Below are 133,529 nucleotides of genomic sequence, written 5' to 3'. Positions count from 1 at the left end.
GAAGACAAGAGAAGTCTACCTCAATGTGTGGCTGCGTTAATGTGTAGACAAAGCCTGTGCAGATACCAAGTGTCACTCTGTGCTAAACTCTGAAATTGTGGAAGATGAATTAGGCCATCCTGCCACAGAACCTTTCATTCAATCTGAAATTGTCCCTTGCAGTAAAGATTGTGCGGAAGATCACCCTGAACACATCAGTCAGGCGGTGATTTGCACAGAACATCTTTAAGATCCTGTGGATAAAGGAGATCGGGAATCATCCTTCTGTTGCCAAGAAATTTTGGAATGGGATTTTGGATGTTTGGATGTAACTGTGTTCCTGCATACTTAAAAATGAATATCAGATGTTCTGTATAATGATAAGCATCATTTTATTCTAAATTCTGCCCATTTAAATTAGGGATCAGAGAAGCATGATTGAACGGAGTAAAATCAACAGCAGTACCATTACTGGCAAGGAGTAATTGCAACAAATAAAGTTTACTCGTAAGTGCAAATATAGCAATTTATTATTGGGGTGAAGTAAAATGCAACAAAAATACCATTTTAGACAGAAAAAGCAGACTAATTTCATATGAAAATTAAAGAATCTGAAGTTGCTGGCTATCTGAAATAAAAACAGTAAATGCTGGGGAGGGGATGGAATTTAACAGGTCAGGCAGCATCAATGGAAAGAGATATGGTTGCTATTTCAGGTCCAGGTTAGATGCTCATGGGTCCTTTCGTAATACCGTAGGGTCAATCATATTTTGAAAATACTGATGAAGAATTGTAAATTTAAGCTTTCACCATTTGTGAATGAGCAAGAAAAAATTTCCTAGCTAATTATCTACTAAGTCAAAAAAAAAAATCCAACTCAAGCGTCATACACCAGTCCTGCCAGACTTGGAATCTGATGCACCTTTGCTGCCATCCCCTAGGGCAGAACTTCCCAACCTGGGGTCCACAAACCGCTTGCATAATGGTATTGTTCCATGGTATTAAAAAGGTCTAGAGTCTAGGGAAAAAACATTATCCTTTCTTGGGTAAGGTAATCAAAATTATATCCAGTACTGCAGGGCTGAATTCATTGAGGCCCTGGTTGCTAACCAGCATCCAGTTTCATGGAAATAAAAACTGCTTTCTCTCACAGTGTCAAAATCTATTCACTATGATGGGCTTTCCCCAGATGATTTGGTAAAAAGGACAAATAACTCATTCAGTAGGTTGAATGGAAGCTTATTAAGAATTTGTAAGTTTAATTCATTTTGATAAGAACAAGTTCGAATGTAATAAAAACAGAAAACACTGGAAACACAGAAGGGCATGCAGCACCTGTGGAAAGAGGTTAATTTTTGAATCTGATGAAAAATCTTTATACTGAAATGCTGTTTCAGTTTCTCCATCTACAGATGCTGCCTGACCTGTTGAGTGTTTCCAACACTTCTATGATTTTTAGATTTCCATTATCTGCAGTTTTTAATTATCATTTAGTTTAAATGTGGACAGATATTCATAAACACAAGAAATTCTATAGATGCTGAAAATCTTGATCAACACACAAATTGCTGGAGGAACTCAGCAACTCAGGCAGCATCTATGGATGGGAATAAGCAGTCAATATTTTGGGCTGAAACCCTTCATCGGGAACAGAAAGAAAGAAGCCAGAATAAGAAGGTGGGGATAGGTGAAGGCGTACAAGCTGGCAGGTGATAGGTGAAACTAAGTAAGGGAGAAGGTGGGTGGGTGGGGGGGAGGGCAGATGAAGAAAGAAGCTGGGAGGGGATAAGTGGAAGAAATAAAGGTCTAAAGATATAAGGAATCTAATAGGAGAGTTCAATAGACCATGAAGAAAGAGAAGGAGGAGGGTGAGCAAAGGAAAGAAGTGGGCAGGAGAGAAGTGAGAGGGTACCCAGAATGAGGAATGGAAAAAGAGAGAGGAGGTTGAGGGAAGTAATTACTGGAAGTTACAGAAGTTAGAGAATGACTTCATTCATCCCTCAATGCATGTCAAGAGATAACTTTCCAGACCGTTCCACTGGAAGAGTTAAAGTAGGGCTTAAGGAGTTGCAAGGTTGCTTGGCTTATTGAAACCAGTTACAACTAATGAAGCAAAGACTCAGATGAGTTCAGAGAGACATCACAGTGAAACAACAAAAGTTACAAAAAGCAAAACTGAAAGTGCCAGAAACAGAAGGAATTTGGAGAGCAGGAGATGGGCAAGATGAGGCTATTTTATTATCTAGAAACAGAAGCTTAGATCACTTTGAAGTAATTTGCACAAGTAAATAAACAAGAATAGAGGGATATGAGCCTAATGCAGGCAAATAGGTTTAGCATCTATGTAGGTGTCATGTTCAGCATGGACAAGGTTGACCAGAAGGCCTGTTTTTGTATTACATGAATCTGGAAATCTATGAATCAGCGGGAATAATACAGGGCTGAGTTTTACATTACAACCAACTCAGTTGTAATTCAAAACTCTGCAAGGTCAGATTATGAAGTACTTCATTGTTTTCCTTTTCAGAATTTGATGTAAATGACTAGGAACCTCAAATCAATAAAGATATGCAGCAGCACCTCTGCTATGATTATTCTAAACACTGGTGCTCCACAGGGATGTGTCCTCATCCCCCTACTCTACTCCCTGTATACTCACGTCTGTGTGCCTAGATTCTGCTCTAACTCCATCTACAAGTTGGGCTGATACCAAGATAGTGAGCTGCATCTCAAATAACAATGAGTAGGAGTACAGGAATGAACAGAGAGCTTAGTGATCTGGTATCACCACAACAATCTTTCCTTCAACGTCAATGAAATAAAACAGGTGTCCAATGCGTTCAGAAAGAGGAACTGTACACAAGCTAATCTCTACATCAACAGTGTTGAAGTTGAGATGGTTGAGAGTTTCAGGTTTCTAGGTCTTGTACGATAAAATGGCTCTTGGTCTCACAACCTACCTCGTTATGATCTTGCACTTTATTGTTTTCCAGCACTGCACTTTCTCAATAGCTTTTACATTTCTTCTTCATTGTTTCTGTTACACCTTTTTTTAGCTCAATGCACTGTGTGATTTGATTTTCACAAACATGTTGCAAGACAAGGTTTTCCATTGTATCATGTGACAATAATAAACAAATACCAGTATCAATACCAAATTGCTGTCAATCAATGTGAAGAACTATTAGCTACATGCCTGTGAGCAGCCTCTGAGTGCAGCATCTGAGAGTTCAGAGAATAGGATCTTCAGTGAGGCTAGAGCAATGGGGATAGCATTAAATAGATTGATTACATTAACTAAATATTTAAATACAGGCAAGGCTGGGCAAGTATTGCAATGCAGCAGTACTATGTGATAACTGATTTAAAAAAACTATTGGGAATGACATCAACCACATTTTCTATAAGTGTTCACAGTGTGAGAAATCTCAACTTACAGTTGATGTGTTAGAACCTAAGATTAAGATACGATAGGGAAGGAGATAGAAACCTGGATACTTTATTCTTGCAGACAGTTAAATTATCTAGAGTTAGTACTATAGAACTGGAGTATATGACTGAAGGTGAAGCACGCCTAAGGATCTTGGGAGATAATATTGTGAGCCTTGACTTCTGTGCTGTCCAACAGCTACAATGTTCTTGCAGTCTCTGCAAAATGAGAGCAGAGAGTCCTGGGGCTGCTCAATTTGCTGAAGTGAAAAGAAATGAAATATTCTTGTTTTTTAAAACATCTCTTTAATGTTCTAGATAAGTGGACCAATACTATTCTGTGCAGTCTTGAGTGTGTGTCCTATAGACTATGTTGCCTGACCTTTGATATGATTGACTGAACTATGCTTGTGTTAAATAGCAAAAGCAGCAATGCAATGGACAGGATTAAGTGCTCTAATGGCCAAAAATCAGTTTGAAGCTTTGAGACCGATGTCCATATCTTTAACGATGATGGAAATCAGTGTGCTAAATGTAAGGATGTATTGTTTTCAATCATGCTTAGCCAGAAATGTTAAATAAATGATCCACCTTGCCCTCCAGCTTCCTCCTGAGACAGTCCTACTATATCAAGGGTGTGAATGTTCAGCCAAGTTTATTCACTCTATGCAATATTAAGAAATGGCCAAGAAAACTGAATACAACAAAGGCAATGAGCCAATATCCTAGTCTAGCTGAAGAACTTGTGCTCCAGAACTGATTGCACCTGTAGCCATTGTTTTTAACAATACCTATCAATGCAGACAATTGCTTAATAATATCCTGTTCACAAAATGCAAGATAAATCCTACCTAATTAATTACTACCCAATGTCTGTTATTACCAGAGTGATTGACAATGCCATAAATAATGCTATCAAGCAGCTCTTATTCACCAAGAGTTCCACCAAAAAATGTAGGGAATTAATTAAAGCAACACACAGAAAATGCTGAAGGAACTCAGCAGGCCAGGCAGCACCTATGGAAAAGAGTAAGTAGTCTAGGTTTTCATGTTTGGAATTAACAAAAGATAGCTCTGTCAAAGACAGATCCTGCCTGAGCAATCTGACAGCATATTTTGAAGAGGGAGCAAGGCATATTAATGAGGTTAGTGCAGTAGGTGTGGTTTACACCTTCAGTATGTCCATGACCCTTGTGGGAGAATGGTCCAACAGTTTAGGATCTAGGACATTGATAAATTGAATCTCTAAGTGGCTTGGCAATAGGAGTTGTAGAGTGTAGAGGATGATTGTAGAGTGTTGTTTTTGTGACTGGATGCCTGTGACTAGTGACATTCCATAGGGATCAGTATTGGGAGCTTTGCTGTTTATAGTATATGTGAATGAGTTTGATGTGGATGTGGGTAGCCTGATCACTAAGTTGACAGATGACATTAAGATTGGTGGAGTTTTTGATGGAAGATATTCTTAGAGAACAGAGTGATATTGATAAGTTGGTGAAATCACCTGAGAAAAGTTCAGTTGGCGTTTAAGCTTGATAAACTTTAGGTGATGCATTTTGAGAGTACCAATGTGGTTGGACAAACATCATGAATGGTGGGGTCCTAGGGAGTGTTGTGGAACAGCAGAACTTTGGTGAATATGTCCAGTGATCCTTGAAAATGGCAGCACAGGAAGGTTACTTGATTAAGAAGCCATATCTGATGCTGGCCTTCATTATTTGGACCATTGAATACAAGAGCAAAGAATTATGGTCCATCTTTACAAAGCATTGGTCAGACCTCAGCCAGAGTAATGCGTGTAGTACAGTCCATACCTGTATACTGCACAACACTGCAACAGTCAGGTATGAGCTAATAATTGGCAAGTAATATTCACAGTAATAACCACTTCCAGTGAGAAGAATTAGGCTACTTGGCTCATTTAGTTTGCTCTGGTGTTTGATCATGGCTAATTTATTTTCCCTCTCAACCCTATTCTCTTGTCTTTTCCCTATAACTTTTGATGCCCAAAGACTTCACAACCTCAGATTTAAATATACCCAATGACTTGGTCTCCACAGCCTTCTGTAGCAATGAATGCATTCGAAATTCACCATGATCCAGCTAAAAAAAATCTTTCTCATCTCTGTTCTAAAGTGACAGTTTTCCATTGTGAGGCTGTACCCTCTGGTCTTAGTCTTTGCCATTAATGGATACATCCTCTCCACATCCACTCTATCTAGGCCTTTCATTATTCAGTAGACTTCAATGAGATCTTCCTTCGTTCTTCTAAATTCCAGCAGGTGCAGGCCCAGAGCCATCAAATGCTCCTCTTATGTTAATTCTTTCATTCCCAGGATGATTCTTGTAAACCTCCTCTGTACCCTCTCCAATGCCAGCACATTCTTTCTTAGATACAGAGTCTCAAACTGCTCACAATGTTCCTAATGTAAACTGATCAAAGTTCATAATGCCTCAGGATTACATCCTTGCTTTTATATTTTAGTCCTCTCAAAATGAAAGCTAACATTGTAAAAGAAGAGAGGAAGTCTAACTTTAACATTCAATTGCATTACCATTGCTGAGTCCCCTACCAGCAACAATCTGGGAAGGTCACTGTTGGCCAACAAATGCCAATGGAGCATTCACAAATATATTATAGATGTAAGAAGTTTGCAATTGGGTATCTTGCAGCAAATGACTCACCTTCTGTCACCACCATGTACAAAGCTAAAGAGTGTGATGGAAAACTTACCACATGCCTGGAGGTGCACAGCACCAGTTCACAACACCATCAACACCAATCAAGACAAAGCACTTCTCCATCATTCTAAATATTTATTCCACTCACTGTCAACACACAGCAGCTTAAGTGTGTACCATCCATGAAAGAAATTGCAGTTACTCATCTTGGTTACTCTCTTCACCTTCAAACCCGTAGCCAATATCACCAAGACAAGGGCAGTAGCTGCATGGAACCACTATCTTGCGCAGGTTCTCTTCCAACTTGTACACAAATCTGACTTGGATATATTTTGATAACCTTTCAAAAATTGTTTAGTCTAGATCCTTGTACTCCTTTGCTAACAACAAAAATTCAAGGTGGTGGTTCATCCGTTCTATTATTCACAGGCAATTTGGGAATAACAATAAACACATGTCTTGCCAATGATGCTCAGATCCTAAAAATGAAAAAAAAATCACGTTGTTCAAGTTATTTCATTTATTTTTGGCCAAGAAGGTTGCAAATGGTCTATGATGAAATACTGAAACACAAGCAGCAACTTTCCATGCCTGAGTAGGAATTTGTGGAACTTTCTAAAAATTTTCATGGTGATTGCTAAGACTATAATTGCATCATTCAAGCCATTATTTTCTCTTAAAGGTATATAAAGTTCATGTCCCATTAGAAATTGGTGCTCAATATTGAGAGATATTGAGGTCCTGGTTAAGAAAAAGGAGGTGTATGAGAGGCAGGAAAAAATGAGGTAATAAAGGAGTATAAGAGATGCAAGTGAACACTTAAGAAGGAAATCAGGAGGGATAAAAGAAGACATGATGAAGGAGAATCCTAAGGGCTTCTAGAAATACAGTAAATTAGGAGCAAAAGGATAGCAAGGATCAAAATAGTCCTCTGGAAGATCAGTGTGGTAATCTATACGTGGAGCTGAAAGTGATGGGGGAAATCTTAAATGGATATTTTGCACCTGTATTTATTTCAGAGATGAACACAGAGTCCACAGATGTGAAGCAATGCAATAATGTGGTCATAGACGCTATACAGATTATCGAGGAGAAGGTGTTCGCTGTCTTGAGGCAAATTAGAGTGGATAAATTCCCAAGGCCTGACAATATGTTCCCTCAGAGCCTGTGGGAGGCCGGAGCAGAAAATGCAGGGCCCCTAGCAGAGATACTTAAAACATCCTTAGCCATGGATGAGGTGACAGAGGACAGCTAATGTTCCATTATTTAAAAATTATTAGCCAGTGAGCCTGACATCACTAGTGGGAACTTTAATGGAAGGTACTTGTAAGAGATAGGATATATATTAGCTGGATAGACAGGATGTGATTAGGGATAGTCAACATGGCTTTGTGTGTGGTAAGTCATGTCTAACTATTCCTCAGAATTTTTCAAGGAAGTTACCAGGAAAGTTGATGAAGGCAAGGGAGTGAATGTTGTCTACAAAGACTTTAGCAAGGCTTTTGACAAGGTTCTGGATGGAAGGTTACTAAGAAGGCTCAATCGCTTGGCATTCAAGATGAGGTAGTAAATTGGATTAGACCAGGGGTTCCAAACTTTTTATGCCACGGAGCCTTACCATTAACTGAGGGATCCATGGACCCCAGGTTGGTAACCCCACTGGCTTAGAGTAAGAAGTCAGAGAGTAGGAGAAGGTAACCCCTCAGACTCGTGGTAGCCTGTGACTAGTGGTGTGCCACAGGGATCAGTACTGGGTCCATTGTTATTTGTCATCTATATCAACAACCTGAATGATAATGTGGTAAACTAGATCAGCAAATTTGTGAATGACACCTAAATTGGGGGGTTAGTGGACAGTGGGGAAGACTATCAAAGCTTGCAGGAGGATTTGGACCAGCTAGTGAAATGTACTGAGAAATGGCAGATGCTGTAGTGTTCTATAATTCTATGAGTTGTTAATGATTCTTTTGAATAACAAAATAAAGCAGAATTCAACCAGGTCACTTCCCGTTCCTGATATTCATCCTTCCCCTCTATTTTCTGTTCTCCTGTAAGGGCTACTTCAGTTACACATCCCATATCTCCCAGTTGACTTGTTTTATTTTCATTATACACAGCAGGCTATACAAATATTTACTGCCAAACTCCAAAGTTGAAGTTGTTCCTATATTATATCTATCAAAGGATTTCAGATGCAGGGCTTGGAGCTACAAGTGGATGAGTGATTGGGATGCTATTAAAAATATAATCAGGATATTTTGGATTGAGGGGTTGGTTAGATTAGTATTTGAGAGAGCAAATTGTGTATTGATAAGGGCCAGAGGAAGGCGAGAGGAGGTTCCTGAGAAGTATAAAGACTTGCTGAAATTATTTGGGGGGCAAATAACCCATACTGTGGTATAAATTCTACCTAATTAACAGGAATGCAAACCCTAAATGAATAGAAAGAACTGCGTTCGGAAAGACCCGGTTTAATCTGGAGTACATCTGGATACCAAATGCTGCAAAAGCCAATATGCACCTATATCCTATACAGAAAGATCCAGGAGGCATCAAGGCATGTTCTGTGTTAACAGCTCCAGATGGACTGGAAATTTCATGGCTGCATCTGAAATCGGATAGGAACTAGGACCGGAGATAAACGGCTGAGAGAAACAGGGGTGAAGAACATCTATTCAATTACATATACATTTTAAAACTGCTTACTCAGGGCCGGCAATGAGATCGTAGAAGCTCCCTAGCCCCGCCTTGTGGTGAATGTACCTCCACTTGGTAAAACAAATGTATGAGGTTTTCAATCACCATCTGAAAGTAGAACTAAATGCGTTTAACATACAATGATATATTCATTAAAACTGAACCTCTCTTCAGAACCGAACCTCAGAAACTACCTGTTTTTGTATGTTCGTCTCCCAACCTAAACCAGTTATTTTGTGCCACAACTGACTCTACAGAAACTCTAAATGTAATTGCTTCATAAATAAGACACAAATCCCCAGTCAAACATTTTAGGTACAAAGAAGTTGAACAAGATTAATCAAAACGTCCAACTAAATAGTCGCTGAAATAACTTTGTTAAAAAAACTTGTTCTGAAATCAAATTATTTAACTTTGAAATGTTACCATATTGAATGTCTTAAAATGTTTAAAACGATTACTGTTTGTATTTTGATGATGTTACATATGAGAAACAGAGCAAAGTGGTTTGAAATGGAAAATATTGTAGATTTCGGAAAGGCAGTACCCATATTCACATCTTGGCTGCTTTGGAATTAGAAATTAGACAAGTAATTTGTATTTTTGGTGGTAAAAGAGTCCAATTACTCGATTCTTCAAAGTAATGCAGATGTATTAGATTCTTTCCCCATTATTACAATCAACAAATTTTCTGAAAATAATACCCAAAACAGAAGGTATTTCTGCTTCTAACTGCTACATTAATCAATTTGATCTTGCTCTGTCAGAAATATTCTTCTTATTCTACGGATTACTTTTGCACCTTCTCTGCAAGTGAAAGCTTTTCACGTTCTCAGTGCTGTGCGTGGTCTTGAACCCGAGTTGGAATCGGTGTTCATGTTTCTAAGTTTCATGGGTGCCACTGTGGTACAGCTAGCTGAGTTAGTGCCTCACAATACCAGAGAGTTGCGTTCAATTCTGACCTCTGACAGCACTTCTGTCGAATATACATCAGTGACTGTGTGGGTTTTTCTTGGGTGCTCCGGTTTCCTTCCATATCCAAAGACTTGCAGGTTGGAGGGGTAATTGGCCATTTTAAATTGTCCCTAGTAAGTAGATGGGAGCAGGGTGGGGCCAAAGATCAGAATTATGAGAAAATAAGATTTCAACGTAAGTAGGATTAGTGTAATTGGTCAGCATAGAATTGCTGAGCAGAAGGGCCCATTTTTGTATTGTCTATAGGTTGTGGAAACGGTTCGTGTTGAGGTGAGGTCATGTAGTCTTGTGGCAGCTGGCAGTATGCTCGGTCACTGTCAGCTCTCTGGATCCAAATAAAGGAGTAATTGTTCATCTTTTGTGTCTTTTAAAAGCAAAGCAAGTAAAAAATTTATTATCAGAGTACAGACATGTCACCACATCAACCCAGAGATTCTTTTTCCTGCAGGCATGCACAGCGAATCTATAGAACAGTAACTGTAGACAGGATCAATGAAAACTAATGGTGCAAATGCAAATATAAACAAGTAGCAATAAATAACAAGAGCATGAAATAACAAGATAAAGAGTCCTTAAAATGAGATCATTGGTTGTGGGAACACCAGAAATAGAATGAGTGTAGTTATTCTCTTTTGTTCAAGAGCCTGATGGCTGGGAGCCTCAGGACTGCTCTTGAACCTGGTGGTGCAGTCCTGAGGCACCTCTGCCTTCCACCTGATGGGGCAGCAAGAAAAGAGCATGGCCTGGGTGGCGAGCATTGTTGATGAATGCTACTTTTCTACGACAACACCAGCGATGAAGAGAGATCACTTCTCTAAGAAGGAAATGAAGCAGCGATTTGGGGGAGGTAAGGATAACTTGGAAACGACAATGTCAACAGCTCAGAGCTGATGAGCCTTCCATGGATTATGCAGAATGTAAATACCGAGTGTATGAGGAGCATTCAGGGATATATAATCCAGGGAGGGATGATCCAGTCTTCCTGAAAACTTTGAAAGAAGACCACCAGAAAGTTTTAGATTTGGAGATAGTGGTGGGATTGACCTACTCCACAATAGTGTCATGGGCCAGTGAGATAGACCAGAGGAGGGTGAAGAGAAGTTGTAAAATGGCTGTAGTGAATGTAGCTGTTGGGATGTCACAGAGAACTTGCTTTGTGTGCCGGTAGCCAGGGCACATAGCAAGGAACTGCTGGAATAGACGTGGGAGAGTAAAGGAGATGATTTGTTACAGCCATGGTTGGAGGCAGAGCCTTGAGGAAAAAAAAAGGAAAGTGTGAAAATCACTTACCATAGCAGGCAAAATCCACAGCAGCACCCTTTCTTTCTGATTTGGCTGCTGACCAGATTATGTGGAGGCAATGAATGGAAATCAAAGGATCCTTTCCCTGGCTGACTGCCAGTGACTATTGGTGTTCCGCAGGGGACAGTGTTGAGACCACTTCTTTTAATGCTGTATATTAATTATTTAGATGATGGAACAGGTTGCTTTGTTGCCAAGATTGCAGATGGTACAAAGATCGGTGGAGGGACAGGTAGTGTTGAGGAAACAGGTAGACTGCAGAAGGACAGATTAGGAGAATGGGCAAGAGAGTGGCAAATGAAATACATTGTTGGAAAATGCATGGTCATGCATTTTGGTAGTAGAAATAAATGTGCAGACTATTTTCTAAATGGGGAGAAAATCCAAAAATCTGAAATGCAAGGTGACTTGGAAGTCCTTGTGCAGAACACCCTAAAAGCTAACTTGCAGGTTGAGTTGGTGGTGAGGAAGGCAAATGAAATGTTAGCATTCATTTGAACAGGTCTAGAATACAAGAGCAGGGATGTGATGCAGATGCTTTATAAGGCACTGGTGAGGCCTCACCTTGGATATTGTGAGCAGTTTTGAGCCCCTCATCAAAGAAAAGATGTGATGGCATCGGAGAGAGTTCAGAGGAGGTTCATAAGGATGATTCCAGGAATAAAAGAGTTATCATTCAATGGACATTTGATGGCTCTGGGTCTGTACTCACTGGAATTTAGAAGGATGAGGGGATGGATCTCATTGAAACCTTTCGAAAGTTGAAAAGCCTAGACAGAGTAGATGTGGAAAGGATGTTTCCCATGGTAGGGGAATCTAGGGCAAGAGAGCAGAGCCTCAGGGGTTCCAATTTAAAACCGGAGGGTGGTGAATTTGTGGAGTTTATTACCACAGGCAGCTGTGGAGTCCAGGTCATTGGGTGTATTTAAGGCAGAGCTTGACAGGTTCTTGATTGGACACAGTATCAAAGGTTACGGGGAGAAGGCCTGTAAGTGGGGCTGAGGAGGGGAAAAGGATCAGCCATGATTGAATGGCAGAGCAGAGTCGATGGGCCAATGGCCTATTTCTGCTCCTATGTCTTATGGTCTACTTATAGAGCTGTGAGGTCAGATAAATGATTGACGGTCACCTCCAATACCACTGGTGGTTATCCATGGATATACACAAGAGGTTTATTGGAGTGCCATCAAAGTGAAATGTTAATGGACACAAGGTCATCAGTATCAATAACTGATCTACCCTCGTCCACCACTGGCGAGGTGAGTTACATTACCACTGCAGGAGGTGAAACAATGAGGGCAGAGAGAAGTCAGCCCCAGGTACTTAAGATTGAGGGAGTGCAGTTTCATGTAGATTTCTGGGTGTAGCCAAATAATGAAGGCAGGTGCTGAAGAAGAAGGAAAATAACATGGAGAACACAGCGACAGCGAACATATGTGACCCACAAAACAGCTAACATGGCCCTCAGAGAGACAGCAGCCCTAAGCAGGGAGGAGAGTCAGGGCGATATGTGGGAATCATGTCAGGAGGTACCAAGGAGAGGGGCCAAGCACAGTCAGGAGTTCCTAGAAGTAGTGCAGCTGCCTGATGAGGCAGCAGTGATTAAAGTAAAGGCTCATCAGAAAGGGGATAGTAAAGAGCCAAAAGGGAATGAATGGGCAGACATCAGTGCGAAGAGGGGAGCAGAAGAACAAAAAGCAACAGAAATTACAAGTGCACAGAAAGAAACCACAACTGCCAACTTAGCAAGATGATATGGACAGGGTAACACATTGAGAGAGTGAGCAAAGCAGCCTCCAGGAATAAATAGCATGTTAAAGTATAACAGTAATGGTACTCTGCAAAGTACGTTGCATTTAAAGGCATATACTGTGCTTCGAAGTTTGACAGCTCCAGTAACCCAGCAAAAAGTACTTTTGCTGATAATGTCGAATTAATGCAAAATTTTTAGAACCAAAGTCGTTATAGATTGTAGAACGCTTTAGGTTTCATAAGCAGAATCAAAAAGAAGGGGAGTGATTGTTTTATGGAATAAGGTAAATATGGACGATGAGATAAAGAAATCTTTATTAGCAAACAGAACTTTAATTCAAAATAGGCTTATTCCTTTTACAATGGATAATAAACTTTTATATAATTGGTTCCAAAAGGGGATTAAATATATAGGTGATTGTTTTGAAGGAGGTATATTGATGTCGTTTGATCAATTAAAAAATAAATATAAAATATCAAATAATACTCTTTTCTGTTATTTTCAATTAAAGGCTTATTTACGAGAAAAGCTGGGACAAACAATGTTGATACCAAAACCTAGTGAAATAGAAATATTAATTCAAAAAGGAAAAATTAAAAAATTTACATCTTGTATGTATAATTTGATTCAAAAACAGACAATTAAATCAGGAATTCATAAATCAAGACAAAAATGGGAATCTGATTTGAATGTTAAAATTGATGGAAAAAACTGGTCAAGATTATGTTCTGATAGTATGAGAAATACAATAAATGTTCAACTTAGATTAATACAATATAATTTTTTACATCAATTATATATAACACCACAGAAAATAAATAGATTAAATTCAAACATGTCTGACCAATGTTTTCGATGTAATCAAGAAATTGGTACTTTTTTACATTCTACTTGGTCTTGTTTTAAAATTCAACCATTTTGGATAAATCTAAGACTTTTATTGGAACAAATTACTGGAGTACAACTCCCACATAGTCAAGTATTATTTTTATTAGGAGACATTGAAGGGACAATACCGAAACTTAAATTGAATAAGTATCAGAAAAAATTTATAAAAATTGCACTGGCAGTAGCCAAAAAAGTTATCGCAGTTACTTGGAAATCTGATTTATATTTAACTATGGATTGTTGGAATAAAATACATAGTTGTATTCCACTTGAAAAAATTACATACAATCTAAGAAATTAATATGATATATTTTTGAAAATTTGGCTCCTATACTTACAAAAGATAGGATTAAATACATAGGTCCTTTGAACATAAAATTATAAAGTAATTGGGGAAAGTAAAAATAAATATTAAAATTATTTTGAACTCCATGGAGCATGTGGGGATCCTCCGATATCCAGGCAATCTTTCTTTTTTTTCTTTCTTTAGATAAGGGTTAAGAGGGGGAGGGTTAAGGGGAGGGGGGAGGATTAATATTATTTTTCTCACTATTTTATCACATTTATTCTTTGTAATTTTCTAAAATTTAATAAATAAATAAAAATATAAAAAGAAGGGGAGTCTGTTTCAGCATACATGGCTGAATTGAAGAGATGGTCTGCACATTGTCAGTTTGGTAATTGGTTACATTACTGAGAGATTGTTTAGTTTGTGGAATCTTCAAGAAAGCATTCAAAAACAGCTCCTAACTGAAACACAACTTACATTTAAAAGAGCAGTTGAAGTTGCTTTTTCAATGGAAACTGCAGACTGAGGTGCAATTGAGTTGCAGTCAGGAATGAAAGCCAACGTAAACAAAATTGCAGCATCCAGCCAGAGACTTGCCTGGCTGAACAAATTGTGGGAGGGGCTCACATACACCAGACCAATGCAGGTTTAAGGATAAAACCTGAAGAAAATGCAGTGAAGTAGGACATATACAAACAGAATGTTGGGCAGACAAAAATAAATGGGCTGCTCAGGGAAGAGAAAAAAGCTAAAAAGTGAACTCGGTCTTTTCTCCTTGGAGTGACGGAGGATGAGAGGTGACCTGATAGAGGTGTACAAGATAATGAGCGGCATTGATCGTGTGGATAGTCAGAGGCTTTTTCCCAGGGTTGAAATGACTAGCACGAGAGGGCGTAGTTTTAAGGTGCTTGGAAGCAGGTACAGAGGAGATGTCAGGGGTAAGTTTTTTATGCAGAGAGTGGTGAGTGTATGGAATGGGCTGTTGGCGGCGGTGGTGGAGGTGGACACGATAGGGTCTTTTAGGAGGCTCCTGGATAGGTACATGGAGCTTAGAAAATTAGAGGGCTATGGGTAAGCCTAAGTAGTTCTAAGATAAGGACATGTTCAGCAGAACTTTGTGGGCCAAAAGGCCTGTATTGTGCTGTAAGTTTTCTATGTTTCTAAGTCAAGTTGCAGTTTCAAAAAGAACACTAATCTGCATGTTGTCAATCAAAAGTCTGATAATGATGAGAATGACACAGGACTATGTAGCCTTGAGATTTAAAATGTGAAAATAGATAAGCCATATAGCTTATGCCAGAAGTGAATGGAAAATTAATTAAAATGGAGTTGGACACTGGCTCAGCTATTTCAGTTATTCCACAAAATGAGTCTGAGTAGTATTTCAAAGATAGCAAACTGAAGCCTTCAGATATTCAGCTAAGAACTTGTACTGGAGAAAATATAACTTCTGTGGGAATAACATTCCTAACTGTGAAATACAACAAACAGCAAGCCACATTGAACTCAGTTACTGCGTGCTATGCCACTCGCATTTAGGCAACAATGAAAGTCCTCCATCTCTGTCTGTCCTTGACCATCTTCTCCACTGTGCTCCAGGTGTGGTTCAGAGTCCTCATTTCTGCCTCTATGGTACAGCACCAAGTTGTCTTTGATATCCTCCATCCTTCAGCAGTCCAATAAATTGCTGTCTCGATGATGGAGTTGGCCTCTCTTCTCATCACATGCCCAATCCACCTCCAACATTCCCCATGATGATTCTGCCCATGTCCTCTTGGTGATACTTGAAGGAGTAGGTCAGAGTTGGAAATCTTTCTTGGCCAGAAAATACCACCGTCTTCTGGAAGCTCATGGTGTGGACTGACGACAGCTTGGCAAGGTCGATTTCTGTCATGCACCAACATTTTAACCAATACAAGAGTGTGGACAGAACACAGCTCTGGTACAACTTTACCTTGGTGTGGACGCTATCATAAGCTACTAATTGATCTGAAGACGTTTGTAGATTTGCTGAGTCTGCACTGGATATCATTTTTGGTCCCACCATCCTGCTGAATGATGCTGCTCAGGTGGGTGAATCTGCAAGTACATGGTAAGACATCACCAACGCCTTGACGGGAGGAGGAGACTCTACATTGCGGGTCATGGTCTCAGTCTATCTCTGGCTGATTCTGAGTCCAACCTGTCCATCAAAGGTGCATAGGTGCTGAGTTTTCTCTTGTATGTGCTGGTCTGTATGCAAGGTCATCCTCAAAGTCAAGGTCTTCTAAAGTAGAGACTACAGTCTACCTAATGCCTCTCTGTTTATCTTTCACTGTTTGCCTCATAACCCAATCAATCACCAGGTCAAATAATATCACTGACTTCACACAGCTTTTCTTATCTCCTGTCTTGACTTCAGAGTTCAAATTGCAGTCTCCAACCATGCAGGCCAAGTTAATATAGGACTCTGGATGGACAATTTTGGAAGGGACCTATATGATCTGAGAATTCACCAGAGGCTTCCCCTGTAGGTGCTATCAAAAGCCTTTCCAAATTCCACAAAATTCACATAGTTGTGTTTGCCACTCTGCACTGTTCTATGGTGTTATGCAGCGTGAAGATCTGGCCAACACAGCCTCGCTTTCTCCTGAAGCCAGCTTGCTCTTTCCTCAAGCACACGTCAACAGCATCTGTAATCGGTCAGACGATGACTTTGGCAAGAATCTTGCTGGCCCTGACAAAAGTGTGATGCCACGCCAGCTGTTGCAATAACTTAGCACTCCTTTCTTGGGGATCCTAACAATAACTCCCTTTGTCCAGTTCTTGTGTACTTGGCCCTGTTCCCAGATATAGTAAACAGTGGTTGCAGGATGGCTGCTGCAACTTCTGGTTCAGCTTGAAACAGTTCAGCATTCAAATAGTCATGTCCTGGAGCTTCACTTTACTTTAAATTGCAGCAACAATCTTCTTTCTCGGGTGGATCTGTGTTGATGTTGAGGTCCTCTGCTACCTCTGGTATGTCAGGTTCTTCATCTGCTGGTGGTTTATTCAGTAATTCTCTCAAATACTCTGTCCAGCATGCTTCTTTCTCTTTTTCAGCTGTCAAAAGCAGACCATTCTTATCTCTCACAGGACCACTGGATTTGGTCTGCAACTTTACACATTCCAGTATTGAAATCTTGTGTATATTTCCAAGATCACCTAAACTGGTTGCTTCTTCAGCCTCCTCTGCAAGGTCTTCCATGTAGACTCTCTTATTCTTTCTTACAAGTCTCTTCACTTTCTTGTTAGTTTCGGTAAATGCGAGATGAAGTTTCTCCTTAATTCATATTGACTTTGCACCTAACACTTTCTTCTTAATTTTCTGTCTTTCTTCTAAGGCCATCCATTTTTCCTGCTGTTCCATTCTTTGTTCATCTTTCCAGCTCTGTATCCTAAACAACCCTCACTGCTCTCCTTGAAGACCAAGGCAATCCACTTCCATAATGTGTTGATCCTGTCTACTGGCACATCTTTGTCATGATCTTGCAAGGCCTGGAATCTTTTCTTAAGCTGAATGGTGAAGGCAGATCTCACACTGATGTCCTTGAGATACTCAATATTACAATATCCTTGTTCATGTATTCTGGTCGCAGTGCTTCTCAGCTTCTGTTTCATCACTGCTATGACAAGGCAGTGATCACTTCCTGTATCTGCTCCTCTCTTCACCTTGTCTCCATGTACCATTGATCAATAAACGGTCAGTCTTGTTCTTGTCATGTCCATCGGGTGAGCGCCATGTCAATCTGTAGATTTCACCATGTGGAAAGAGTCCTTCCTATGACCAGTAAACACAAAGTACACTGCAGATGCTGGGGTCAAATCAACACATACAAATAAGCTGGAGGAACTCAGCAGGTCAGGCAGCATCCGTGGAAGTGAGCAGTCCCCTATCACCGCAATTTTTGGTTTACCAATGATAGAGTTAATTCATTTATCTCCTTCTGCCTGTCGGATGATTGCATTTCTTACATTAATAGCTAAAAGATCTATTTTGTTGAATTGGAAAGAGATTAAGCCCCCTTCCGCATTTCATTGGTTTTCTCAAACTATGTTATGTTTAAATTTGGAAAAAATTAGAAGTGTCATATATGATCCTTCTATTAAATTTGAAAAGACTTGGCCATTTATTCAATATTTTCATATGATGTAATTTGACCTTTTTCCAAACCTATTTCTTTCTGCTTCTGATTATATGCATGTAGAAAGGATCAGAGCTAATGACACCTATAATTCTTTTTCTTTTCTTAGATATTATAAACAGCCCATGTTTCTTTTTTTAAAGTTAGTGGTTAGCTTGTTAGAGTAGTTTTTTTCCTAGTTTTGTTTGGGGTATAATTTTTTTTCTTTTTTCTGTTTTGTTTTCATATTGTTATACCTAGTTTTCTTGTCTTGTACACATTATATTTGTATCATGTATGATATTGGGAGATTTAATTTTTTTGTACCTATTGTCTATATATTCTTTTATGTTAACTTTTAATTTTGTAATCCCAATAATGTATTAATTATGTATCAATTTTTTGTTATCTTAATATGTTGATATTAATAAAAAGATTGTAAAAGAAAGAAAGGAAATGAGCAGTCAATGTTTCGGGCCAAGACCCTTCGTCAGCAATTGGTAGAGAGTTTGAGGGAGCCAGCTGCTGACATAGTGAGATCCTTAAAGGCACAGAACCCTTCGGCTACTTCTGTGGGCTACATGCAAGCATGTTGGTGCATGGCCAAGTGGTTAAGGCATTTGTCTAGTGATCTGCAGGTCGCTAGTTCGAGCCTTGGCTGAGGCTGCGTGTGTGTCCTTGAGCAAGGCACTTAACCACACGCACGCAAGCCTCCAAATCCTACAAGGTTGTGGTCCTCTTGGAGGACATTGAGCTTCTATGTGGTAAAATCCAAAAAACCAGTATTGTAGGGGTGTGATAGGCTGAGACATCTACTTGATCGGATCTCCGTCCATGGATCACCTGCAATGAATTAAGAAGGATACTGGATGATGCCATAGCAGTGTTCAAGAACGGCATTGGAAAACTCAAACATATCAAGGGTAAAATAGTGTTAAATGAAAATGCTGCACCCAAGTTTTGCAAAACCCATCCAGTTACTTCTACCATCAGTGATAAAGCATCCAGTGAGCTGGATCACATGGAGGCTGAAGAAATTCTTTCCAAGGTTGAGTGTTACCCATGGGCAAAGCCTGTGTGCCAGTAGCCAAGAAGAATAGGTCTGTCAGGATCTGTGGAGATTTTAAGATTACCATCAACCCAGTAATGAAAGTAGATAAATTCCCTATGCCCAGGATAGATGATATTTTTGCAAAACTTTCTGGAGGAAAACACATTAGCAAAGTAGACTTAACTAAGGCCTACTTTCAGATGGAGATAGAAGAGTCCAAAGTGTTTCTCACCAAAAACACTCACAAAGGTCTTTAACACTATAATAGGCTTATTTTTGGAGTAGCACTGCACCTGCACTCTAGCAGAAAGCGAAGGGCCAGGTGGTGCAAGGCTGCCCAAGCACTCAGTGTGACATGAATGGCATCATTATTACTGGTAAGGAACATCTTCAAAACCTCAAAACAGTGTTAAAAACATTATGGGCTCAGAGCACAACATGACAAGTGTAAATTCTTTAAACCAAGCACTGCTTACTGTGGTCACACGATTGACACAAAAGTATTATACAAGTGTGCTGAGGAAATTCAAGGAGTGTTAGATGCCCCGACCCAAAGGACATGCCACAGTGACAGCCCTTCTTACAGTTTGTCAATTACTATAACAGGTACCTGCTAAACCTGTCTACTGTGCCCCACTCCTTGAACTCATTTCTATAGATCGGAAAGAAAGGACAATGGACCAAGCAGGGTGAGGTGGCTTTCCTAAAGGTAAAGGAAATGGTTACATCAGATGTGTACTCACACATTATGATCCAAATCTTCCGGTGAGTCTTGCCTGTGATACCTTGCCTTATGGTACATGTGCCTTCATGCCACATGTTATGATTCATGGAAGTGAACGCCCCATAGTCTTTGCATTATGTTCCCTTACTTTTGCAGAGAAAAATAACACATAGGTTCACTGAGAGACTATGGTATCGAATGCCAATGTTTTAACCGTAAATTTTATGGGAGCGAGTTTACAATCGTTACCAATCATCAACTATTGGTCAAACACGAGGAAATCTGCAGATGCTGGAAATTCAAACAACAACACACACAAAATGCAATAGATGCTGCCTGGTCTGCTGTGTTCCACCACCATTTTGTGTGTGTTGTTGTTTGAATTTCCAGCAACTTTATATCTGAATTAAGAAGTGAATGATGAATCTTTTCAAGGTCTAAGCAGGACATAATATCTCTGAGCCATTGAGCATGAGTGGGTGGGGCAGCATCTCTCCACCTAAGAAGGACTGCACGTCTGGCCAAAAGAGAGGCAAAAGACAATGTACGACACTTAGTCGGATTTAAATGCATGTCAGCTTCTCCCGAAGTACCGAAAAGAACAATCAGAGGGTTAAGTTCCAAATAGCAATTAAGTATGTGAGATAAAGTTTAAAAAAAATCTCTCCAGAATTTCTCCAAGCTAGGACAAGCTCAAAACATATGAGTAAGAGAGGCCTCGCCCCCTTTGCACTTACCACAACAGGGACTAATATCAGGATAGAACCGCGACAATTTAGTTTTAGACATATGAGCCCTGTGTACCACCTTGAACTGTAAAAGGCAGTGGCGAGCACATAAAGTTGAATTAACTGACTTGAGAATTGAATCCCAAACCTCATTGGACAAAGAAATATTTAAATCATGCTCCCAGGCAGTTTTTCTCTTCTTGTTTTACAGCGGTTGGCACCCAGCTTAATGGTGTGTTACCGCCACCTTCAGCTCCAGTGTGGATCAGATGATAGACTTACATGCTAAATCCCTTCTCTCTCTCTCTCTCTCTCTCACACACACACACACACACACACACCCACCCACCCCCCTCCCAATCTACACTTTATCCTTTCTTCTTTGGCCATCCTAGTACCCTATTCCTGCTTATCCATCATATCCTATAAAAACCCCTGTATCCCTTAAGAAAGCTAGAAGTACCCTGACCTGTGCTCTCCCACCTATGCCCAGTAACCCTTTTAATGTGAATTCCTGCACCCCCAATTCCCTTAGATTAATTCTCATCATCTCTCTCTGTATCCCATACTTCCTGCAACTCAGAATTACATGTTCTACTGACTCCTCTTCCTGACAATCCTCACACAATCCTGTCTGGTGTTTCCCTATCATTTTCAATGTTTGGTTTAGTGCACAGTGCCCCAGCCTTAACCGAGTCCACGCAGTTTCCTCTCTTCTGTGTCCACTGCCTACTGTAGTACCTGTAACACTCTTTTGTATTTGATATAAATGCCTCCCTTTCCACTCTCTGTCCCATCTTTCTTGGCACATTAGGATGATTCTTTCCCTTTTTATTACACTTAGTGCAGATGTTGGCAGCGTTGCGGTGGTTGGAGAAAGCTAGACTAGTCAAAGTGTTGATATGCTCAGATTCATCCTCAGTTCTAGCAAGTTTAAGGTCTTTTCACTCAAACAGCCGGCAAGATGTACTTTATGAAATCCTTCAGTCAGTCACAAGAGTTGCAAATCAGTGAGTCAGGTTAAATTTCTATGGGTTCCAGCTCATGTAGAGGTGAAGAGGAATGGGAGGGTGGATGAGTTGGCAAGAAAGAAAATATAGAAATGCACATTAGTATCAGCAAGGCAGTTTTTGTCGAAGGAGGTCTGCTTCAACATCGTTAACATATCTCAAATAGTAGAAATTAAACCTTTTCCCAATGGATTCATACAACAAAACAAATCCACATTTTTAACGGGAACCTCGGGAAGGTTTGGTATTAAAGGGTTCATAAAATGTCTAATTTCGAGATATCTAAAGAAATGAGTGTTAGGTAGGCCAAACTTTACAGACATTCATATTTCCCGATAATTCAGACAGCTACATTGATTGGTTTGGAGCTATATATATATATATATATATATATATATATAGAGAGAGAGAGAGAGAGGGCAAATTTTCCCTGAAAGACAAAACCAAATGAACTTTACCACAATCTTATTGCTTTCTATGGTTTCTAGTATCAACTTTTTGAATTACAGGAATATCTAATCACTTAATTTAAATTTCCCAGTCACTATGGTGTGATATGAACTTATACTTGGATCAAGTGTTCAACCCACTGAATGTAAGTCCAGTAACTAGTCAGTCTGGAAAAAAACTGAATGGTTTGTGAAGTTGCTTCAAAGAGTAAAGAAAGCATAACAGAGACATAGGCTATTCGGCCCACCCTGTCCACGCTGAGCATTGTACATCTGCACACTAATCCCATTTTCTCATCTTCTACATCTGTTTGATAACACTAGTTCAAGTTTATTGTCATTCAACTATACACATGTATATAGCTAAATGAAATATTGTTCCTCTGGAGCCAAGGTGAAAAACACAGCACATACAGTCACATGCAGCATATGTAGTTATGATCCAGCACATAATCAAAAGATAGTATTAGTATAGTCCCTGAGTGGCATGGCCTGAAGATTGACATAAAGTGCAAGATCCAGATTATGTAAAACAGTATAATTATAACAAAGAAGCAGTAGTATAATTGTGAAATAGCAGCAATAAAGGATTAAAAGTGACCGGTGCAGAACACTCAGACAGGGTATACATGTGTGTTGGATTGCAGAAGTGTGTAAAGGCGGAAGAAGCTGTTCCCATCCAGTCAATTCTGGCTCTTATGTTATGGTACTTTTTGCCTAATGGCAGGAGGTCAAAGAGACAGGGCCTTGGGATCAACACACACAAAATACTGGAGGAGCTCAGCAGGCCAGGCCGCATTTATGGAAAAGAGATGATGTTTTGAGCCGAGACCCTTCATTAGGACTGATGAAGTGTAGAGAGGACATGGAGGTTGTTATTCTTTGAAATAGCTGTAGAGGGGCAGTGAGTTAGAAAATGCCTGTCCTATGATAACTGCATCATTTTTTTTAATATCTCTGGCTAAATGAAACAAAGCAAAAATAGCTCATTTTTTCCTACCCCCTCCACCTTCATTGTCCAAGTGGTGGGGAGGGGAGTGAGAGGGAAGGAAGCAGATTTGGGATAGTTGGTGGGAGAGACAATGGACATGAAGCACCATCTATTTTTCCAAGGGGAGAGGTCAGGATTTGGACAGGGATGAGTGCCAGATATAGAAGCTTGCAAAAGGGGAGATCTTGGACAGGTATATAAAATGATGAGAGTATATGATTCTGAAGCTCTACTTTATACTGGCTTCCACTTGGACAGTTATTATATTTACCTTTGCATTCACATGAAATGTTAACTCTGTTTTTCACTGTCTGACTGCGGAGTGTTTCCAACCGTTTCTGCTTATGATGCTAACCACTGCTTGTCGTCAGTTTGTCATAATTAAACTCAAACATCTTAAGCTCACCTGGCCACTCAACAGCCTCAATATCTTCGTTACCTTTGATAGCTCTGATTCCTTACCATTCAATCTCTGTTGTCATTCCTAGACTCAAAGAAAATCCAATGCAGAATGCACAGACTTGAGTAAGTCAAAAAATATATAGTTTATTCGAGGGTCTTCCTATTCTGCTTCTGGAACTTTATGGCTGCTGCTATTTGCATGACATGCTCCATAAAGGAACGATAGCTTCAAGACTGTTTATGATTTATATTTTATATACTAAATCCTTTTGAAAGCAAAATTACCCCACTCGTCATCTTAGAAGTTTCCCTATCTCACCTTAAAGCTATGTCTTCTAATATTTGACATTGCTTCTTTAAAAAAAATGCATATAGCAGTGGTCCACAGACAGTAAGTAAAAGATGATCAAATTTATTTGTGTTGGCATGAATAAACAATAATAGTTATTTTTATTGTTGTTCATCTGATCTTGGTGTACCTGGTGTTGGATTAATGCCCCATGGAACAGAACGATATATTCACTGCATTGAACTGTTAAACTAGATTATAAACTCAAAACTACTTGAATCTACCCTGAGGCAAAGCCAAAGTAAATTCATAATCAATATGTTACCATATACTGCCTTGAGGTTCATTTGCTTGCAGGCTTTAACTGGAGAATAAATTGATACAAAATAATTTACAAAAAGCTATACATAAAGACTGACAAACAAACAATCTGCAAAAGAAGACTTGTGCAAATAAAAAAGTAATATTGAGAATATGCGTTATGGAGCCCTTGGGGGTGGGTCTGTGGGTTGTTCAATCATTTCAGTTATGGATAGAGTTTTCCGCACCAGTAAAGGAGCCAGATGACTGTAGGATATTAACTGAGTAGTGACATTAACTGTTAGTTAATTAATATCTATTCAACCCAGAAAATATTAGAATGCAAGTCTCTTATTTGCTTGCTTTCTGAAAGAGAGTTCTTGGGCCTTAATGTAAAAATTAATGCTATTGAAGTGCCTGGAGGGGTTAACTTTAGTGGAAATGTGAAAAGCGTGTCTTGAAGTAGGAGTACTTCACCTTATATTTGGCAGTTATCCAAGGCTTATAATGAAGATTGGGATATCAGTGTCAATGGTTGAATCGTAGACAAACGTTCAATTTTCAAGTGTGTACACTGTTAGGATTAACATCTCTTCATCAGAATAGATACATGATGTCCCTTGTATTGAAAATTCTCCTCACTAGCTAATTTTAGCACTGATTATTAGCTCCAAATGAAGTGACTACTGCCAGTGTTGTCTTAAATTGCACAGCCAGTAACCCATTTGCACCCAATCCAATTTAAACCCAATTGATAGAACATAGCTGACCCCAAAATTGTCCATTTCTTATTCAGTAGGTTGAAACAAGCTAGAAGTTACTTGTGTTGAACTGGTTAAAGTAACTGCAAACCCTAAGCAATTATGTCTATGTTATCAGTGGAATAAATTATTATCTTACAATTATTTTATTGGTCATTAATCTGACCTTTACAGTTGTATTGTTATTTTCATATCTACTGAGATACAGTGAAAAGCTTGTCTTGTCTACTGTTTATGGAGATTACGGTACATTGAGTTAGAATGAGGTAAAACAATACCATTGCAGAATAAAGTGTGAAAGTGACTGAATGAATATGGCACAGGATCACGGCAAAGTACAAACCCCATTTCCAGAAAAGTTGGGATATTTTCCAAAATGCAATAAAAACAAAAATCTGTGATATGTTAATTCACATGAACCTTTATTTAACTGACAAAAGTACAAAGAAAAGATTTTCAATAGTTTTACTGACCAACTTAATTGTATTTTGTAAATATACATGAATTTAGAATTTGATGGCTGCAACACTCAACAAAAGTTGGGACAGAGTTAAAATAAGATTGAAAAGTGCACAGAATATTCAAGTAACACCGGTTTGGAAGACTCCACATTAAGCAGGCTAATTGGTAGCAGGTGAGGTATCATGACTGGGTATAAAAGTAGCGTCCATCAAAGGCTCAGTCTTTGCAAGCAAGGATAGATAGATAGATACTTTATTCATCCCCATGGGGAAATTCAACTTTTTTCCAATGTTCCATACACTTGTTGTAGCAAAACTAATTACATACAATACTTAACTCAGTAAAAAATATGATATGCATCTAAATCACTATCTCAAAAAGCATTAATAATAGCTTTTAAAAAAGTTCTTAAGTCCTGGCGGTAGAATTGTAAAGCCTAATGGCATTGGGGAGTATTGATCTCTTCATCCTGTCTGAGGAGCATTGCATCGATAGTAACCTGTCGCTGAAACTGCTTCTCTGTCTCTGGATGGTGCTATGTAGAGGATGTTCAGAGTTTTCCATAATTGATCGTAGCCTACTCAGCGCCCTTCGCTCAGCTACCGATGTTAAACTCTCCAGTACTTTGCCCACGACAGAGCCCGCCTTCCTTACCAGCTTATTAAGACGTGAGGCGTCCCTCTTCTTAATGCTTCCTCCCCAACACGCCACCACAAAGAAGAGGGCGCTCTCCACAACTGACCTATAGAACATCTTCAGCATCTCACTACAGACATTGAATGACGCCAACCTTCCAAGGAAGTACAGTCGACTCTGTGCCTTCCTGCACAAGGCATCTGTGTTGGCAGTCCAGTCTAGCTTCTCGTCTAACTGTACTCCCAGATACTTGTAGGTTGTGGCTCACCCCTTTGTGCCAAAATTCGTGAGAGAATTGTTAGTCAGTTCAAAAGGAACATTTCCCAATGCAAGATTGCAAAGAATTTAGGTCTTTCAACATCTACAGTACATAATATTGTGAAAAGATTCAGAGAATTCAGAGACATCTCAGTGCATACAGGGCAAGGTTGGAAACCACTGTTGAATGTGCGTGATCTTCGAGCCCTCAGGCGGCACCGCCTAAGAAACTGTCATGCTACTGTGACAATTATAACCACCTGGGCTCAGGAGTACTTTGGAAAACCATTGTCACTTAACACAGTCCATCGCTGCATCCAGAAATGCAACTTGAAACCGTATTACACAAGGAGGAAGCCTCAATGCAGAAATGCCGGCGAGTTCTCTGGGCCGAGCTCATCTCAGATGGACCGAAAGACTGTGGAACCGTGTGCTGTGGTCAGATGAGTCCACATTTCAGCTAGTTTTCAGAAAAAACGGGCGTCAAGTTCTCCGTGCCAAAGATGAGAAGGACCATCCTGATAGTTATCAGTGAAAGGTGCAAAAGCCAGCATCTATGATGGTATGGGGGTGCATCAGTGCCCATGGCATGGGTGAGTTGCATGTATGTGAAGGTACCATTGACTCTGAGGCATATATTAAGATTTTAGAGAGACATATGTTGCCATCAAGGCGACGTTTCTTCCCGGGATGTCTATGCTTATTTCAGCAAGACAATGCCAGGCCACATTCTGCACGGGCTACAACAGCGTGACTTCGTAGACACAGAGTGTGTGTGCTTGACTGGCCTGCTGCCAGTCCAGATCTATCTCCCATTGAAAATGTATGGCGCATCATGAAGAGAATCAGACAACGGAGACCACAGACTGTTGAGCAGCTGAAGTCTTATATCAAGCAAGAATGGACAAAATTTCCAATTGCAAATCTACTACAATTAGTATCCTCAGTTCCAAAACGATTAAAAAGTGTTATTAAATGGAAAGGTGATGTAACACAATGGTAAACATGCCTCTGTCCCAACTTTTGTTGAATATGTTGCAGCCATCAAATTCTAAATTTGTGTATATTTACAAAATACAATTAAGTTGGTCAGTAAAACTATTGAAAATCTTTTCTTTGTACTTTTGTCAGTTAAATAAAGGTTCAGGTGAATTAACATATCACAGATTTTTGTTTTTATTGCATTTTGGAAAATATCCCAACTTTTCTGGAAATGGGGTTTGTAGATCATGAGGCCAAGAATTCATCTTGTTATACAACAGGTCAGTTCAAGAGCCTGATCACCGTAAGACAGAAGCTCACTCTCATCCTCATCCTTGTGTGAGAAGCTCACATTTTATCCTCATTGGTGTGGAATTTCTTTCCACAGATGGTGGTGAATCTGTGGAATTCATAGCCACAGATGGCTGTACAGGGCAGGTCATTGGGTATATTTAAAGTCAAGGTTGATGGGTTCTGAATTAGTAATGGCATCAAAGGTTACGGGAAGAAGAGGGATGGGTTTGAAAGAAATACTGAAGCAGACTCAATAGGCCAAATAGCCTAATTCTGCTCCTATGTCTTATGGTCTTAGATAGGGTAAATACATGCAGGCTTTTTCCCCCTATGGTTGGGAGAGTTGAGAACTGGAGGTCACAGGTTAAAGGTGCAAGATGAAATACTTGAGCGGAAATTGAAGGGGAACTTCATCAACTTACTAGGTGGTGCAAGTGTGGAACAAGTGCCAGTGGAATTTGCAACATTTAGAAGTTTGGATAGGTAACATGGATGAGAGAAGTGTTTTAGTCCAAAGGTGTATTAGGTAGGTTAGTCAGTCATGGTAAATTCTCCCATGGTTAAGTTAAGGTCAAATCAGGGCTGTCAGGGGTTGCTAGGCTCTGTGGCTCGAAGGGCCATTAGGGCCTATTCTGTGCTGTATCTTGAAATAAATAAATAGTTTAAACTCCCCTATCAGTATAAATTTTCTATTTCATTATTTCCTCTTAAGTATGATTCATCACAAATACTTACTGTTCTGACAAAAGTTCAAAGTAGATTTATTATCAAAGTATGTATATATCACCATATACTACCGAGATTCATTTTCTTGTAGCCATTCATAGAACAGAAATACAACAGAATCAATGGAAAAACTACAAAGACTGACAATCAGCATGCAATGAAGACAAGCTGTACAAAATAATAGTAAATAAATAACACTCAAAACATGAGTTGTAAAGTCCTTGAAAGTGAGTACATAGGTTCTGGAATCACTCTACACTTCCTGGCCTGTTGAGTGTTCCTATCATTTTTTTGTTTTTATTTAAGATCTCCAGCACCTGTAGCCTTAGTTTTTTTTTTAATTTTCCGATGCATTTGATATCCTAAGGAAAATGATTTTGCCCATAAAATCTGTATTCATGTAATAAATCAATCCCCTTTACAACCACATTTATGAAAAACATCACACGTCTATTCACCTAGGGCATTTTTAAATTGTAGCTCCTCTTCACATTCAATAGTGACCAAAATGAGTTTTATTAAAACATAAAATACTTTGTATTTGTTGGACATGAAAGACACAGATTCCTATATATAAATAGAATTTCCATGGACAATAATTTTCCTGTTTAATAAGTTTGAAACCATTTTAAAAGGTAGAATGTTGTATTATGCAACACATGATGTCTTATTTGTGGCATTGATGGAACTCTATGGTTTATAGGTGAGAAAATCTCATTGCTGTGAACTAAATATCATCAGGAGTTTTTATTTTACAGGAATATCCTTGAAATTTGAAGTTTTTTTGCTCTTTCCAGTCAAGGACAATATTTCTCTCTTTAATAAACATTGTTTTGCACGTGAAGTGAAGAGCAATATCCAGTTATTAAATTTGGCCACATGCCACACACCTTCAGTGGACTCAAATCGCATCAAATTTAACTATCCACTGTCCCAATTTACAAAGACGATGCTGTTTCAAAATTTGAAGGACTAATTTTTAAAAAAAATATTTGTTTGGACATAACTCATACGGCTTTGAAACCGGCCCACCAGCCCCATTTGTCCAACCCAACCATGGCCTCTGCCAAGCTAGTTCCATTTGGCTGCATTTGGCCTAATCACTCCAAAACTCTCTGATCCAGGTACTTATTCAAACAGCTTTGAATACTATTATTGCATCTGCCTCACTTTCCCCGGCAACTCATTCTGTGTATACAGTGCCCATAAAAATTATTCACCCCCTTGGAAGCTGTCATGTTTTATTGTTTTACAACATTGAATCACAGTGGATTTAATTTGGCTTTTTTGACACTGATCAACAGAAAAAAGACTCCTGTCAGTGAAAACAGATCTCTACAAAGTGATCTATATTAATTGCAAATATGAAACACAGTAACTGATTGCACAAGCATTCAGCCCCTCCCCCTTTAATATGACACACCAAATCACCACTGGTGCAGCCAATTGGTTTTGGAAGTCACTCAGCTAGTTAAATAGAGATCTGTTTTTGGTTACTGGTGTGCACGCAAGGTGTTTCAATTAATTATAGTAAAAATACACCTGTATCTGGAAGGTCCAATTGTTGTCGAGTCAGTATCCTGGCAAAAGTAACATCATGAAGACAAAAGAACACTCCAAGTAAATCTGCAAAAAAGTTATTGGAAAGCACAAGTCAGGAGATGGATATAAGAAAATTTCTAACTCACTGAATATCCCTTGGAGTACAATTAAATCAATCATCAAGAAATGAAAATATGACAGCAGTAAATTTGCCTAGAGCAGGCCGTCCTCAAAAAACTGAGTGACCATGCAAGAAGAGGACTAGTGAGGAGGCCACCAAGAGACATATGACATCTCTGGAAGAGTTACAAGCTTCAGTGGCTGAGATAGGAGAGACTGTGTATACATATGTTGCCCAGGTGCTCAACCAGTCACTGTTTTATGGGATGGTGGCAAAGTAAAAGCCACTGTTGGGATAAAAACTCACATGAAATCTCAGCTAGAGTTTGCCTGAAGGAATGTGGGAGACTCTGAAGCCAACTGGAAGGTTATAGGCACAACACGCTGGAGGAACTCAGCAGATCGGGCAGCATCCGTGGAAACGAACAGTCAACTTTTCAGGCCGAGAAACTTCGTCAGGACTGAAGAGGGAGGGGGCAGGGGCCCTATAATGCAGATGGGGAGAGGATGAGAAGGCGGCTGGTAGGTGCCAGATGAAAAACCAGTAAGGAGAAAGATCATGGGGTGGGGGAGGGGATAGTCAGGAAAGGTGAAGAAGGAATTTAAGGGGAAAGCACTATGGTTAGTAGAAGGAGGTGGAACCATAAGCGAGGTGACAGGCAGCTGGAGGAGGAGGCAGAGTGAAACTGGGAAGGGAGGGGGAGGGAAATACGAAGTTGGAGAATAAGATTCTATGGTCCAATGAAACCAAAATTGAGCTTTTTGGCCATCAGACTAAATGCTATGATTGGTCTAAGCCAAACACCACACACACCTAATACATACCATCCCAACTGCGAAGCATGGTAGTGGCTGCATCATGTTGTGGGGATGCTTCACTGCAGCAGGCCCTGGAAGGCTGGTGAAGGTAGAGGGTAAAATGAATGCAACAAAATACATGGAAATCCTGTAGGAAAACCTGATGTAGTCTGCCAGAGAACTGCGAGTTGAGAGAAGATTTGTTTTCCTGCAAGACAATGACCCCAAGCCTAAAGCTAAAGCTACACATGAATGGCCAGAAACACTAATGTTCTGGATTGGTCAAACCAGAGTCCAATCCTCAATCTAATTGAGAATTTGTGGCTGGAATTGAAAAGGGTCATTCACACACGATCCCCATGCGATCAGAAAGATCTTGAATAGTTTTTTAAAAGAATAGGGAACAATTGCAGTTTCCAATTGTGCAAAGCTGAGAGACCTATTCACAGGCTCCAGGCTATAATTGCTGCCAAAGGTGCATCTACTAAATACTGACTTGAAGTGGGTGAATACATCGTAATCAATTATTTTGTGCTTTATGTTTGTAATTAATTTTGATCACTTTGTAGAGATCTGATTTCCCTTTGACATGAAAGTATCTTTTCAACAAAAGCCAAATTAAATCAACTGTGATTCAATGTTGTAATACAATAAAACATGAAAATTTCCAGAGATTAATACTTTTTATAGGTACTGTATATTATTATTACACAGTATTGCACATTGGTAAATTATTATTGTGTACTTTATTATTAGTTTTTATTGCATATATTATCATTTGTGTTTTTAAATGTTGCTGCTGTAACAAAATAATTTCTCACTCAGGATAAATACTTACATAATACCACCCTCTGCGTAAGCAAGTTAACCATCTGGTCCCTTTCAAATCTTTCCTCTCATCTTAAACTTAATTTTTGGTTCCCCTTCCTTGGGAAAAAAGACTACATGCATTCACCATCTCTATGCCCCTTGTTTTATATGCATTTATAAGGTCACCCCCATCAATCTCCTGTACAAGGAATGAAATCCAAGCCTGTACAACTTCTAAAATTCACGACTCAAATTCTTGCAGCAGCCTTGTAAATCTTCTCTTCACACTAACATCTTTTACAACTTGTCTACGTGCAAGAGTAGGCAGAACATTGTGGATGAGATGGGCCAAAGGGCCTCTTCTGTACTGTAATGCTCATTAACTCTATGACTAATACCATAGGGGATATTAGGGGACATTAGGGGGCTAATGTCTCTTGAAAATTAGTTCAATTAGCTCCATTCAAAATTAGCGATAAATTGACCATGCATTGCAAATTCCACTCAGAATTTTTCTGATTTCCATGAAAGTTTCTGTAAGATAACCACTAACAAAGCCAGCAGCTGGAGTGCCCTCTTAACAGACATTGCAGATGGCTTGAAAGGAATAGTCTAAACTTCAGACTGATGTATATAGGAACCAGACTCACGTACATCAAGCACAGAAAGTGCAAATCTTATATAGAGAGAAGGCTTACAATGGATCCCTTGTATTATTTACAGACAATGTCATATTGCATAAGGTATTTCATCGTTGAACCAAGAATATTTTCACATCATAACTGCATCAAAATGCAAATGTATTAGTAAAGCATTATGATTACTGGTTAAGCATGTTTTATTTTTGAGTTCTTAGATCCAAATGGGAGATTATGAAATTCAAAAGAAGATTGTGTGAATTTTAGACCTTTTATTTATTTTTAAATTCTGAAGAATTCTGTCACCAAAATAAACATGACTTTTTTTTCCCAAAAACAATAGCTCGCCAGTTAATAAAGATGTTGTGTTTGATCGTACGCCAAAATATTCTGCAACATAAAGATTTATAACAATCTGCTTCAACCCACTCACCAATCAACTTAGTACATAGAACTAAATCCATCCATCCAGATATTCTTAAAAATACAAAATGTACAATTTCTCAATCTCACCATTGAATCCAAAGCGTTTTGCCTCAATGAAAAAAAAGGTACAAATATCTCTTGCAATGAAGACACTCAGCAAATACCAATGTTGACAAATTCAAGAGGAAACTGGATGGTTTTATAGACAAGTGATTAAAAGACTTAAATGATGTTCATCAATGTTGCATTTGGAAGGATGGGGATTCTGACTTGATCAGTGAGAAGAACTTAAATTCTTGATACTTCTTAAGTCAGTACATTACACAAAATCTTTTCTAATTAGAGTTAATTACAAACAAAATCTTAGATTTCCTATTTATTCTATTCAAATAAGTCCCTTTAAATAATAATTCAACATTTATCAATATATGAACATGTATAAACTGTAACTTTGGGATTTGTATTTCTACAAAATAGTTACTTTATACAGACAAGTTGTTTTAGATTATAAACTATCAAAAGTCACTGATAACTGTGGGGGCAAAAATAATGGAAGGACTGAGGTTAATACTGTCTCCTGGACTTTGCGCATCTTCAGGCAATTCCCTAAAAGCTTTTGCTACATTGACTGAGGCAACTTCGTAACAAAAACATAACCATGTGCATGATCATACTCTCTACTGAAGGGATTCTGACGCAGAAGGGATTTGGGGCTGATGGGATTTTTCATTTCCCTGTATCTGAAGACTCAATATCTGGCAATTTGTGCTACAGTAAGCAAGTTACTAAAGTAGGGCAACACAAAGGAAATGGAGGAACTCAGTGAATTTGGCAGCATCTTTGGAGGGAAATGTACAGTTGATATTTTGGGTTGACACCCTTTATCATCTCTTCTAACTCCTTTATGTATTACTCCAGATTTCCAGCATCTGTAGTATTTTGTGCATCTATTGGGCAACTGTTATCACATTTGATTTGTATTTTCATATCTAAAGAAATGATAACTTTTAGATTGAAGAAGGTGGCACTTAAGAGTAAAAACTGTTCAGAAAGATTTCCAATAAAACTCAAAAAATTAAAAAGATTTTGCAGATGCAGGAAATCTTGAGCAACACACACAAAATTTTGAAGGAACTCAGCAAGCCAGGCCCTATCTATGGAGGGAAATAAACAGTCAACATTTCCAACTTATTCTGGCTTCTGTCTCCTTCCTTTCCAGTGCTAATGGAAGATCTCAGCCCAAAACATCAACTCTATAGATGCTGCCTGACTTGTTGTTCCTCCAGCATTTTGTGTGCATTGCTCAAAACTTTTAACACCTGCTCTACAGGCCCACCTGTTTACAAGAGATTACCAATTATGTGATTTGCACTTTCTTACAGTTATGCTGAAGTGATCCAGGTGTGTATTCCTAAAGTAATCCATTGTTATGAAACCTTGAAAACAAATGGGGTGATGAGGACGAAAGTAAAGTGTTCACATCTATTTTTGTACAGTATTTTCACCATACTTGGGCCAGCACAAGTTTCATTTTTACGTCTATTATACTTTTAAAGTCCCTCTAGGAAATATTTACAGAAGATTGCACATAGAATTTTCCTTCTAAGCTAATAATAAAGTTTTGAAAAATTAAATAAGCTTTTAAAACTCTGTCTAATATCTTTTAAACAGAGTCTGCATTGAGCTATCAAACTAAGTAGATATGAATGACTTGTGTGGATTTTCAAAGTACTTGCTGATCTATGCAATGATAAATTAACATTAAACAAAACATGTTGACACGTTATGAACAAATGAAAATGTTTAAAAGCACATTACATGAATTTCAAGTGTAAAGCACTTTTGTATTGGGGAAATCATTAGACTATTATTTTCTACATTATATACAATCAACTCTTCTAAGTGAGTCATTCCCACAAAATATACAAAACTGAGATTAAGTACTATGACTTACAAGCTTGTGAATTTTAGTTCAATACAAGGCTACTTAATGAGAATTAACAACTATGTGAACTTTTTCCTTGACAAGGGAACATTTTAATGAGGCTGACAAAAGAAAGATGAATAACTGTTTCTAATAATTACATTCCTAGAATCCATACTGCATCCTTAACTGGTTCCAGGTAAGTTTAACAGCAGCCAGTAGGATACCATATTAATAGTAACATTTTTGATGATACTCATTAGAAATTAAGTACAAGATTAATCTCAGCTATGACTAATTAGCGAAAAAAATCAGATGTCTAGTAAAATGTTCTGAAAATATATAAACATACAGTTAAGAAACATCAGCATATGAAACAAAAATTGCAAATAGAAACTGTACAACAGCCAAAAGTAAATACCAAATAATCTGTAGTTTCAGTCCAACATGCCAAGTTGGTAAAGTTATAAGTTACCATAAAAATGAATTTAGGACTGGGGTGAATCTTGCAATCCGTTGAGCCTTCAGCAACCATTTGATGGCGTTCTTTGATGTACTGCGTTGGTAATGTTTTGGACTTCATCCCAGCCTTAAATGTGATTATTCTTAACCATAGAGTTTTATTCACATGTTCTGTCATTTATTAGTGAATTTATCACAGTCCTTTCTGAAACACTGTAAGCAGTTAACGTACAGGAAGACAATCCAGAATCCTGTTCATTCCCTTCATACAGCCTTTATTTGGGTTCCTCGATTGTTCCCTTACTGAGGTCTGTCATCTTAGGATACTTAACTTTCTTGTGGTCCAGTTCATTCTGTGCCCATAATAGAAGCTTTAGCAGTTTGGCTAACTTGGGTGTTGATTCACGATTCTCATAATCCAAAACAGCCTGATTCACTTCACTCCAAACCTAAAAATAAAAGGACTCCAGTTTTTACACTTAACCATAGATTTTATATTTAGAAATCATGAGTGTGTTGAAATAATTTGTGGATTCCCACAAAATCAACAGACCATAGAATGATAGACTGAACCAAGAATTAAATAAATTATTTAGCTTCACACTGGTACAATACTAAATGAGCAGTAACGTTACCAAAAAATACATCCATAACTGGCTCCAGATAAGTTTAGCCACAGCCAGTAGAATACTATTTTAAGTAGTAAAATGGATTCAACAGTGGCTGGATGGGAGATGCCAGAGAGTAGTGGTGGATAACTGTTTGTCAGGTTGGAGGCCAGTGACTAGTGGTGTGCCTCAGGGATCTGGACTGGGTCCAATGTTGTTTATCATATACATTAATGATCTGGATGATGGGGTGGTAAATTGGATTAGTAAGTATGCAGATGATATGAAGATAGGTGGTATTGTGGATAATGAAGTAGGTTTTCAAAGCTTGCAGAGAGATTTAGGCCAGTTAGAAGAGTGGGTTGAAAGATGGCAGATGGAGTTTAATGCTGATAAGTGTGAGGTGCTACATTTTGGTAGGACTAATCAAAATAGGACATACATGGTAAATGGTGGGGCATTGCAGAATGCAGTAGAACAGAGTGATCTAGGAATAATGGTGCATAGTTCCCTGAAGGTGGAATCTCATGTGGATAGGGTGGTGAAGAAAGCTTTTGGTATGCTGGCCTTTATAAATCAGAGCATTGAGTATAGGAGTTGGGATGTAATTTTAAAATTGTACATGGCATTGGTGAGGCCAAATTTGGAGTATCGTGTACAGTTCTGGTCACCGAATTATAGGAAAGATGTCAACAAAATAGTGACAGTACAGAGGAGATTTACTAGAAAGTTACCTGGGTTTCAGCACCTAAGTTACCGAGAAACGTTGAACAAGTTAGGTCTTTATTCTTTGGAGCATAGGAAGTTGAGGGGGGACTTGATAGAGGTATTTAAAATTATGAGGGGGATAGATAGAGTTGATGTGGATAGGCTTTTTCCATTGAGAGTAGGGGAGATTCAAACAAGAGGACATGAGTTGACAGTTAAGGGGCAGAAGTTTAGGGGTAACACGAGGGGGAACTTCTTTACTCAGAGAGTGGTAGCTGTGTGGAACAAGCTTCCAATAGAAGTGGTAGAGGCAGGTTCAATTTTGTCATTTAAAAAAATTGGATAGGTATATAGACAGGAAAGGAATGAGGGTTATGGGCTGAGTGCAGGTGGGTGGGACTAGGTGAGAGTAAGCATTCGGAACGGACTAGAAGGGCCAAGATGGCCTGTTTCCGTGCTGTAATTGTTATATGGTTATATGATTAGAGTACTGTGCTCAGTTCTGGTCGCCTCACTATAGGAAGGATGTGGAAACCATAGAAAGGGTGCAGAGGAGTTTTACAAGGATGTTGCCAGGATTGGGAAGCCTTATGAGAATAGGTTGAGTGAATTCAGCCTTTTTTTCTTGGAGCGATGGAGGGCGAGAGGTGACCTGATAGGGGAGTAGAAGATGATGCGAGGTATTGGTCGTGTGGATAGTCAGAGGCTCCCCCCCCCCCCCCCCAAGGGCTGAAATGGCTAGCACAAGAGGGCACAGTTTTAAGGTGCTTGGAAGTAGGTACAGAGGAGATGTCAGGGGTAAGATTTTACACAGTGATGAGTGCATGGAATGGGCTGCCGGCAATGGTGGTGGAGGCGAATACAATAGGGTCTTTTAAGAGACTCCTGAACAGGTACATGGAGCTCAGAAAAACAGAGGGCTGTTGGTAACCCCAAGTAATTTCTAAGGTAAGGACATGTTCAGCACTGCTTTGTGGGCCGCAGGGCCTGTGTTGTGCTGTAGGTTTTCTAAGTTTCTATTACTTTCTTTATTCAATGCACAGGAATAACTTTACAGAAAAAAATTACCGGTAACCACAGAATGTAAGAAAGGAAATTAATAACTTTTGAGTGCTTTGATAGTTACTTGCTCAAAGTGCCATTGGTTTGCAAAATAGCAAGCATTAAGCAAACTTTTACTAATAATATCCAATTATCAAATATTGAAAAAGTTACCTTTTGCCTCTGCATCATATTAAGCAGATCCCCAAATGGTGATTCTTCTGGATTATCAAAAGCTAATAGGGCCAATGTACGTTCCATCTCAGTAAGACATTCCCGACTCTCCTCACCTTGCTCAGCAAGCTGAGTTTGAGCGAACTCCAGAGCTGCCTCAGTTTCACGTTGGCGAATCAATTCAATCAAATGCTGTTGCTGCAAAAATCCAGATTTACTAGCATTATCTTAATTATTCAGCAATACAATAAATACTACAACATTCCAGTTGCTTTCCATTTTTATTACTCCCTTTAAAAATATGACGGAAAGCCAATAACAAGATTTGATTCATGCAATGAGTCAAAAATAATTAATTTATTTTTAAGTTAATAGATGGTAAAGAGATATTTGATAAAAATGGGGCACACAGGTAAACATGCACATCCAACAGTTGCTTGTGCTGAATTGCTGATCAATGAATTTCAGTAATGCCTGATATTCACTCTTGAAACACAAACATTTCAAGTCAACTCACTTTTATTGTCATTTCGACCATAACTGCTGGTACAGTACATAGTAAAAATGAGACGACGTTTTTTCAGGACCATGGTGTTACATGACACAGTACAAAAACTAAACTGAACTATGTAAAAAACACATGAAAAAAACTACGCTACAGACCTACCCAGGACTGCATAAAGTGCACAAAACAGTGCAGGCATTACAATAAATAATAAACAAGACAATAGGGCAGTAAGGTGTCAGTCCAGGCTCTGGGTATTGAGGAGTCTGATGGCTTGGGGGGAAGAAACATTTCCATAATAGATATGAAAAGTACATATATTCAGCAAGTCAGTAGTAGAGCATTTAACACCTAATCATTCATGACAATTAATGCCTTTGGCACTAATTAGGAACTTTCTTATGTAGGGAGTCTCATTCTGATCATTTTTAATTAGTCGACCTCCTACATTTTCCTCTCTGAATATCTTTTGTAACTTTCCATCTTTATCGGTACATGATTTGACATTGAAATGAACTATTATTATGCTTTAAACTTTAATTTCCCCAACAGTTACAACTTCTTTATTCAGGAGATAACTAATTGTTTATTGAGTTCATTCAAGTCAAGTGCCATGTTTTAGCTCAGTTTGCTGTCATTTCTCATGCTATCAATGACCTTATAAGTAAAACTAATTATGAATTGAAGTCTAGGCAGGTGCCTAGTTAGTAGAGAACACTGAAATACCTTGACTTCCTTGGCTGTGTAAGTCTAGGGAAGACACTCTCAAGTCCCGCCAAACTCATGAGATTGAGACTGTGCATCCCACCCCAAACCTCGGTTTGAATGGATGCTGTGCAATATGCTACCCTGATACAAATTAGTGCCATGAAATAACAGACAGTATAGTATACTGCATATGATTAAAGGAACTATATTTATGTATCTTAACTTAAAGGGTTAGTAAAGAATAACAAAAAGGGCCCATTCTAATTAAACAGTCAAATGTGCACAAGTTGGAGCTCATCTTGAACTTCTCTGTCACTCATGCGCTGGGCCCTTGGTCAACGTAAAAGCACACACCACCTTCTGAACAAATGGGTCTCCCACCAGCTCATATGCTATGAATGGTTCTCCCCAGCATTCTCCATCTCCCGCTGAACAAAAGCCCAAGACCAACCTTATCATCCCTCACCAAGAAACCCTCCTGCTAATTGGACAGCAAGCATTCCACATCATCCCTTATCTTCAACAATAACCCAAACAGACTGAAAGCAGAATAACTGCTCTTACAGAGCTGCTAAATAAAATACCTACAGCATAACAGTAAACATGTGAACCAGGGCATTACAACTGCTACAGGATAATCCCAGAAATGAATCCTCTACCCTCTCAAACAATAATGCAATATTTTTTGAAAGGACAGATAATTTTCTGTATGTGAATTATCAGACATTATTGCAATCTAGTGCTACTGCATTACAATAAAAAACCTAAATTTACCAACAACACTATCATTAGCTCACACAAAACTTTCCACTGCCCAAATCCCTTTCTTACTTTTTGACCAGTTACAGTATAAAAATTGCTTCTTGTTCATTCAACAGACAAGCCGAAAAAGAAATGCCTAACTTTATTGCTGCTTTACCCTTCTTGTTAATGGGCATGTGTTAGATTCAAGATGCAAAAAGGCCTATTACTGTTCAGATTAAACTATAATCTTACCAGTCTAATCCTCATCTTTACACTTTAATCAATGAGATCAAATAACAAACATGAATTATTTTAAAATGCATAAAATAAACTGTAGATGCATGTTTCAAACAATAGTTCAAACGCTAATTACAATTTTCATGCAAAATATGCCTAGTTTTTCACATTGCCTTTTACTTAAAAAATAAGCAAGTACATTTTGTAAACTTGGATGACCTTCTTACCTGCAAGTGGAAGTAGAGATAACGATTTGTGTCCAGAAGCTCAGGATGGAGACTGTTGATTAATGCAATGGCCTCTTGAATCTGTCCATTCAGTATCACCTCACGAATTTTAATACGTTCATCAAGAGTGTCCAAGTCAACACTGGGCTCTATTCCAGATTCCACTCTAAATTTTTCAGCTGCTTCCTTAAATCCTTCTAAAACAAAAGTATGCAGAAACAAAAGAAAGTTGCATTAAGTTTCATATGACCTTTTGTCACAGATGTCAATATCTTTAATAGAGCATAAATAGAAACAACTTTTGCTCCAATTATAATTTTAAGTTATGCTACAATCATTATGATTACTTCCACATTTTATGGCAGCTGTTGGTACCAAAACTATGCTGTACACATCTTGTACTAGGCACTGGTATGCAGAGGAAGTGCGCTTGTTTGAAACTCATCTAGCTCTATTTCCTGGCCGCTGTTTTTTTTAAACATTTGCACTCCTACTTGGAACAATTCCAAAAAAACATTTGTATCACCTGTTTTATTTTTTGCTTTAAGTATTGTTCATTTTTATGTTTAAAAAAATCCCCTTCAACATAAAAAATTGTAGCTGCTCCAAATTACTGCCTAATCACTATGTTCAGAAAATTAATATCCACTTCAGATTAGCTAATTTTTGATAAAGTAACAGAGCATGTTTTTTCAAAACCACGTGCAAACATTAAATGTTCTTACCAGTAACTAAATAATTCATGATGAGCCGATTCATGTCAGCTCTTTGTATATGTAAATTATTGAGCTTTTCCATCCATTCATCTTTAGTAATTTCATCAGGCTTTTCTGTATAACTCATTCTGAAACACATAAGGAACATAATGAATCAATAAATAATGTCAAATTAAAAACAAAACCTGAATGGAAAATAGAGGTGACATACTTCCATTATAGAGAATTTTTATTTTTGAGTTTACAAAAAAGTGATATTTTAGAATATTTATAGTTCAGCAACACTATTAAGAAATTTTTTTTATATTAAGTTAGAATAGGTCATTCACAAAAAATAGAATACAAAATGCAAAATATAAATTTTAGCTCAGTAAATAAATAGTCTTTGCTTTACATTGATTTAATGAGTAAGGCTGTCAAAGGTATTGAAAAGAAGGCAAGAGAAAAGAATGGGATGAGAGGGATAATAAATCAGCTGTGATGGAATGACAGAGCAGATACCAAGGACCAAATGGCCTAATTTTGCTCCCATATCTTATAGTCTTACGTATGGCATAATCTGTCTGGATTGCACACAAAGAAAAGCTTTATAAGGTATCCTGGTATATGTTACAATGATAAGACCAATACAAATTAGTAGATCCAAAAGACTTACTTCACATGCTCAATCTTTGAAAAGTTAACTTAGTGTAAAAAGTCTACAAACTAAATAATTCTTCTTCATGCAAGCACACTAATTCCTGCAATACATGTTAAAATTATATGATATTAAACTATATACATAGAAGTAATGTTTATTACTACAAATAAATTGTCTGTTCGCCAAGACAAAAATCAGGTAGAAAATGTCCAGCTGTTTGATACCTAACTGTCTCCTTCAGCTGTGTTCAATCACTTACAATCCATTGACAGCACACTACTGAGGGTCCTGAAAGGAAGAGCTACCATACTGTGGCCTATGGTATACAGTTAGAGAACCAAAGATGAAAATTCCATTTGAATTCACTAAGCCAACCTGTCATGAGTGCACCTTTTTTAACATGGTGTACAATCCTCTTGAAGACCCCTATTTACACTACGGACACACTTCATCATGTTAAGTGACACAATCAAAATTAAATGGATAACGAATATATTATGGATGGCTACAAACTCCAGCTCGAGCCAGGAGACCAGAACTGATTCAATATGGATTGCAATAAAGCAGAGTCTCAAAGTATTCCAGAAATGAAATGTAAGCAATGTGTCAATTCTCTCCCCCCCCCACCCCCAAAATAGCCTTTTCCAAACCTGCACTTCCACACCAGAACAACAGATTCATGGAAATAGCAACAGTTGCATTGCTAGTTCATTTCCAATGTTACACATCATCTTGACTTGGTAAAACTACTGCATTGTTGCTTCAAAATCACAGCAGTCTCATCTAAGGCTACGTCCACACTAGACTGGATAATTTTGAAAACGCCGGTTTCGCTTAAAAACGACAGGTGTCCACACCAAGCGTTTTGAAAATACCTCCGTCCACATTAAACGGATATTTGGGCAAATCTCCTCCTACTGGGCATGCACAGGACACATCTACAGAAAACAAGCGACATGTTTGATGTCAAATCTCGCTGTGAAAGTGCGCACTTGTGCAGTGGCAGACTAGAAAACTTAAAAGGAAATTGCCAAACGGCGCACAGCTGTTGGCTTTTGCACAGGAAGACTTAAAACTAAAAAGAAAACACAAATACTGGAGCGTATGGAGGCAACCGACAGGGAGTTCACGGACGGTATGACCCGGCTGACGATGAACATTGAAAAACTGACTGTTGCACCCGACGCAGACTGGGAGACCGTTTTGCTGAACACCTATGCTCTGTCCGCCAGAGAAAGCAGGATTTCCCAGTGGCCACACATTTTAATTCCATGTCTCATTCTGATATGTCTATCCATGGCCTCCTCTACTGTCAAGATGAAGCCACACTCAGGTTGGAGGAACACCTTATATTCCGTCTGGGTAGCCTCCAACCTCATGGCATGAACATTGATTCCTCTAACTTCCGTTAATGCCCCTCCTCCCCGTCTTACCCCATCCCCTATTTATTTATCCCCCCCTTCTCTCTCTGCCCCTCTCACAATCACTCCTTGCCTGCTCTCCATCAATCTCTGGTGCTCCCCTCCCCTTTTCTTTCTCCCTAGGCCTCCTGTCCCATGATCCTTTCCCTTCTCCAGCTGTGTATCCCTTTTGCCAATCATCTTTCCAGCTCTTGGCTTCATCCCTCCCCCTCCCGTCTTCTCCTATCATTTCGGATCTCCCCCTCCCACTTTCAAGTCTCTTACTATGTTTTCTTTCAGTTGGTCCTGACGAAGGGTCTCGGCCCGAAACGTCGACAGTGCTTCTCCTTATAGATGCTGCCTGGCCTGCTGTGTTCCACCAGCATTTTGTGTGTGTTGCGTAGTTATTTACTCAGTAAATTTTGGGTCAAAGTGTTTGGTGAGTGCATTTCTAACTCTTCTGGCTTCAGTCTCGTTGCTGTCTGTTCTGAAATTGTTAGGTTGTGTGTGTGGGGGGGGGGGGGGGGGTTGCATTCAAGAAAACAATGAAATACCGCGCTGCCGCCACAAACTGTTCCGGCACGTCATGACAGCATTTTTAAAAATCTCTGGTTACCCCATCCACAGTACTCTGCCCAATCAGCGTTTTAGAAAAGCTCCATTTTCGGGGGAGGAAAATGCAGTTTCAGTGTAGACGGAGGGTCAATACAAAGAGAAAAAGCTTCCATTACGGATTTATCCAGTCTAGTGTGGATGTAGCCTAAAAGTACCACGGGGAACCATCAAGACAAGTCATCACTTTTATTGTTATTTCGGCTATAACTGCTGATACAGTATAAAATCAAGACAACATTTTTCAGGACCATGGTGCTACATGAACAATACAAAAACTACAATGAACTACATAAACCAACAGAAAAACTACACTAAACTACAGACCTACCCAGGACTGCATAAAATACACAGAACAGTGCAGGCATTACAATAAATAATAAACAAGACAATAGGCACAGCAGAGGGCAGTAGGTTAGTAGTCCGATGGCTTGGGGGGAAAATCTGTTATGCAAATAAACAGCTGAATGGCGGCGTCCGGGATTCTATCCGTTTCTGTACTCCCGCCGAGTATTTCATTGCCACAGATATAGTCCAATTTAATGTCCATTGGAGAGCAGAATGGACAAGAGAGCCAACCAGCAAGGGCTTGCTTTTTTCCTGGCACGGACTCCTGCCCGCTCGCCTCGCTTCCTCGCACACCGCTTATGACGTCCCCACCTCCGGCCACCGGCATCAGGCAACTCCAAGGACTGCAGGCCCGATTCCCTCAGCAAGCAGACACTGGAGAGCAGAATGGATGGGAGAGATGGCCGGCTAGGGCTTACGTTTTTTTGACTGCAGCAGTTCAAAGGCATTCAACAATGCCTTCACAAAATATATGAGAAGTACCTTCATTAAGGTAAATTGGTTTATTGTTGTCACATGTACTGAAGAACAAAGAGAAACTGATTTGCACGTCATCCATACTGATCATCTCATTACATTGTGAATTTAAGTGAAACAAATAATTACGGAAAGTAAAGTGTTAGTTAGAAAGTGCAATGCAGGCAGACAATAAGGTACGGGACCACAACAAGGTAGAATGTGAGATCAAGAGATTTTCTAGGGGACTGTTCAATAGTCTTATAAAAGCAGGACAGAAGCTGTCACTGTGCTCGGTGATACACAAGATTCTCTTAACTTAGAGAATGTTCATTTCTAAGTCTTTCACTATCTTGCAAAAAGACGCTACATCAACCAATGTTGGGTAAATTAACTGTTTGCAACAAAATTAAATCTGAAGGATTTAATCCTTTAAATTCACTTTTCCATAACTTTTCTTTTTAAAAAAAATAGGAATGGCATAATATACAAACACCGTGGATCTTTTTATAAAATGCAAGCAAATTTCAACTTAAAGATACACAGTGCCAAGAAATGAACACATTTTAACACTGGAAAAAAAATGAAACATGCGTTCCAGCTTATCAGTATACAACAGGACAGCATTACATTAAAGCCTTTACCCACAGATGCTTTGTGGCAGCCTCAATTTTCTGTATGTTCCCAAGTACATAAATCTGGATCCATTGGGGACATTGTCAAGAGCACTGTGCACACAGGGCCCTTAATATTACCCTTCCACCCAGTATCCTCTGACATTTAACCCTGAGTTAGGAGACCCCAATACATAAAGACTAGAATAGTCAGAACAGCTTCTTCCCTCAAGCCATTAGGGTTCTGAACTTACTGCCACATCACATTCCAAGTATCACCAGATAATTTGTATTGTACCCTACAATGTTTAATTTTTGCACTTTACTTTGTTATGTGTAATTTATTTGTAGATTTAATTCTTACTTTCCTAAGTTATTGTGTGTTATGTGTACTACTGTGCTTTACACCCTGGTCCAGAGAAACATCTTGTTTGGCAGTATACATGTATATAATTAAATGACAATAAACTTGACTTAGAATGTCTCAACCTCTGATATTCAGCTGTGGACAACTAGGTTTGAGCACAAAGTAGGTCATTCACGTAGTTAACAATCTTCCAAGCAATTGATGTTTGTTTCAATATATATACACCCCAAGAGCTAAATGCAGATCCTGTGTTACACAGCTGGACATGTTTAACCTCAACAATGACCACTGCAGCACTTTTCTGGCCTCCTTAGCAAACATGCTCATCTCCATCAAAGCTACAGGAAGAGCAGCATGCTGCAGCACAGACTTTCAGGCTATGTATAAAATATCTGACAGGAAAGCCATTTGGAACCACCAGCCAAGCAAACTCTTGGCATGTATTTGAAATTTATGGTGCTGTGGCATTCTGCCAAATAGTTAACAGTCTACTTAATTACTGCTTATGTATATGGTTGAAAAGAATTGATCATGCCAACTAATAAATGTAACACAATATGCAACATGATGATGTTTACCATCAGTACCATCTTTATTCAATATAGATTCACAGCAACACAATAAATTAAATAGGCTTATTTGCCTATTATTTATCGATTTTGTATTACTGTACCAAGTTCCCACATGCGTATATTGGAATTCATTCCAATATTAAATGACAGAACTTTTATCTTACTTAAATTGTTCGCTATACTTGTATTACATTCAAAATCAGCAAAAAGCACAATTGACAAAAAATTTTTAATCAACATCTTTTCTACATTAATGTATTAGTCAAAAGTACTAGTATTATTTCACCAATTTATCCTAGGTGTAGTAAAAAAATAAACACATTAAATATCTACAATGGTTCAATTTTGTAATGTATAGGTAACCCTCATATTAAAGGGGATGGGGGAAATCACCTGTACATTTATCAAGAAGTAAAAGGTTTAAAAATATGATACAAATGCTGTGAATAAATTTCCATTACCCAACTGCTGTAATACAGAGATCACCTGAACAGTTAGTTTAACAGAACTTCTTATAGAAAAAATTCTAGTTCATCGCAGACTACCCATGCCATTACCAATACTATTAGACCTTAAGGTAATAACAAAAATATCCAAGTAAACTGCATCAGGACACAACTTACACAACTCTCTGCTACTGTAAGTGTCAATATAATGTCTACCTTAATTATTTGGATATGCTTGATTTTCTAGCATTAATCTTCAATTCTAACCAATGCCTACATAAGTAGGATTCAATCAAGTTGGTTAGTAAGAATTGATGATTAATCTGCACAAGATGCCAGCACATCTACATCCCAGCCACGCGTTCACTCGCAGTGTTAGATCAAGGTTACTGCTCATTGAGGGGTGCAAAAAAAAAGAAACCTGATATTTAAATGAAAGCATTTGAGATTCAAAGAGAGGTCAGAAACACTATTCTAGTGAAATCTCAGGGGACAGATTTGAGATATTTAATGAATCAAACTGAGCTTCTATTGAACTGAATTGATTTGACTTTATTTCATACATCCTTCACATACAATAGGAGTAAAAACCCTTTATGTTACATCTCCATCTAAATGTGCAATCATAGTAATTTATAATAAATAGAACAGTCAATATAACATAGAAATACACTCAAATCAGCGCGAGTTAATCAGTCTGATGGCCTGGTGGAAAAAGCTGTTCCGCAGCCTGTTGATCCTGGCTATGCTGCGGTACCATTTCCCGGATAGCAGCAGCTGGAATAGATTGTTGTTGGGGTGACTTGCATCCCCAATGATCCTTCAGGCCCTTTTTTCACACCTGTCTTTGTAAATGTCCTGAATCCTGGGAAGTTCACAACCACAAATGCGCTGGGCTGTCTGCAGCACTCTCTGCAGAATCCTGCGATTAAGGGAGGTACAGTTCCCATACCAGGCAGTGATACAGCCAGTCAGGATGCTCTCGACTGTGCCCCTGTAGAAAGTTCTTAGGATTTGGGGGCCCATACCAAACTTCCTCAACCATATGAGGTGGAAGAGGTGCTGCTGTGCCTTTTTCACCACATAGCTGGTGTGTACAGACTATGTGGATGCCGAGGAACTTAAAGGTGTACACCCTCTCAACCCTAGAGCCATTGATGCCAACAGAAGTTAGCCCATCTCCATTCCTCCTGTAATCCACAACCAGCTCCTTTGTTTTTGCGACATTGAGGGAGAGGTTGTTTTCTTGACACCACTTTGTTAGAGAGATGACTTCTTCCCTGTAGGCCACCTCATTATTGTTTGAGATTAGGCTAATCAATGTAATGTCACTGGCAAATTTAATTAGCAGATTAGAGCTGTGGGTGGCGACACATTTCTATAATACATTTCAGACAACTATAAGCTCATATTTAAACTAGGGAAAGTATGCAGGAATCTCAGATTTTTGTTAAAAAGATCCTTTTTCAAGCTGTAGGTGTTGCTAATACAACTAGATTGTACACACATTTATACTTGCCTTAGATACTATGGAGTTGCTTAATACACTACTTCATAGCTAAAATTATTACATATGACTAGATTGATAATATAATTTTCAAACCTAAAAACATATTCATTTTGGTTGTAAGTTATAGACATAGGAGCAAAATTAGGCCATTCAGCCCATCGAGTCTGCTCCGCCATTTCATCATGGCTAATCCTGGATCCCACTCAACCCTCTGCACCTACCTTCCTGCCATATCCTCTGATGTCATGGCCAATCAGGAAACCATCAACTTCTGCCTTAGAAATACCCACGGACTTGGCCTCCACCGCAGTCTGTGGCAGAGCATGCCACAGATTCATTACTCTCTGGCTAAAAGAATTCCTCCTTACCTCTGTTCTAAAAGGTCACCCCGCTTTTTTGAGGTTGAGCCCTCCAGTTCTGGAAACCCCCACCATAGGAAACATCCTCTCCACATCCACCTTATCTAGTCCTTTCAGCATTCAGGTTTCAATGAGATCCCCACACATTCTTCTAAATTCCAGTGAGTACAGGCCCAAAGCTGCCAAATGCTCTTCATATGTTAACCCCTCATTCCCAGAATCATCCTCGTGAACCTCCTCTGGACTCTCTCCAATGACAACACATCCTAGCTGAGCTATGGGGCTCAAAACTGTTGGCAATACCTCAAATGTGGTCTTACTAGTGTTTTATAAAGCCTTTGCATTATCTCCTTGCTTTTATATTCTATTCATCTTGGTTTTGATCATAGTCAGTTCCACCTTTTCTTTTGCAAACTTAAAACTTCACAACATTTTTAATGTAGTGATTCAAAATCTTGTGTCTTATAAAATAAATTGTGATACTTAATCGGGTATCAAAGATCATGTACTCCAGTTCAGTGTCTTATACTGTTTGTTTTTTTATTTTCTGACTTATAAGAACTATTCAGCAATAATGTCTCAGTGGTAGCAAATTTTACAACAGAAAGCCAAGTTGAAAAATATACATTTTCATATATTTAAAACTTGATACCCAGTTTTATTGTTTCATGTAACAAAATACCTGATCTAAAAATATCTGACTATCTTTATCCTAAGCCAACTTTAAAAAAAATACCTTGCCTAGATATCAGTAAAATAAATAAATTTTCTATTTTTAAATCTTAAAACTTTTGCCTCAAATTAGCTTCCTCATAGCAACATCTGGAAGCCCAATAGTCCACAAGGAAATAATGTAAAACAATTTTCACATTAGTAGATCGGCTAACTGATTAAAAAGTCAGGAGATATAGTGAAACATCACCTCTTGATGAAGCTGCAAAGCAGTATTTAAATATATTGAAGTGTTCTGAAATATTAATCAATAAAGTAATTTCTTTTGGCTCCAATGATTTTAAATGAGTGCCTGGCTTTGGTTGCATGAATCTAGAACTTACGGTTTCACAAAAGACCTAAATTCTTCAAACACGTTTTGGCCAAATCTCTGGAAAAGACACCTTGAATGTATTCACCTCTGTCCTTTAGAGAACATGCATGGAAATCAAACATCCGGTCTTAGGGATGTCATCCTTTACATATATTTAGTTAAACGATCTACTGACACTCATTCAAGTATTAGTTTCCTTAAGTCTGACATGTTATTCTCTATACACACACACACACACACGGTGCAGAAGTCTTATGCACATGTAAATAAATTCTGTGAAGCAAAGATGCTTTCAAAAATATTGAAATGTTAAGTTTCTAAATATCAAAAAATTACTATAAATAGCAGTAAACTAAAATGAAATTAAAATTAATATTTGGTGTGACCACCCTTTGCCTTTAAAACTGCATCAATTCTCTGAGGTACAATGTTGTGCAGTTTTACCAGAAAGTTGGCTGGTAGGTTGCTCAAAGCATCTTGGAGAACTTGCTGCAGTTCTTCTGCAGACTGGCTGTCTCACTTGCTTCTGTCTCTCCAGATAATCCCAGACAGCGCGGATGATGTTGCGATCAGGGCTTTGTGAAGGCCATACCATCTTTTGCAGAACTCCTTGTTCTTCTTTTCGCTGAAGATAGTTCTTTATGACCTTAGCCGTGTATTTGGGGTCATTGTCCTGCTGCAGAATGAAGTTGAGACCGATAGACACCTCCTTGATGGTATTGCATGATGGATAAGAATCTTATACTTCTCAGCATTAAGGATTCAATTAAATCTAATTCTGACCAGATCGTCAATTTGATTTGCAGAAATGAAGACCCAAACCTGCAAGAAATCTCCACTGTGCTTCACTGTTGGCTGCTCATCCAACTGTCCAGCTTTTCTACAGATAAACTGCCTCCTGAATGAGCAAAACAATTAAAATTTTGACTCGTCAGTCCAGAGCACTTCATGCCATTGTTCAGCACCCCAGTACTTGTGTTTTTGTGCGTAGATGAATCTCTTGGCTTTGCTTCCTCATCAGAGGAATGGCTTTTTGGCAGCAACTCCTTCATGAAGACTACTTCTGACAAGACTTCTCCAGAATGTAGAGGGGTGCTTGGGTTCTGTGAGTTCAGATCTGATAACAGTACTGGACTTCTTCCGATTTAGAAGGGAAATCAGTTTGATGTATCTCTCATCTGTTACACTCTGCTTCTGTGGTCAACCACTGCATTTCTGGTCTTCAAACTTGTCTATTTCTTTGTGCTTCTTCAGAAGAGCTTGGACAGCACACCTTGAAACTCCTGACTGCCGCAAAATTTCTACTTGGGAGAGACCTTACTGATGCAGGATGACCACTTTGTGCCTTGTTGCTATGCTTACACTTGCCATGGTGTAAGAATGGATGATTTGGAGGTTACACTGTCACATCTGCCACACTTTCACCTAATATTTTAGTTTCAATATTTTCCGCCCAGTTTGATTGCTTCTACACCCGATTCTGTTTCAGTTAATCAGTTTAGCTCATCTAACTCTATGTTACTGATCATTTGCACTTGTTTGTTATCTAGGCTATATACCTATAAAGTAATCAAGTTTTTATTTGAATAAGTGGTCCATTACTTAATAGGTTACTTTCTTTAAGAAAATACAAAAAATTTCTCTGTAACATTTAATTTTTTGGGGAAAATGAATGTTTAGAAATCCATAATTTGCTCTTTTCTACTGACAAAAGACAAAAAAATATAAAACAAAGTGCCCACTAGGTCCTACTACTTTACCTAATATAATGAAAAACATATTTGCTGCTTTCAGCATCACAGGCTTCTTTTTCTGCATTTTTTTTTTTACATACAGTGGCATGGCAAAGTTTGGGCACCCCGGTCAAAATTCCTGTTACTATGAATAGCTAAGCAAGTAAAAGATGACCTGATTTCCAAAAGCCATAAAGTTAAAGGATGACACATTTCTTTAATATTTTAAGCAAGATTACTGTTTTATTTCCTTCTTTTACAGTTTCAAAATAGCAAAAAAACGAAAAGTGCCCGAAGCAAAAGTCTCGGCACCCTGCATGGTCAATACTTAGTAACACCCCGTTTGGCAAGTATCGCAGCTTGTAAATGCTTTCTGTAGCTAGCTAAGAGTCCTTCAATTCTTGTTTGGGGGATTTTCACCCATTCTTCCTTGCAAAAGGCTTCTAGTTCTGTGTGATTCTTGGGCCCCCTTGCATGCACTGCTCTTTTGAGGTCTATCCACAGATTTTTGATGATGTTTAGCTTGGGAAAAACTTTCAGCTTGCACCTCTTGGGGTAGTCCATTGTGGATTTTGAGGTGTGCTTAGGATCATTATCCTGTTGTAGAAGCCATCCTCTTTTCATCTTCAGCTTTTTTTTTTACAGATGGTGTGATGTTTGCTTCCAGAATTTGGTGGTGTTTAATTGAATTCATTCTTCCCTCTACCAGTGAAAGTTCCCCGTGCCACTGGCTGCAACACAAGCCCAAAGCATTATTGATCCACCCCCATACTTAACAGTTGGATAGGTGTTCTTTTCATGAAATTCTGCACCCTTTTTTCTCCAAACATACCTTTGCTCATTGCGGCCAAAAAGTTCTATTTTAACTTCATCAGTCCACAGGACTTGTTTCCACACTGCATCATGCTTGTTTAGACGTTCCTTTGCAAACTTCCGACGCCAAATTTTGTGGTGAGAACGCAAGAAAAGTTTTCTTCTGATGACTCTTTCATGAAGGTCATATTTGTGCAGGTGTTGCTGCACAGTAGAGCAGTGCACCACCACTCCAGAGTCTGTAAAACTTCCTGAAGGTCTTTTGCAGTCAAACAGGGGTTTTGATTTGCTTTTCTAGATACCCTACGAGCAGTTCTCTCAGAAAGTATTCTTGGTCTTCCAGACCTCAACTTGACCTCCACCGTTCCTGTTAACTGCCATTTCTTAATTACATTACGAACTGAGGAAAAGCCTACCTGAAAATACTTTGCTATCTTCTTATAGCCTTCGCCTGCTTTGTGGGCATCATTTATTTTAATTTTCAGGGTGCTAGACAGCTGTTTAGAGGGGCCCATGGCTGCTGATTGTTGGGACAAGGTTTGAGGAGTCAGGGTATTTATAAAGCTTTGAAATTTGCATCACCTGGCCTTTCCTACCGAAGACTGTGAAGAAGTCATAGCCCTAACAAGCTAAATAAGGTCTGAGACCTTGGTAAAAGTTATCTAGAGAGCTCAAAACTCTTGGGGTGCCCAAACTTTTGCATGGTGCTCCTTTACTTTTTCTCCACTCTAAAATTGTACAAAACAAAAATAATACACTAATCTTGCTTAAAAATGTTGAAAATAATGTTTCATCTTTAACTTTATGACTTTTGGAGATCAGTTCATCTTCTACTCCCTTAACTATTCACAGTAACAGAAATTTTAACCAGGGGTGCCCAAACGTTTGCATGCCATTGTATACTCCCAGCATTTAACCAATTAGGTCTACACTAGCTCCAAAAGAAACAATCCCATTAGATCCATTCTCCCTCTTTATTTCCCAATACCCTTGCAAACTTTTCTCTCTCATACAAGCCTATCACTTACCTTTCATTCAGCATTAATTTCGATGCTACTTCTGCCTTTATCATTAGTTTTAGTTTTGCTCAACTTTGATGTCTTTTGGCATTTAGATCAGATGCTGCTTAAAAGCATAAACTGGCTTGCTCAAATACCTTTTTGAACAGTTCCTATCGGTTGTTTGTCACATTACCCATTGGCATTTAGATCAGATGCTGCTTAAAAGCATAAACTGGCTTGCTCAAATACCTTTTTGAACAGTTCCTATCGGTTGTTTGTCACATTACCCATTAGCAGATTTGCACTATGGCTATCTTGACTCAAAACAGGAACAATCTTTTTATCCAAATCCAGAATCTCAGCAACCGTTTCACCCTTCTTCCTTTTAAAGTTGCACTGAACTCAATTGCATTGCTATCAACGCCACTATTAAAACAATTTTTACCAGCAGTTAGCCAATAAATTAAAAATGCTGCTGTCAGAACTCTGGGTCAGGCAGCATCTATGGAGGAAAATGGACAGGTGACATTTTAGGTTAGGAATATCAACTGCCCATTCCTTTCCGCAGATGCTGCCTGATCCGCTGAGTTCCTTCAGCATCTTGCTTCACCTCCCAGATTCGAGCGTCGGCAACCTCTTGCTTCTCTAGGCAGTTAGGTCAGACACAAACAAATTTAGTAAGTTGGCTGCAGAAATCTATTCTGATAACAAGAATTTCATTATCTTTCTGAGAGGTACCAATCAAATTATCCTAACCCATTAGGGCCTTTATCCTGATAAAATCTATTCTGTTCAATGGAATTCTGTTCTTTATTCTTGGGTGTTTCTTAATAGAAACCACAGTGCCTAAATTCTCAGCCCTTAAAAGATATTTGCTATTCTTCTAACAGTTTTCTCCAATTGTCACATCAATCTATTTTATCTTCTTTAATAGTATTAGCATCAAAACTCTTATTTTAAATTCCACTGATAGCTAGCCTCCCCTTGACCATGAAATGAAAGAGTCTTAGTTACTATACACAGAAATAGTGAGTGTTTGCCAGGACTCAGGAGCCAATCTGAATCTTCTCAAGAGCTAACAGAGATGAGTAACAAATACCAGCAATTGTCTGTGATACCCATTTCCCAGAAAACAAAACTAAAAAGTTCTACAAGTAACCCGTGCATGAACAGCAAGATCGTCATCCCCTATCAATGCAATCTGCTGACTGAACAGTAAATACACTTCATTGACCTCAGTCTTTTCCCTGTTGTCATTTCACATATTGTCTTGAATTCCTTTCACTTTGACACTGTTTTTCCATCCTTTGCAGTAAAGCGAAACAAATAAAATTCACACAGTACGTAGGATATCGCTAACAACGAAGCCTGGATAAATGTTAACACACCTATAACAGCGTTATGCTCGCTTATTTTTAAATACTGCTAATTTTTTCGCTTCCACCTACAATCTTTACACTCATATATATATTACTCACGTATACGAATTATAAACATCGCTAAGTTCCATAAAGTTACTGTTTAAAGAAACAGCTTTTTCCCAAATTGAACAGATCAAGAACTTCAGAATAGCAAAACTACAATTTAACATGATACATAAATGTTTTCACTTGATGAATGACACAGGTCTAGTGTTATTTCAACAAACTACTAACAGTAGAAATCATGACCCCTAGAAAACGTAAATGTATTCAAAAACAGACATTTTCTGCTTCATAAAAGCTGGAGACTTCTTACAATGATTTTATAAGTAGCCCGCAATATAATTAAATTACCAGCTTTTTTGTTTGTCCAAATAATAAAAACGCAAGTGAAAGGACTTGAGTATTTTTATAATGCGTTGCCGAGGCCTATTCGTAGGACACTACTTGGCCCTTAGAAACAAAAATATTACGGCAAGAAAAACAAAATCGCGGAACACTAAAATTTTCGTAGATTTCATTCCTACACAGTATCCTAGTTTGGTTGATATTTTCCGCCTATAACCCAGCTTTAAACTAAAAGAACATACCTCAAACGTGAAAGATTTGGTTTGTACCCAGACCTAACACCTGGAAAGCTCGCGATCTTTCCGTCCGCGAAAGTTTGGTTGAACTAATTACGATTCAACCGAGCTTACCTACCATCTGATTGGTGGTCTCCCAGACGTACCGGCCAACTCTCTCGTCCGTGTGTGTTACGGTTGGTGAATTAGACTGTCAATCATCCTGCCTCCCCGGCTCTCATAAATTACAGACCTCCCTCCCCCCCCCACATCAGTGAGAAGGGAGACTGGTTCGAAAGAGCGCTATTGCGCATGCGTGAGTGGCCCGGAGCCGGCCTGATTGGTTCGGCGCTGTTTTCCTCTGACTCAACGGTCGGCGGTTCTCATCGCCAAGGTGCGGCGCACGCGAGATTTCTCGCCGGCCTCCTCCCTCAGCGGGGAGCGCGCCGGGGCCGGCGGGTGCGCGCACGCGCGCGCGTGTCAGGGGAGGGGCGAGGGGAGGAAAGAGGAAGTGAAGGCGACGCCGTGCGAAAGGTGAAGTGCTGACTGGAACCTTCCCGATGTGTTTCATGTCGTGAGCGGTTGACGAAGACCAGTTAGCCAGAGAAGAGGACGTAGATCAGGTGAGGCGGCAGTGAATGTTCCCCTCGGCGCGCTCCTTGCGGCTGTCGCCTTGTCCTTGTACCGGTTTTTAATGCGCGGTCTCGGCGATGCATGATGGCGTTGAGTCTGATCCACTGTCGCAGACAGCGCTACGAATCTGAAGCGCTCGGTGGATTTGGAAAGGATTTAATTCGCTTAGTGTCTCCTACTTGGGTGGGGGTGAATGAGGATTACCCACCTTATTTTCCAGTGTATCTCATTACTGGGCGTTGATTATGGGGAAGTAGTGGAGATAGCCGCGGTTAGATGTCATAGGCTCTTTGAATGGGAAGCCCCAGGGTTTCGATCAAACGCAGCAGCAGCATTGCAGATTTTTTTTCATGCATTCGCATAACCAGGGAAGAAAAATGCAATCTGCCACTGTCCTCAGGCATGAATTAGGTTGCTGTCGGCACTTGGCAATTTCAAATTGTTTGTGATGTCATTATTTTGTTACATTGGTGAGAAAATTCAAATAATAACGATGGAACTGCGTCAGCAATCGTATGAGTCGGTGCTCCTTATTTCTGCAAAGCGAACATCAGGGAGCTGAGTAATCCCTGCTGGATCCAGTTTGGGTTGGGGAGGGGGAGGCTGGGAATGAGTTGTTTTTCATCATATGCTCTGTAATGATCTATGAAGCATGACAGTTTTTCTTAGCAGCTCTAGTTTTCAGGAATTATTTATTGCGTTAAAGGATGTCAAAAAGATCTCAATTACTGTTATACAGTAACAGATATAAATACCAGTTTAAATATTTTGCTCTGTATTTATATGTAGGATAGGAGCATAATATGCCTTCAATGCTTTCTAGATTATGACGCGGGAAATGGTCTAAAACGTTACTTAAACGTTAAGTTGCTTGTTCATGTTAGCATAAAAATGTATGTCAATGCACCGAGAAATAGTGGTGCTACAACTTGTATTAAATTTGCGCTAGATGGCAGATATTTTAAACTTTAGTTGCGACATGTAAATGTGTTACTGAGTTGAAGCAACAGGTACTGATTTTGTGTTGTAATGCTTAAGGATTGCGCATAAATTTGCCGTTATTGAAGCATCAAATGTCGCAACTGAATGTTTTACACATTGTGTCTGCTTTGCCATTGAGTAGGCAATGCTATCTCCCTATACTTTGAGTTCTCTAGTACCCAGTCATCTGTAAATTAATTTTGAATGTACTCTTTGACTAGATCTTCTAAGTCCTCTGGGGCAGAGAACGCCAAAGATCAATGGTAAACTGACCTAAGTGGATGTCCCTTTGAGATTATAACCCTGGTTCTAGACACTTCAGCCAAGCAGAATGCCCTCTCCTTGTGTGTCCTGCCAAACTAAGAATTTTGCATTTCAACAGAGCAGCTTCTTTAAATTCTAAAGGAAAGGTGCTGAGTTTATTCAAATCTTTATCCAGCTGACAGTCGTACTGTCCCAAAATCCAGTTTCTTGAATCTCTATTATACCTTCTCTAGAGCCCTCCTTGGATAAAGCTAAAATTGTGCACAATCCTCCTAGTCACACCAAGGCCTAAATAATTTTAATTAGGCATCATTGCTCTTGAATTCTTAACCTCTAACTATGAAGGGTACGTGTCATAAGCAGTTGACAAAAATCAATTAGCCAGAAAAAATATAAAAGTGAAGCTTAATGGGTCAGGAACTGCCGACTGCAGCCACATGTCAGCTTTCAATAACTTGTCTACAAATACACTCTTGTCCCAGTGAACACAGTTCCCAATCTTTTGCCATTTAAAAAAAAGCCGTGCCTTGAGTTTTTCTCACTGGAATGGATACCCTCCTGTTTCTACATGGTACATCATCTGCCATTTTGCCCACTCACATAGCTTGTCAGTATCTCTCATGAAGCCTCTCTGCCTGTTCATCTATCAGCAGTTGTGTTTCTGTGTGGTTTTGAACAAAGCCAAGTTATACAGTATGGAGCTGGACCTTTTGGCTCAAATTGACCATGCCAAATGAGTTTGCCTACCTGAGCTTGTCTCATTTTCTTGCATTTGGACTAAAACACTCTGTCCATGTGCCTGTCCAACTGTCTTTTAAATATGTAACTGTATCTGCATCTACTAAGTCTTACAGTAGATGATTTTACCCATACTCATCACTCATTGTGGAAAAAGTTATCCCTCATGTCCCCTTTAAATCTTACCCCTCAACTTAAATCTGTGCCTGTTGGCTTTAGACAGGCATGGGTTCTCAGTGATGTTCTAACTGTATTGTTTTAATTGTTTTCAAGATTAATATGTGACTAACATAAAATTTGTATCTATTTGTGATTTGAACCACATCAGTGATTTAGGTGAATGAATTGATTGTCAAAGATTTCAAAGTTTGCTGATATGAAAATAGGCAATTATGAGGAGGATACAAGAAGCTTTAAAAGGATATTAGATGACCAAAAACATGATGCATTGCATTTAATATGAAAAATGTGAGGTCATGTACCTTGGTAGATATTGAAATGTTAGATATACAAAGAGAATTTGAGACCACACCTAGAGTTTTATAGCTGAGTTCTTGCCTTAGAAAAATGTCTTGCAATTGGTAAAGAGTAGCTAGACTGGTTCCTTGAATATCAGGTTTCTAGAGTGTGAAGCAAATGCCATCAAATCTAACTGGACTACCAAGGCAATTATCAGCAACTGCATCTTGCCACTAATGTAGAAAATTTTACTAACTTCGTTTTTCCAAGTTTGATCATCTTTACAATTGTCTTACTTCATGACATCCAAAATTTGTCCATTTCTTCTTGAATATCACAAAGCATAATGACCTTGGAAGGCTTTATCTCTTCTATGGAACTGAAATAAGTATTATTGGTGGACACACATTAAAACTGAAACAAACTGATAGAACTAGGAACATCTTCCTCAGGCATCAGAATTTGCACAGTTACTAATAAGGAATGTACATTTTGCACAAGATTTTTCACGATTAATGGTTTTAAACAAAACATGAATCTATTATAAGGCAATTGTGTAATAGTGTCTATAATTACATTTTGAAATTTGGCAAACAATTTGAATTCTAGGTCTTTTAATGTTGCTGTTAACTGTTGCTTTATAAAGTTAATCTGCATTTGCTAACTAAATCAAACATGATGCTGTGAAAAACATCTTTAGGTTAATAGTGCCACAGTAAAATTGTAAATGATCAGGATTTCAACATTTCTGAGAAGCTGGTGTAAATTGTATGCTACTTAGATAGATAGATAGATACTTTATTCATCCCCATGGGGAAATTCAACTTTTTTTTCCAATGTCCCATACACTATGTCCCATGTCCTGCATGCTAATCCCCAGTATGCCTACGTGGTCTTGCCTGATGGGCGGGAGGACACGGTCTCTGTCCGCGACCTGGCGCCTGCCGGAGCAGCAGACCACTACCCCGAACATTCCACGGTAACTATGAACCCTGTACCTGAGGTGACACCGCACACACCGTGCCACACCCAGACTCCTCACGACGCTCATGTACCGGGCATCTCGTATGTGTCTATTCCGGGGACCTCGCACACACGCGAGGGATCCCTGACACCTCCAGTTGGGACAGAACCAACCCACTCTCCGCCTCCAGTGCTTCAATAAACCTGTGTATACTATAACCTTTGCAATATAATTGAGTGATTTTTTTTTCCTTTTTTGGGGGGACCAAAAGGAGGGAATTCAGGATTTTTATGTTGACAATCTTGAAAACATGGCAGGTAATTGCTAACAATCTTAAAAATGTGTTAACAGTGCAATACTTGTTCAACAGGCATTTAATGTAGTAGTTGTTCGTAGCTTAAATTTCAACTTTGTAGTTGCTCTTGTTTTTTTTTAAAAAGCCTGAATTTTAAAGTCTTGTTATAAAAGTGTTATTTATTAGCATTATGGACATGTTTTTGTGTGGTGATTCACACATTAATTGTCCAGGATTAGAGCTCATATCAGTCTATGGCTAGAGTGCAGACCACTATCAGTGCGGTAGTAATGACTATTGCCCTTTTGTCTTAAATCTCTGAATAAAGTTTTGACAGCTTAAACTTCCTGAATAAATATTTTTTCCGTGTATATATTTTAGTATTTAATAGTTTCCCTTAGCATTTTATCAAATCATAAAGTTTGCTTAAATGGTTTTTGGTGGCTTTTGCTATATTTTGAAGGGGAATAAAGTCTGACCACTTTCTCCAAATAACTACCATGGGAAGTGTTTTTGTTCATTAACACGAGCTTTCAGTGAGGTAATCTATGAGGAAACTGCAAGCTAGGTGGTAGGAAAGTGATATGAAAATTGGGTCATCCATTTTGATAAGAAAATGCCAAAGTAATATTCTTTAACCAGTGAGAAATGAACAAATACTGACAGAAGATGTGACACTGCTGAGATCTAAATGATTTACACCAGTACAACTAGAAATTGGGAAACCATATTATATTTTGACCTTTATTACAGAGTTTGTAATAGAAGACTTCAGCTGCTGCAGACCTTGAATTCGCATCTGGAATACTCTGCAGTTTATGGCTTGCTATCCAAGAAAGGATATTTCTGTACTAAGTATAGATTTAGTGGATTAATTTCTGAGGTGGTGAGATTATTTATGAAGAGAGATTGAGCAGGATTAGTCTATTCTAGGTGAAATCAAAGTAATCTCATAGACATTTGTAGTTCAATTTATATGATGTCGATGCTGAATCTTTCTTCTAACTGTCAATCCAGAACTGGGGAAGCTGGGGGCAGAGCAGTAACACAACAGGAAAAGCTGCTGCATCAGCTGTAGTGTAGTCTTGACTTCCAGTGCTGTCTTTGTGTGGTTTGTACATTGTCCACCTGTGACCCTGTAGATCATCCCAAGTGCTCCAAATTTTGTACACCTGCCAATGTAGGAAGGTTAATTGTCTACTGTTGATTGTTAAATGTAAATTGCCCCTAGTGTAGATGGGCGATGATGGAATTTGTGGATTTAATAGCCACATGAGGAGAATTAGTTACTGAAAAATCATTGATTAATAGGATTGCTCCAAAAGCCAATTTAGACTTGTTGGATCAAATGATCTATGGTGTAAGGGAAGATGCAAGTCTCCAAGGATAGGACTAAGTTTTTTTTGTTGATAACACCTTTTATGCACACTTTGAAAGAAGAGAAAGCTACATCTCGAATCCCTGCAGCATCTGATGACGCTATGATCTTTATCATGCAAGCTGATATCAGAGTATCTTCAAGAAGCTGAGCCCTCACAAGGGCTTGATGATGCATCTGGTAGGGTTCTGAAAACACGTGTAAACCAATTGGCGGAAGTGTTTAAGGACATCTTCAATCTCACTACTGCAGTCATTGGTTCCCGTATTCTTCAAAAGGGTAACAAGCGTAGCACTGACAAAAAAGAAAAGAGTGAGCTGCCTCAACAACTACTGCCTGGTGGCACTCACATCTACTGTGATGAAGTACCTTGAGAGGTTGGTCATAGCTAGAATAAATTTCTGACTAAGCAAGGACCTGGACCTGCTGCAATTTGCTTATCATCATCATTGGTCTACAGCAGATGCAATCTCACTGGTTCTCTATTCAGTCTTGGATCATTTGGACAAATAGTCATACCTACTGCTTATTGACTAAAACTTAGTATACAACACTATCTTACCCTCAGTTCTAAACAACAAGCTCTAAAGTCAAGGCCTCTGTAACTGGATTCTTGACTTCCTCACTGGGAGACCAGTCTGTGCAGATCAGAAATAACTCCTCTTTGCTGACAGTCAACACCGGTGCACCTCAAAAATGTGTGCTTAGCCCATTGCTGTACTCTACACCCATGACTGTGTGGCTATACAGAACTCAAATGTTGTCTATAAATTTGCTGACTACACAACTTGTAGGCAGAATTTCAAATGGTAATGAGGACATGTACACAAGTGAGATAGATCAACTGGTTGAGTGGTATCACAGCAGCAACCTTGCACTCTGTCAGTAAGACCATGGAATTGATTGTAGACTTCAGGAAGGGCGAGTTAAGGAAACACAGACCAGTCCTCATTGAGGGATCAGCAATGGAAAAGGTGGCTGTTTCAGGTTTCTGGATGTCAACATCTGAAAGATCTATTTTGGGCCCAACATATCAATGCAATTGTAAAGAAGGCACACAGCATCTATATTTCATTAGGACTTTGAGAAGACTTGGTATGCACCAAAGACAATTTTTATAGATGTAATGGCCTGTTTCCGTGCTGTAATTGTATGGCTATATGTACTGTGGAGAGCATTCTAACTGGTTGCATTACTGTCTAGTATGGAGGGAGCATTGCACAGGAACTGAAAAATAGCAAATGTGTTCATGAACTATTCAGAAATATGATGGAGGGGAAGAGGGTTCTTACAAGATGATGCCACGTACAGCAGCCGTGTTATGAGTTCTGTACCAACTTTACAGTGTACTGTCAACTTCTGCAATTTCCTTCACATTTCATGTTCAAGAAGCTGGTAGTCACGTTAGATATGATAGACCGACTATTCTGAACATCAGGAAGACAGCATTTACCACAACATGCTGCCTTTTCTACACTGGGAACCCCTGCTTACCCAATCCATGGGAAGCTCATTTATTACACCGTCACTACCTCAGAAGCAGCGCTGGAGGTGAGGCAGAAGGGCCAGCGTCCTAATAAGGCTGAGACAATGTGCTAATCAGCTGCTGCTCCCTAGCATACTCCTGGCTAAATTTTAATCCTTGAATAATAAGCTGAGTGAACTGAGAGCCAGAATCTCCTATCAGTGGGAAACAAAGAAATATAACATCTTGTGCTTTGTGGAGACCTGGCTGCTGGTGGAGATACTGGATTACACCATCAAACCCTCTGGGTTTTCTCTGTTCCAGGCAGACAGGTCTAAAAACCTTTCTGGGAAGAGTAGAGGAGGAGGGGTATGCTTCATGGTCAATGCCTGGTGTGGACCCCCTCCCCCTGGAATGTGCATGCTCTCAAATCCTTTTGTTCCCTGGATCTGGAGTACCTTGTGCTACTGTGTAGACCTTTCTGGCTGCCTCGGGACGTCATGGCTATTATTATCAGAGCTGTGTATATTCCACCATAGGCTGATACTGACCTGGCTCTGAAGGAACTGTATGAGACCAACACCCTGGAGACTGTACACCCAGAGGCTGCCTCCATCATCACCAGAGACTATATATAGAGTGTCACTGGCTAAAGTCTTCAAAGTTTTGTCAGCACAGCCAGGTGAGCATGCGGGGAGATAGCACACTTGGCCACTGCTACTCTCCCTTCCGCAAAGCTTACAGAGCACTCCTCAGTCCACTGTTTGGTAAGTCGGATTGCTTCTGCTGATGTACAGGCAGAAGCTGAAACAAGAGGTAGCTGTAGATAAAACCGTCCACTGTTGATCCAACCAATCAGTCTCCATGCTACATGACTACTTTGATATCAACTGGATTGTCTTTTCTGATGAGGCTCTCTGGGTTCATGGAAGCGGTCATGACCTTCATCCGGAAGGGCATAGAGGATGTTGTACCCCCAAAATCGGTCGGGGTCTATCCAAACCAAAAACCTTAGATCAGCAGTTCTGTGCGTGCAGCACTTGCTGTGCGAGACAGAGCTTACATTGCCAGTAACCAAAGGGATCTCAAGAAATGCAGCTACGATCTATGCAAGGTCATCAAGCTAGTGAAACAACCATACAGGGGTTAAGGTCCAGACAATTCTCCACCAGCAACACACACAGCTTTATGGTTGGCAAGGTCTGCACACCATTACAGGCTTCAAAGCCAAGTGCAGTGGTGCTGCCAATATTGCTGCCTCTCTTCCAGATGAGCTAAATCTTCTTGATGCTTGGTTTGATGTCAACACTGAGCCGCCGAAGTAAACTGCACCTTGGTAATCTCTGAGGCTGAAGTATGCAGGTGTTTCCAATGCATGGACAATCGTAAAGCTACAGGACTGGACAGGTGTGTTTTAAAAAGGGCCCAAAGGATTGTTGGGGAACTGAGTCACCCTAACTGCAAACTATTCCAGCTGCTACCATCTGGAAAATGGTACCGCAGCTTAAAAGCAGGACCAACAGACAGCTTCATCCCCCTGGCCATCAGACTGATTAATTCACGCTGATACAATTGTATTTCTGTACTATATTAATTGTACATTCTATTTATTACGAATTACTATACATTGTATATTTAGACAGATGTACTATAAAGATTTTTACTCATGTCTGTGAAGGATGTAACAAATAAAGTCAATACAATTCAACAAACACAAGAAGATCTGTGGATGCTGCAAGTCCAAAGCGCACGCACAAGCACACAGTGCTGGGAGGAACTCAGCAGGCCAGGCAGCATCAAACTCCTAATGAAGTATAGCTGCTGGCATGCCTTCTTTGTAATTGCATCAATGTGTTAAGCCCTGCATAGGTTTGTAGATATGTTGACACCCAAGAACTTGAAGCTGCCCAACACTTTACATTGCTGACTCAATGGTGACTGGTGTGTGTTCTCTCAAGTTCCTCTTCTTGAAGTCCTCAATAAATTCCTTGGTCTTACTGATGTTAAGTGCAAAGTTGTTCTTGTTGCAACACCACTCATCCAGCTGGTTATCTCACTCTCTACGACTCCTAAGAATCTACCAACAGCAATTGTCATTCACATATTTATAGATGGTTTACTAAGTGAAAATCCAAAGCTTGCTTTCTCCCCTTTCCATGTGCACTGAATATCTACTAATTTAGAATTGGTAAGAAGTGACAAGTGATGAAAGGAATAACTTTTTTAAAGTAGCGCACATACTTTTTTGTGGTTGTTTTGTCTTTGCTGCCATTATCCCTATCCAGTCAATTTCACCCTTCCATTCCCAAGTGCATCACTGATAGGTACATAATTCACATTAAACATAAAGATGTTATGCATTTTTATCTTAATTTAAATGTGATTCCTTCCCTGTGAGCTTACTATAAGTTTACAAAACCAAGTTCTTAGAATTTTATGCTGTTACAATTCAGCAGTGGTGTTTTCATCATAATATGATCATAATAGATCATAACATCTATTATGCACTATGATGCTGAGTAATGGCCAAAAGTTTGCAGTTTAAATTTTCATCCTGAAGGAATGTATTCTTAATTTCATTTGGCACAATATTTTAAGGCTCTGAAGAGATTTAACAAATTAGTTTATAAAACCCTGAATTCCTTATTAATACATGGTATTTAAAGGGAAACGCTTAAGAGTCGAGTGATAATTATGTATTGAGACATTTTCAGTTTTTAGTTTCTTTGACTTTAGCAAACAATTGCTAGTTACTAGTTTAATAAGTTTTAGTATTTGAGATTAGCAAATTGAATTTGTAAGATTTTCCTTATCAGGATGCATCATACCTCTTGATTTGTATTAAGACCAATATGGATATAGTTTAAATTAATATTTAGAAAATAAAATTGTCACAAGTTCTCATGTGAAAGAGCAAGTGCATGATTTGCCTTGCCAGAGAAAGCATGCACTTGCATTGTTTTGTTAATTGTAGTTTCAGGGAACTAAGCTAAAATGGTACTTTTTTTAAATCAGTGAGCAATAAATATTGTAGATTTGTTCCACTTGGTAAGTTCCTAATCTAATCCACATTTAGATGTTTTGGTTTAATGAAAATAAAGCACTTGGTCAAAGTGGTGAGGGTAATTATTTATTACTGTCAAATGCTATTCAACTCAACAATAGCTTTGAGAACCTCCTATATTTGGGTAAATGTGACGCATGAGCTGTGTATACAAAACTTGAAGAATTTGCTATTTGGAATGTTATTGGAAATCTGGATAGAAAAGGGAATGCTAAATTCTTTGAACCAAAATAATATTAAAGCTTTGAATTTTGAAGATTGTCTTTTAGTTATCAAACTACACTTGACACTAAGCAATATGGTGAAATTAGGGTGATTCGAAAAAGAAGAGTTAGAAGGCAGTACCATAAAAACTTAGAAAATCTACAGCATATTACAGTCCCTCCGGCTGGCAAAGTTGTGCCAACCATGTAACCTACTCTAGAAGCTGGCTAGAGTTTCCTTGCCACATAGCCCTCTATTTTTCTAAGCTCCATGTACTTATTTAAGTCTTTTAAAAGACCCTGTTGTATCTACCCCTATTGCACCCACCACTCTGTGGAAAAGCTTAACCCTGACATCATCTTGTACCTACTTCCAAGCATTTTAAAACAATGCCCCCTTGTGTTAGCCATTTCAGCTTGGGGGGCGGTGGGGGTGGGGGGGGGGGAAGGCCTCTGGCTATCCACAAGATTAATGCCTTTTTATCAGGTCACCTCTCATCCTCCATTGGTCCAAGGAGAAAAAGCCAAGTTCACTCAACCTATAAGGCATTCTCTCCAATCCAGGCGACATCTTTGTAAACCTCCTCTGCACTCTATAGTATCCGTATCCTTCTGTTATGAGGTGATGGAGCTGAATACAGTACTCTGTGGTGTCCAACTAAGGTCTTGTATAGCTGTAACATTACCTTATGGCTCCTGAACTCAATCCCACAGTTGATGAAGGCCAACACACCATACCTCTCAACAACACTGTCAACCTGTGCAGCAGCTTTGAGTGTCTATGGACGTAGACCCCAAGATCCTCCACACTGCCAAAAGTCTTACCATTAATATTATATTCTGTCTTCAAATTTAACCTACCAAATTGAACCACTTCACACTTATCTGGGTTGAACTGCATCTGCCATTTCTCAGCCCAGATGTGCATCCTATCAATGTTCCGCTGTAACCTCTGACAACCCTCCAGACTTTTCACCACATCCCCAATTTGTGTTTCATCAGCAAAATTAATAACCCACCCTTCTACTTTATCCAGGTGATTTATAAAAATCAGAGGAGGGGGTCCCAGAACAGATCCCCACAGAACACCACTGGTCACCGTACGTCATGCAGAATATGAACCTTTCACAACCACCCTTTTGCCTTCTGTGGTCAAGCCAATTCTGGATCCACAAATCAAGGTTTCCTTGGATCCCATGTCTCATTACTTTCTGAATGAACCTCGCATGGGGAATCTTATCAAATGCTTTGCTAAAATCCATATATATTACATCCACTGCTCTACCTTCACCAGAGTTAGTAAAAGGAGGATAATTCTATTCTGGTTAATTATTGCCCTTGCTGTCTCAGTCATGAGCAAACTGTTGGAAGTGGTTGTTGACACTAAGTGATAATTGTGCACCAATGTTCAGTTTGAATTCACAAAGTCCACTTGACTTCAGATTATGATCCAGGTTCTAGAAAGGAAATGAATGAGGTATCAGGGCAGCATTTGATTGTGTGCCAATGGACATCAAAAGAATCCTCATGGAACACAGTTCCAGTATATTAATATTTTAAATTGTTTATAAGCAATTTCCAAAGGACAAGTCAGCATTGTTTTCAGTTCTTGTGCAATGAGGCTCGGGGCTGTTTCACGTGACCTTGGTAACCACATCTCCAGCTGTTCAAACTGTAGCACAATGCCTGAGTGTGAGAAGAAACTGTTGCTGCTAGACATTTAAGATCCTTAGAATTTGCGGTGATTCCCAGATCATCTTGCAGCTTGGTGAGCAGGGTTAATACATTTAGAGTATGCCCTAGTGATTCATGGTAATACAGGGAATTTATAAACCAAGAACTTTGTTGCTAGAAGATTCTACACAAATAACTATCAAAACTCAACATTTTGATGAGCATAGTTTAGTAAAAAAGCTATTTCGCAAAAAAAAATGATTAACTTAAATTCTCGATGAAAGTAGGTGAAGGATGCATGTTTTTTTTGGTATGTAGATCTTAGGACTTTATGATCCACATAAGTCTTGCTAGGAAATTAAAACACATTGAATTTAAGAGATGGTGGTAGCATATACAAAATTGTTGAAAGGATAGAGAACAGAAATATGGTGTTATTTTTAGACTGGCGAGGTGGATGTTGATTTCTAGGTCAGACTGTGACTATTAGTCTTTTGGATATTTAAACAACTGGATAGATATTAGGAACTTAGCTTTTGAAGTTGGTTCAAAAAGTAAATATAATGTAGTAGACAGTGTAGTAGTATAGTAGACTTTTAAGAGTTTAAATTCTAATGTTGCAGAGTGATTGTATTTCTTACTGAAGAGTAAGAGGTGGTATAAATTTAACAATTTAAAGTGTTTGTGGAAGCATAAATGTAAGAATTCATCTTGTAGCTGAGTAATATGGAGCAAAATATCCTCTTGTGTTATATTGTATGTTACGGGGGAATAACTTTCATCAATTGGGAAAACATCGACCCTAATATTTAGATACTGCTAAACGCGTGGAATGCAAACAAATCACAATAACTTGTACATTTAGTTTGATTTGGTTATTTTGGGCTGTATTTTTGCAGAGTTTGGATTTACAGTATTCAAGATACTTTGATTTGTTTCTGTTATGTTCAAAGTAAATTCATTATTGAATATATATGTCACCACATACAGCTGAGTTTTAACATGCTCAATACATCCATAATTGAATTAATGAAAGGCTGCACCCAACAGAGCAGACTGCCAGTGCGCAAAAGATGACAAACTGTAATTTTTAAAAAATAATAATAAATAAGCATTAAATATTGAACATGAGATGGGTACTTGAACATGAGTCCATAGTTTGTGGGAGCAGTTCAGAGAGGGGGTGAATGAAATTCACTGTTTCAAGAGCCTGATGGTTGAGGGGTAATAACTGTTCCTGAACCTGGTGGTGTGAGTCCTGAGGCTCCTGGACCACCTTCCTGATGGCAGCAGCAGTGAAAAGACCATGACCTGGGTGATGAGGGTCTCTAATGATGGTTGCTGCTTTCCTGTGACAATGCTCCAAGTGATCAGTGGTGGGGCGGGCTTTACCTGTGATGGACTGGATCGTTTCCCTTTTGTAAGATTTTCTGTTCAAGGGCATTTGTGTTTCCATACCAGCCTGTGATGTAGCCAGTCAATGGACTCTCCACCACACGTATAGAGGTTTGTCAAAGTTTTGGATGTCATGCCAAATCTTTGTAAACTCGTAAGAAAGTTTGCTGTGCTTTTTTCGTATCTGCACTTGCATGCTGGGCCCAGGACGCGTCCTCTGAAATCATACCAGAGGAATTTAAAGTTGCTGACCCCACCCCCTCCCCATCTTTTATTTCCCCTGAGGAGGACCTGGTTCACAGCAGTCATGCCTCCTGCAGGCAGTAATCATCTCCTTTGTCTGACTGACATCGAGTGAGAGGTTGTTGTGGCACCACTCAGCCAGATTTTGAATCTCCCGGTAGTATGCTGATTCAGCCAACAACAGTGGTGTCATCAGCAAATTTTAATATGGCATTGGATCTGTGATTGGCCTCAGTCATAAGTACAAAACAAGTAGAGCAGGGGACTAAGCACATAACCTTCTGGTGCACCTGTACTGATGGAGATTGTGGAGGAGATGTTGCCAATCTGAATTGACTGGGGTCGGAAAGTGAGAAAATCGAGGTTCCAATTTCCCAAGGAGGAAATTAAGGCCAATTAACTTAAGGTTATTGATCAGTTTTGAGGGGATGGTAGTATTGAATGCCAAGCAGTAGTCGATAAAGAACATCTCGATGGATGCACCTTTGCTGTCCAGTTGTTCTGCATTTGAATGAAATGGCATCTGTTGTGGACGTGTTGTGCGGAAAACTTGATGTAAATTACTTCTGAAGTTTACTAATCAGTGAATATGTAACAGTATATTTTTCCCCTGCTAAATTAACAATTTGGGATTAAACTTGTACAAAGGAGTAGCATAATATTGTACCACTTTGGCCATCTTTAGCAAATATAAACTGCTTAGACTGCTAAGAGCTAGAGCTTTTTACATTGTTTTTGTTTGTGACCTATGCTGGATTGAATTACAAGACAGAAGAAAGGTGAAAACAGGCCTGCTGAAATAAATGAGCTGCTTTCTTGTGTATGAAAAATCAACTTAATTTATTCCACCTAAGCATTGAAGATAGTGGGGGTAAAAATCTTTCTTCTTGACTTTTGTATTAAATTCCCCTGAATTCCAAATAGGAAATGAGAGCAGGCTATATTAATTGTTAGTGAATAGTTAATATGTAACACTAACTTGTACTTGTGACTGTTATTTTTATATGTGCTATATCTCTGTCATAATTCTAGGGCACACTTCCTGTTTCATAACATCTCATTCCACCTGCTTCCTGTGAGGGGGCAATTTTGGTACAATCTTGTAGTACTAAGCTCTCTCTCTTCCCCCCTCCCCATAGAAACTAGCTGTACTGCTGGACTTTTGCAGCACTTTCCTTCATTTCTGATTTCCAGCGATTGCTGTGATCTGTATCAGAATCCTAACAGGAATTTTTTCCTCCTTCTCTCCTCTATTTACCACCGCCAGACAGATCATCTGTCATTGTTCTGATCTTGCCATAACCCCACTTCCCCCACACTGGGGAAAGATTATTAACATGAAATGTTACCCTTGTACTTTTTTTTTGGATGATATGTGTGTGTTTCAGGTATTTTCAGCACATTCTCTCCTAGTTGCAAGATAATTCCAATCTACTTCGTGTTTGATCTGTTTGTAGTTTACTAATTGGAATCCTGGGCCAAGTTTTAACAATTTATGCAATTTGTACATTTTTGGAAGCAGCAAATTAAAGATAAATTTCCCCCAAATTCATTACAAAATCCTAGAAATATTACATCAGTGAAGGACCTTAACACAAATTAATTCTTCAACACTGTCCAAGTTGCCCATTGTGTCCATAACATTCTTTGCCTTGGTGAGTCAAATGCTTCAATTGATGCTCATCAATCTTGAGTATTTGCCTCCACCTCTTCAGCTCACTCTAGACTCCAGCTACCCTCTGTGAAATATTCCCCTTCAGATCCTATCAACTTTAACTTTGCATTTTAGACACCGTCACTGGAGGAAGATGGCTTTTCTATTTGCCCAATCTATCTCCCTTATTCACTGGTTATCCATTAAGTCACCCTCGATTTTCTCCACACTGTAGAAAACAACCCCAGCCTATCCAGTCTCTTTAAACTGTGGTGCTTCAATCTCCAGTGTAATTGCATCCTTCATACAGTGTACTGATCAGGACCACACAGAAATGGCTTAACCAATGTTTTACACAGATACAACATAACATTCTAGATAACTATATTCTGTATTATGACTACTAATATACCACATGCACATTGTTCTTGATGCAGTCAAAGATGCAGTGTATAATGCAATGTACTGTATTGTTTTAGTTTCTTTTTGGGCTAGCTTGATGTTTACTTACTGCTATGAATTAAAATAGACTTTTTCCAGCAAACATAAATGGAACATAAATGTACATAAATGGTACAACTTTCTAGTGATATACATGAATGTACTGAATTTTCTGAACACTCTTTAAATAAAGACGGACTTTAATCATGCACATCCCATTTTTTCCCCTAAAACATTTGTAATATATTTTAGCAGAAGAAAACGATTTATTATTCCTTCACCATGGCAGTACATGACTGGAGCAAAAAACAATTTACAAGTTGTTTACTACAACTTTTGATAACTACCCAGATTGTAAATAAAAGGCCAGTGGTGAGATCCATAAATTGTGGATAACTGCTAATTGATTTTAGCTTCCTAATTCGAACCCCCATTTTTTTCCAGTGGTTTTGTTTTGAAAAATCAGCAGTTTTACACTGATCAAACATAATTTGGTATTTTTGACTCCATTCTTTCCTCACTAGTTTTTGTAATCAGAAAATTAAGCTATTACGAACTTCTCTCCCTATCAGTTTTTAATGCTAGTTTGAACATTAATGACTTACAGTTATGTTCCATGGATTTTTGTTAGAGTAGTGAGATTGGGCTTTCATCAATACCAACATGAAATGGGGATTATGATTTTTTTTGTTGCTGATTAAATATTTTATGAAGTGTTGAAGTAATTTTAATCTAAGTAAACAGGGATAGCTGATTGGATTGCACATTTCATTCATCCAATTTTCCAATGAAGTGACTTGGAATCTTTAGAAGTTGTAAATACTAATAACTCAATTTCCTACAGGATGTACAAATTATAATCTTTTTTTTCTAAAGATATTGAAGCTCTGTTTCAAATCGTATATTCACTTCCTCATAGTTGAATGATAGACTAAAGAATATTCTATAAACCAGCAGGAAATGAAATTTATTAGTTGTTTTTGTATCCCCTACTATGCAATTAAAATGATCAACATCAAAAAAGATTCTTTAAATGTTGTCTCCCTTGGCCAAGGGTGTATCTGGGCCATTAAAGAAGTCCATTCTCTCTATTTGGTGTCATTCCTTTTTCTTTCTTTGATATATACTAATTGTAATCTAGTTTTCATTTCTATGCATTACAATATACTTCAGCAAACAACAACAAATTTCACAACATTTGCTCGTGGTATTAAATCTGATTCTGACTTGCCCCATTCTGATTCATCTGCCTTGCAATGTAACTTGCACTTTGTTGCATTCTGCTTTTTTTTTACTTTGTTAAACACAGGCTAGGCTTTTTTGTAAGACATTTATTTAGTCGACAAAGAGTATAAACAGTTTTCTAATCATTGAAATTTCTTTGTGATACACCTTTGGAAAGGCAAAGCTATTAGAGTTTACAAACTGTTGAAATGTACAAACAAATTCTATCAATTATTGCATTTCTGGTATTCATACGTTTATGATCTGAGCCAGATTATCCTGCTTGGTTTCCTCTTTGTATTTATGAAAATTGAATTTGTTTTCTGTACTTAAAGCATAGCAAATTGACCACATGAAAACTATTAAAATAGTTTAATTTAAACAAGCTACATTGCTTTGATTTGCAGATTAAGCATATAACATCAACAATTACAATAAAATTATCCATTAAGTGCAGAGCAGCACCTAGATGGCTCAAAGGAGAAAATTTTCAGAATTTGCCCCAAAAATATGTACAAATTTTTGAATTCCTGTCTTGTTGCTAGTCCTATTGTTTCTGCTGTTAAATTTGTGCTTGGTGTAAGGGAATTGGAGTAATCAGTCAGATTACTTGATACTCATTCTTTGTTTTGGAAATTGAGCTAGATTTGACCAGAGCAGAATATTTAAAATTTGCCTTGAGCAGATGTTATAGTTTACAGTACTTTAAAATGAATATACACTGACCTGCCTGTTCACATAGAAAATTGAAGCAATAGAAGAAAGTACTGCTTGAATTGTCTGAACTTATTTCATTTTTCCAATTGTCTTTATGTATGTCTTTTCAAATTCTTAAATCTCTATTTTGCTGAATTTCCTGTGGTATTGGGCTCAAGCATACAATTGCAGAACTGCTGTCCCATGCGTTATCAATCTTGTTTATCCTCAGGCTGGTTATTTATTTAGCTTTCATCTGAAAAGCTTCGTGATACTCTTACTCTCATGTAAGAGTACTGGTACTCAGAGCCCTAGAAACACATAGTGTCAGAGTGCATGATGTTTATTGTATATCTGTTTCTTGAATTTGACATTCTAGAATGCATCCCCTCACACTTGTCTGCACTAATCTCCATCTGCCCTTCTCCTGCCCAAATTTCCAATTAATCCATACAAGACCATAAGCATTCTCAACAGAATTCAGGCCATTTGGTCCATCGAGTCTGCTCTACTATTCTTCATGGCTGAATTCTTTGAATCCTTTTTTTTCATCCCCCCCACTCCCAGGCTTTCTCCCCGTAAATTTTGATGCTGTGACCAATCAAGAATTTATTAAGCTCTGCCTTAAATACACCCAACGACCTCGCCTCCACAGCTGCCTGTGGTAATAAGTTCCATAAATTCACCACCCTCTGGCTGAAGAAATGTTTCTGCATCTGTTTTAAATGGACATGCCTGTATCCTGAGGCTGTGCCCTCTTTGTCCTCGACTCTCCCACCATGGGAAAAATCCTTTCTACATATACTCTGTCTAGGCCTTTCAACATTTGAAAAGTTTCAATGTGATCCTCCCCCCCCCCCCCCCCCCCAGTTCTTCTAAATTCCAGCAAGTACAGACCCAGAGCTATCAAATGATCCCTGTGTGATAACCCTTTCATACCCAGAATCATCCTTGTGAACTTCCTCTGAACTCTTTCCAATGCCAGCACATCTTTTCTTGGATGAGGAGCTCAAAACTGGTCACATACTCAAGGTGAGGCCTCATCAGTGCCTTATAAAGCCTCAGCATCACATCCTGCTCTTGTATTCTAGACCTCTTGAAATGAATGCATTGCATTGGCCTTCCTCACCAGCCACTCAACCTACAAGTTAACCTTTAGGGTGTTCTGTGCAAGGATTCTCAAGTCCTTTTGCATTTCAGATTTTTGGGATTTTTCTCCACGTTTAGAAAATATTCTGCATATTTATTTCTACTAAGTGCATGACCATGTATTTTCCAACATTGTATAACATTTGCCTCTTTCTAGCCCATTCTCCTAATCAAAGGCCTTCTGCAACCTAGCTGTTTCTTCATCGCTACCTGCCCTTCCACCAATCTTCGTATCATCTGCAAACTTCGCAACAAAGCCATCTATTCCATCATCTAAATCATTGATATACAGCATTGAAAAGAAGTGGTCCCAATGCCATCCCCTGTGGAACACCACTAGTCACTATCAGTCAACCAGAAATGAATCCTTTTATTCCAACTCGCTGTCTCCTACCAATCAGCCAATGCTCTAACCATGTTAGTAACATTCCTGTAATACCATGGGCTTGAACTTGTAAGCAGTCTCGTGTGGCATCTTGTCAAAGGTCTTCTGGTAATCCCACTACATCCCCTTTAATTATCCTTGTATTTTCAAAGTATTCTAGCAGGTTCATTGGATAAGATTTCCCTTGAGACCATGCTGACTCTGTTCATTTTTGTTCTTTCTCACCAACTACTCCATAATCTCATCCTTAACAATTGACTCGAACATCTTCCCAACCCCTGAGGTGGCTGCTGGTCTATAATTCCCTCTCATACCACTGTAATTTCCATTACTCCACTGAAATACTGCTCCATCAGATTTTGGTTTCTCCCTGTCAAATTTCAAGTTAAATTTAATCATATTGTGATCACTACCTCCTAATGGTTCTTTTACCTTAAGCTCCCTATTAATTGTCTCCAGTTCATTATATAACATCCAATCCAGTGTAGCTGATCCCCTAGTAGACTCAATGCCAGACTGCTCTAAAAAGCCATCTTGTAGGCAGTCAAGATCCATTACCAATCTGATTTTCCCAATCAACTTTCATGTTAAAATCTTCCATGACCATCATAACATGCCCTTTTGACACCTTTTCTATTTCCTGTTATAATTTGTGATCCACATCCCAGCTGCTGTTGGGAAGCCTGTGTATGACTGTCATCAAGGTCCTTTTATCCTTGCAGTTTCTTAACTCAATCCACAAGGATTTAACATTTTCTGATCCTAGATCACATCTTTCTACTGACTTGATGCCATTCTTTACCAACAAAGCCACGCCACCCCCTCTGCCTACCTTTCTATCCCTCCAATACAATGTGCATCCTTGTACTTGGGAGCTGTATGTCCAACTTTCCTTCAGCCATGATTCAGTGATGGCCACAACATCATACCTGACAATCTGTACAACAAGATCATCCACCTTTTTCTTTTACTCTGCGCATTGAGATGTAACACTTTGAATACTATATTTGCTACCCTTTTCCATAATTCGCCTCCTGCAACTTTGGGGTGACTACTTCTCTGCAACTCTATCGATTATCTCCTCATTCTGCCAGAGAAAGTGAAGGTTATCCAGCTGCTGCTCCAGTTCCCTAACATGGTCTTAATGGAGCTGCAGCTGGATGCACTTCACACAGATGTAGTTCCCTGGGAGACTCTGGGTCTCCCAGACTCCAGAATCTGGCAAGAAGAACACACACACAATGACCATTTTCTACACCAGGTACAGTAAGAGAAAAAAGGGAACCTTAACAGAAACTTACCCAGAGCCAATGCCTCTTTCGAGCTGAAGCCTCCTTCGAGCCAAAGCCTGACATCCATACTCTCCCCACTGGCCTATTCCCAACAATGGCCGTCCCACTTTGCCCTTCTGTACTTTCATTTAATTTGCTGTGCTCCGCTCCCACCACTGATTGGACCACCAGAATGAGTCTAAATGTCCACAAAGCTCCACTTTTAAATAAGTGTTACTGACCTGCGAGAAACCTTGTCACTGTGGTGTGCTCCCGCCATTGATTGGGCCGCTGGAATCTTTAGACAATATTTTTTAATTTTTTCCAAAGAAATTTCTTCAGCCTTGTCTAGAGGATTTTATTTAGTGATGCCTTAATGCATGCTGATAGATATTTCTAAGAAGCTAAAGGAATGGTACAGCTATTCACCCAATCAGTTTGAAGGGTCTTTGCAAACATTTCATACTGCAAATTGGAAGATTTGGAAGAGAAATTGCATACAAGTTGTGCACAGAAAATGATTAAGTGAAAATAGTGGATATTTGTTTGCTTTTAAAAATCAACATTTTATCCTTTGAGGGCATGAAGGCTTCTTGATTATTACTTGAAATGTGCTGGCTATTGCAATAAATGTATATAGTGAATCTTGTAGGCAAATTCTGTAAATAGGTTGTGGAGAGTCACAACCTTCAGCTGTAATTCCCAAGTTTGACTGTATTTCTTCAGCTGCCTGAAGTTGAGATCTGTGCTGTATTAAGTGTACAGCAAAAGTTTTGCCGAAATCATGAACCTTTGATAGTTAAGTGAGGTAAACCCACAGTAAGTGTGTGGTAAGTAGAAATATTTTTTTTGGGTTAAACACTTGAACAGAAGACCATGAGTTTATGACCATCTCGGGGTTTCTCCAAAGTTTCAGGAAACGAGTAACAAAATTTGTTCAATGTGCCAATCAAACTTGTAGTTTGACACAGCTTTGATCAGCCATATTTCTAGTGGTAATGAGACAGCCTACATAGGAGAGGCTAACACCCTGGCACAGTGGTGCCAGGATAACAATGCTCAATGCCCAAAAAAAAAACCAAGAGCTGATTGTGGATTACGGGAGGAACAGAAACAGGCTCAGCCGATCAATGTCAATAGGTCTGCAGTTGAGAGGGTGAGTAGTTTCCAGTTCCTCAGTATACACATCACCAATGATCTCACCTGGACTATACACACCGGCTTTGTGGCAAAAAAAAAAGCACAACAGCATCTCTTCCACCTCAGGTGACTGAAGAAGTTCGGCGTGGGCCCCCAAATCCTCAGACCTTCGACAGGGGCACCGTTGAGAGCATACTGACTGGCTGTATCATCACTTGGTATGGGAACTGCACCAATCTTGATTGCTGGGCACTGTAGAGAGTGGTACCGACAGCCCAGCACATCTGTGGATGTGAACCTCCCTCCATCGAGGTTATTCATAGCATCAAGTGCAGAAAGAAGTCCTGGAAGATCATCAAGGACACCAGACAAACCTAGCCATAAACTGTTTCAGTTGCTTCTGTCTGGCAAACACTACTGCAGCATTAAAGCCAGGACCAGCAGGCTATGGGACAGCTTCTTTCTACAAGCCATTAAACTTTTAAATTCCCATGTCTGTACATTACAATGGGGTCATAACACAAAGATTTTTACTCCCTCACAATGTGGAATAGATGTAAGACAAATAAATTCAAATTCTAAATTCAAAGTTATTCAATGGCATACAGTGCAGTTGCCGTGTGTCTAATGCTATTATCTCCTCTGCTGTATAATACAACTTTGGTCATCACCCACACCAAATAAGTTTCATAAGTTTGAGCTTAAGTTTTTGAATAATTTATTAGTTCTCAGTAATTTGCCCCTGAGTTTTTGCTTTAGGAGGATGGTATTAGTTTACTGGCAGGTTAAAGATTATAACATGATTGTTTAATTCATTGCAATGTATTTGATGAGGCTTGCAAACAATGAAGAATGCATAAAATATTCCTGTCCCCGTCAATTTTGATGTTGCAGTTTAATTACAGAACTCGGAAGAAATAAAAAGGGTTGTCACAAGTTATAAGGATGATGATCAATTGTATTATAGAAATGAAACTGCTCCAGAAGTGCCCTGTTTTCTTTTTATGCTTTGCAAATTTAGCTGTTGTGTGAGTCTCTGCTGTAGATCTAGCTCTTCCATAAAGTAATTCAAACTTTTATCTATTAAGCCTTCATGATCAAATAGTTCTCCTGTATAATTTTATTCCAATGCTCCATGATTTCTGCTCAATATCCTTAACTTATACCTTATGTTTTAGACTTTATTGATACTCTAATGCAATATTGTTCTGATTTGTCTTTAATCTGAAACTTTCACTGTTTCTTTCCTCAAATGCTGAGTACTTCATTTTATTGCATGTTTTCAACAGTTCTGTTTTAATTATTGTATGTTTTCCAATACAGTATATGGAATCATATCTGGTTTGCTTTTTTGCCAGTCTTGGTAACTAAGATGCCTCAAATTACATTTTAAGATGGCAATCTTCCTCTGCTTGTCCCAGCATTAATATAAATTTTCATGGGAAGAAAATACTGGAGTCTCTTTCTAATTATGTGATCAAGGTCTTGATACATGAACAGTTTTACTCCCCTTTTCTAAGAAAGGATATGCTGGCATTGCAGAGTACAGGGGTTGTTTAGGAGAATAATCCAGGGAATAAAAGGATTAACATACGAGGAGCATTTGATGGCTCAGGGCCTTTACTGCTGAAGTTTAGAGGAATGAGGGGGGCCGTGGGGGTGGGGTGAGGATTGCATTAAAACTTATCAAATGTTGAAAGGCCTGGATAGAATGGACATAGAGAGGAAGTTTCAAATAATGGGAAAGTCTAGGACTAGAGGGCACAGTCTTAGAATAGAAAGACTTCCCTTTGGAAGTTCAAAATAAATTAGTTAACTATATATGTCACAATATACAACCCTGAGATTATTTTTCTTGCAGGCCTACTCAGTAAATCCAGGAAACATAATAGAATCAATGAACAACCACACCCAACAAGGCAAACAGCCACTGTTCAAAAGACAACAAACTGTGCAAATACAAATGAAAAGTAATAATAATAAGCAATAAAATATTGAACATGAGATGAGCTCTTGAAAGTGAGTCCATAGGTTGTATTGGAGTAGTTCAGTGAAGGGGCGATTGAAGTTGCCGCCCCACCCCATCCCGATTAGCTCAGGAGTTTGATGGCTGAGGGGTAATAACTGTCCCTGAACCTGGTGGTGTGGATCCTCCATCTCCTGTGCCTGATGATGGATGCAGCTCTCCTGCTACAGTGCTCTTTGTAGGTGTGCTCAATTGTGGGGAGAGGTTTATCCATAATGGGCTGGTTTGTATCTTCTACTTTTTGTAGGCTTTTCCATTCAAGGGCATTGGCGTTTCTCTACCTGGCTGTGATGCAACCAGTCAATATACTCTCCACCAAAAATCTATAGGAGTTTGTCAAGTTTTATATGCCATACTGAATCTTTGTAAACTTCTAACGAAGTACAGCAGCTGCCTTGGGTTTCATCATAATTGCACTTGCATGCTGAGCCCAGGACAGATCCTTTGGAATGTCAATAGTGAGTAATTTAAAGTTGCTGCTCCCTCCACCTCTGATTTCCCTGATAATGACTGGCTCATGGGCCTCAAGTTTCCTCCTGAAGTCAATAATCAGCTCCTTGGTCTTGCTAATATTGAGCAAGAGGTTGCTGTTTTCAATCTCCCTCTATGCTGCTTTGGCAACATACTTGAATTTGCCAACATTGGAGGTGTTGTCAGCAAATTTAAATATGGCATTGGAGCTGTGCTTAGCCTTTATAAGTGTAAAGTGAAAAGAGCGGGGAGTGAAAAACAGCCTTGTGGTTCATTTGTGCTGATGGAGATTGTGGAGAAGATGTTGCTAATCAGAACTGGATCCAATTACATGAGGTATGGAGGCCAAGGTTTTGAAGCTTATTGATTAGTTTTGAGAGGATGATTGTACTGAATGCTGATCTGCAGTTGACAAGAGCATTCTGATGTATGCATCGTTCCTGTCCAGTGGTCCAGGGTTGAATGAAGAGTTAATGTGATGGTATCTGTAGTGGACCTGTTATGCCAATAGGCAAACTAGAGCAGATCCAAATTGCTCCTCCAGCAGAAGTTGATATGTTTCATCATCACCCTCTCAAAGCACTTCCTCACAGTAGATGTAAGTCCTATTGGATGATAGTCTGAGCTAGGTTACCATGTTCTTAGACACTGATATAATTGAAGCTTGCTTGAAATGGGTGAGTACCTCAAATTCTGAATAAAAGGTTAAAGGTGTTGGTGAATACTCCAGTCAGTTGATCAGCACAGGCCTTAGTACTCAGCCAGATACCCCATTTGGTCCTGATGCTTTCTGTGGATTCACCCTCCTAAAGAATTATCCCACATCACCCTAGGACAAGGTCACTGGGGGGGTGGGGGGGGAAGTATGTGAAGGTTCCTTTCTGTTTTCACTGTCAAATTGAGCATAGAAATGAGCTAATGTGGGAGTGAAGCTTTGTCAGCTATATCATTTGGTTTCACTTTGTAAGAGGTAATAGCATTTGAGCCCTGTGCACGCACACAATAATCCTTTGTATGTATTTGGATGCATGCAGGACAGCAGAGTGGTATACCTGAGCTGCAGTCTCACAGCTCCAGAGGCTCAATCCTAACATCTGGTGATATCTTTCTGAAGTTTCCATGTTCATTCTATGACTGTGTACATTCATTATGCTGCTACCATTTCTTCCCATGTCCCAAGGAAATTGTGGTTGGTGGATTTGCAAATGCAAGTTGCCTCTGGTGCAGGTTGCTATAGAATCTGGGTGAGCCGATGAGAATATTGGAAGAATAAATCAGATTAAGATAAATGTTCTGTTTGAGCTGTATGCTGCTCTAACTTGGACAATCTTTCTTACTATCCACAACATTATCAACATTTTCATTTGCAAACTTCCTTGTCATACCTCCTGTATTCATTTCCAAGACTTTCATATAATACAAATGAAGGCCCATGACCTGATCCCAGTAGTAGACCACAGGGCAGACTTTCCCAACAGAAAAGTATCCTTCCACCATTACCCTCTGCTTCCAAGCACCGCATCAATTGTGGATCGGTTTAGTTTCCTTGCCCAGATTGCCCATGTGCTTAATCTTCTAGATTAGCCAACCATACAGAAATTCGTCAAATGCCTTCCTAAGGTTAATTATAGGTGATGTCTTCCACCCTACTTTTATCAGTTTTCTTCACTACTCTTCAAAAATCTGTCATAGTAGTGAGGTAGAATTGCCATCTACATAAAGTCATGCTCAATATCCCTGAGCAGCTCCTATCTTTCAAAAGGTGTACGAATTGTATCCCTTGGAAATTTCTTCTGTAATTTTCCTATAGTTCATTGACCTGTGGTTACCTGGCTTATGCCTGCTACCTTTAAACAAAGAAACAACGTTAACTATCCACCAACTTTCTTGCATCACCCTACAGCTAATAAAAACAGAAAAACCTTGCAGAGGCCCCAGCTATTTGTGCAGATGCTAGAACGCATGAGCAATGCATACAATGCTGGTGGAACTCAGCAAAGGAAGAGATAGCTGGGAAGTTGGGCTGCATCTATGGATGGAAGTGAATAGTGAACATTTTAGGTAAAAACCCTTCATCAGGATGAAGGGCCTCTGACTTTTTATTCCTCTATAGATGCTGCCTGACTTGCTCAGGTGTCTCTTCCATTGCATTTTGTAGCAATCTGGGATAGATTTCATTTGGCCTGAGGGATTTACCAACATTTCTGCATCCCATGACATCTTAACATCTTTCTTTATATTGGTATACTCCAAATTATCTACATCTCCTTATAATCACTATCTTCCCTCCCAACCTCTACTTCCCTTTTCTTGCAGGATTGCTCCCTATGCCTCTCCCTTGTCCAGTCACCCCTCCCCACTGATCTCCCTCCTAGTATTTATCCTTGCAGGCAGAACAAATGTCATACCTACCACTTGCCAGATCCTTTTATTCAAATCAGTCACAACACACCCCCCACCCCATCCCTTGCCCACTAATCCAAGATCTAAGTTTGGTGATCAATTGTACCCCTTTCCGTAACAGTATTGAAATTTACAGAATTATGGTCACCATCCTAAAGTAACACTTTCATTACCTACCCAGTTCAATTTCCAAAGATGAGGATGACTACTGCCTCATCTCTAGTTGGAGTCTCTAAATATTGACTCAAAAATGCTCCTTGGAGGCAATTAACAAATTTTGCCTCTATTCTTCTAATTCCAGCCAGCTACTTTGAGGCCAATAACACAAGTAAAGTGATCATACCTCTCATTGTTAAGTTCTATCTGTATGGCCTCATTGGATGATTCCTCCAAAATGTCGTCTCAAAGTAGAGCTGTGAATTCTCCTTGAGCAACATGATTTCCTCTTCCCTATAAAGTATGAAACTTTATAACTACAGAACATTAAGTTGACAGTCCCTGCCTCAGTGAGGTTTCTGCAATTGCTAAACATAGTTATAAGTGCTGATCCATGCTCTAAGCTCACTTGAACTCCCTGTGAAATTCCATACATGAATATAAATTCATTTGAGCCTGGCACCCTTCTTATGCTCCCTGACTTGCATCATTTATCTATATTTTTCTTTCTACCTGCTGCACTTACTGTTTCCTAATCCCCTGACAAATCAGTTTAAACCCTCCCACGTAGCATGAGCTAACTTTAATAACTAATAACCAAAGATATTGGTTCTGTCTTGTTTAAGTTCAGCCTATCTTGAACTAGTTCCAGCTACCCCAGAAGTGATCCTGATGTTCCAACCACATAAAGCCCTCTGCACCAACAGCTTAGCCACACATTTGACTATCCTATTCTTTCCTTCTGTAACACGTACTGTGTAACCCAAAGAGTACATCGTTAGAGGTCCTGCTTTTAACCCACCTATAGTTAATTTGGATAGCCTTATTTCATTATGTTGCTCTTTTTAAAAAATTTGTTCTGCCACTGTTTTCCCCACGTAATACTCTATTAGCCAGATCTTTGGTATTTGCTTAACCTATGTATGTCCTCTTCCCAGCTTGCTTTGCTTTGCTACATTGTAGTCATCAACAATTTTAACATCCATGCTTTTAGATTATTTATATAAGTGGCAAAAGTTGAGCTACAGTATCTGATCCATTAAAACTCTTAGTTGAGCAAATTGCTAATACCATATCGTTGGTGAATGTAACTTTCCAGTTTCTCCCTCCCTGCTAATTTGTAACTTGCAGCTTTTTTTTGCATGTTATTTCTTTACTCTGCAGTGAAGCAGCTATTTCTTGCATGTTGTAGTCTCCATAGTGAAGCAAAAGCACCTTACATTTATTTACTTGTCTTTAACTTCCAACTTCTTTGTGTAGATCGTTATTAAAATTTATTTGATTATCTATTTTTGTGCTCTATTTTTTTCTTTCCAAATTAATGTTTTGGTTATTCTGTGTATTTTTATTCTACCCAGTTTTTTAATCTTCCACCCTTGTTTCTTTCCCTCCTTTGTTTGGTAACATTACTAACTGTCCTGTAGTTTCTTGCTTGTTGGCTATTCTGACAGCATTCGTCAAACCAATTGCCTCTACCTCAAGAAGGACAAAGGCAGCAGATATAATAGGAAGACTATAGTAAGATGTAAACTGGAGGGAAAATCATCCCAATGTGGAAATATGTTGTTGGTCAAAATCTGGAAATTCATTCCAGTAACATGTGATATTACCTTCACCAGAAGACCTCTAATGCTTCAGGAAGTTGGTACTGAGGTCATTAGTTAATCTTCTCATTGTATAATACCAGCTGTATCTCAGCTTGCCCTTCGGTTGCCTCTAGAGTATGCTCCTCTAGTAAATTATTGTGAAAATAGTACAAACTCGCCTTGGCTACCCTTCCTCGGGATTTTCTTTTCCCAGTCTATACTTAGATTAAAATTCCTGTTGATTATTCGCTTGCATTTCTGATAAGCTCTATTCTTGCTTTATGCTTCACCCAACCCTGTGTTTACTATTAGGGAGAGCCAGAACACCATCCTTGCCTTTGTGTATTTTTGTATCCATCCAGATGTTTGTGCATTCTGGTTTGCTAAACATGGGTCCGTCCTCTCCATTGGACCATCATTAATTACAGACCCACTTCTCCCTCTAATTTCCACTAAATTTATCAAACATTTCTAAGGGTTATATACTCTCAAAATTGATAAATTTATGTGGTCCTGTAGCTATTCTCTGTAATGGTTATTCAATCATATATTCTCTACTTGTCCATGTTTTGAATGTTGCATGCATTTAGATACAGAACTATTAATCTTTAATTTTCTTCCCTCTCTCTTTCATTCCCAGGAATGAAAGGTTTAATATAGATGAGCACATGATGGCTCTGGGCCTGTACTTGGTAGAGTGTAGAAGAATGGGGGGGGGGGGGGGGTGCGGGGTGGAGAGAGAAGAGAGAAGATCTCATTTGAAATCTATTGAATATTGGACATGGCGAGGATGTTTCCTATAGTTCAGGGAGTCTCGGACCAGAGGGCACAACCTCAGAGTAGAAGAACTTCCCTTTTAGAATGGGCGAGGAAGAATTTCTTTAGCCAGGGATTATGAATCTGTGGAATATATTGCCACTGACTGCTGTGGAGGCCAAGTCACTGGGTGTGTTTAAAGCAGAGGTTGATAGGTTCTTGATTAGTGAGTGTCAAAGGTTATGGGGAGAAGGTAGGAAAACGAGGTTGAGTGGATTATGAAATAAACCCTGATTGAATGACTGAGCAGATTTGATGGGCAGAATAGCCTAATTCTTGTGATCCGAGCTGCTGATTGAAATTTGAACTCTTCCTTCCTATCAACTGTTCATCATTCTCCTTTTTTTGTCTTCATTCTTTGATTTACCGCATCATTTCAACTTTATTTGCTTATCCTATTTAGTTTAAGATTCTTTCTTCTTCCCTAGTTTGCTGTGACACCAGCCCCTGCATGGTTCAGATATAGTTTGCCCCACTTTCTGTAATAAAGGTACCAATGCTGAAGTGATAAGTTTATATATTTTCTGCTTGCTTTTTGGTGATAATGCTATACTTGCCTGTCACTCATTGTTTCCTACTTTGAGTGCTTAAAATTAGTACCCAATAGCTTTTCAGTAGGCTGCAGTTGCAGATGATGATGATAGTGGGGGTTTGATTATTGCATGTTTAAAAAATATTATTAATGCCTTTAGTTCTAATTATAGGTAAGCTTGTTCTATTTTAAGTCATTCCAACTGGATTACAGTTAAACAATGAAGTGTGTATATGCTGAGAGTTTAACTAATTGCAAGGTAAAGGTTTCAAGAAAAGCAAACAGTGTTAGTCTTTTTCGTTTTTAAAGGCTTCCTTGGCAATTTTTATTGTTAATCCAGTGTTGTCATGTATTGGGGGTGGGGGGTAGAAGAATGGTCCATTATTGCATCTATAGCAAGCAATGAACAATACATTTAACTATAAATTTTCTGAGCTTTCTTGATGCTATGTTCGTTCTGTTTTCTGGCCTTTGGTCAACTTTTAGTTCTTGCCAGTTTACTAACCCAACACCCCCCCCCCCCCCCCACACACACACATTTTGTTCACTGTAATTATAATAATCTTTAATAGATTTCAGCATCTCCCCCAACACTGATGTTAGGCTAACTGACTTTATTTTGTCTAAGGTACCAACTACTGCTTTCACTATTTTCATAGCCGCCTTATTCAAAACCTAAGGATACAGATAACTATGCAAGTCAAAGCTGTCCTGGATGACCTGGAAGGTGAAAGTTGAGGGTCCATAGTGGTAGTTCTATGCAGCATTTCCATCTGCAGACACATTCCTCTCTTCTGCCTCTGGTAAACTTTCTCGCTTAGTATTTCTTTCACATTACAGTATACTCATTCTCACTTTGGGAAATTTCAGGTTCTTCACTTTCTCAAGGTGCAGCTTCAAATTTTCATTGAGATACTGGTGGGGAAAAAACTCTGAAAACAACTGCCTAGCAGTTAAAAGTAGCCACATTATAGCAACTTTTATATGGTTTGAACTTGCAATTCTGCTGTTAATTCTAAACACTACTTGTTTAGAGTTGCCCTGCTTCCTTATTGTCTGCAGGCCCTTTAATGATCTGATGCCTGTGTGTGAGCCATGATTTGCTCAATCAAGAACTACATTTGTTCTATTCATTCAAATCATTGCATGTTATAGATTTTGCCCCTGGGATTTGATTGTTGAAAGCATCGCCTCCATTTCTCGGCTGCTGCAACCCTGCTGAGTATTATCTCTTTGGCAGCTCAATTGGAAAATGAGCCACTTAATGGCTGCTGCAAGCTCTATAATAGCATACAGTATGTTTATCCTTTATTTCTGTATTATTGAATACCAATAATGAGGATAGCGATTTGCCATGTTTTTAAGTTTTCCATCTTTTGTCAATCTGCTTTAATGCAAGAGCCCTAATTAGAAGCTGTCATTAGAAGTTAAACAGTGTGTTTAACAGAGTTCAGCTTGTGTTGCATCTTTGTTGCTGGATCTGGCATTTACCTTAAATTGGCTAAAGGATATTTCCTCCACTTTTTGCCTTTCAAAAAAAAACACTGTGCCTGATGCCTGAATTGAATGGACCATGTAGCCTTTAATTTGTAACTTCTGTGTTGTACCTGAAGTTGAATCCTGTGTTATGTTCTTTTAGGTTCATAGGTTCATTTATTATCAGTGTTCTCTGGGTAGCCATGAAACCAAGAAAGAAAAGCAGTACGATCATCAACCCCAAATCACAACCCTTCCCGCACAAAAAATGAACTAAAACAGAATAGGTACATCAATCCCCAAATCCCTCCTCCCTGCACAAAAACGGAACAGGGCCATTACCACCCAAATCCCTCCTCCCACACAAAACGACAAACAAAATGGAACAGGCACATCAACCCTCAAATCCCCCTCCCTGCACAAAAAAGACAATAAATAGTGTAAAAAAAAAAAATTTAGGCAACTAATAGAAAGGTAACAAATGATGATGTATTGTGAATATTTAATCCAGTCTGTTCTTGGTATTTAAAGCTGAGAACCATTCTTAGTTTGGGAAAGGTGGAAGGGGTAGGGAGGTTTATTTTGTTTCTGGACAGGAGTAAAAATGTGGCAAGTGTGATTGTATTTCAGTGCTGATGGGAGTACAATTGCAAAATTGCCTTGTTTATTACTAATGATCATGGCTTATTGGAGCTTTGGTTTGGACCATCTAATTTTTTGTGATGAGTTTCTACTAGTTTGTGAATTTAACAGGAACACAGCAGATGTGAAATATTCCAGACTGGAAGCTGCTATGTAACTCTAGTTGAAGACAAATTTAGATTAATTTACTTCCAGTTAGATTAAAATGAAAATCTTAGTTGCAATTGTGATAAATCACACTAGACTAGGTTTATAAGTTGAGGATGCTAGTTAACTAATAATGGTGAGTTTTTTTTAAAAGTATATTTATCTATGCTGTACTTCTGCTAGAAAGAATTTGGGTTGAATTGCGTCTACACTCGGTGCAGATAAATATCCAGTGAATGGCATATCTGAAGGCAAAATACCTTGTTAATGACAGATCAAAGGAGAATGGCCAGACTGATTCAAGCTGACAGGAAAGTGACAGTAACTCAAATGGCCTCGCATTACAACAGTAGTGTACAGAAGAGCATCTGTGAACATACAGCACATTGGATGGGCTACCACAGCAGAAGACCGCAACATATAATCATTGACCACTGTATTAAATACAGGAGGTGTTTAATAAAATGGCCACTGAATGTGCATCTGTGAAAACAAAAATTAGTGAACAATTGGCCTTTATCAATAACAGCTTGTTTTATGAACATTACTAAACATCAGACTGTTTCATTGGAGTATTGGCAAATATATTTCCGATAGTGAAGTGAGATGTTGATAATATTCTAAGCTCTATTTTACTTAGCATTTCATAAGAAAAGGTAAGGGTGTGATAAGGAGAAATTTAGTGATGGGATTTGAGTATGTGGGTTTGACAGCAGAAGCACAGTTATCCATAGAATTATTTTAAATCTGGCATTCAGGAGACCAAAAATTGATGAATCGGATATACCAGAAAATGATGAAATGAGGAACAATCTGAAAATGTGTTGTTACTATAAAGATGAGCATGAATTTAAGATATTCAAGAGCTTTAGAGTAGCAAGATTGATGCAAGGCTCTTTGTAAGAGTATGGAGAAGTTTGACCTAGTACTTGAGAGCTGTAAACCAAACATGGATGAAGATGTTGTGTAACTAGTAGTTTTTACACTGATATAATTTGATTGCCTATATCTAAACATTTATGATCTTCTGCTGTAGAAAACAATGTTACTTTGATCAATTCTGTGCTGAAAAGCAACAGCTGGGTATCTCATTATCACATTGTTTTTTTTCTTGCCTCCTTAGTTTGTGCAATATGGGCGACCAAAGGCAACGTTCACTATCCACCTCAGGAGAATCACTGTACATTGTTCTGGGACTTGACAAAAATGCTTCACCAGAGGACATTAAAAAGTCATATAGGTAATTTCTGTTGTGAAATGTTGTCATTATTAAACATAACACCAGAGGGAGCCATTTGTTCACATGTAGGTCTGTCTGTTTTAGAAATCATTCTGTTCCACATACTTTGAACTGGAATGAAATATGAAATTGCATTGGGTGAATTTTTGAAGTACTGTTGTACTAAAGTTGTAGAATGTGAACATATTTAGAGTTTTGGACTTCAGTGAGACATTTTTGCATGCTTTCTCTTGCAAAATTTCTGCCACTCCCTTGTCCAGCTCAGATGATGAGGTATACATTACTGCAGCTGCAAATAAAATTTTTCAGTTATAATAAAGGTACAGCTAAAGCAATTCTGTCAACTTGAATAGTTCTATTATTTATTTTTCCTAAGAAACCTACAAATTGAAAATGCTTGCTCATTTCTGATAAATAAAGAAGCCCAAGGAAAAACAGCCTCTCTAATACTTTGTTTCAATTTTGTCTTTAGTATAATTTAGAAACTAAAGAACCATATATAATTTACTGAAGCAAATGGAAAATGTTTTTTGGAAACATGTTTGTCTTCCTCTTTCCCAGAGAAGGCAAACTCAAATGTTAATTTCTTACAGGCCTTTTTATGTTGTAACCATTTTAGTATCTGTGAATGAATATTAACTGCCTAATAGCAGAAAAATGGCAAATCAATCACCAGTTAACTTTATTCCTTGTGGTTTTGCAACTCTAATCACTAAGAAGACCTCACCAAATGCTTTATAATCTCGCCTTATCATTTTAACCTCCAACTTTACTTCTACATCTGTCCTTGTGATTAGAGGATGACAGTGGGTAGCAGAGCTCACCCTGATGTCTTTCAACTGCACACCCTTAGCACGCTGCCCACCCACCTGCATCTACTTAAAAAGAAAAAGGTATCAATTCATGGATAAGATCCTTAACTCATTCTGGCCCTAAATACTTCATAGTACAGAGATAGCCTTTTCTCTTTCTAATTATATACCATTAACTTGAAACTTAATAACGCCAATTTTTAAGACTAAATAATTTTGTATCTTCCCATCCTCACTAGTCGTAATGCTACTGCCATCAGTCCTCCATATCAAATGCTCAAAAACATCATTTCTAATCTTTGGTAGTTTCCATTTCCCATTCTCAGCAAATACTTACTTTCTCCTTGGATCTATTCCACAAGCTTCTACAGTCACAAGCTTTTACAGTCCTCGTTGTATAAAACTTCATTCTTTTTTCCATTCCATTTCTTCAGCCCTTTATTGGAAACTTGCTTTCAACCATTTAAGCCAGTGCTTTCTAGAATTTTCACTCTGCTCCTCTCAATACTCATCCCTTTGACAGGCTGTGAGTCATCATTAATGCTTCCTTTGTTAATTCATTTTAATTTTCACCTTCAGAAAACGCAAAATGCTTTTGTTCAAAAGCATTATGAATGCAAGTTAATGTTTTTCTGATTGCAAATGCCACAGGACCCTGACATTACCCTTTCCAGTGTGATCTACTATATACTGTGTGATCTACTGGATAGTAACAATTTCAACAGAATCTTTACCAAAGATACCTACAATGCCATGCAAAATTAGGTATTTTGAAGTAGTATTCCTAAAGGAATCCTTGACATTACACTTCAGTCTATAATGCACTTTGACAACAACTTTGTAATAAAGTGACAATTTTGAGCATTCATTAAAAGGTAAGACTAAATTCTAACATTGTTTCCTTTACATATAGAAAACTTGCATTAAAGTACCACCCTGACAAGAATCCAGATAATCCTGAAGCTTCAGAGAAATTTAAAGAGATAAACAATGCACATGCAATTCTGACTGATGCCACAAAGCGGAATATTTATGATAAGTACGGATCGTTGGGTCTCTACGTGGCAGAGCAGTTTGGCGAGGAGAATGTAAATACATACTTTGTCTTGTCCAGCTGGTGGGCAAAGGTGAGAATTTCTAACAGTACTGATGTATTTACCTGAAGTAAATTAGTTTCAATAATTTCATGATTATTAGACAAGTGATTCATGAATTACTAAGGTAACAGTATGTGCATGAATAGGAACATAACCAGAAGAGTCAAGGGCAGTGTTTCTTATGATACATTAGACTTGCCTGCCCTTAAAGACAAAATTCAGTCATAATTTTAAGGGGTTAGGAGAATTCTCTTGCTTTAACCTGTTTTGATAAAGGATCTTAAAAATATAGTGTAAAGATCATTTTTTTAAGTCTGCCTGACATGTCTATCATCTAAAGATCTCCTGCTTCCAAATTTTAAATTTATGCAGTCAGAAATTTAATGCTTTTAACTTCTACAAGTTAATTTGAGACTGGATATTGGAATTTGTCAGTTTGTAAACATTTTGTGCTGTCAGTCACATCTCCATTTTCCTCCACTCAGTACAAGTTCAACACTTTTGCTGTCTGCTATGCTGGTTGGCATTTGTTAACAAAATATCTTGTTTACATCAAGCAGTTACTCATATAATCTTTACTAAAATAGAATGACTGTCCTTCATTTCTAAATGTTAATTTTTGGGCTTGTAGTCCATATTTATTCCCACCCAGTACTTTACAAAAAACATTAAGTCTTAAGCTTGTGGAAAATATGTATTTAAAAAGCATGTGAACTGAACACCAGCATACTGATTTGTTAATGTACTATTCCCATGTAGTTATTCTCTCCCAAAGGTATGTAGATACAGCCTTGCCTAAGTTTTCTAACTGTGGTTTTGGTAGCCTTTTCACAAACATGGATCTCCAAAGCTATCACTTGTAGTTGGGTACTTTTTAAATTGTTTGGAATATGATCTTGATTATTTTGCCTCCTGTCCCATTCCATAGTACCATTACTACTGCAAAAGATGATAACGCTCTATAGTTGTATGTGTTTCTTCCAAATTTCTGGTCAGTGTTGATAGTGGAGGGATCCAGTAATATAATTCCTGTGAAATCAATTGAATTGGCTGAAAACTGGTATATTTTTATAGTGTGTATCTCAAGAGGAAGCAAAGAATTGTCCACTTAGTACTTTCTGTTGGAGATTATTTGTGAAAGCCTCAACTTTAGCAATAGTCTTGGTGGTACAAATATTGAAGATGATATCCTTGAATCCATCTCATCTCTTTAGCTGCTAAATTGCACAATTCCACTCCTGACTAGATGTGACAGGATTGCAGAGATGTTATCTGATCTGTTGGTTGTGTAATTCTTCAACTTGCATGCTATTTTTCTGTGTTCTTGATTTTATTTGCTTGGTGCAACTCCCAGCATGTCTTACTGCATTTCTCACTGAAGAACAGGATTTATTATAATTGTAAGTTAAAGGATGTAATATCCCAAGATGATATGGGTTGGAAGTAGAAGGTAAATATCTTCACTGTGCTATTTGATTCTCCTTGTTCTGTTTACTATTTTAGCTGGTTTTCTACTGGCCTCTCCCCAATTCCTACCACCTTTTCTCTAAGAAACAGCAATGTACACTTAGTGTCCAGAAGTGAAACCTGGTGTGGTCTTCTGCTGCTGTATCCCATCTCACTTCAAGGTTCATGTTATGCATTTAGAGGCGCTCTTCTGCTCACCACTGTTATAATATGTGGCTTTTCAAGTTACTGTTGCCTTGCTTTGAGCTTGAACCCATTGGCCATTCTTCTGACCTTCCTCATTAATGAGGTTTTCATCGATTTATTTATTTTTTTGTTTTTCACACTGTTCTCCAGAGACTGTGAAAATCGCAGGAGGTTTGCAGTTTCTGAAATACTCAAATTGCCCTGTCTGGCACCCCAACGATCATTTCACAGTCAATGTCACTTGAATCACAATTTGTCCCAATTCTGATGTTTGGTCAGAATGACTGGACCTCTTGATCATATCTGCATGCTTGTATGTGTAGAGCTACTGCCACACGATTGGCTGATTATTAGGTACACTTGCATGTTAGTGCAAATATCTAGTGCCCACTGAGTGTTGATATAGTAATAGAGCACAGGAACAGGCACTTCAGACTGACTGGTCCATGGCAACCAAGATGTCCATCTAGGCCAGCCCCATTTGTCCAAGTTTGGTCCATATCCCTCTAAAGTAAACCATTCTAATTCTTGTACCTTTTTGGAGGTGCTTTTAAATGTTAATATACTGCACCTGTCTCAACCACTTCCTCTGGCAGTAAATTCTATATACAGAGCATCCTCTGGGATACAGAATTGTCTGTCAGGTTACTGTTTAAATTTCTCCCCTTCCCATACCCTCAGCTTAAACCTATGCCTTCTAGTTTTTGAAATCCCTAACCTGGGGGAGCAGGTATCTAGTCACAGCTTTTCAATTGTTTTGTTTAGTTTCTTAATGTGATTCTAAATACGCATGTTGCATTATATATGAAATATGTCAAATCATTGCTCCATAGGAACATTTGATTAGCATTTTATTATTGAAAGTCTATTTGAATGGAGTCTGCCACTATTAATGACAAAGGATTTTTTAAAATTTTCAGGCATTGTTTGTCTTCTGTGGAGTGATTACTGGTTGTTACTTCTGCTGCTGCCTCTGCTGTTGCTGTAACTGCTGCTGTGGGAAGTGTAAACCAAAGCCTCCTGAAGGAGAAGAACAAGAATATTATGTGTCTCCAGAGGATCTGGAGGCACAGCTACAATCAGACATGGAAAAAGGTAAATAGAATCTATAACTTGCATCACATCAGATGCAGTCTTTCTGTAAATGAAAGAGCTTAATTCTGGCATTTTTAAAAAAATACTGGATTATTACAAAAGTTAAAACACTTAAGCGATAAGACTAACTGATTTTAAGCAACAAATTATATCGATGCAGACTTTACAACCTGCAGCACACTAATGGTTCTTGGCACTGAATTTGAAAAAGATCTCATGACCTTGATGACAGTAGTTCTTTTGTTAAACTACACATGTGGAACACTAGCCCAACAGTGTCTCTACTTTCTGTGAAGGCTGAGAGGATGTATCAAGAACATCCTGAGCAGCTGCATCACGGCCTGGTTTGGGAATTGCACTGTCTCGGATCACAAGACTCTACAGCAGATAGTGAGGTCAGCTGAGAAGATCATCGGGGTCTTTCTTCCCCTATTACAGACATTTACACCACACGCTGCACCCGCAAAGCTAACAGTATTGTGAAGGACCTCACACCCTTCATACAAGCTCTTCTCCCTCCTGTCATCTGGCAAAAGGTACTGAAGTATTCGGGCTCTCATGACCAGTCTGTGCAACAGTTTCTCCCCCCAAGCCATCAGACTCCTCAATACTCAGACATCTACATCATTTATTATTATATTGTACTTTGTCCTCTACTATGCCTGTTGTCTTGTTTATTAATTATTGTACTGCCCTGCACTGTTTTGTGCACTTTATGTAGTCCTGTGCAGGTCTGTAGTCTAGTGCAGTTTTTGTTGTTTTATGTAGTCTACTTTTGTTTCATGTAGCACCAGGGTCCTGGAGGAATGTTGTTTCATTTTTAGTGTTTACTGTACCAGCAGTTTATGGTCGAAATGACAATAGACTTGATTTGACTTTGTGTATAACTGCATTTTTTTGTGGAGGCCAGAGCAAGCTGTGCTTATGAAATGATTGGAAGAATTGTGACACTAAGTAAAGCTATGCTGCCAATCTTTGGCTGTCAACCTCTTAGTTTTCAATGTTTTAAACATTAAAACAGTCATAAACTTCCCAAAAAAATTATCATATGCTTCAGCAATTAATTTTTCCTAACTTGCACATTTTATTGTTTGTGTCCCACTCAATTCATTTCTGGTGTCCAATATTAACTCTGATTTGCGAAAGTTATCAAATCTAACACTTTTACTGCAAGTTTTCCTCTGCTTATTAGATGTCACTAAACAAGCATTTTAACTTTCCGTAATAGATTTTGATGACATTACTGTTCCAAATCTAAATATCCCAAAGATGGTATATTTAATTATACTAACTTCTGTTGAACCATCATGAGTGGAGGAAGGGCAAACACAGTGTAGGTTTATCATAAATATTGCATGAGGGTATGTTAAACTATATTGCTAAAAGAACGCAGGTAATATTCCTTTGGGACTGCTCCATTTTGATAACTTCTCCATGTACCAAAACTCCAAGTTTGACCTTGTTGATTGAAAGTGTGAAAATTTGTAATGAGACTAGAGCATTTAACATGGGCTCACTTTTAACATTTAAGAAAAACTTGGACAGGTACATGGATGAGAGGTGTTTGAAGGGATATGGTCCAGGTGCAGGTCAGTGGGACTAGGCAGAAAAATGGTTCAGCACAGCCAAGAAGGGCCGAAAGGACCTGTTTCTGTGCTGTAATGTTCTATGGTTCTATGCCACTGACGCAAGTTATAGAAATTGAAGCTCAAGTTATTTATTGATTTCAGTGTTTTTAGAGTTTCAAGGAAATGTATTTGAGACTAATTTCTCTAATTTGAGTGTTAAATTCATCATATCTTAATGTAAATAATGAAGTCCAGTTTCCATGAGTCTTTTGTTGTATTTGCATCTTGAATATAGAGATTTTCCAAACTTCAGGATGCTGGCAATGCCCAAGAAGAAGTGAGCATTTTGAATATTTAAGACCATAATTGAAATGAATGACATATTGCCATAAAATAAATCCATAAAGTTATAGAAGATGGAACCAGGACCTTCTACCTAGTGGATGCATAAAAAAATTCCTTTGTTTTGCACTTGCTTTCTAAAACCTTATAATGACAAGTTCCTATCTTGAATTGTGCAGACCATCTGAGAACAGTTGGATCAATGCATCTTTCAGTACTTTAGCAGCTGCTGTCTCTTAAGCAGTCATTCGTAAACACTTAAGTCTAATAATGTCATTCTGCATCTGGTGCCTTTAAAAGAGAACTTGGTACAGAGTCCTAATGTATACACCTCACTTGTCATTTTTACGTCTTCACATTAGAATTGTACTTGAGGCACAGATTAATTGTGTTTAGCCTTATTTCTATAATTGTGGATATCTAGTGAAAGCTTGATATAATCAAGATATAATCTTTCATAATCACTCTCCTTCATAATCTAATCATCATCATCAGGTGCAATGCCCATTTTGAGCTTTGACTGCCATGGCCCATGCACTCCTGTTTTGGGTCAAGTGGATCAATTCATTGGTATTCATTTCCAGTTCTCTGGCTGCTGTCTCCATCATCACTTGTCTTTGCTTTCCTCTGTTTTCTTCCCTTCAATCTTTCATATAATTACTGTGCATTCTAACTCTTCTTTCCTAATCACGTGTCCAATGAAGTTGCGTTGCCTTTTCATGATCTCCTACATTATTTCTCTTTTTGTGCTTGCTCTGTTCATGACATTCTTGTTAGATATTCGTTTCGTCCATGATATTCTTTGTATCCTCCTTTAAAAAGAAACCACATCTCTCTGCTGCTTCAATTTGTTTCCCCATGTTACTATATATTGTTCAACATTCTGAGCCTTATGAGTGGATAAATGTAACATTTCAGTACTCTGAGGTGGGTTGTCATGCGTAGTTTAGTGTTGATCAGTATACTTTTTATTCTCATAAAGGTGTCTTTTGCCATTCCTATTCTTCTTTTGTTGTCCATGTCGCACCTGCCATCTGATGTCACCCAGATGGGACTCATTTTGAATTCATTTTAAGCACAACAAATTTAGCTGTTTCTGGTTGCACTAATTCAGAAGCAATTATCATCTTGTTGAGTCTCAAATTAATACTAAAGTTCATTTGTTCATATATAATACAACAATTTGTAATGCTTTCTACATGCCATTTTCTATCAGATAATTCTCTATTAAGTAACAGTTCAGTCTAGTAGGGGATTCAATATTCTTGTCATTGGAAGTATAAACAATGTGGTGGCAAGTCTATGGCACGCACAAAAATTGTTGGCACGCAGCATGCAATGCTGCCCCTCAATTCATTAAACCCAACCCATAAATTTTAAAAAAACAATGTTCGTATACACTCAAATGAAGCAGTGAATGAGTTTTTTCACAAACCAAGGTGGGTAGATATTTTCACAGGAAATGTCTTGTATTAGCTTCAACCCGCTAGTTGGTTGTAGGAACGCAGGATATTGGATGATAGAGTTTTAAGTCCTCGTGGGCCTGGTGTACACTGTTTTGATAGCAAAGTTACTATAATTATTTAGAAATGTTAATTTTCCAATTGCCTTTTTAAAAGATTAACATTAATTTTTAAACCATTTTTATTTTAATCTGTCGCTGTTATACTTTTGTTAATAGCAAAACAATGAATTCACTTAAATACACAACAGGACTCATCCTATTTTTTTGTTTCCCCTTGAAGTCCATAATTATTGTTACTAATTCATTAATCAGTGATAATCTATGTTCAAAATTACCATGGAATTACAGGAGTTTTTTGGGCACGCATTCTCAAAAACATTCGTCACTCCAGTGTAGATAGTTGACCTGTCATGTCATCTGGAGTAGTTTTCTAGAAACACATATTATGGAATCAGCCAGACAATGGAATATTTTACCCTTCATGCCCTCCACTATTTTGACAACTTCCAACTCCCTGGCCCTGACCACCCATCTTTAGCATACACATGTTGTACACCTCTTTCCCATCTGGAAGATCGTGGAGCTCTCCATTTCTTACTGGAACAAAGACCCAATCTACTCTCCTCTACTAATGCTCTTGGCATCTGTGAGGACTTGTTCTTGTCTTCAAAACTTCAATTTCAATTCCTCCTGCTTTCTACAAATCAAAGATGTATCTGAGTATTCATACAGGCTGTTTGAATTCAGACTCTTAAATTCAGACCACTTTTGACATGTGTCTCCATCACAAGAGATAACTAGTCCGCCAGTTATCTACTATTACACACTGACTCACAGTTACCATGACTACACCTCAGTCTACTGCTCCTTTCCCTTCCTCTTTCCTCTCTGTCACATTGGCTCTCAAAATGATACATTCCAATTTAGGAATTCTAACTGTCCTCATTTGTCTGGAAATGTGGCTTCCCTGCTAACTTGGATGTCTGCTCTCTCTACTTCTCTTCCCCCGCCACCCCGGTAGTTAGTTTCCTCCATCCTCTTTCACCTCACTAGCATTCATATCCTTTATAATCTCTGCCATCTATAAGAGGATTCCACCACCAGTCACATCTTCTTCCTATTTCTCCATGAGACCTGGTTCACTCATTTCTTCTGCAACCATCCATATTCCCTGTACTTTCCCCTGGGACTGTAGGAGGTACACCCCTTGTCCCTGCACCACCTTCCTCAACACCATCTCCAGATGATCCAACCTTGTTTGTTGCATTTGGTGCCCATTGATACCTCTGCATCACTGAGATCATGCATTGACTAGGCAATCATTTTAAGAGCTTCTGCGTTCTGTCTGCAGTGATCAACTTGAGTTTCTGGTTATTTGAACTCTTGTTCCTATTCCCATACCAACCTGCCCTCTCCCTTTGTCATTGTGAGGTCAAATGCCTCACTAGAAGAACCAGTGCCTCATATTTCATGTGCGTAGACTACAGCCCAATGGTTTGAAAATTGAATTTGCCATTTTCATGTAACCTATATCTGCTGCATCCTTTACTCATCTTTCCATTTCCCTCAGCTAGATTCACCACTGTCCCCTATCTGACCAATGCCCACACACTATCCACCTGGGTTTCTTCTACCTTGGCTTCCCTTCACTGGTTCTGCTTTATCACCTTCCAGTTTTCATCTATACCTTCTTCCTACCTGTCTGCAACTGTTTTTTTTAACTTGTTTCCACCAACTACCCAACAACTCCTATATCAAAACTTCCCCCATTTGGCACCTTCTATTCAACATCTGCCCCTCCCACTACACCTGGTTCCTCTAATCACCCACCAGCTCCTGTCTAGCTCCTTTCCCCTCCATACTGCTAGTCTTCCCACCTTTTATTCTGCCCTGATGTAGGGTCAACCAAAATGTTGACCATCCCTTTGTCTTCACAGATGCTGCTTGAACTGAGTTCCTCCAGCAGTTTTTTCTTTTCCCTACTACCTTCAGAATATTTGATCTCGTGTCTCCAAGGCTATACTGTATCTGAAACTGTATAATGCTATGTGTTTAATAAATTATCCTGAGCTAAAAGATCTTGGAGGTAATAATCATAGCATGGTAGAATTTAGCATTAATTTTCAAAATCAGAAACTTGGATTTCAAACAACATTGTTAAACTTTAAGGGGATTTACAGAAATGAGAGAGTTGGCAGACTTCAATTGGACAACTAGATTAGCAGGTAAGATCATGAACCAGCTGAGGAAGCCATTTAAGGAGAAAGTTATACCTTCAATTGAAACAAGGTTCCTATGGTGTAAACGCTGGGAAGATGTTTTCCTTCAAAATAACATATTTCCCCTTTAAGAGTGGAATGAGGTAGAATTTCTCTCAAAAGGTTGGATCTCTGACATTCCTTGACCCAGAAAGCAGTGAAGGCTGAATATTTGAATGTATTCAAAGCTGAAAGATTTTCAGTCATTCGGGTTATTGAGGGTTGTAGGGGTAGGTTGAGAAAATAAACTTGAAGGCAGAGCATTCTTAATTGTATTAAATGATGGAGGAGGCTCAAGTTAAAATGGTGTATTCCCCTAACTAATGGGAGCAACTTACCTAGAGAAAAGTTATCATAATGTTTGGTATATAATTAATTATCAGGGTATGGATTTTTCTGGTTAAATTTACTTTAGATTTGGCTATCTAGCATGTCTAACTTGCTCCTAATAACTTGGTCTAGATTTTTCTGCATTTCATATTGGGGATCACTTGCTTTCCTTGGTAACTTGCTGTTTAAATTGTATTTTCCCCATGGCTAAAAGAGAATGCTGGTCCAGGCAAGACTATAAACTGTATTGACAGGTTATTCAGGGAAATGAGAGTATTGATTCATCCATGTGGTTTATGTTCCTTTGCAAAACTCTTTAAACTGTTACCATGTCCAAATGTGAAAGTGGACTTTATTAAAAGTAAACCTGAGTGTTCGCTTGTTTCCCATTTGTATGCATCAATAATTTTCCCTTTTATTGGTGAGAGTATTTTTAATGTATAAACAAAATTTGGTTTTGTTTTACTTGTTTTAAATATTTTAAATGGCTAATTTGAACCAAAATTGTCCTGCTTTTGAATTAAGTGTAATATGCAAAATAATATGTTACATTATTTTGATTCACAATGTGCAAAATCAAGAAAGGTTACATTTGTGAAATTTTAAAGACTCATTTAACCAAATCATATTTATTCTCTCTTCCTTCCCCTTAACCCCATTACCTCCAGAGGGAGATGGAACAATTGTGGTGCAGCCAACAACAGCCACAGAAACAACCCAGCTCACCAGTGACAGTCACCCCAGCTATCACACTGAATGATTTAATTTAACCAAGTTTGCTCTTGTAATTAAAAAAAATATTTACAGTTCATTTCAGCACTGGGATAGTTAAAGCTATAGATAGAACTTTCACAAGATTTTCTGCCAAGGTGAGAGCAGTCACCAACATTGAGAAGGCCACCTTCCCTTATCTTGCCTTTTGCCACTGTAAATTAACTTTGTTAAGTACTGTAGTGAACAGTATTTAAAACCATTTGACACTTTTATTTTATTTACATAATATAATGTGTGAATGGAATGATGTCATGTAATTGTATGAAAATAGAAACAGTGCACATAAACTACCACATAAATATGACTAGAAATTCAGTGCTTGTCACGCTGACCTGTAGTTTTATTGGCTTTTGTAGAATGTTGCCAATAATGAGTTTGTTTATAGTGCATTTTTATATAGGGAGCAGGTAAATATGGTCAGCTTTGTCTTTGTCATTTATGACATGTTTTGTGCTTGAGGTCAAAGGAATTTTGTTGTGCGATCATATGGTGTACACAACTTGAATCAATGCATTATCTACCCAAATGAAAGGGGTTTTTGGTTGTTCTGAAAATCAGACGCAGCTCAGTTACTGTGCATTGTATAATTCAATGTGGTATTTTGAGATTGTGTCCAACTGCCAGTTTTTGACATCCATCTAACATTAAATTGGGAGGAAAACACCCTCCAATGTGGAGTTCTTCATAGCTGTGCTACAGCAGTCTTGCAGAAATATCAAATTTAAATTTAAATGTTACAGTAAAATATTAAATATGGTGTTTCAAGTGATCAGTGGACCAGTGTAACCATTGTAAGAGATGCTGATATAGAATGGTTGTTTGTTTACACTTTGGTCATTTTCATTTTTAGAAAACTTTCTAAATCTGTATGTTTAGATCATGGTTCATAGCAAATGCAGATTGTGATGGCTCTTAGCAGGAGTACAATCACTTCTGTAACCAGTTATAACATAAGGTAGCAATTTGCCAAATGGTAACTACACTATTCTATATTAACTATTCTTCCCTCTCAAAATGAGAAATTTTTCCAAAATGTTTTAACTACTTCTGTTTGATCCTGTACAGTATGGAGATAGTGCCCCATTTTCTGCCTTCTGCAAAAGTCCTATGTTTGCCATTTTTAAAATGTAACCAAATTAATTATAGTGGCATGGTCAAAGAAAACTGGCCAGAATGCAGTACTAGAAGAAAATGTATAGGTAATTTTGACTAAAGAGCATATAATTTTAATTTGTGTTTAAAAAAAAATTGTCTTTATGGTGCTAGGCTTATTGTCATGGCAGTCTTGAGAGAACGGGGAATACTGGTTAGCTGAAATGCAGCATTATATCATGATTGAATTACCATCAAGCTGTGATAATGGAAAGCAAAGGTTCTAATATAAACTGGCAGTTTCAAAAATGGACCAATTTTTATTTTTAAAAGAAATGCATTAATAGTCCCTTCCCCTTTGTGCTTTTTTTGAAATTTATTTGCATGTTTGTTTCTTTGTAAAATGTTCAGTTCTTGGAGTTGAAACACTAACCTTGTTAGAATTATAATGTATTTGAGCATCTTGTATTGAGGGAAGATTATAGAGAGCTGTCTAAATGCTTTATAAAGTCATGAAGTTGCTATGTTAATCTGGTCAATTTTAGTTCAGTCTTGTTGGACTGCATGGTTCCTTACTGTTCCCATCAAATCACCTGCTAACATATATGTTGTGATCATGAGCCTTAATGTCCTTTTGAAAGAACAAATTGTAATTGAATATTCCTCAATCTTTGTTAATCAAATGTATTTTGAGAGGTTTTCCCAGTATGACCAAATCCCAATCTATCCACAATGGTGTAGCATTCTCTGATTGTTGGATTTGTGGCAAGCTGGGTAGGAATGGATAAGGTCACTAACAGATTTTCAGTCAGTATAAAGTGATGTGAATAGAATGATAGCAACTATTTGATAGCAAGAGGACAAATGCAGCTCAAATATTTAAGGTGTTGCAAATTTAATGTCAATTTTTGAAGGATTTGCATGTTTTTACTGAAAAACAACGGATAAATCATTGTTATCACACTGGATAGATGCTTGATTTATATAGAATATTAAATAGACAATCATTTGTGCTACAATTGGCACATTGGATGATGTGCTAATTAAATCTCACTGGTTTACTTAAGTTCATTTGTTACAAGTCCAAGTTTTATATTTTGAAGGATTCATTATTTTTTACATCTGCACTTGTATCATAAGAACTATATTTGGATGCCATTTTACAGCAAGAAAGCAGCCAAAATATTAATTATTTTCCTTTAATGTATCCTTAAATTTAAAATAATTCCTATAGGTGGGGAAAAATATAATTGTCTTTGACTCCTAGCCTCTTACCATGAATTGAATCTGACTTAACATCCAGTTTATTTAATTGGACATACTAATACCAAAAAATTTAAAAAGTAGTCTTGATATTTAGTCTTTCAACATAACTGCAAATTTTTTGGATTACTGAAACTGTTCTGCATGATAGTGCTGATTTAAAATTTTCTATGACTGACATCTGGATGAATACCATATTGAACTTGAGGAAATCAAAGGTAGTTTAGAGAAATTGTATCATGAATTTTATAATGCTGATTGGCCTAGCCAAATTGCTTTATGTTCTGAAGTGATACTCACAGTAAAAGGGCATTTGTGGGCATCACACATTGGAATTTAAAAATGGATATTGCCTAATTCAAGGAACACTTAACTGTAATTAATAATCAAGATCAGTAGAGGATTCACTTAACCTAGCACTTTCTGGCTTGTGGATAAGGATCTAAATCTTTCCTTAATTGATTATTCTACTGAATATATTACTTCCTTTCCTTTCCCCTTGCACTTCATTCGTTATCGCTTCAAATTTATTTTGCCATAAACAGTTGGCTGCAAACTCCAAAGATCTTTGGCTCCGCTGACTCCAAGATAAAACATGGTTTCTTTTTTCTTTGCTTCAGAAATGTTGAGGTAGTTGGGGCATGACAACTGACTAAACATATTTTACAAACCACTTCAGTTTCAAATGTCAGTGAACCATCAAAGCTGAATTGTGAATGCATTGTTTCCAAGATGCCCCCTCCCCCCCACAACCTTTACATACGTTCCTCGATGTTCTGATCTTTATCGTATTAAACTGGTATGGAAAGTGGAAATTTTTGTTATTGTTAACTTTAATAAAGAATTTAAACATAGAATTACATTTCTACCATAGCTTGGGTCATGTAATTTGTGTCTAGTAAGTTTGTCTGGTTAATAATACCTGTTCCAATAATGTTCAGATGTAATGTTAATGTAAACAATGTTTTGTTCTGTAATGAATCAGGATAACCACACAATATAGGAGTAATTTGAGTTTTGTTGAATAGTACCTCTTGCAAGTTATGTTCCATTTATATGGTTCATTTTGAGAGAAGTTTACATTTAGTATTATAGTTTAGTTTGAAATACAGCTTTAAAATAACTTTCTGGTACACTGAAGGAGTGCAATACTTCTAGTACTGTACAGTTGAGTACAAGATCCATAGAATATTGCAATATGTTTAAAGCATTCCCAGTCAACTAAATTGTATGTGTTGATGAGTGTTTGAATAAAGAGGGTAGGTGTCATCTATAGTTTTAGATTACCTGGCAATTCTGTTTCAGGTAATTGTAACTTAGTGGTAATTGTAAAACACAGTGGCTCAAGGTATTCAAATCCAAAGGATTTTTTTTTTTAAAAAAAAACCTGATTTCTCCAAAGGTCAACCAGTCATGTAATTTGCATGCTATTAAAATAATTGTTTATTTGATATATTTATGTTTAGTTGTCCATTATAAAAAACACCATATTTAGTTTTGATTTAATATCATTTCAATGTAATGACTACTACTGATTCTGCAGCACTAATGCTAAAATTAGAAATTGGGCTTCCCATTTTAAAACTGAATTATTCCGTTACAGTACAAGATAAATGGCCTATTTAATACATTTGCATTACTTTGACTAATTGAGGAAAAGCAGAACTAGATGAAGCTATTATTTCTGTTACATTAAATTATAATACTTTGTTACCCTGCTGCACTTACGAACTTCATGAAGCCTTTCAATCTCCAAGTCAGTTTGTGAAATGTTGTCTGTAAGTTTGACATACCAGGCTTTAAATTTGCTTGTCTAAATACAATAGAGATACCTTAACATAATTTTCAATTGTAATGCAATGTTGAATTTGCAACTACAGAAATGCTTTTCATCAATCAGTAATTTTTTGTTGTGCCAGTCATCAAATGAATTTGTACAATGATTTAGAAACTACTAAAATTGAATAATATTGCAATTAATTTAATGTACACTGCTTTCGCATGTTTCAGGAGTAACACTAAACAGACTGAATAACGAATTATTTGAAAGATTGTTGGATTTGGCTGCAGATAAAATATTGTAAAGCCAGAATGCAATGTGTGAACTGTCTTCAAAATTTGATAGATCCTTTAAAATTCAGATTATTGGTATAAAATTAGAAACAAACATTGTTATGCAATCTTTTTGGTATTCTTAAAAGGACCATAGTTAAAATTGTATGTAAGTAGATGTGGTTATGTTAACTACAGGACTTGAAGCCCATGGACTCCTGTATATAAAATAAACTGTAATGTTTTTAGCATGGTTATTTATGTACTGTATTGCTGAAAATCATTGGTAATTTATTGATTTGCAGTTGTAAAATAAATGTTTCCAATGCTTAAATCACTGACTGTGTAGCTTGTGTCATTTTCTGTATGAACCAATTCTAATTCTAAAATAGTTTAGTTATTATTTAACTTAAAAATTTAATTTAAATTTAATTTAAACTGCAGTTTAAAGCTTTGCAGATATCAGAAATATGAAATCAAAAGTCCAGAACATATTAAATGATCAGGCAGTACTTTTAGAAATTATTAACTTGAAATATTAACTCTCAGCACTTGCTGTTTGACCTGTTGAAGATTTACTGGATGTGGGTTTTGTTCGATTTCTAATTTATCATTTAGTCTACATGCAAATGCAGTAACTGTAGCAAATAACCTTTCATGGAAAGGTTCAAAGAATTACATTAGTTGCATTCTCTGAAATCAATTTGTAGGAAATTATCATAAATAATTATTCTGTATACTGAAATTACTTTCTATTTAACTATCTAAAATTCTAGGTTGGAAGTTGAATTGTCAATATTTATAGAGAATCTCTTTCAATATCGTTGTGTCCTGAAGGGTTGTTAAAATAGAAGATTGCCAGCCCCAAACAGTTTGCATTTGGTGATTGGGTTAACATGTTTCCTGATTGAATTTTGAATCATTCTAAGAGGCAAAATTCTGTATTTCTCTGGTCCCTACTGAAAACTCTTAAAAATAGATTATCCTTAGAAATTTGAGATTAAAATTAATAATTTAATGGCTAGAAAGTAACTATCTGATATAGATTTGGGCAGTTAGGTTGAGTTGTTCTCCAATTTTGGCAATTCACTTGCAGAAGTTTCTTCATTGTATGAGGCAGCATCATCAGTACGCTGTTAATAGTGGAGACTTCTGAATGCAATTGAATGTCAAAACAGTCTCTGGTACTGTGTCCTGCTCCAAATCTATTTATATTATCATTTGCATGGAAGGCAATATCCTACAAAGGTATTTAGATAGAAGGAAAAATCTGGATTTGCTATTGCCCACTAAATCTGATAATCTGGAATTTGTTCTGAAATCCTGAATATCCTTGGTATTAAATTTAATAAAAACATAATCCTGGCTAGAAACTAACTATAGTGGATAGAGTTTTAGGGATAGTTGTTTTATTGAATAGCCTGGTGATCTTGTTTAAAATGGAAAGAATCGTTATCTGTATAGATTGTGAGTAGGATGTGCAGTCAGCTGGGATTGCAGAGTGCTTGTATTTTTCAACTTGTTTTGACAAACTAAGTTTGCATGCTCACTACTTATTTGTTGGGGTATTAATAGCAGTCTGATAGTTCAGCAGAGGCTGATGGGTGCCAGATTAGCTTTATTTTGAAAAGATCATAATATTTCCAAACATGTTTGGGGCTAATCCAAATTTAGAATCATGTTTGCTGCTTCTTTCTGTGCTTGTAATTATGAACTACCAGATGACAGGTGATCAGAGAAAGCAAGTTAGTTGATTTCCTTCAGATCACAACCTGTTTTTAAAAGTTAATTTACAAAGCTCATTGGTTCCTCACAACACATGAAGATTTGTGTGAAAGCGTTTTTTTAAAAAAAAGGCCCTACATTATACAAATGCCTGAACCCTTTGCTGTTGATTTCATCATGAGTTAAAATCTACTCCTAAAGCAGGACTGATGAAGATCTAAAACCAGTAAGCTGCAAGTCATGGATAAAATGTTGTTCCCTTGCGACATGAATGGAAGTAACTTGAGCAGAGTGTTTCTTAAGCAAGATTCTAGACTTTCATATATGGGCAATGGTATGTCTTCTTGCACAACATATGATGCCTGTAACTTAAATTTAAACACAATGACAGATTGAGCCATAGCAAACACACCACAAAGCTCTTAATTCCATATCTTGGACACGAACATTTTCTTACAGGGAGAATCCAAAAAGCACCAGGAAAGTTACACGCTGAAGCCTGCAGTTCGTTCTGACTTGAAGTCTTACTGTAAACTTTGTTCTTTGACATGTCTGTCCCAATGGAATACAATTCAATGTACAGAGATTCACAAGCCATGGATAATCTGGAGAAACAGTTAATTTGTCCAGTATGTTTGGAAATGTTTACCAAACCTGTTGTGATACTGCCTTGTCAACATAACCTCTGTAGAAAATGTGCTAATGATATTTTTCAGGTAAGATTTAACTGTATAACAAGAAATGTGTAAAATTAATAATTTCTAGGAAGTTGTCGCTACTCAAGACAAACCTGTTTGTGTCAAGTATCAATTCTAGAGGGAAAAGAATTTTCTTTCTAACTTGAGTATTTCACTATTCAGAATTTCTTATCCTTTTGCACATTTTATTAAATAGTACTGGCAGGCCTCCTTATAATGACAAGCCTTTCAGGATTTAGTTTCTCCAACAATTCATGCTTTCAGTTGCCCAAACTCTAGAATTTGTTTTTATATTTGATTCCTATTTAACTGCACTTCAAGAAACTTTCATAGTTGTCCCATAGTTTGTCCAAATATCTACATATTTTTAACAATTGAAGATGTTCCTATTTATATGCAATTAGAGTAAGCAAATTATTTTGCATTAATTTATTTTAAACTATGCTGAGTTTAACATATTTAAAATATTTTGTGTCCCTGGTTTTAAGAATGTAAGTTTCTTTAGTATTAGTAAAGTGGAATAGTGGGAACCGCAACATTTCCAATTACTTAAAGGCCCTCGTTTATCAGATGGAGGAGCAAACACAAGTATGCAATTATAAACCTGTCAGAATAACCTCTGTGACTGGGACACTTAGAAAAAGACAATCACATCTTGGGAGAATATTGTGTTGGTTAACATTTTTAATCTGTTTAAGTGTAAGTCATAGCTCATGAATTATTTCAATGAAGTAACAGGTGGATGTATACATAGGCTTTCAGAAGATCTTTAATAATATGCTATGTAACAGGCTTGTTCGCAAATTCAAAGCTCATGTGATTAAAGGAGCATTAGCAGTGTGCATACGAAACTGGTCATAAGATTGAAAGCAGATTAAGAGTGAACAGTTGTTTATTGGAATGGAGAGAAGTATATAATGCTGCTCCTAGAGTTTGCTGTTGGGATTGCTGCTCTTAAGACACTAGTGACTTGAATTTGAGGTAAAATTAGATGTTGCTAACTTGGAAATGTAACTAAAGGTACAAAAAAAAGTGACACAATAAGAACCAAAGAGCTTCTACATACTGCGTTCATCCAGTCTTGTTTCAAATAATATCAAATTTTAGGAGTTTTCTTTACATAAGACATCTCAGTAATTAAATAAATTTTACTTTACAACCTTGATTAGAGATCCTTAATAGAACTGCTAATGAAACACACCTTTGTTTCATTGCAATCCACATCCAGAATGATTGGACTACTTTTAAATTAAAGGTCAACGTTTTTACTTTTAAATGTATTTTTTAGTACTAATGTAAGCTATATCAACTGTGACTCAGTTGTTAATGTGCTCATCTAGCTCAATGTATGCAGAACTTGAGTGCCACTCCAGTAACCTTAAAGGAAAGATCTTGGGTGACATGCCGGTGCAGTATGGAGATAAGGAACTTTGGATGAGATGTCCAACCAAGATGCCACCCATATAAAAGCCCTAGTGGCACAATTTCAAGGCAGAGCAGCAGAGTTATTTCCAGTATCCTGGCCAATATTTATATCAGTCAGTGCTTCTGAAACAGACCAGCCTCTGTTCTCACTTTTTGTAAGAACTTGAAGTGTGTAAATTTGATGTCGTTTTCTTTATTTCAATAGTCACCATATTTCAGAAATATAATCCTTAAACTGCATGTGCTTCTTTCTGAAATGTAGATGGAGATGCAACACAAATGCAAACTGATTTTTTTTTTTTTTTAATTTTTAAGGGCTAATTTTAATATCCTGATGAGAAAGAAATTGGAAGTATGCCTGAGAATTGACTCTCAGCAGTAAAATTCATTCATCAGTGCCTTATCACCATGGTAATCCTAGCCTTGCTCTATCAGAGATATTCCATTTCATACTGCCTATCTTTCCCCTCATTCTGTAACTTAAAGCTAACTTTTTTTCTGGCTATCCCAATTCTGATGAAGGGTGTCTTAATGCAGATAGTGCCTGGTTTGCTTAGTGTTTTCCACGTCTGTTCTTATTTAGCATGTACCCCTGTCTGTTTTTTTTAAACACTGGCTGCCGTTATCAATTCCAGGAATACCAGTACAAGGGTTGGAAATCCATTTAGCTGGTAGTACAGGAAAAGGAAACAGTTTCTGTTTCTGACAGGCAGACTGTTAGGAACAGAACAGAGTCAATAATTTGCATAAGATGAGCATCTTGTGCTAAAGATTGGATTGATGTAAGACCATCCAGGGTCACTTGAGTATTACAAGAGAAGCCCAGTTGTATACATCGAATGAAATTGAATGTAGGGATGTAGTTTGTAGTCTAAGGGAACTTTAAAACATTGTCTTTTGTTTTTTTTTTCATAGATTCATTAATCTGGAGTACCCTTACCCTTGCAGATGTAGGTGTTCACTTCACCTTTTACTTTTTTTTGAATTAAAATTGCTAATGGCAAAACAGTGCAAACTATTTTGGTAGAGCCACCATTATAAATATTGTTTAATGGTGAATATTAAAATTGGGCATTATTTAAGAGTGAATCACTGTTAGAAATGGCCGGAATCACTTATGTAGAAATAGCATTCAGCTATGAAACTGGTTTCAACATTTAATTGAAACATGACAACAACTTGGATCTTGATTTAACGAAAGAGGTATGGTGTGGGGCATATTGATATTGAGGGTGTAGTTTTGGTCAATCAGGCAGAAGGCTATTAAACCAAATGGGATGGAGGCCCCTGGTGGTCAAAACTACCTCCTCCAATACCCCACCCAATTCCAAAATATCTAAGGCCTTCTGAGGCCTTGAGTTCCTCAGAAGTATCCTCAAGCAAACCAGCCTCAACTACTTTGATTCAGCTTGGCAATAAGTTCAGAGGTAGGCTCAATGCTGTATAATCAGCTCTGTTCACAGCTAACCTATAATGAAATGGCCCAGTCTTAAATATCAGAATCAGGTTTATTATCAACCTTAGGCTGGCATTTCAGATAACAACCATAATACACAACTGTCAGGTAATGGGTATCTGCAATAAGCAAGAACTAGCTTCAAATGGCATCAACATCTTTTCATTCCCCATGACCAAAAATAGACCAGACCAGTCAAAGCAATAGAGGCAAAAGGGGACAAGGTATGATCTGTCCAAGTAAAGCAAAATATGTCCAACAAGTTACAGTAGCATTTAATAAGCAGTACACATTCAAACAGTAGTAAAATAGTGGAAGGTAATGTCTATAAAACACAACAATATTTATGTGGCAGTAGCCTTCTCAGCAAGGCCTGGTTTGGTTTTGCTAGGACCACTTGCCTCCGGACCTCACACGACCTTGGTCCTAAACATGGACTAGAGATGAGATTAGAATGACTGCCCTCAATATCAAGGTGAGATATGACTGTGCATTGGTAAAAGGGATGGGACACAAAGGGAAATACTGCAAATAACAGGAGATTTTGTTGTAGGAGTTCTTGATGTTTACAATAAGGTCAGAACTAAAGAGGCTTGCAGATTGCACAATGTTCATTACTTACAATTCCTCAGAAAATGTAACAGTCCATTTCTGCATAAAAACAATTCAGGCAAAAACTGGTAATGAGAAGTAAAATTCTACGTAATGACCATTTGCAAAAAGACAGAGTCTGACTACTTATCCTTGATATTCAATAGCATTATCAACCACAGGCAAACCACTAACAATGTCCTGTGGCCCTATGTAGATAAGAGGTTCATCATGAGCCTGCTATCTACTCTGGTGTCGAAAACAAGTCAGAGACTGTAGTGGGTGATTTGCTTCCTGATACCACAAAGGCTTTCCACCTTTTACAAGGCATAAATCAGAAGAGAGAATGGAACAAAATGTTCTTCTATATAAATGCACCTTCTGCAAGGGGAAAGTGGCTCTTTTGATTAGACACTACACTAAAAATGTATTGTTTCCACCATTAGATAACATGGCTAGAATATGTCATTTGCAAAGTACACTACAATTACTCACCTATAAAACACTTGCAGCACTCCCTAAACGTGCAATCTCCATCCGCAAACCACTAAAGGGCAGACCACCTCCCCTCTCCACAAGATCGCTACCCAACTGCACAGCATTCAGACTTGGAAACGCAGAGCCATTCCTTTTTATTGTCTGGATCTTAGAGCTCCATATCCAGCCGCATTAAAGGAGACGCTTCACTAGGAGTGCAACATTTTAAGAAGATGGTTTTCCACCACATTAAAGGGAATTAAGAATGGTCTTGCCAGAAGGAGTCCAAAGCAATGGATTAAAATTGTTATTAATTTCTCCCGTAGCTGCAATGCTTAAATCTAGAATCACAGAATTCACATAGAAAAGTGCAGTCATTGCAATGTCCAAAAAATATTGAACAGAGCAATTAATCTGACTAATGCCCCAGCCTCTGGGCTCTGTGGATGGACTGACCATTGTCAATGTGCAGCACAGACATGATACCCTATGACAACTCCCCAGCTTATTTAACAAAAAACTCATCTGAAGTGGCTCAGAACTGAGTAGCAGTGGTGAGTAAGAATGATATTCTTCTATTCACACAAGTTTACATTGAGATCATATCACTATTTCATCATTACCATTAGATTAATATTCAGAAATGTCCTTCAGAACCTTTCTGACACCAACTTCAGTAATTCAAGGTAGGTGAAGTACAGTTAATAAATATGACTTTGCTGCATTATCTACATCATAAAATCAAATAAAAGAAAACTAAAACCCTTGGGCAGAAATTGCTGCAAGGAGAATCTTGGAAATGTGAGCATATGGGGACGGGATGTGCAAAAACACTGGGTTGAAACCAAGGGGAAAACAGTTGTGTACTTTGAGGGGAGAGTGTGTAGTTATCATCTGGGGAATTATTTGAAACCTAGTGGAGTTTTTGCATTTGGAGGAAAGCAGCTTTTTCTGATGGTTGCGAAGATCTAGTAACAAAAATCATTGTATTGTTTGCAAATATCTACAGCCGTTAATAAATACCAGTACTGTCATTGACAAAGAAGGGTTATCAATATTTATTCATTTTCCAACCCTTCAAAATATTCCTCAGGCTAAAGACAATTTGGTAGATTGAGAATTAGTGAAGGGAATGTTTCACCATTATGACACAATAATTAATATTCTATAGTTCTTAAAATAATTAACATGAAATATTACTAATAATGCTATTCACAGGTTCCTTGATTACTTTCCAGAAATGATTCAAATTACACATGAGGTACAAAGATTTCCCCATTTCCTTATAATATAGAAGTCACTTTTGCTCACCTATACACAAGGTAATTTACACTAATTGTTTAACCTGCCAACCAGAACCAAGGGAAACTCATCACATGGATTACTTTCTAGAAATAACTCAAATTATACATAAATTTTCCATATTTCCTTATAGCATATGAGCACCATCTAACAGACCAATTCCATTCCACCACTGAATCTCCCAGTAACATTTCTGTCCCCATTTCATAACCTTCCCTCTGATTCTTCTGCTCACTTACATTACAGCCCGTTTATACTAATAGTTTAAACTACCAACTGGAACCAAATGGAAATCCATGTGGTCACAAGGCAAGAATGAAAACTCCAAACAGACAGAATTGAAGGTTGGGATCAAACCAATGTCATTGGATACAAATGGGTTCTATGACAATAAATTCAACTTTGAGGTGGTATATGAATTGGGGAGATGAATGCACATTCTTTTTCTTTGTCTAGTTAGCATCATGCATTAGGGACTCCAGACCAGTAAAATAAGACCATAAGACTTAGGAGCAGATTTAGGCCATTTTGTCCATTGAGTCTGCTCTATCATTCTATCATGGCTGATTTATTATCCCCCTCAACTTCATTCTCCTGTCTTTTCCCTGTAACCTTGATGTCCTTGCTGGTTAAAAACCTATAAACCTCTGCTTTAAGTACATATACACAATTACTTGGTTTCCATAGCCATCTGTGCCAATGAATTCCAATAACTTAATTCCTTCTGGCTAAGGAAATTCCTGCTCATTTCTGCTCTAAAAGGATGTTCTTCTGTTCTGAGGCTGTGCCTTCTGGTCCTGGACTCCCTCTGCTATAGGAAACATCCTCTCTACATCATTCTAAAATAAGCTTCCATGCAACCTGTTTGCACTGTAGATCCCTTTGATTCTGCATCACAACAGTCTTATTCCAGTATCATTGGCATAATCATAACTGAGTCATCAGGCAACATGTATATTGAGTCTTTTAATAGCATCATGACTCCATATATGAGCAGCTTTGTATAGAACAATTGCATCAAAACTTGCATTCAGGAAAATTTGTAATTCTAATTCAATTTCCTGTTTATTTTTTGCTGTCACTTGACAGGCAGTGTGTATGACTCATTCAAGTCTCACTTAATAAAGGAACTTGAGTATTGGACCATTGCACCGGAGACATTTCATCATAATATTTTATCTACATAAAAATGTATACACTTGCACTTTAAGCTTGTGGATAACTTCTTTAATACAGCACCAGCAGTACGATTTTTGCTATTTTGTGTTCTATTCTTTAAATTTGATTCCTTGGTGTCTGAAAAATGACTTGGCTAATGTAAATAGATTTTTTTTTTCTGTTGAAAGACTCGTGGCACAGCTCTGGGCTCAGGAGGTTGTTTCCGATGCCCATCCTGTCACCAGGAAATTATTCTGGATAGACATGGTGTTTATGGACTGCAAAGAAATTTATTGGTGGAAAATATAATCGACATTTACAAACAAGAATCTCTGCGGTAGGTTATATTATTACACATCAGAAACACTGGAGAAAAACTGCTAAGTTTTTGCAACAGTTAAAATAATGATGCAAGTGCAGTTTGTTTTTGTACTGTTTAGTACAGCAGCAGAATTTTTAGGCAATAGTCTTGGTATCAGATTTGTAACCTGTAGTGATAGTCAATTTTGTAGCTTGGAATAAAATTTATGCAGATTTTTTCCGAAAACAAATGAGCCAAGTTGTGCTTAATCTAGGCTGCCACACTTGCTCACTCCCCACACTATTCCCACAACAGCTTTTACATTTCATGGTCCAACTTCTCCAAACAAATTTGAGGTATGCCTGCCATGAGCCCAACCCTATCAGGGGAATCATTATAGAAGTATTTAAAATTATAAGGGGATTGGATAATGATCTTTTCCCCAGGGTGTGGGGAGTCCTTGGAAGAACTTGGATATGCACATGGAGGAACAGGACCTGCAGGGAATGAGCTGAATACAGGACATTGGAACTAGCTGGGTGGGGACTGTGGCTATCATGCACTCATTGGGTCAAAGAGCCTGTATCCATAGTGTATTGCTCCGACTCTCTAACTAAGTCTCACGTGTGTGGAACAGTCTTGTGAACAGTGATTAGGCACTAGGCAGAAGATCCCAAGGTCTCAAACCATACTGCCCTAAAACCTTTAAACAGAGGACTTGCTGTCAATGGCCTCTCAAGTGATTTTAAATGTTACTTGATCAGAGACATGTAAGAATTTTTCAAAAAGAGTTAAATAATTAAAACAAGTAGATAATTAAACATCTTAGAATCTTAGAAATTAATTGTAGGTATTAAAATTTAAGTAAAATTATGAAAAATTTCTGACCTATTTTTAAGGAATGGAGTGTACTGAGCATCTAGGAAATTTTGTGCCAGGATTTTTGTACTTGAACTCTGGACTTAATGAATGCTCTCGTGGCAGACCATGACATCACACATACTGGCCTTCAACTTGCATTTAATTTCTCCACTACATTACATTACATGTATACAGACTGAAAAGACAGTGTCGGGGTCCAAGGCGAGAGTCGATTTTGCTTATTCTCCGCAATAGTCACTCTTCTCTCCATGAAGCTGAGGGTCTGAAGATTGCCCCAGCTGCAATGCTCTGTGCCTATTAATATGATGAAGTAATAAGCTGGACTTTGGGTCTCCTCCAGGCTAATCCAGAGTTCGGATCTGAGGACTCAATTTTGGTTCAGAATGCTGTTGTTTGCTTCAATTGTTTGCACGAGTTGAAGGATTTTTTTCTTTCTCTTGCACACCGAGTGTGGGTCTTTTATTTTAATTTTTACTTTAACTGGGTTCTTTCAGGTTTCTTGCTTTGTAGCTATCTGTGAGCAAACAAACCAAATGGTTGTATAATTATACATCCTTTTATAATAAATGTACATTGAATCATTGAAATCAGAGCCAATCTGACATGTAAAGTGGTTCACTGAGAAGCTGCCCTGCAAAGCCAGTTGGGTATATTCCAGGTTGGTGTTGCAGATAGCGAAAATGATAGTGAAAAATGTGGACAGATAAATTTGGAGCTAATTTTTTAATGTTTATTGTATTCAATTTCTATTTAACCTTTCAATATTAACTTCATACGTGGTTGAAAATTAGTAAAATATTGTACTGTATGCTGTTTAGTTTGCTGTCAGTGGCAAGAGAATTATGGTAGTAAGTGGAATTAATGAGAAAATGCCAAGTATATTTTTATTATTAACAATTACCATACTTAGTTTAATTTTTAATGAATTTTGTTGCATTTTTATAGCCCATTGGTAATAAGTAATTAGATCAGTTTTACATAATTAATCTGCCATAGGTCTACAGCAAAACCTGAACAACCGACATGTGATGAGCATGACGAGGAAAAGATTAATATATACTGCATTTCATGTGAAACACCTACCTGCTCATTGTGCAAAGTATTTGGTGCACACAAGGCTTGTGAAGTTGCTCCTCTTCTAAATATCTACAAACAACAAAAGGTGGGATATATTTTAAGCATTTATTGCCCTTGTCATTGAATAATTAATTGTGCACAGCAAAAATTAAATTTAAAGCTGATCTGTGTTACTTTTGTTTCCTAGTGCGAACTTGGTGATGGAATTGGAGCACTTGTTGCAACCAATGATGCAATTCAAACATATATTACTCATCTAGAAGAAACAAGCAAAAATATTGAGGTAATAGTTTATTTTAATTAGTTTTCTAGCTTAGGCAAGTTTTGATCTCTCATCTATGAAAATGAAACAAATGAAACTGAAGCTGTCTCCATTCTTCCAATATGGCTGCACTTGAAAGGACCAACTCCCCTTCCAACCAAGCCAACCGTCAAAATAAGAATGAGTGCTAAACTGATATTTTTTGTTAGCAAAATGTGAGACATAAAGTGTTTAAGTTATATTGAACCTTGCTGGATTAATAATGTAATGCTAATGTCACAGACAATTTACAACCTACTATTATAGAGTAGGAGGTACTAAAGCCTTGGGTCTCATATCACCAGCCTCAGGCTCAGTTATTAACACTACAACCATCAGAGTCCTGAGCCAGTGAAGATAACTTCATTCACCACTTCCTTAGAATTGTCTCTATGATCTAGCGGTTCATTTTCAAGGAGTCTTTACAACTCAAGTTTTCAGTATTATTTTTATTTACGATTGTCTTGTTGTGCAGCGCACACTGATGTTGCTATTTATCTCTTCTATGGATAGTTTATTATAAATTCTTATTCTATTTCTTTTTTCCAATAAATATGTGCAAGAAAATGAATCTCAAGGTAGTATATGGAAATATATATGACTTTGATAATAAATTTGCTTTGATCTTTGAATTTAATTTTAGGATCGGGGAATATACTGCAATTATGGATATGAAGTTTAATAAAATCTAATTACTATTCATGCAAAGAGCTGTTAAACTTTTATAATTTTTGCAGCCAGAATAGTTCATAAATTGCTGGAACTCTCTTCAACTTAATAAATGTGATTCTTTGAAGGAAGAGATCAGAAAATCAGGTCATCACTGACAATTCACTGTGACAAGTTGTAGCTGTTGGCTTCAGAATTATTTTGATAAGGTCATTGATTCAAGACTGAGTTCATGCAAAATGAATATTGTGTTAGAGAACTGAAAGCTAGAGGAGATTGTGGTATAGATAAAATTTTCTTTGATAGCTGGGAAAGAAACTGAGGGGAGCGGAATCACCAGGTTGGTTTAAAACTGAGATCTGAAGTTCAGCTGAAGATCTGGCAGAAAGTGAATATAACAGTGAAGGATGGCACTTTAGAGAATGAGAACTTTAAAACAGCAACAACCCAAAGGATAAGGTCAATGGCACTTGAATGAAGGCGGATGGAGAACTATGCTACAGAACTAGTCTAACCACTGGAGTGAGAGGGCTAGAAAACTTAATTGTAAGTTAAAGTCATTGAGGGTTAAGAAGTTATAAAGTAACAAAGCTGAATTAAATTATGAGACTTTGGAATAATGAAAGCCGCTGGAAAAGTAATAAAACTTAATGCAGTGAGAATTGCAAAATGGTGGATGAGATGATTTTGTAAAGATAAAATATCAGAGAAATATAGGAACATGGAGCTGACTAAATGTGAATTAAATTGGTACTGCAATGGTTTCATTGGAACAAGATGCTGAAAGTAATGGCTGGATTGTCCTCACAGTTAACAAGTGATTAAAAAAAAATACAACTATGGCCATCTACATTGTGCCCTACAGTGGGTTCTGAACTTCTGCATCTGCATACTACAGAACATATGGTAATATACTGGAGCTTCAGGTGCATGTATATTTGATCTTGCTGTTTGCCACTGTTTACCAGTTAATACTGGGGCATTCTGTAATTAGCTAAGCCCAAGGCTCAAGTTTTCTTATCTGGTGCCTCAGATTCACACCAGCCTTAACTGGTGCACTTAGTATGGCCTCCTTCCTTTGAATAGGACGATTGAATGGAAGATTAAAGGTGTAAACACAGTACGTGATCTCTATGAGAATGGGATTTTTATGTCGTAGGTGGATTTGCAGAGGAAATATAACTTTGCAGATAAAGGGAATTTCTGGACGTATTTACAAATGAGACATTATATATTCATATTCAAGAATGGTGGCCCACAAAGTAACCCTTTAACTGAATAATTTACACTACCACAGGAAGTTCATAAAGCATCAGTGTTTTATAAAATGTTCAAGCACTCTGTGGGTGAACCGTGTAACAATCTCAAAGCAGTATGGCAGAAGGATCTTGGAAGCGATATTGAAGATAATGAGTGGTCAAATATTTTATCAAATGTAGGTAGACATATTAGGGAAGCGAGAGGGAAATTTATTCAGTATAAGATAGTACACAGATATTATTGGACACCAACTAGACTCTACAAAATGGGGATTGTTGATAATCATTTATGTTGGAAATGTAAAAATGAGGTGGGCACATATTTTCACATGATTTGGGAGTGTTCCATGGTTCATCCATTTTGGTGTAAAGTTCTTAATGTGTTGGGGAATTGGTCGGGTCCCACACTGCCCTTGTGCCCACGGCTTTGTCTCCTGGGTGATAGGACAATGATACTTAACGTAAACAATGACAAATTTACTATTTTAAAAGTGGGTCTCGACAAATCAGCTGAGGATTTCATGTTTTCTGGCATTAGATCAATTCCAAATGGTGCTGTAATGATTCGCTAGATATGCGCAGGAGAATGATATCTATATTTATCCTGGATGAGGCATTAGGCAAAGAGGGCCTGTCTTATTAGTGAGTGGACATTTACAACATGTACAAAGGGATGAATTACAAGAGACCAACTGTGGGCATAAAAGAGTGTAAAAGGAGCAGCTGAGCATGGTAGTCCAGTTGTGTGACAGGAGAAGGAAAAGGGACCTTAGAGTAACTTACTTACTGCCCATCAAGCCACTGGCATTTAGGGCAGCAGGGAAGGTCATCCATCTCTGGCAGTGTTCAAGGCTTCCTTCTTCATGCCAGTAACTTCACTACCACCAGTCATGTGAGTCCCAGGTGGAGACTCAGGAATATCATCGCACTCAGATGTAGAAAGAGTCTTCATTTCTGTTTCAGTAATGAAGTTGTTTTACCAGTCAGGGTTGCTATCCCTGAGTTGAACCCCCAAACGCTAACAAGAGGTGATCCTACCAAGAGCCAAAGTATAAAGCCCTGACTCCAGTCAACATTGTTCTCCAGGTCATTGAGGCACTCTAGCCTCCAAAGCACAACAAGATTGTGTCCCTCTTGGAGTAAGTTGTATAGGAAACAGGATGAAAGCTTGAGGAAAAGGGTTAAGAAAGCATGCTGGTGATAGAGAGATGAAATAGTAAATCTGCCCAAAAAACTACCAAACAGACCATATCTGTAATCAATAACTCTGATACCATTCCTTTAATTCTTTATAACATGCTGTTGCTTCTCACTTAAGCCCATTTTCACCTACCTTCACTTTTGCTATGTTTATGTTGCTTTAATTCCAAGTAGTTCATATACAAATACTGTACATAATTACCTCTTGTGTAAATGCTACATAATTGTTTGCAGGAAAACATGTATGTGCCCATGTCATTTAAAGTAAACTTTATGTTTATCTATGAGTGTAGATAGAAGTAGAGTATCCACAGTAAAAAACGCAATCCACCAATTTGTAATCTGAATTTCGTTGCATAAGCAGGTCTCAGCACATCATCCCACATTAATAATGAACAAAATAACACAGATGATTTGTTTCAATTCATCAACTGTTCTATTGAAATGTTAGACTAGCATAATCAACAGGAATATATCAAAGTTGCTATTGAAAGATGAGATTGCATAAATTAACTTGTATAAATGTGTATTTCCATCACTCTACTAAAACTATTTTGTTTTTCAGGACAACTGTAGAAGCCTAAAGCAAACAATATATGAAAAATTTGATTCCCTGTTTGCAGTTTTGGAAACAAAGAAACAGGAGATGATGCGAATAATCACTAATGAACAAGATGGGAAAATAAGCCACTGCAAATATTTGATACAGACATACGGTCAGCACATACAATCCATGTCCAAGCTCATGGAATCTGTGCTGCAATCAGTGGAGGAACCCCAAATGGCAGTCTTTCTATGGGTACTAAACCATTCAATTTTGTTTTGATTTTTTTCTGCAGGGAAATTCCTCAGTTAATATTCAACTTCTTTCTTTTTTTTAGAATGCAAAGATGCTGACAGCAAAGTAAGTACCCAAAGTTTAAAAATAGTTCAAGGTAAATTTATTATCAAAGTACATACAGTATATGTCGCCATGTAAAATCCTGAGATTCATTTTACTGTACTTCCTTAGAAGGTTGGCGTCATTCAATGTCTGCAGTGAGATGCTGATGATGTTCTATAGGTCAGTTGTTGAGAGCGCCCTCTTCTTTGTGGTGGCGTGTTGGGGAGGAAGCATTAAGAAGAAGGACGCCTCACGTCTTAATAAGCTGATAAGGAAGGCGGGCTCTGTCGTGGGCAAAGTACTGGAGAGTTTATCATCGGTAGCTGAGCGAAGGGCGCTGAGTAGGCTACGGTCAATTATGGAAAACCCTGAACATCCTCTACATAGCACCATCCAGAGACAGAGAAGCAGTTTCAGCGACAGGTTACTGTCGATGCAATGCTCCTCAGACAGGATGAAGAGGTCAATACTCCCCAATGCCATTAGGCTTTACAATTCAACTGCCAGGACTTAAGAACTTTTTTAAAGCTATTATTAATGCTTTTTGAGTTAGTGATTTAGATGCATATCATATTATTACTGAGTTAAGTATTGTATGTAATGAGTTTTTGCTACAACAAGTGTATGGGACATTGGAAAAAATGTTGAATTTCCCCATGGGGATGAATAAAGTATCTATCTATCTATCTATCTATCTATCTAAATCAATGACCATTTAATATGTAACTATTGAACCTACCATTGACCCAATTTGTGAAATTTCTTATATGATTAGAGTTTCAGAGGCCAATACAGCATCAGTTATTGAAGAACTAGATCATGATTATGAAAATATGGATCACTACAATATTGATCTTGAGAAAGAACTGAATCTGCTCCAAGCAATTAATTTCCTTGAAGGTAAATATACACTTAATGTTATATACATTATTACCCAATTAAAATGTACATTAAAATATAAAACAAATTATCAAAGTATATAAACAGTAGATCCCAATGAGATTGCCCACACTGGAATCTAGATGTTGTGATGGTAAAATGGGACTATTATAACCTAAACAACACACACACACACAAAATGCTGGTGGAACACAGCAGGCCAGGCAGCATCTATAGGGAGAAGCTCTGTCGACGTTTCGGGCCGAGACCTTTCGTCAGGAATAACCGAAAGGAAAGATAGTAAGAGATTTGAAAGTAGTGGGGGGAGGGGGAAATGCGAAATGATAGGAGAAGACCGGAGGGGGTGGGATGAAGCTAAGAGCTGGAAAGGTGATTGGCGAAAAAGTGATACAGAGCTGGAGAAGGGAAAGGATCATGGGACGGGAGGCCTCAGGGGAAAGAAAGGAGGGGGGCGGGGGAGCACCAAAGGGAGATGGAGAACAGGCAAACAACTAAGTATGTCAGCGATGGGGTAAGAAGGGGAGGAGGGACATTAACGGAAGTTAGAGAACATGTTAGTGTAGTGTGTGTTGTTTGAATTTCCATCATCTGCAGATTTCCTCGTGTTTGCTATTATAACCTACCTCATCATAGATGAGATTTCCTGCAACTTAGCTAGAAATTGCCCACCCCCATAATGAGAGATGGAACACTGCAAAATTAATAAATCCAACAGAAAATTATTGACTTTATTTTTTGATACTTTCTATTAAAATTGTGTAGCCGTGTTTCTCTTTTATAAAATGTAAGGTACTTAAACTGTTAAAAATTATTTGCTCAAGACTATTATATAAATATAAGTAAGTTACCCAAGCTATTGATTTAAGTTATGAGGTAGCAATGGGTTGCTGGAAATATTGCAATAAGTGATTCATTCTAACTCCTTCCATTTCAGGTTAAATTGTATACTAATTCTGAAACAACATGGCAATCATGGGAAACTAAGCACTGAATTAGTACAAATTTGCTTAAAGAGAATCAAACTGGCTCAATCTATCATTAACAATGTTTTGATGGCAAAGTTTAAGTACAAATATCTGGGAATAGCTTGCTCTAATCTTCTCATTGATTTGGTGTTCTACGGATTATAGTAGTCATAAACCATAATTTCTTTAGGACCACAGCTTTATGTTGCTTTTTTTTCTGCTTGTGTTAACCAACTGGGTCAATTTGTTGGAAGAAATTAATAATGAACATTCTCTATTGTTCCTGAAATATAAGTAATTGCTTTTCCATTAATCAATTTGAACTTTTCTCATTAAAATTAATATCAATTTTTTTGAAAATCTACATCAAAAGTTCTAAGTATTCATTTGTTCAAGTAGGCAAAGGTTATTATTATTATTTTTTTGTAAAACAAATAAAAAGTGCAGGTACATAACTCTTATGTGGTACAAATTTTGTTCACTTATTAATATTAGTTTATCTGCATCTTATTAAGTTCTAATGGCAAGTTTATTGGTTTAAAGTGAAAGAGAAGTCAGAAGTTGAAGAAGCTGCAGCAGGTGAGAAAGAGGATAATGAAGTTGAAGCTAGACTTTCTGAACTGTCTGCTACTAAAATTTCAGAAGTTTTTAGTGGAGCATCTGCCAGAGAAGAAAGCCTTTCTTCATCTTCAGAGCCTTGCCCTGAACAACCTGAAATTATGGGTGAAATCCATGAAAAAGAAAATCTCAGTGCTGAACACTGTGGTGTTGGGGATGAAGAGCAAGGTTCTGGATCTTCAGGCGCTGTGGTTTCTGCATCTCGGGATGAGCCCAGAGAAGTGCCCTCCGATGATAAAGTGTTTGTAAAGGACGAGCTCAGTCTAGCGTCCAGAGGTTCAGGGGATCAACAGTTTTTGGATGATCCCAACGTTGAGTATTGCAGTGCTGTTGATGACATCGCTGAAAAAGGGAAGCTTAGTGCTGAGTGTTCAGGTGCTGGAATTGGAGTCGAATACTACAAAATCCCCATTGTTGTGTCTCCCAATGTTACTGAAATCCTTGGGGCGGATGCACCCAATTCTATATCCTTTGCTCTAGATAAGATCTCAGCAAAGGATATCTTTAGAGCTGAATGTAATGGTGCCAGGACTGAAGCTCCTGAAGACCAGACCAGTGTTAAGTCTTCAGTTGCTGAGACTGATTATCTTGAAAAGAATGAGCCCAAAATAGAGTCTTCATGTTCTGTGGTTAATGTCTTTGAAAGCTGTCCCAATGCTCAGCTCTCCATTGCTGCGGATGAAGTTTGTGTTCAAGAAGAACCTTGTGCTCAATCTGAGTGTGCCTGGAATGAAACTATTGAAGATCACCCCGGTGCTGAATCTTTGGTTGCTGTGGTTCATACTGCTGAAAAGGAGTGCAGTCTTGAACCTTCTGGTTGTCTGGTTAATGTCCGTGAAGATGATCCCAGAGCTGAGCCTACCCCTATTGTTGAAGGTCTTGTGAAGGAGGGATCTGATATTGCTGGGTTCGAAGCTCCTGAAAGGAATGAGGGTAATGTTGAGTCATCAGGTTTGATGGTTAATCTACCTCAGGACGATCTGATTATTGAACTGTCCAGTTCTCTGAATGAAGTTGATAGTCCTGAAGAGAAAGTGTCCAATGTTGACTCTTCAGGCTCTGCGGTTAATGTGCCTGAACTCATTTCTAACGTTGAGCCCTCCAACAAAGGCGATGATATCCCTGAAGAGGAAAACCTCGGCTCTGAGACATCAGGTGGTCAGATTTGTCTTCCTGAATTAGAGCCCAGTACTGAGTCCTCCAACATTGTGAATGAAGTTCCTGCAAAGGGAAGCCCCCATGTTGTGTCTGTCAGTACAATTAATGATGTGCCTGGAAAGGAAGGGGTTAATACTGACTCTGAAGTGCCTGCTGTTGAAATCCTTCTCATGGAAGAATCCAGTGCTGCATCTCCTCCAGTTAGTGATGGAGTCTTTGAAACTCGTGAAGTAGTTGCTGTATCTCCAGATATTGTAGACGTGTTTCCTGGAATAAAAGGATCAATTGAAACACTATGCAATGTTACAAATGCCACTGTTAAAATAGAAGAAAGCAATGCTTCTGCACCAGAGACTACAGCAGCAACAAGTAAAGAATGCATTTCCAGAAGTCCAGATCAAGTATCTGAAATAGAAATATTGATGGATAAATCTTCAAGTGCCATAAGGCCAGAAACCATGATACAGGAACTCATTGCTGCACCATCAGGAACTGCTGATGTCAATGCTTCAGTGGTAGAGCCCATCACTGCCCCTTGCAGAGCCTCTCTGGAATCAGTAGTGGCATCTCCAGGGCCTACAAGTGGAATCTTCCCAGGTAGTGAATCCACAATTCCATTTACAGATGTTGAGACTGGTAGATCAACACAAGAGAAATGTGATGTCACGCTCTCTGAAACAACTGCACAACAGGTATGTATTTCTAAATCACGTTAAGTTATTTGAGGTAGGTTTTACAAATAGATGTTCTTTAGAAAGAATTAACCTGAGGCCACTTTGAAAATCAATTTGAAACCTTTGTCTTTACAGATGCAGTAAAGACTTCCAACTGCCTTTTGTAATAGTCTGTGGCCTGTTTTCCAGTGATTGGTTTCATTTAGTCCTCCATCTACCTTTGTTTCATTAATTATGAAAACACCTTCATTATCCTCTTCTGAAACCATAATCTCTCAACAAATCTATGTTTAAGTTCTTGCTACAAAAATTACCTATTTAACAATATCTGTAAATCCTTGATATTACTAGATGTACATTTTTCCTCATGGAAGGCTTTGAAATATGTTCTATTTTAGAGCATTTGCACATTGTTGTTGACAATGCTTGTTGGTGTTCATTGTAAAGCTTCAGCTTTTGATGGTTCAAAATACAATCTTACTTTAAACTTAGGCCTTGTGTTAGTCAATATACGACTATATTCTATATAAGGAACTACAACTAAAACCAATTGTGTGCAACAATAGGATAAATATGTTATCATGTTATTATTGATAATTGCTAATACTTTGCCTTATATTCTTAAATTTGGTCTGCCAAGGGTAAATCATTAAGTGGAAATTACGATACTGGTGATTTAAAAATGCCACAAGAGTTGGCAGAGGTTGAAGATAATACCAAATTGTATCCTGGTTGGCACAAATGTGGATCCTGGCATGTTCTTAAATCCACCAAATTGGTTTCAAGTCCCAGCCCAAGTGCTGCATCACATGATCTATCTGTACCATCATCAGCGACAGAGAATCAGACACAGCCAGAGGTCAGTTGTGTTGCGACTGTGATAAAAACGCCTGAATGCGAAAACACTGGGTCACCACCTGCAGCAAAGGTCAGTAAAAGAAAGAAATTACCTTCTAAAGGAATGATCATTTACATTGTAGATTCTCATTGCATCATACATCTTAATACCAAACTCAGGCAATTACATGTGCTTTTCACTTGTAAAATTTGTCTGAATTCCTAGCAACAAAGAGCACAACTTGATTATGGAATCTTTCATGTGATTCAAGAGTACTTAAGGAATAATGTCAGACCTAAAAGCTGTGTTCCTATTAAATTAGTATTTGGAACAACTCTGCATTTCTAAAAAGAAAGCCTTACATTTATAAAGTACCTTTGTCTGTTTCACATCATCCCAAGGCACTTCACAGCCAATGCATTCATTTCGAAGTGTAGTCAGGATTGTAATGGATAAAAAAGCCAACTTTCTGCACAACAAGGTCCCACAAACAGAAATGTAACAATGGTCAGATAGCATTTAAAATCTGGCTTACTGCACACACAATGGAAACTTGTCTAGCTTTAGGCAATAAGGAGTTGAAGCATTAATTATTGATTGAGAGAGTTGTCCTGATTCTGCAACACAAACACATTCTCATGATTACTTGTATCCTGTGATGCCATACTATTCTATTTAGCCAATAACATTTTCCCATCTAAACACTTGAAAGTTTTCTGGTTCATATTAGGCTCCTGTTGCGTGGTAGTGGATGCAATTTGAAATATTTTCAATTCTTGCAAAGCAGATGGAGCCTTGTTTGCTCAGACCATGCTATAACCATTGCAGTTCCCATCTCATGGGAAAATAATTCTTTACTTATTGATAATTTCTCTAGACTGTAGCAAGAGTTGATCAGTGGGTTGGCTTCTACATACAACTGCTAGTTAAAAATAAAGTTGCATGTTATTTTTCAAAATCTATGAATTGTAGATAAATCTATGAACTTTGGCTTTGATTTAATAGTAGCATGCTTATATCAGAAGCCAAAGGATTCAAGCCCCATTCCAATATTTGAAGATAGTCTTCAGTGAAACTGGTTGATGCATGGAAAACATAATTTAAGAAAGAGTATGCATTTATAATTTAGCACAATGGAGTGTGAAATGATGCATTTTGGTAGGAAGGATGAAGAGAACATTAACACAAACCTTTGAAGGTGGCAAGTCAAGTTGAGAAGGCTGTGTGAAGCAACAACTAAATCAAAAAGCTCATTGAATCTGTTCAATTAAGTTACGGTTGATGTCATAGAATCATAGATCACAGAAACAGGTCCTTCAGCCCACCAAGATGACAATAACAATCAAGCATTTATTTATACCAATCTTGCATAAATCCAATTTTATTTTCTCCTTTTTCCCATCAACACCACTCATGTTTTAGCACTCACTTACACATTAGTGGCAACATATAATGGTCAATTAACCCATCAACCTGCACATGGGGGGAGCCTAGAGAACCTGGATAAAACCTATTTTAAGGGAAAATATGCAAACTCCACAGAGACAGCACCAAGAGTCAGGATTGGACTTGGTCACAGGAAGTTACATATCATTATATATCCTTTGATACCCTTATAAGCCATCCATGGATAATAAGTAAGTTCTGACTCTGCCATTAGACAATTTTGTCCAAGTCAGAAGATACACAAGATCACTCAATATGAGATCCATTCCTCCACAGCATTGGCATCAGAAGCACACAGACTGATAAGAAAGAAAATTTACTAGGAGGAGGAGAGGAAACTGGTTCTGCTGTTTCTAGGCACACATAACTATTCCTGAACCTGTGGACGAGGGCCCTCCAATGTGATGGCAGCAGCAAGAAGACAGCATGGCCTGGGTGGTGGGTGTCCTTGATGATGGGACCAGGCATTGGTGTTTTCATACCAGGCCATGATGCAACCGGTCAATATACTCTCCACTGTGCATCTACAGAAGCTTGTCAAAGTTTTAGATGACATTCAGAATCTTCACAAATGTTTAGGAACGTCGAGGCACTGCCGTGTCGTCTTTGTACTGGCACCCATTCTGGACCCAGGGCAGATCCTTTGAAATGATAACACTGAGGAATCTAATGTTACTGATCCTCTCCATCTCAAATCCCCTGACAAGGACTGGCTCATGTACCTCCAATTTCCTCCTCCTGCAGTCAATAGGGTTCTCCATAAAACAGGCATCTGTAACCCAGGGACGGTTGTTACTTAAATAATCAAAATGACAAAATAATGGAAACTTAAGCAGAGCGCTGAAGTTGAGAATGTGGTTAATATTTGGGGAATTTGGTGCATAGGGGTGAAAGGAGGTGTTAATTTATCTCTATACAATTTTCATATTATACAGAAGCTTAAGGCTTCTGCATACTACAAAATACTTACTGGTGTGCCATGCAAGTTGGCTTTAATTTAATAAACTTTTTTTACAGTTGACTAAAATGTACTCATTAACATAACAGACTAAATTTTAATTGTATTAAGAAAGAAACTAAATTGCAAACAAACAAAATCTTTAAGTGAATATATTAAGTAAGATTTGACAGGGATGGAAGGTGTTTGTAGCTGCAGCATATGGGGGGGGGGGGGGGGGTGGTGACATTACTTTCCAGAAACTGCATCAATAGTAAGTGATTGGAGCTCAGTTTCTTATTTCTCATAACATAGGAGAAGGCCATTGAGCCGTTGTTGACTCTCAGAGCAACCCAATGCACCCCATGCCCTATAACTTTTTCCTACATGCCCATCAACATCACAACCCCCACCATTCCTCTTCACCCCCATTGACTCATAGACCCAACACTAGGGGCAATTTACATTAGGCCGAGTACAGTAGGTTACTAACCATCAGAAAATGGAGTGGTCAGGGAAAACTCTAGCAGTCGTATGCAAGTTCCACACTGACAGTAGCTAGGTTGCTGGCGCTTTGCAGCAGCAGTTTTAACCACTGTACAAGTTGTTAAAGCTGGATTTTGAGTGAAGGCACTGTAGCGTAGTGGTTAGTACAACGCTTTACAGTACTAGCGACTTGGGTTCAATACCCACCGCTGTCTGTAAGGAGTTTGTACGTTCTCCCCATGACCTCATGGGATTCCTCTGGGTGTTCTGGCACCACATTTCCAAGTGCAAAAATGTGCCGGTTGCTAGGTTAATTGGTCGTTGTAAATTTCTGGTGTTAATTGGGGCGGTTGCTTGTTGATGCAACTTGAAGGGCCTATTCCACACTGAAGCTCAATGGAAAAAAAAATTACTGATCCTTCGGAAGGAGCAGTGTTATGTGGGTAACTTGATCCATGTGTCAGCTACAATCTGATTAGGTTGTGCTCTGGATCTGAGTAATGGCCAAAGATAGAAGAATATAAATGTCAGACTGCCAGGTATGGAAATGCAAGGTGCAACTCTTTCCATCAGGTATGAAATTCCTGCTTACCATATGGATGTGCAAAGAACTGTAAAGAAGTTAGGCAATTTGAACAGAGGATGATGGTATAGAAAGCCATTCAGGTAAGGAGAAGGATTAGGAATGTTATTGTTCTGGGGAATAGAACAGCAGGGATTGACACAGTTCTCTTTGCTATAGCTGAGAATCCCAGTTCTTGAGTTTCCAAGGTTTGGGAATTATCCTCAGAGTTGGAAGAGAATTGAGTCTACGAGTGGAAAGGTGGATGGAAGATGCAACTGTCGTGGGCAATGTAATAAACAATAACGTAGTAGGGCACAAAAAACTGAATATGATGTCATCTGAAACATTAAACAATCTGCTGAGGAAATTATGTAGGTTGGGCAGCATCTGTTGGGCTGATTTGTCAACATTTTGGGCTGAGACCCTGCATCAAGACTCCTTTCTAATTCTAGCCAAGAAACTTTGAGCAAGGAACCAAACTAAAACTTGGATACTTGGAAATATTGTCTGAGCATCGTATAGATCGGCTTAGGTTTGAGGAGACCAAAGGGTTAAATGTGATACTCAAAGGGTGGGATGGGTGAAAGTGATTTTGATTCATGGTTTATTGGGTTTTTACTTGCCCCAATACTGATGCCATTCTCAGAATCAGATTTAATATTACTGGCAGATGTTTTTGCGGGAGCGGTACTTTGCAATACATAATAAAAACCTATAAATTACAATAAATATATAAAAAAGTAGTTCAAAACTAGAGGGGAAAAATAGAGAGATAGTGTTTATGGATTCATTGTCTGTTCAGAAATCTGATGGCGGTGAGGAAGAAGCTGTTCCTGAAATGTTGAGTGTCTCTCTTCAGGTTCTGGTACCACCTCCTTGATGGTAGCAATGAGAAGAGAGTGTGGCCTTGGTGATGAGGGTCCTTAATGATGGATGCTGTCTATTACTGAGGAATCAAACAATAACTAGTTCTGATTGAAGATCAATACTTTCAAATACTTGCTTATTTCCTTGCACTGCATATATTATCTAGTGTCCTGAGTACTCATTTCCATGTTTTACTTCAGATATCGACCATTAGTATAACTTTGTTTTTAATTTTTCAGCATCTTTGGCATCTATTTGATCAAATGCATGAGCCTTTACTGATATATACACCTGGATGCACAAATTCATTTGCTTCTCTGCAGTTCCTGCTCTGACTTTATTGAGAAACTATACTAATTACTCTGCCAGAGATCCAGAGCTAAGAGCTGCACGCTTCTCCATATTCAATGCCTCTGCCCTGGGTTTAGTCAACTTGCTTAATCTGTCTGTGCTTCTTTGTGATTTCCTTTTTCAAATCATACTGCTTCCTGTTTCTCTTGTGTTGGTGTCACCTCCAGACATGGATGTACAATTCTCTATTTTTTATTCCAATACACTATTATTACAATACACAATGAAAAGCTGAGGTGTTAATGCAAATACTAAAGATAAACTTCTCCCATGCAAGTTTGTTGTTACTCTGTCCCCTTAACCACTTGTCATCTAGTTAGCATGGCAAGGACTGATATGAGACTATTGCCATTAAACGAGATGTAATTTTCGTAATTATTCATGGCCTTGGAAGGAAATGGCAATTTCAAGCTTTGTTATTTTGGGGTAGATAGTCCTTTCCCAAATTCCCAAGTATTTTTAGAGATTTTAAGTAAGTTCCATTTTCATTCATCTGATTCAGTGCTGATTCACACCATATGCTCATTGTTTTAATGCCAATTACCAAACTCAATGGCATTCTTAATGCTGAAGGTGGAAATAATAAACTGCCTCTTACAACATACAACATGTTATCTCAGGATGGCTATATGCTTTAATAGATCCTGCATTAGATGTTTTAAAAACTGTTTTCAATTCTTTCTGGGGTACAAGTATGAAGCCAAGACTTTGTAGAAAGAATTTACAAGCGACAATTCACACCATTATGTATTTCTCTAAGACTGCTTGCAGAGCCAGTTTAATGGAAAAACAAATTAAGCTGTTTGTCCACAATAATTGAAAGAAGAAATGAAAGCTTTAAAATATAGGAGACCAATGTGTTTACACTTTAAAATATTTTCACATATCGAAGTGTGCTTTTTGTTGGAAGGATTAAACAGTATCTGTCATTTGTCTTTACTGCAATATATGTAGTACTGGTCTGTTATTCTTCAATAGGCACTAGGCTTCTGCATTTCTTTAATGGCAATGATGATCATACTTCTCAACCTTTGGAATAGGATTGAATTCATGGCTTGTACATGGAAGGGTTGAATGGACTTTTAATGAAGAAGGTAATCCAGGACAATTATTCCAAATTTTTAAACAAATCTTGACTAGCAATGCTACAAATATTACTCTTATTAGACTTCAGAAAATAAAATGTTCCATTCTATCTGTCCTCGTTGAATGTTAGCAATTGTTGTTTAATGTTCATGTTACTAATTGGAAAAAATGTCCTTACCATTTCTCATGATGCTTAAATATGAATAAATGTTTCATCAGCATCATTCCATGCTGCATATTTCACATAACTTGCAATTTTTAAACATTAAAAGATGTATATTGTTAAGCCATTATTTGATAGCTTTCAATATGGATGTTAAGATATTAAATATTGTGTGTATCTGCTTTTGTTGATTTTATACCAGATAGTTTATATTTCAGGAAGTTAATTTCCTTGAATGCAATAGTATTTATAAATCTAAATTGAACTGGCTTTAAACTTTTCTTGAAGTTTCATTGCTTTCTCCCCCCAGATGGAAAACCTAAATTCTGCTACAGAAACCACTGTGCAACCGATGGCAATGCATGAACTGAGCACAACTGACTCCCCCCGCCATATTTTTTCATTTTCATGGCTGAATGCTCTTGCAAAGTAGGGAAGTGGAAGAATCTCACAGTTGCTGATTGTGGAAGCATTAAGTGGTGACTGTTGTCTCTATATTTGTTCCCTGAAGTAACATCTGACCTTAATAATGAAGTCATACTGAAGAAAACAGATGGTTAAGAAAAGCAAAAACGGAAGCAGAATTAGACCATTAATTTGCTCTCTATTGTTACACTAACCTATAAGATCATGTCATTTTGATCTCTATTGTATCTTACCATTATATCTCTTTATTACTTTAATATCTAAAAAATATCTCAATCATTATCTGGAATGCATTTAGTAATGAAGCCTCCATTAAACTCTTGAAAACAGAGTTTTAAAGGTCACTGCCCACTGATAAAATTCTGTCTCAAACCCATCTTGAATGGCCAGTCCCTTACTTTAAGATTCAAGAATCTAGACACCTCAGCCAGTCAGGAGAAACACCAACTCTACTTTTAACCTGTACGCCCATTAACAATGATGTTTGTTTTAATGAGATTACCTCCTATTCTTTAGATATTGATAAAGGGCCAGGTTGCTTTATCATTCTTCATACAACAGACCTTCCAGCCCTGGAATCAGTCTGGTGAATCATATATGGCAGACTTTGTCCTTTATTCTTAAGTAAAGAATGGACAATTAAACATTAATTCTCAACAAAGCTATGTGCCTTTTGACTTTCATTTGTTATAAATACATTATCAAAATGAAAGCTACATAAGCAAAAGACCGCCTGCTGCTGAACCTGCACATTTTTCATTTTTCCACAATAAAATAATTATCAACATAGTTAATTATGATCTACTAACCCATTGCTTAATTTCATTGAGTATGATCTGAAGTTTTTTTAATATACCTGTGAAGTTTGCTCATTATTATCAAGGAATAGTAGTTTAAATATGATAGTAGGAGTTAATAAATGTTCCATATTTGAAGATGCTTTATCTCAAAGTATATTTGTATCCTGACTGGTATTCTTAAAGCTATCATACAATATGTTGATGTGCATAGTTATGACTTGCCTATAAATACAAGGAATTAATCTAATTGGGAAAAGATGTACTTAGAATACATGTATAAGCAATTGAAAGTTCAATGTGGCTATATAATTCTTCAGAATTACATGGAATATTTTAATTAAAGCATTTTAGGAGTTAAGAACTTTAATAGAAAATAGAGCATTGCAATTTAGTTTTTTTGCCCTTTGTTTTCTGTGAAGTAATAACTTTGTGTCGATTATGATTTAGACGTTTTGTTGAAGCAAAATCTCAAGTATTATTATTAAGAACTCAAATAAAATGATTTATTTATTGAGTACACAATTCCTTTTGTTAGGAATGACAAAAACATTTGATATCCCTGAAGTGAAATTATATCAGAGCCACCAATTCAGACATTAATATAGACATGTCACATTACTACAGGAAACTCAAGATTATAGAAGGTTTTATTTTTCTTGATATGAAGTTCACAACACAAAATTGAATGATCTGATCCACTGCACATGATTGCTTGTTCCAAGCCTTTCATTCTCTTGCCTTCATTAATGAAATAAGGGATGACTCTTTGGAAATACATACTTTATTTTTCAAAATTCAAGTATTAGTTTTGATACTACAAATTGAATTAAATTAAATATGAAGCTCTAGAACGATAGTAGAGCTTTGTGTTCTGAATTATTCATCAGTAATTAAAAAGAAACTTAGTGGAAATCACTGGAATCAAATTTGAATTAGACAACAATTGGATTGAATGATTATTAGATACATGATGAGAATGGTTAAATATAGAGATCAATTAAAGAAGTAGTCTATATGGAGAGAATTAAATGGGTATAAAGTTTATTTCCTGAAAAGCAGAAAGCATAGATGCCAAAGAATCATCAAAAGAAGATGATGACATACAGAGATCAAAGTTGCTCAATACAGAGTAGATGTCTAAGGAGGAAGGTTCTATTGCGGGAAGAAATGAATGTTTTACAGAAGTCAAAGGTGAAATATGTTGATGAACTGGATCAAAGCACTGAATGGTGAATCAGGTAATAGATGGGTCGGACATATTGCATTTGCATTGGTTTTAAGATACGAGCGAGTAAAGCAAAGGATAGGAATAGTTAAGTTTGGAAGTTACTAAAGAATAGTTGAGATTTAGATTAGCTGATGGGCTGAGGTGGATAATTCTATAGAGGAGGAAATATAATGTTAGAGAGAAGTTAGAGCTCTAGAATTCTGAGGTGGTCACTGGTAGATAGGGTCATAAAGAGAGATTTTGGCACAATGTCCTTTATAAATCAGAATATTGAGTACGGAAGTTAGGATGTTATATTGAAGTTCTATGAGACATTGGTGAGGCCTAATATGGAGTATTGTGTCCAGTTCTGGGCACCTACCTACAGGAAAGATATAAATAAAATTGAAATAGTAGATAGATGAAGGTGACAGAGAAGGAGAGCGCTCAGACCGAAGATGTAGGGGAGAAGGAAGAAAAAGATAATAAAGTTGTTTGCGCCTTTAGGGATAAACAGAGAGGAAGAGGTGGAGAGTTTCTTAAATGCATCTATTTTAATGCTAGGAGTATTGTAAGAAAGGTGGATGAGCTTAGAGCATGGATTGATACCTGGAAATATGATGTTGTAGCTATTAGTGAAACATGGTTGCAGGAGGGGTGTGGTTGGCAACTAAATATTCCTGAATTTCATTGCTTCAGGTGTGATAGAATCGGAGAGACAAGAGGAGGAGGTGTTGCATTGCTTGTCCGAGAAAATATTACAGCGGTGCTTTGGCAGGATAGATTAGAGGGCTCATCTAGAGAGACTATTTGGGTGGAATTGAGGAATGGGAAAGGTGTAGCAACACTTATAGGGGTGTATTATAGACCACCTAATGGGGAGCGAGAATTGGAGGAGAAAATTTGTAAGGAAATAGCAGATATTCGTAGTAAGCACAAGGTTGTGATTGTGGGAGATTTTAATTTTCCACACAAAGACTGGGAAGCCCATTCTGTAAAAGGGCTGGATGGTTTGGAGTTTGTAAAATGTGTGCAGGATAGTTTTTTGCAGCAATACATAGAGGTACTGACTAGAGAAGGGGCAGTGTTGGATCTCCTGTTAGGGAATGAGATAGGTCAGGTGATGGGCATATGTGTTGG

General features: G+C 38.1%; 3 protein-coding genes across 5 annotated transcripts; 2 read left to right on the top strand and 1 right to left on the bottom strand.

The window, feature by feature from the left end:
• Positions 1-34,315: 34,315 nt before the first annotated feature.
• Positions 34,316-54,616, bottom strand: LOC140736073 (glucose-induced degradation protein 8 homolog). The gene is made up of 5 exons (XM_073061811.1): positions 54,514-54,616; positions 40,596-40,714; positions 39,871-40,067; positions 37,450-37,647; positions 34,316-35,367 (listed from the first exon to the last, which is right to left on the bottom strand). Exons 2-5 carry the CDS (start codon positions 40,711-40,713, stop codon positions 35,194-35,196), a joined length of 687 nt encoding a protein of 228 aa, XP_072917912.1. The 5' UTR covers position 40,714; positions 54,514-54,616; the 3' UTR covers positions 34,316-35,193.
• Positions 54,617-54,918: 302 nt separating this feature from the next.
• Positions 54,919-103,836, top strand: LOC140736072 (dnaJ homolog subfamily C member 5). The gene is made up of 5 exons (XM_073061810.1): positions 54,919-55,109; positions 87,581-87,697; positions 89,423-89,636; positions 92,180-92,354; positions 98,986-103,836. The coding sequence occupies exons 2-5, from the start codon at positions 87,591-87,593 to the stop codon at positions 99,075-99,077; spliced, it is 588 nt and encodes a 195-aa protein (XP_072917911.1). The 5' UTR covers positions 54,919-55,109; positions 87,581-87,590; the 3' UTR covers positions 99,078-103,836.
• Positions 103,837-105,625: 1,789 nt separating this feature from the next.
• On the top strand, positions 105,626-131,675 carry LOC140736071 (uncharacterized). 3 transcript variants are annotated; one of them, XM_073061808.1, is made up of 11 exons: positions 105,626-105,939; positions 112,519-112,667; positions 114,510-114,675; positions 114,778-114,873; positions 118,585-118,818; positions 118,901-118,923; positions 119,678-119,802; positions 121,311-123,235; positions 123,858-124,145; positions 129,686-129,801; positions 130,267-130,402. In XM_073061808.1, exons 1-10 carry the CDS (start codon positions 105,772-105,774, stop codon positions 129,779-129,781), a joined length of 3,270 nt encoding a protein of 1,089 aa, XP_072917909.1. In that variant the 5' UTR covers positions 105,626-105,771; the 3' UTR covers positions 129,782-129,801; positions 130,267-130,402. The 3 variants fall into 3 exon arrangements, with proteins under 3 accessions (XP_072917909.1, XP_072917908.1, XP_072917910.1); XM_073061807.1 differs by lacking the exon at positions 129,686-129,801 and having other exon boundaries at positions 130,267-131,675; XM_073061809.1 differs by lacking the exons at positions 112,519-112,667; positions 129,686-129,801 and having other exon boundaries at positions 105,792-105,939; positions 130,267-131,675.
• The last annotated feature ends 1,854 nt before the right edge of the window (positions 131,676-133,529 follow it).

Source organism: Hemitrygon akajei, chromosome 11 (genome assembly GCF_048418815.1).
Source record: "Hemitrygon akajei chromosome 11, sHemAka1.3, whole genome shotgun sequence".
NCBI lineage: Eukaryota > Metazoa > Chordata > Chondrichthyes > Myliobatiformes > Dasyatidae > Hemitrygon > Hemitrygon akajei.
The sequence above is the reverse complement of the archived record's forward strand: the minus strand, read 5'-3'. Positions and strand labels throughout refer to the sequence as shown.

Coding starts and splice junctions, on each gene's coding strand:
- LOC140736071 (XM_073061807.1), top strand. CDS start 105,772: ATGTCTGTCCCAATGGAATACAATTCAATGTACAGAGATTCACAAGCC. Junction 119,803..121,310: donor AGCAATTAATTTCCTTGAAG/GTAAATATACAC, acceptor ATTGGTTTAAAG/TGAAAGAGAAGTCAGAAGTT. Junction 123,236..123,857: donor CTGAAACAACTGCACAACAG/GTATGTATTTCT, acceptor TGGTCTGCCAAG/GGTAAATCATTAAGTGGAAA.
- LOC140736073 (XM_073061811.1), bottom strand. CDS start 40,713: ATGAGTTATACAGAAAAGCCTGATGAAATTACTAAAGATGAATGGATG. Junction 40,068..40,595: donor CATGAATTATTTAGTTACTG/GTAAGAACATTT, acceptor CTTTTGTTTTAG/AAGGATTTAAGGAAGCAGCT. Junction 37,648..39,870: donor ATCTCTACTTCCACTTGCAG/GTAAGAAGGTCA, acceptor GGATTTTTGCAG/CAACAGCATTTGATTGAATT.
- LOC140736072 (XM_073061810.1), top strand. CDS start 87,591: ATGGGCGACCAAAGGCAACGTTCACTATCCACCTCAGGAGAATCACTG. Junction 87,698..89,422: donor GACATTAAAAAGTCATATAG/GTAATTTCTGTT, acceptor CTTTACATATAG/AAAACTTGCATTAAAGTACC. Junction 89,637..92,179: donor TGTCCAGCTGGTGGGCAAAG/GTGAGAATTTCT, acceptor TAAAATTTTCAG/GCATTGTTTGTCTTCTGTGG.